At 39.7% G+C, this 144,179-nt stretch overlaps 1 protein-coding gene across 1 annotated transcript; it reads right to left on the bottom strand.

Annotated features, from left to right (window-relative positions):
* Nucleotides 1-70,979: 70,979 nt before the first annotated feature.
* On the bottom strand, nucleotides 70,980-134,751 carry SRD5A2 (steroid 5 alpha-reductase 2). The gene is made up of 5 exons (XM_054475929.1): nucleotides 134,433-134,751; nucleotides 82,163-82,326; nucleotides 79,927-80,028; nucleotides 77,863-78,013; nucleotides 70,980-74,795 (listed from the first exon to the last, which is right to left on the bottom strand). The coding sequence occupies exons 1-5, from the start codon at nucleotides 134,711-134,713 to the stop codon at nucleotides 74,729-74,731; spliced, it is 765 nt and encodes a 254-aa protein (XP_054331904.1). The 5' UTR covers nucleotides 134,714-134,751; the 3' UTR covers nucleotides 70,980-74,728.
* Nucleotides 134,752-144,179: the final 9,428 nt, after the last annotated feature.

Genomic DNA, 144,179 nt, shown 5'->3' with positions numbered 1-144,179 from the left:
CTTTTCTGAAGATAATGAGGGTTAAACAGAAATTAGGCCAAAGTCCTGTTTGAGGAGTAAACTCTTCAGATTGAGTCTCTTGTTGGCAGATTACTTAGGAAGGCATAATCAGTGTTCACATTGCAATTTACCTCCTTGCCTGCCTGCACCTCCATGTTTAGGATCAGAAGGGAAAATGATCTGCTTTGAAAGCACAGAAAAAGAGGAGCCCAGAGACACCATTTTGGAAAATGCATTCTAGCACTGTCCAGGGGAGAGGGTGCCCAGGACCCTTGGTTAATCTGGTCCGGGGGCAAGTCCTTCCCTGTGGTGGCTCTTCTTTTGCTTCCATTGCCTATTGATATGGTTTGGCTGCGTCCCCACCCAAATCTCAATTTGAATTGTATCTCTCAGAATTCCCATGTGTGGTAGGAGGCACCCAGGGAGAGGTAATTGAATCATGGAGGCAGGTCTTTCCCATGCAATTTTCATGATAGTGAATAAGTCTCATGAGATCTGATGGGTTTATCAGAGGTTTCTGCTTTTGCTTCCTCCTCATTTTCTCTTGCTCCCACCATGTAAGAAGTGCCTTTCACCTCCTGCCATGATTCTGAGGCCTTCCCAGCCATGTGGAACTGTAAGTCCAATTAAACCTCTTTTCTTCCCAGTCTCAGGTATGTCTTTATTAGCATCATGCAAACAGACTAATACACCTACTCAATGAATTGAAAATTTGAGTTCTCATGTGTCTCGATCACAAATCAGCAAAAGTGCTGGTCAGGCCAGTATGATTCTAGTCTTCCTCATAGCACTTTCCTCATTGTAAATAATTAAAACAGCATTTGGGTTTTATAAATCTTCTTCTTGATAGCTCTGTTAGCATTACTGAACATCTAACCCCTATCAACTCTAGTATATTGGGTCCTAAGATGGCAAGGCAAGGGCCTTAACTGGAACTCAGTGTATTCACCAAGGTAAATGCCACTTGGCAATATGAGGCTTCTTCATGATGGGTCAATTGGCCTTTCCCAGGCAACACCTCTTATGTCTTTTTATGGGTTCCATTCTTCGGTTGAGAAAGTAGAAACTACTTTGAGAATTTTAAGCAGAAAAGGACTTAATTCAGAGAATTAGATATTTTCAAAATCATTGTAGGGGCTTAAGGATCAGGTTCTAGACTGGTCCTCCTGGAATAATCCCCAGGAATATAGAACTCATCCATCATGGAAACGACTCCTTTGAGACTGTCACTGTAGCTATAGATACAAAAAGTCACTGCCTTGCTTGCTGCCTCTCATGCCTAGGAAATTGGACAGTGGACACCCCAGGCTGTAATTAAGATTAGAAGTCACAGAGGAGGTAGCATGGGGCATGATGTCTAAATAGAAGGTTCCATCAATCATGCTCCCAACAAGGACACCAATTTAACAACTATCTACACACCAAAGAAGTACGTTCATGAGAATCAAAACACAAGTGAGCACTCACAGTACCTGGTTTTAACTTTGCATCACTGAAAGAGGTATTGAAGAGGTAGGAAAAGCAGTACTGAATCACCAATGCCACCCCTTCCCCATACCCAGCAGTGACAGCATGATGCAAAGAGCAATTCTATGTTGGGAAGAAAGAGAGTGAAGCATTTGTGAGACACTGAACTCAGTTCTGCCCTGTTATAGCAGAAAGCAAAATTGGACCAAACTCAGCTGACACCCACCCATGGAGTGAACATTTAAAAAGAGCCTAGCCAGAGAAGAATCACCAATCCCAGTGGTCAGAACTTGAGTTCCCACAAGCCTCTCCATCACGATCTAAAGTGCTCTGGGGCCCTAAATTAACTTAGATGGCAATCTAGGCCACAAAGTCTGAAACTTCTAGGTGAGTCCTAGTGCTGAACTAGGTCCAGTGCCTATGTACTGGGTAGGGGAGGGGTGGGAACATGACCTACTGAGACACAGCCACAGTGGCTAAGGGAGTGCTGGCATCACCTCTTTCCTAACCCCAAGCTGCACAGCTCATGGCTCCAAAAGAGCTCCCTTCCTTCTGCTTGAGAAGAGGAGAGGTAAGAGTGGAGAGGCCTTTGTTTTGCACATTGGATACCAGCTCAGCCACAGCAGGATAGGGCATTGGTCAGAGGCATGAGACACCCTCTCCAGGTCCTAGCTCTCAGATGATATTTCTACACATACCTTGCACCAGAAAGGGACCTACTGCCTTGAAGAGAAGGACCTACTTCTGGCAGGATTCATCACTTGCTAACAAGAACCCTTGGGCCCTGAATAACCACCAGTAGTACCCAGGTAGTACATCATGGGCCTTGGGTGAGACTCTGAGACTAGCTGGATTCTGGTGAGACTCAGCACATTCTGAGCTGTAGTGGCCATGGGGTGAGACTCCTTCTGCTTGAGAAAAGTGGAGGGAAAAATAAAGGGAACTCTGTCTTTCACCTTAGGTACCATCTAGGCCATAGGTGGGTAGAGCACCAAGTGGGCTCTTGGAGCCCCCAATTCCAGGATCTGGGACTTGGATGGCATTTCTGGACCTGCTCTGGGGCAGAGTGGAGCCCACTGCCCTGAAGGGTGAGTCCCAGGCGAGGCATCATTCACCACAAGCTGACTGAAGAGCCATAGGGTCTTAAAGGAACATAGGTGGTAGTCTGGTAGCATTCTCAGTGTGTCTGTGTTGGTGGTGGCCATAGGATGAGGCTCCTCTGCCTTTGGAAAGGGGAGGGAAGAGTGGGAAGAACTGTGTGTTGTGGTTTGGGTGCCAGCTCAACCACAGTACAACAGAACACTAGATAGACTTCTAAAGTTGTTGACCTGGCTTCCAGATGGCACCTCTGGACTTGCCTGAGGCCTGGGGTAACATGTCATCCTGGAGGGAAGGACACAGGCCTGGATGGCTTTGCCACCTGCTGATCACAGAGCCCTAAGGCCTTGAGCAAGCAGAGGCAGTAATGAGGTAATGATTACAACAGGCCTTGGGTGAGACCTAGTGCTGTATTGGCTTTAGGTGAGAGCCAGCACAGTCCTAGTGGTGGTGGCCATAGGGGTGCTTATGTCACCCTGCACCCAGCTTCAGGAGGGAGAGAGAGAGAGAGACAGAGAAGAAAGAGAGAGAGAAAGAAAGAAAGAAAGAGAGAGAGAGAGAGAGAGAGAAAGAAGGAAAGAAAGAAAGAAAGAAAGAAAGAAAGAAAGAAAGAAAGAAAGAAAGAAAGAAAGAAAGGAAGGAAAGGAAGAAAGAAAGAAAAAAAGAAAGAAAGAAGAAAGAAAGAAAGAAAGAAACAGAAAGACTACATTTGTTTGGGAGAAAGTAAGGGAAGAAAACAAGAGTCTACGTCTGGTAATCCAGAGAATACTTCTGGATCTTTTGCAAGACCATCAAGGTAGTACCTCTATGAGTCTGCAAGAACCACAGCATTACTGGGCTTGGGATGTCTCCTAAAGCAGATATAGCTCAGATCACAACACACAAGTCTTTTTGAATATCTGGAAAGCCTTCCCAAGGAGAATGGGTACAAACAAGCCCAGACAGCAAAGACTGCAATAAATACCCAGTAATTCTTCAATACCCAGACACAGATGAATATCTACAAGTCTCAAGACCTTGCAGGAAAACATGATCTCACCAAATGAACTAAATAAGGCACCAGGGACAATCTTGGAGAAACAGAGATAAGTAATCTTTCAGATAGAGAGTTCTAGATAATTGTTTTCAGGAAACTCAAAGAAATTCTAAACAATACAGGGAAATAATTGAGAATTCTATCAGATAAATTTGACAAAATCAAGCAGAAATTCTGGAGTTGAAAAATAAATTGACACATGGAAAAATGCATCAAAGTTTTTAAATAGCAGAATTGATCAAGCAAAAGAAAGAATTAGTGAGCTTGAAGACAGGCTATTTGAAAATATACGGTCAAAGGAGACAAAAGAAAAAAGAATGAAAAACAGTGACACACATCTGCAACATGTAGAAAATAGCCTCAAAAGGGTAAATCTAAGAATTATTGGCCTTAAAGAGGAGATACAGAAAGAGACAGGGGTATAAAGTTTATTTAAAGGGATAATAATATAGAATTTCCCAAACCCAGAGAAATACATCAATATTCAAGCACAAGAAGGTTATGAAATATTAAGCAGATTTAACCCAAAGAAGACTACCTTAAGCCATCTAATAATTAAATTCCCAAAGGTCAAGGATAAAGAAAGGATCCTAAAAGCAGCAAAAGTAAAGAAATAAACAACGTACAATGGAGCTCGAATACATTCAGAGCAGACTTTTTAGTGGAAACTTTATAGGCCAGGAGAGAGTGGCATGACATATTAAAGGGCTGAAGGAAAAAACTTTTATTCTAGAATAGTGCATATAGGGAAAATATCCTTCAAATATAAAGAAGAAATAAAGATATTCCCAGACAAACAAAAGCTGAAGGATTTCATCAACACCAGACACACCCTATAAGAAATGCTACAGGGAGTACTTCAATTAGGAAGAAAAGGAGATTAATGAGCAATAAAAAATCATTTGAAGATACAAACTCACTGGCAATAGTAAGTACACAGAAAAACACTGAATATTATAACACTGTAACTATAGGTTGTAAACTACTGTTGTCCTAACTAGAAATACTAACCATGCACCAATCAAAAATAATAACTATAACAACTTTTCAGGACACAGACAATACCTTAAGATATAAACAAAAACAATGGAAACTTGAAAAACAGGGGGACAAAGTTAAGGTGTAGAGTTTTTACTAGTTTTCTTTTTACTTGTTTGTTTGCTTATATAAATGGTATTAAGTTGTTACCACCTTGAAGTAATGGGTTATAAGACAGTATTTGCAAGCCTCATGGTAACCTCAAACCAAATGTCACACAATGAATACACAAAGGATTAAAAACCAAGAAACTAAAGCATATCACCAGAGATATGATTCACTAAAAAAGAGAGAGGAAGGAAAGAAAGAAGAGAAGAACACAAAACAAACAAAAAACGAATGATAAAACGTCTTCAGGTAGTCACAGTCAAAACACAATTGACAAAGAAATTTGGTTATTTCTGTGATTTACAATAACTTAACATAATAATCTTAATTATTATTAATAGCATATACTCAAACATTAGAATTTTTTAGAAATCCCATACCATTTTGGAACATGTATTAATATTTCTTAGTAAAACATAACCTGAAGAAGATTAAATATTATTTTTATTTTGGCAATTCCACATAACTAAACATGTCAAATAATCCTATTTACCTCTCTTCTGGATGACCCAGGTGCCCTCTGTAGCATCCAAAAGTTAGAGGTCAAGGAAGACAACCTTGAAACTGAAGTTTGATTTTGGGAAGCCTGTTAAATATGTTAGAGGCTTAAAACATTTGATGTTATGAAATAGCATTCCAGATTTCCATAAGTCATTTACTTAGCCAAAATAATGACTCAAAAAAATTTTTAAAGGCAAAAACCTTTACTCATTAGGAGGCAAGATTTAGCTTTCCAAACAATCTGTCTGTTATCTTTTCCTTATTTTTTTGAGTAGTTGACTCACAAAGCAAGCAAAAATTTTTTATTATCCTTTACTATTACATGAAAATCTCATTCAAGGGAGAGAAAGCAAATTTCACCCTTTCATTAGTCTACTATTAATGTCAACCCCAATTTTCTAATGAAATATTATAGATAATTCTATCCAATCTTAACCAGTTTGATCATGAGGTGAGATTCTTTTAAACCTTTTATAACACTTTACAAATTTTTGTTAAAGAGCAGATCAGTGCCCTAAAAAAACCTTGTTTTATTCTTTTATTTTAATGCTCAATTTAGGGAAAAACCATATAATACTATTTTGAATTTAGTCAATATGTTCACATACAAAATTTCTTTTGCAAGATTAAATTTTACAAACTTTCCACAACTTGTTTAAACCTTTAGCTTTATATTTATCCAGTTTAAAACAATCCTTTAACCCTCTGAACTAGGCAAAAATTTACATTCCCATGCTTTCTTATAATCTTGTACTAAAAACACATTTTACTTTCCTTACACACCTTGCATGTAAATCTATGTTCAGTAGTCTCAATTACATATTATAATGATAACCCTTAGCAATTTTTAATTTTAATGTAAAGCATGGTAAGTTATTTTAATTATGTACTATGCACAGATAGGGTCTAACTCTTTCCAGCACAGTTAGGGACATTTTGAATTCCATATGTCCGCAGGTCTTACCAAACCATAAAGCAAGCAAGCTGAACAATTTTCAAAAGCCAAAGAAGCAGTTTATAACCTTAAAGAATTTAACAAGCCCAGTATCTGACCTACACAATTTAGACCACATATTTACATTTTGAAGACATTTGTATTTTACTAATAATCTTTAAAACTGTTTTTATTTCTCAAAAATAAAAGTCACATGAACTAAAAGGCATTACAGCTTTTCTTTTTTGCATCAAAAAATATTTAATCTAAGCATGTGTTTTTCTCCAAGCCAATTAATTAGAGATCATTTTTATATAAACATCACACACATAACACATATATAACTACACAGACAGACAGAAGATCCAGTAGTTGTAAGATTTTTCATTGGCCAATTTCCTAATTAGATTATTGGCCTCAGGGTGGAGCCCTTCAACAAACAGGGTAAGAAAACATGCAGTTCTATGGCCTAATAAGCGGATATAGCTAAAAGACAAAAACATATTTTGAGAGGGATTTAGTCACTTTTAATTCTTGGGGATCCATGAGGAAAACAGAAGTTTTTTTTCCAAACAGTTTCCTCCTCTGAGTTTTCCAGGGAGTCCCAGGCCATCAGAAGTTATCTTAGGGCCTCTCATGTGTGCATTAAGAGTGGCAAGATGAAATTGAGAAAAATAATTCAGTTGGCTGAGAAGAACAAAACTCTTTTTCAGTGAAGCAAGATCCAAGAAGAGAAAAACATAAAACCCTTTTAAATATACCTATAGCATGGATATCCACTTTTAATTAAACTGACTTTTAACCATAGCACTCTTTAAGAAAATCCTTTTAAATCTCTTGTTACCTGACTTTAGCCATACCAAGTGACCAATATTTCTGGCTTTTGAACTTTACCAAAAGTAATCTCACAGGTGAAACCAACAAACCTTAACTAAGGTATGATTTAGCAGTGAGTGTACAGGGTATTTTCAAAGAGCTGGTAAACAGTTTTTACAAAATCTAGAATCTTTAAAGGTAGTTCAGAGAAAGGAAGATTTAAGAACAGAAGCTGGAAGCTAAGGGAGGGAAAGAGAATTAGCAAATTGTAAAAGCCACACAGATATTAACAAAGTGCTCATTCACTAATCCAGGATTGAACCTGAGCCACAATTGTAAAATGGCAGACACCAAAAGAAAGTACTGCCACATGGTTACATGGTCAAGCTCCCAAGGACGTAAAAAAAGATGGAGATGTCATTCAGTTTTTTTCCCTTCAGAGACCTGTAGAAAAGTTTGTTACTGACCAGTTTGCTGGGATGGTTTCAAAAGTGGGATTATGGGGTCCTAGACCTGCATTCTATCCTAAGGTACCCCTCTTTCTGATAGAAAGACATAGAAAGACAAATTCTTAGCACAAAGTACAACAGATTTGTTACAGGTTAAGTCTCATCTCACACATCCTTTTTCCCATTAATCAAAAGTTTACAGAGGATATAAACAGTGATTTTTATCATTCATTCTACCAGTTTGCACAGGGAGAGGAAGGCCAGAAGTCTGGCTAGTCAAAAAAAAAAAAAAATTTTTACCCTTTTGCCAGTATGTCAGGCTTCTGGTCTCCCTTCCCTTAGCTGTGGAGCCCTTTTGTGACTCTGGAGTCTTGTAAATGGGGAGCAGACAAAGAGGTTATTTGCATACTAAAAAACTTGTCCCTCCTAAAGAGATTTGCTCAGTTAGACGTGTAATTTTTTCCTGGCTCATTTTTAAGCCAAAAAGTTTAAGATTTGGGAAAATTAACTTTTCCCAGTTTGGGGGATGCATCTGAGAGGAGTGTCCTGTGGTATGAAGAGTAGCTGAAGATGGTTGGTTACCCATCTGGAAAGAGGGGAAAGGGTGTCCTTTAGTGCCTTTTTTCCCCAAGCAAATACCCAGGGCATATGAGGGAGAGAAAGAAAAGGTGTCTTCTTTCTTCTGTCTTTGTATCCCTGAGTTCCAGCAAACTCTGCAGGGTGCTACCCATGGGTGCCAATGTGACTTCCACCCATGTGGAATAGGGCGTCCTAGAGAGTAAGAATTATCTGCACTCACCTACACATTTTCTATTCTCCCTGCTGTTGGTAACCTCACCTATGCCATGGATGCTAGCATGACCTCCATCCATGAAATGGTGGGGGGCCTCACTGGCAGGAATTAGTGATGCTCACCTGCGCTGTGTCCCTTGAATTCCATTGCCATCTGCCTCCAGATCCCTCAGATCCAGTTTTCCTTTCTAGGGCTTTAACCTGAAGCTTGGAATTGAGTTTGGGACAAATAACTGCCTCAGGAGGGTGCATGGACTCACTAAATTAAGTCCCAGGTGGCCCTTGCCAGACTGCAGACAGCAGCCAGTGGGGCTGCTCCTTTGCTGCCTCTTTATCATAAGCTGAATGCTAAGGTAAAGCTGTAGAACTGGGTCCTCCTCAAACAAGGGAGAGAAAGGGAGACCTGGCCCTTCAGAAAGAAAAAAGATGCCTTTCAAAAGGAAAAAAGAAAAACTCTCTCATAGAAAAGCTCCCTGTATTTGCCGGGCTGTGTTAACTTCTGACATGGTAGAGAAAAAGAAAAAGACAACCTAAGTGTGGGGGTGGGGTAGGTGCTTGCGGGAAAAAGCCTCTTACTGTATGCAAATGAGTTTCTTCTATAGGAAAAAAAACTCTTAAACACTGTACCCTTTTTGCCTCTAAGAACAGACAGAAACCACGTTGTTCTGAATTACATTTTTGATGACTAGGCCAAGCACCCATTCTACTCAGTAATATCTCTGTAGTTTGCAGCAACACTCTTAACATTGTAAAAGACAAGATAGGCACCATGACAGCCCCCAAAACAAGAAGGAAAATATCATAGAAAAGACTGGATTGGAGTAAGACTGACATTTCCAACTCCCAAGAGTGACAGAAGGGTCATCTCCCACATCCTGTCCTGTGTAGTTGTACCATTCACTCTTAACTAGCTAATCAGAGGTTCAGTGCTTCATCTGCCTTCAGAAAAATGTCTGAGGACAAGAGTCCTCAGAAAAAGTGAAGCATCTTGGTTTGCATTCACTCACCCTTCAGGGATCCTGGGCAAGCCTCCAAAATGACACAGGATTTTTCTTGGCCCCTTTGCCAGACTCACAGTAGGGGCGCCTCATCTACTTGGCCTACCATGCTCACCTTCTTGCGGAAGGGAGCACATGAGCAAGCAAGTGCGGGATCCGGCCAGCCACTCTGAGCACTGACACAGGAGCAAGCTCCATGTGGGTCCCACATCCAGACCAGGCATGTCACCTTGAGGGCAATACAGTGGCACCCAGACAGGGGTGCTCATGATTTTGAAGCCCCAGAGTGGGTGTTAGTGTGCTAATTAGCTCTTTTAGTTCTGCCATCCACAGCCCAATGGACAGTGACATGTTAGCAGCTCAGTTGGCCCCTGGATCAATTGCATGGAGCAGCTGCCCTCTCTGGCAAGGGCAAAGGGCCAGTGTGACAGCCTTTCTGGGTACCCACACTAGGTGGGTCTTGACCTCTTGCCCAGCATCCAAGAAGAATGAAATCATGCTGATGACTGAAAGGTGAGGATGGGTGGAGAAAAATTTTATTGATTGATGGAATAGCTCTCAGTGGAGAGGGGATGTTGGGGGAGGTACCCCACCCCTGCAGTCAGATGGGTTTTTTGCCTCTCAGTGTGGCTGGGTCTAGGGCTTTTTATAGACTCACAATGGGGAGTGTATGCTGATTGGTTTGTGAGCATGCAAAAAAGTTTAAAGCAAAGACACCACTCAAAGGTAGGCACAACAGTGTAGAAAACCAATTAGGAAAGCGTAGGTATATGTAAAATAGGTGAAGGGTGGGGATCAGAGGAAAGCATGCCAAAAGGAAAGACAGGTTCTCAATCAGGCCATGGATTTAACTTGTAGCTTGGCTTTCAGGCTTTAAACTGTCTTCAGCTTGGAGGTGGGGTTTCACTGAGGACCTGCTCCTATCTGCCTACGCATTTGACTGCCTCCTGTCACTATCAATAATAAAGGGGTCAATTCAGCAAGAGGATATAACAATTTTAAATATATGTGCACCCAACACTGGATCACCCAGATATATAAAGCAAATATTATTAGAGCTAGAGAGCAAGACAGGCCTCAATATAATAATAACTAAAGACTACAACACTCCACTTTCAGCATTGGAAAGCTCTTCCAGACAGAAAACCAACAAAGAAACACTGGACTTAATCTGCACTATAGACCAAATGGACCTAATAGATATTTATGGAACATTTTATGCAATGTCTGAAAAAATACACATTCTTTTCCTCAGCACATGGATCATCCTCAAGGACAAATCCTTGAGAGTGTTGGGTCACAGAACAGGTAAAAACATTCAACAAAATTGAAATAGTTATCAAGCATTTTCACTGACCACAATGCAACAACAAGAGGAGAAATCAACAACAAGAGGAGTTTTGGAAACTATACAAATACATGGAAATTAAACAATGTGCTCCTGAATGACCAGTGGGGTCAATGAAGAAGTTGAAAAGAAAATTGAAAATTTTCTTGAAACAAATCATAATGGAAACACAACATACCAAAGCCTGTGAGATACAGCAAAAGCAGTACTAAGAGGGAAGTTTATAGTTATAAGTGCCTACTTCAAAAAACAAGACAAACTTCAGATAAACAATAGAATGATACACCTTAAAGAACTAGAAAAGCAAGAGCAAACCAAATCAAAAAATAGAAAAAAATAAATATTAATCATAAAGATTAGAGCAGAAATAAGTGAAATTGAAATGAAGGAAATAATACAAAAGATCAATAAAAAAAAGCTGATTTTTTGGAAAAGTTAAACAAAATTGACAAACATTTAGCCAGACTAATAAAGAAAAAAAGAGAGAACATCCAAAATCAGAAAAGAAAAAGGAGACATTACAACTGATTTCACAGAAATTCAAAGGATCACTAGCATCTACTATGAGCAATTATATGCCAATAAATTGGAAAGTCCAGAAGAAATGGACAAATTCCTAAACACAACCTACACAACCTACTACCATGGTTGAATTTCTTCATGGTTGAATTTTTTCAAGCATGAAGAAATCCAAAACCTAAACATACCAATAACAAGTAACAAGATAGAAGCTGTAACAAAAAGTCTCCCAGTAAAGAAAAGCCTGGGACTTAATGGCTTCACTGCTGAATTCTACCAAACAATTAAAGAAGAAGTAATACCAATTCTACTCAAACTATTTCAAAAAATAGATAAGGAGGGAATACTTCCAAACTTATTATACGAGGGCAGTATTACCCTAATACAAAAACCAGACAAAGATACATCATAAAAAGAAATCTACATGCCATATCCCCAATGAATATTGATGTAAAAATTCTCAACAAAATACTAGCAAACTGAATTCAAGAATACATTAAAAAGATCGTTCATCATGACCAAGTGGCATTTATCCTATGGATGCAAGGATGGTTCAACATATGCAAATTAATCAATGTAATATCATATCAATAGAATGAAGGACAAAAACCATATGATCATTTCGATTGATGCAGAAAAAGCATTTCATAAAATTCAACATCCCTTCATGATAAATTCACTTGAAAAACTGGGCATAGCAGAAACATATCTTAGCATAATAAAAGCCATCAACGACAGACTCACCACTAGTATCATACTGAATAGGGAAAAACTGAAAGCCTTTCCTCTAAGATCTAGAACACAACAAGAATGCCCACTTCCACCACTGTTATTCAACATAGTACTGAAAGTCCTAGCTAGAGCCATCAGAAAAAAGAAAGAAATGTAAGACATCCAAATTGAAAAGGGAGAAGTCAAATTATCCTTGTTTGCAGATGATATAACCTTATATTTGGATATACCTAAAGACTCCATCAAAAAACTGTTAGAACTGATAAATTCAGTAAAGTTGCAGGATACAAAATCAACATACAAAAATCATTAGCGTTTCTATATCCCAATAGTGAACAATCTGAAAAATAAATTTTAAAAGTAATCCAATTTGTGAGAGCCACACATAAAATTAAATACCTAGGAATTAACCAAAGAAGTGAAATATATCAACAATGAATAAAAAACACAAATGAAATAAATTAAAGAAGACACAAAAAATGGAAAGATATTCCATGTTCACACATTGGAAGAATCAATATTGTTAAAATGTCCACACTACCCAAAGCAATCTACAGATTAAGTGCAAATCCCTTACAAAATACCAATGACGTTCTTCATATAAACACAAACAAACAATTCTAAAATTTACATAGAGCCACAAAAGACCCAGAATAGCCAAAACTATCCTAAACAAAAAGAATAAAACTGGAAAAATTACATTACCTGACTAAAAAATATACTACAGTGCTATAGTAACAAAAAGAGCATGGTACTGGCATTAAAACAGACTCATAGATCAATGGAACAGAATAGAGAACACAGAAACAAATTCATACACCTACAGTGAACTTGGTACAAAGGTACCTAGAATATATGCCGGGGAAAAGATAGTCTCTTCAATAAATGGCACTGAGAAAATTGGATATCCATATGCAGAAGAATGAAACTTAGACCCCTATCTCTCACCATATACAAAAATAAAATCAAAATGGACTAAAAACTTAAATCTAAGACCTTAAATGGTGAAACTAGTACAAGAAAACATTAGGGAAAATCTCTAAGACATTGGTCTCGGCAAAAGTATCTTGAGCAATACCTCATGAGTACAGGCAACCAAAGTAAAAATGCACAAATGGAATCACATCAAATTAAAAAGCTTCTGAATAGCAAAGGATACAATCAACAAAGTGAGGAGACAATCCACAGAATGTGAGAAAATATTTGCAAACTACCCATCTGACAACAAATTAATAACCAGAATATATAAGGAGCTCAAGTAACTCTGTAGTAAATAGTCTAATAATCCAATCAAAAGATGGGCAAAAGATTTGAATAGACATTTCTCAAAAGAATACATACAAATTGCAAATAGGCATATGAAAACGTGCTCAACATCACTGATCATCAGAAAAATGGAAATCAAAAATACAGTGAGATATAATCTGTCCCCAGTTGAAATGGCTTATATCCAAAAGACAGGCAATAACAAATGCTGGCAAGGATGTGAAGAAAAGTGAAACCTATACGCTGTTGGTGGGAATGTAAATTAGTACAACCACTATGGAGAACAGTTTGGAGGCTCCTCAAAAAGCTAAAACTTGAGCTACCATGTGATTCAGCTATCCCACTGCTGGGTAAAAACTCAAAAGAAAGGAAATCATTCTATCAAACAGATAGCTGCACTCCTATGTTTGTTGCAGCACTGTTTACAATAGCCAAGATTTGGAAGCAACCTAAGTGTGTATCAACAGATGAATGAAGAAAATGTGGTAAATATACACAGTGGAGTACTTACTATCCAACCGTAAGAAGAATGAGATTCTGTCATTTGTAACAACATGGATAGAACAGGAAGTCATTATGTTAAGGGAAATAAGCCATGCATAGAAAGAAAAACATCACATGTACTCACTTACTTCTGAGATCTAAAAATCAAAACAATTGAACTCATGGAGATAAAGAGTAGGAGGATGGTTACCAGAGGCTAGAAAAAGTAGTGGGCTGCTGGGTGGGGTGGGGGGAGATAGGGATGTTTAATGGGTATAAAAAATAGAATAAATAAGAACTCGTATTTGATAACACAACAGGGTGACTATAGTCAATAACAATTTAATTGTACATTTTTAAATAACTAAAAGAGTATAAATGGATTGTTTGTAACACAAAGAATAAATGTGTGAGGGGATGGATACCCTATTTTCCATGATGTGGTTATTAAACATTGTCTGCTTATATCACAACATCACATTTACTCCATAAGCATATACACCTACTATGTAGCCACAAAAATTAAAAATAAAAAAATTGTAAAAATGACAAGAAGTAGTGTGGACACTACCACTTCTACCTCCAGGAAGCTGGGGACTGGAACTTTAGAGCAATCCGTAGGCGTGTCATAGGTTTCTACAACCTTCTTGCAGGAAAATTTCACTTACATTTCACCTCTAACTTTCTAAAAATTATATAAGTGCCAAATTGTATGACTGATATAACTGAATTCACATCCTGAACTCTGCCACAGAGAAATCTGGGAAATGTAGTTTTTAGTTTTTCAACCTCTCCAATGAGAAGACTGCTGAAATGGAGGCTGAGAGGCCCAATCCAGAGCATTCAGCACAGGTATTATTATCCCCATTTTGCAGACGAATTCTGCAAGATGAGAGTCAAAGAGGGCAGGTAACTTAAACAAGCCCATATTTAGTAAGTGGAAGAATTGGGATTTGAAAATAGATGTCTAACTCATATTTATTTTACTCTACCACTCTAATATTCACATACCTGGGCAATTCATTTTTTCAAAAGTCCTTATATTTTGAACCTAGAGTAATGGCTGAAGTTCAGTTACAATCCTCTGTGGAGTCTTACATCTTCCTGGTATCACTACACATGTGCAGGATCCAGGAATGCAGAGGAGGAATGAGGAATGAATATACTAATACCAGTAATTATAACAATGCTATGCCTCCTCCATGGATTCACTCATTTATGCTAAACTCCACAGGTATATCTCTGACTTCTATATCTGATATCTACTCTTTCCCATCCTTCTGAGTCTCAATCCCTGAAAGTGTTTTCAGCCATTCCATTCCCTGTATATTCCTTCCAGCCTCTGTGAAACTTACACACTGATTTCAGCTTAAGCCTCTGGGTGTGTGTTATTCACATACTCCTCCTGTGAATGACTGGCCTCCCATTGTCATGATAACTTTCTTGGCTCTTGTTCTTCTCTGCCTGAGAGTCACCTATGACCTTAGATGACATCAGTAGTTTCCAAACAAATTAGGTCAGAGATAGGCTAGGCCAAATCTACCTACCCTATTAGCCATGGAAGGAGTTTGAATTTTATTCTAAATGTGCTAAGAATTCATTAGAGGGGAGTGTCACGATATGGCTATGTGTTAAAAGGCCATTCAGGCTGCTGTATACAGAAAAAACCACATGTGGGGTGTGTGTGTGTGTGTGTGTGTGTGCATGTGTTTGTGTAAAAATAGAAATACAGAGACCTGTTAAGATGCCACCCTGATAAGAAATGATGACAGTGTATGCAGTGGATTTAAAGGTGGTCGTCCCAATGATATGTCTACATCCTAATTCCTGGAACCTGTGACTGTGACTTTCTTTGGAAAATAAGTCTTTGCAGATGTAATCAAGTTAAGGATCTCAAGGTGAGATCATCCTGGATTATCCTGGTGGGCCCTAAATCTAATGACAAGTGTCCTTATAAGAGATGGAAGAGAAGAAGACACAGAGATAATAGAGAAAGCCATGTGAAGGTTGGAGCAGAGAATTATGTAATGGAGCTACAACCAAGGGATGTTTAGGCCCACCAGAAGCTGGAAGAAGCAGGGAGGGATTCCTCCCTAGATCTTTCAGAGAGAGAATGTAGCCCTATCAACATCTTTTTTTCAGACATCTATCCTCCAGAACTGTTTGAGAACAAATTTCTGTTGTTTTAACCCACCCAGTTTGTAGTAATTTGTTATGGCAATCCTAGGAAACTAATAAAGTGTATTATTTATCTGTTGTTAAATAACAAATTATCCCCAAAATTTAAAGCTTTAAATAATAAACATTTATTATCTCACATATTTATATTTCAGAAGTCACTTAGCTGAGTAATTCTGGTTCAGGGTTTCTCATGAAGCTACAGTCAAGGTGTCAGCCAGGGCTGACATTATCTGAAGGCTTGACTTGGGCTGATGGATCCACTTCCAGGATGGGTCACTCACATGGCTGTTGACAGAAAGCCTCAGTTCCTCACCACTTGGATTTCTCCAAAGGGCGCTTGCACATCGTTCTGACATGGCAGCTGGTTTTCCCCAGAACAAGCGATTTCACAGCCTCACTTCCACCACATTGCATCCATTAGAAATGAATCACTAAGTATAACTCACATTCAAGAGCATGAGAATTAAAATCCAAATTTTGAAGGGAAAGAAGCAAATAATTTTCAAATTTGAAAACAACCACAGTGGCACAGAATAAGATGGTTAACAGTGGAGATTAGGGTGAATAAAAAGATTTGGAATATATTTTGAAGACATAGTTGAATAATTGTATGTGAGGTATGAAAGAAAGAGAAGAGTTAAAATGCCTCCAAAATTTTGACCTGAACAACCAGATAAATGGCAATATCATTTAATGGGGGATGAACGGGTTTGGAAGATGGTGGTTGATCAAGTTCTGCCCTGGACCTGTTAAATTTATGATGTTTATTAAATATTCAAGCTGACCTATTGAGTAGACAGATTTACAAGTCTGGAAGTAAGGGAAGACGTCAAGACTTGAGATATAAATTTAGGAGTTACCAGCATACAGATGAGATTTAAAATCATGCCATTATTTGAGATCACTTGGAAAATGAAAAGAAAACAAATCTTAAGATTGAATTCTGGAGAATTCCAGGATTTAATAGCAGGAGCATAAAAAGAAACTAACAAGGAGTAGCCAGAGGGGTAAGAGAAAAAACAGAGTGTCGTATTCCAAAATCAAAGTGAAGACATGGTTTTGAGAAAAAAGAAGTGTTGTTGAAAGTTGAGTAAGATAAGGAAAGAGAATTGACTCTTGATGATAGCAAGATGGAATGGAGTTGGTGGAGGACAGAACGGGAAGTGAAGATGTGGAGAAATAAAGCATAGACAAGCCTTTCTAGGAGAGTTGCTTTTAAGGAAGACACAGATATGGAACATAAACTAGAATTGGTGTAGGGGCAAGGAGAGTTTCTAATAGGAGGGATCCTTGTATGGAAGCAGGGGCTGCTCACCCTGGGGCAGAAAGGAGGCTCCTGCAGATTGGTTGGTGGATCTGGTGGTGATAAGATGAGGCAGTTCTCTTTGTATTGCTTCTGTTTTCTCACTGAAATAAGAGGTGATATCATCAGTGGAGAGTGGGCAGAGGGTTAGGGGTAGAGGTTTGCCAAGGGGAGGAGATGAGGACAAGTTGACTCAGAGTAGGAGAGCAATTGATGAGGGAAATGAAATAGAGTGAATGGGGGCCCATTTGAAATGTGTGGACATCAATTTAGAGCAAGACCAGTCTGCAGGATAGTGTAAAAACTCAGAGAAAGCCAAATGTCAGATTTACCCAGGGCTGAGGGTTTGCCAGATATGTAAATAGGGTGAGGGGGACATAGCAAGAGAATTACCAGTGTGAGCAAGGAACTATTATATTTACGGTGTTATTGACAGTTCATGGAACCATGTGGGATAAGGAGGGAAGTGAGCCCATGAGGGGAGATGGGAGGATGAAAAGCAGAAAAGTGGTGGAGTCAGTGGATCTTGACATGGTCAGAGAATTTTGCTAGTGGGGTTTTTGAGGTAGGTCAGAGGTAAGTTTTTGGAAGAAAATTAATTTTTGTGATGATAGATTTTGTTTGATTTAGGATATTCTAGGACAAAGGTCAGGAAACCACAGCCTGCAAGCCAAATCTTGACCTCCTTCTGTTTTCATAAATAAAATTTTATTGGATTATAGAGCCATGCTCATTAATTAATGTATTGTCTATGCATGCTTTAGTGATACAGAGACAGAATTGAATATCTCCCACTGTATGGGCAGCAAAGTCGAAAAAATTTGCTCTCTGGCCCTTTGCAGAAAATGTTTGCTGACCCAATGGCCCTTCCCACCCATGTTCCTATAAATTAAATCAGCCCCGAGCCTTCCTCACCACCCACATCATACCAGGGGTTTTGGTGTGTCTACTTTGCAGGTGCCTCAAGCATGTGTTTTATCTGCCTGTTGGAGTAATCCATCCAGGTGTTCTGCTAACATCAGCAGGCAAGCCCTCTGCCCCCTCTGATGCAGAACACAGCACTGCCTGTAATCTCAGCTACTTTGGGAGGATCACTTGAGGCCAGGAGTTTAAGACCAGCCTGGGAAACATAGCAAGACCCTGTAACTAAAAATAACAAATAAAAAGAAGATAGAACACAAGCGTAGCTTTGTCAGTGCCAGTATAAGGATGAGGTAGGAGAAACGCTTGCCTTGGGCCTAAAATTTGAGGGGGTCCCCCCAAAATTCAGTAATTAAGACAAAAATTATTTTAATGCAATTTTTTTTTAGAAAAACAAAATCAATGGAAAAAAATTCAGGATAAACAAAATATCAGAATTTAAAAATAAAGACAGGATCCAACAGGGCCATGCCAAGCCTTATTTTTTTAATGATTGATATTTTTCCAGAAGTACATTTTAGAGATACTATTGATATTTTTACTTCCATCAGAGGTAGGAAAGTCAAGTTATAATAAATAGATTCTTTTATGGAATACAAATAAAATATTTAAATTTGCAATAATGTTGTAAGTTGTAATATATTTGCCTATCAATTTTTCAATATTTTTCAACTTCTTTAGTATTCTAAAATATAATATCATTAAAAGACAGATGAGAACATGTTGATAGGGGTGCACATTTTTTCTTTAGCTCCAGGCACCCATATGTCTCTGCATGGTGCTGGCTTTGGTATATGGGGATTAATGTAACTCAGCTTCAGCAGGGGTGACAGAGATGGAGGGGACATGTCCAAAGGCCCCAGAAGCCATGGCTGCAGCTCTTTAAAGCCCTTCTCAGGCCAAGGGGGCTCCAGCCACAGAAAGCAGTGAGTGAAATCAGATGAGGAAAAGAAGAAACAGGTGGAAATTAGAGTCACAGAAAGGACAGGCAAGAAACCTGCAGGGCTGGGTGAGTGCTTTTCAGGAGGCTCATGATCCAGTGTTGGGAAGTAAGAACAAGAGCCAGCAAAACAGGTTTCACGTCACTAAGCAATTTGCTGTGGTAAGACAGCAATTAGAACAGCCCACACACACCCAGCCTGGGTCTGATTTCCTGTCAAGGGTAGAGGGTGTGCTTCCTTCAAACCAGTCATTTTCTTCTCTAATGCCCTGCTCTGCAGGTGGAAAAGGATCACGATGGCTTAAGTTTCAGGAGCTTTTCTTCCTACCCTTTCTCCACCACTTTCCCTTCCTACAAATTCCCACCACTCCAGGGTTTCTTCTCTCCTTTCATTGTAACCCTTCTCTGTTCTCCATATCTACACCCTTTCTTCAGTCTGTGGGAAAAATGGCAATAGAGTGGGGGCCAATGTATGACTTTAACTAACATACCAATAAATTGGATCCTTACATTTAATTCTTTAACAGATTTTTCCATTCTCTAAGCTTTGAAAAGCATTTGGAAATGGGAAGTGGAGGTCATTGTAGAAATTTAAGAATAAGACTCTTATTTACAAAAACTGCTTTAAAGGAAGGAAGATGATACATGTTTACCAGCTTTGGGCATTGACTACTGATACGGTTTGGCTGTGTCCCCACCCAAATCTCATCTTGAATTGTAGTGCCCCCAATTCCCATGTGTAATGGGAGGGACCTGGTGGGAGGTAATTGAATCATGGGGGTGAGTCTTTCCCATGTTGTTTTCGTGATAGTGAATAAGTCTCAAGAAATTTGATGGTTTTATAAAGGGTAGTTTCCCTGCACAAGCTCTCTTCTCTTGTCTGCTGCCATGTGAGATGTGACTTTCACCTTCTTCCATGATTGTGAGGCCTCCCTGGCCACATGAACTGTGAGTCCATTAAACTTCTTTCTTTTGTAAATTGCCCAGTCTCGGGTATGTCTTTATCAACAGCATGAAAACAGACTAATACAACTACTACACCCTCAGTACATCAATATTTCATTCCTGTACAAATATAATCCAAGAATTCTCTGAGAATTTCCTTGAAGTCATCAAGGGAGGAAGCTCTAGAAGGAGAGATGAAACCTCTTGATACTCAGCAGAATGGTAAGATTAGACTTTGCCACCATAAATATTAGATATTTTCCAAACATGCTATTTGAAATGGGAACTGATAACATACATTTGAAAGAGGTTAAATATTTGCCCAACAAATATTAAATATCTATAAAAGTTCACAGTATTTGTCCAAGAGAGTAACATATTGAAGCTCTATAAAAGAGTCAGTTTTTTTTTTCCAGGGCATCCAATGATGAAGATCTCTATAAGAGTGAAAGTGTGTGTCCAGAGGAATAAAACATTAAGGAGCTCAGTTTTTTGTTTTTTTTTTAGATGGGGTCTTGCTCTGTTGCCCAGGCTGGAGTGCAGTGGTACCATCTTGGCTCACTGCAAGCTCTGCCTCTTGGGTTCACGCCATTCTCCTGCCTCAGCCTCCAGAGTAGCTGGGACTACAGGCACCTGCCACCATGCCCTGCTAATTTTTTGTATTTTTAGTAGAGACAGGGTTTCACCATATTGGCCAGGTGGGTCTCGATCTCCTGACCTTGTGATCCGCCCGTCTCGGCCTCCCAAAGTGCTGGGATTACAGGCGGGAGTCACCGCACCTGGCAGAGATTTTTATCTTTTATAATTAACTATGACTGGCATGGGAAAATTATTGGGTTATTTTGGGGTTTTTTTTGGCTTTGTTTGTTGTTGTTGTTTTGTTGGCAAATTGAAATGTAAGGTCATGGCTCCACATGTACCACATTTAAGTGTGTAACTCTAATTTATTTACCAAGAAACCTGTATGTCCAGATGTGAATTAGGCTGAGAGCAAGAGAAGACTCTGCAATTAATTCAATTAGTGAAAGCTGTCCAGCCACTTGGATATAATCTGGAAGATTTAGTGATGCATACTGTGTTTGTGGCAGATAAGGACACTGTATGGAATCTCTGGCCAACCCTAGTAGTAGTACAAACCTCTAAGGTTTTAAAGCAAAGCCATGTGATCCTCTTCAAATAATCCTTTGAGAAACAGCTTCTGGCTTACTGCTGAGCTCTAGTTGAGACTGAATGCCTGAACACAGAACCCAATGCCATTCAATCACTGCTGCTCATTATTAGCTGGATATTTTCTGAAGCCCAGGTTATAGTGGTGGACATCCAGAGCAGCATACCATAAATGAGTAGAAAGTTGGATGAACAGCTGGCTCAGTCTCCAGCAGAACCTGCTCCCACTAGATGGCTGCTGCAATTGTCATCATATCTGATTAAGTTTTTAAAAATTCATAGTCATTCCGTAAGACCCATCTGTCTTCTGGCCAGGTCAATAGGCACCATAAGAGGGGATATGGGAGGAATCACCATCCCTGCATCTTTCAAGTCTTTGGCTGGGGCACTGACTCTTGTAGTTCATCAGGTGTATGACATTCGCTTTGGTTTACCATCCCAGGGACTTTTGCTTGAATCTTTCTACCTTAGTAGTCCTCAGTCCATAAATCAGGGACTCAACATAATAATTCTGCCAGTTACCAGTAAACCAAATTCCAATCATGCATTCAAAAACGTTGGAAGTAACCCTGAGGAACACTCGAAGACTTTCTAGACCCACCGTGAGATGGATTTAGACCAAAACTCTGTCTGTCTTCCACCTCCACAATCCCCACTCTTGCAGATCATGGATGCATTTCAGGTCACCAGAGATTAACATCAATTCAAATTTATTATCTACAGTTCCTAAAGATATTGTATTTCCCTTTCTTCAAGTCATTGTCATCCCGATATGTCGATGCAGGTCCTTCGGGGGAATCTTGCAGGAATATTTACACTATAGAACTGTGGTGGTGTCGCGAGCATCTCCTCAAGGAGGTTCTATCTCTCCTTCACTCAAAAGACTTTAAGTTTTTGAATTGGCTTGCCAGAGATCAGGGTGATAGGACACAACTCTACTGTGGTGACAAATTGACAATATCAATGCCTGTTGTCCAGATCACAAATATTTCTAAGTACTACTCCAACTGGTTGCCCATCTATGAATCCTAAAGACACTGACCAAGTAGCCACATTGGGTCACATTGGGTCACGGTATTCTGATTCCTGCTCCACCATTCTAGCCATTTCAGTAACTGACCCAGTGTCCCTGGTACTTAAGTGTTGCCACATGGTCTCAGCCACTCTGGGGTGTCCCATAATAGTGGCATCTATCACTTTCACTTGCAGCTGGCAGGAGACAGATACCACAGAGCTTTATGGAATGATTGTGCTTCTCCTGTCAATGCATTTCTTTTTCTTTCCTTTTTTTTTTTTTTTTTTTGACAGAGTCTCACTCTGTTGCCCAGGCTGGAGTGCAGTGGTGCAATCTTGGCTCACTGCAACTTCTGCCTCCTGGGTTCAAATGATTATACTTCCTTAGGCTCCTGAGTAGTTGGGATTACAGGTACACACTACTACACTCAGCTAATTTTTGTATTTTTAGTAGAGACGGAGTTTCTCCATGTTGGCCAGGCTGGTCTCAAACTCCTGGCCTCAGGTGATCCACCTGCCTCGGTCTCCCAAAGTGCTGGGATTACAGTTGTGAGCCACTGCACCCAGCCTGCATTTCTTAATACTCTAGGCCTTCCTGCAGACACGATGAAGGAAATTTCACTTGAGAAATTTATTTCAACATTCTTCTCCCTAAGCCTTTGGATTCTTTCCTTTCCATTGTACCAGAAAAGTTATGGCACCTTAACTTCATGGAATTAGGCTACAGTCAACTCCAGGTTTCAGTCAACTAAACAAACAAACTGACAGTAACCACTTCAGCTGCTCAAAATAATGCATAGATTTCAAAAGTTCTGGCAATGGAATCCATTTCAGTAAATGCAGTTTGATCCAACATTATGTGCTATCATCCTTGGTAGCTAGTACTGTATCAGTCAGGGTTTAGGCAGTAAAAGAAAATCATCTTAGGTATTTTAAGCACAAGGAATTTAATACCATGGATATTATTTTAAAGTGTAAAAAAAGACTAGAGAAACAAAATGGAAAGAAGGAAAGAGAAGTACCACCACCCAGAGATCAGGTGCTGCAAGAAGCCACTGCCACCTGTGTTGGTTTTCTAAGGCTGCCATAACAAAGCTCCACAGACTGGGTGGCTTAAACAACAGAAATTTATTTTCTCACAGTCTTGATAGCCAGAAGTCTGAGATCAAGGGTTGGTTTCTCCTAAGGTCTCTCTCCTTGACTTGTAGATGGTCTTTGTATCAGTCTGAGTTCTCCAGGGAAACAGAACCAATGGGAGGGATGAAAAGTTTAATAGAGAGAGAGATGAAAAGTTTAATAGAGAGAGAGATACAGAGATTACAAAGAATAGGCTCACATGGTTGTGGAGGCTGAGAAGCCCTAAGATCTTCAGTCAGCAAGCTAGAGACCCAGAAAAACAGACAGTCTTTTTTCCAGTCCAAGTCCAAAGGTCCGAGAACTTATGCAACTGTGTTAGTTCCAGCCCACATCTATGTCTGAAGGCAGGAGAAGACTGATGTCCCAGCTCAAAGACAGTCAAGCCAAGAGTGGATTCTCCTTTACTCCACCTTTTGCTCTACTCAGGCCTTCAGTGGATTGCATAAGGCCACCTACACTGGGCAGGGAAATCTGCTTTACTCAGTCTACTGATTCAAATGTTAATTTCATCGAGAAACACCTTTGCAGACACCCCTAGAATAATATTTAACCAAATATCTGGGCACCCCATGATCCAGTCAGGTTGACACATGAAATTAACCATCAGAGCCATCTTTTCCTTGTATCTTCTCTTAGTCTTCCTTCTGTACACATGTGTGTCCAAATTTTCTCTTCTTATAAAGACATCAGTCATACTGAGGTAGGGCCCACTCTAGTGACCTCGTTTTGACTTAATCACTTCTTTAAAGACTCTGTCTCCAAATACAGTCACATTCTGACATAGCAGGGGTTACACCTCAATATGTGAACTTTGGGGGACACAATTTAGTCTATAACCCCTGAAGGAGCCCATAGAAATCTGCTTCACAACTCACTCTTTCTTACAGGAAACTGTGCTGGTCTGAGTTCCATCTCCACAGGAGTCTGCACAGCCATTCAAAGGCCCCTGGAATCCACACTCACTAGAGTCCAGGCTTCTCTCTCTCTCCATGCTGCTGTGCTCTTTCTACAGGAAACTATTACCTCTGTTAATGCCACCAAGGTGCATGGGAGCCAACAGTCAGTGCTGTCATGAGATCACAGCCCATGGCATTCTGGAGCCACCTCCATGGCCACCACAAGTGACTCTGCTGGAGACGCCTCACTGCCAAAAATGGGGTAGCTTCTTTCTCCTTGCTTGTAATCTTGCATAAGTGTCTCCCTTGGTGGAATGTAGCTGCAAGTCTACTGGCAACAGAATCTGACTTGCAGCCCCTGCAGCACAGGAAAGAACATAGAAGGGCAACTATGCATCTGAGCACCAAACAGGGAGTGTCTGGCACAGAAGCTCTCCCAAAAACATAACATTTGAGCAGAAACCTGAAGAACAAAGGAACAAGCTGAGCAAGACGCAAAACTAGAGCATTGCCAGCAGAGGGGCTAGCAGTTGCAAACCACTGAGGTGGAATCAGCCTTATTAGTTTAAGAAATCCAGAAGACTCAAACTAGTGTACTTGGAATGGAATGGACAAGGAATAGTAGTAAGAGATTAAATCAGAGAGATAGTTGGGGGACCAGACCATGAAAGACTTTGTAACTTGAGTGACAATATAATTTATCATACAAACCAAAACATTCTGAGAATGAGAATGAAGGAGATGGTACTACTAATAATTATACTGGGACAACAGGCATAAAACAAATTATCCCAGACCAGTCAAGACATAACCACTCTACTTATAAGCCATTGTAAGGATTTCTTTTCTTTTAAGCTGAGTGACAAGAGAAGACATTGGAGGTTTTAACAACAGTGATATGATCTGACTTACATTTTTAAAGAACCACTATGGGTTTTATGCTAAGAATGGGCTGTAAAGGGGCCAAGGGTCAGAGCAGTTAGAAACTTACTGCAATCATCAAGGTAAATGGTCATGGTGACTGGAAGCAGGTATAGCTGGGGAGGTGGATAGCAGAGGGATTTGTTGATGAATAAGATACAGGGTACAGGAGGAGCAACTCTTAACACAAAAGCTAGAGTGGCCTGGGTCCATGAACCTCTTTTCTTCTCTCTCTACACTCATACCCATAGAGATATCACCCAATTTCATGGATTTCAATGCCATACATTTCTGTATATTTACCTCTGCTCATGATATCCAACTCATATATAGTGTCTCTAGACTTGTAGATCCAACTGTCTTCCCAAATGTTTTACTCAAATAACTATATCAAAGTTATTCTACTTCAAACTGAAATTGTTTCTCTTCTACTTTTTCAAAAGATTCCCTCCTCTGATATTCCTCCATAACAGTAAATTGACAGTCTTTCAATCAATTGCTTAGGCCAAAAAAAGTCTTGACATAATCTTTGAATTCTCTCTTTTTCTCACATATAACACCCAACCCATCAGCAATAATATTAGCTCTACCTTAAAGCATAATCTAAATCCAACCACTTTTTATGCTCTCCATCACTACCACCCTTGTTCTTGCCACCACCCTGCCTCAACTACCACAGCCCTAGCTCTCTGGCTGATTTCCTTAGTTCTACATTTGAGCCCTGGTTTTCTATTGTCCACACAACAAGCAAAGGCATTCTTTTAAGACAAAAGTCAGGTCATGTCTGGTGTCTTTCCACTCCCCCTCCTTACTGTATACAACATATTGCCTTCTCCATTACTCACCATTGACATCTGGCTAAAGCAAGGAACAAAAAAACAAGGCTTCTAAACTCTTCAAAATTATCAAAGCATAAGCCTTGGCCTTCAGGAGGTTTGCATAACTCATCGGGCCCCAGATTTGATTATCAGACTTTTAAACAGATGTTTCTTAGCCTTTCATCTTCTTAGCCTTTGAACCCCACACCTCCCTTGCACCAGTTTCTAAACAGACCCCTGAATTGGTCATAATTCTCAAACTTTATGGCATGAAATATGATAAGATATACAAATATGTGATTATAGTCAGTTCTCCATAAATGCTTTCTTGTTTCCTTCCCTACTCCCTTCCCCTAATATTTATTTACTTTTTCTTTCTTCTTATTTTATTCCCCATTTCTTCAGAGTCAACTCCGTGTACATTCACACAAAGGAGACCTTGTCCAAATAAAGTGAAAATTGAAGTACATGCCCAAGTTGTTTAGAGACTCTCAAACCTTATTTTTAATGATGTGAATGGAGACTCTCAGGTTAAAGCAGCAAATTGTGCTATTTGAGGCCAGCTAGATTCTTTGGCTTCTCTTGAGTTGAGGAGACCTAGTTGGTATTCCCCTACCTGCCAGCCTAAGTTAATATAAGGTGACCAATTTCTTCTGTTGCCAAAAGAAATGAGATCTCTAAAATCGGTGGCTCAGAGAGGGGAATTCAGTGTGGAGCTGATTTCATTTGATAAGATACTTAAATTTCAGTGCCTGCAGAGAAACTCTATTTTGTTGAAATAGAAATGTATTTGGCTCACACCATATATTTATTTCTGTAATATAGCTTAGTATAGTGGAGAAGGAAAAAAAATACTATATGTGGACCTTTTAAAAGAAATCTATTCTTAAAATGTGTTCCTCATTTTATGATAGGAAACCGGGAGCAGTAGGTAAACTTTGGTAAGGGAATGAAGACCTGAAGAAATTAGGTTCCTGGAGACCTTTGTATCTAGAAAATATGATTGTAACTACAACCAGGAAGTTGCAAGCAGACATGGTTGCTGGGGTGATTTGCATCCTAGTTTTATCAAAGTGAAATCCTGATTACACCTGTAAAATGTTATCAGGGAACTGAGAGATTAAACAGATCATCTACCATTTAATAGCAGTTTTCTTCTTTTATAATCTATTCCTACATGTTATTCATTCCCTGATTTAAAAATATAATAATTTTTTGTTTGGGGTTTTCAAAAACACAGTTTTCTGTTTTGTTCAGGCTCAGATTGTATAGCCTTGGGGTCCCTGTTATAGGAAAGGCTGAGACTGCCAAACCATAATCAATGTTTCTAAAGCCTGGCACCATCTCTTCCCTGTAGGCACACCTCAGGAACGTGATGAATCTCCAAGAAAGATGAATGACTGCTCAGTTTTCTCAGGGCTTGACTGTACTCCCACTAGAATAAGTCTGTGGTGTAGAACAGTGACACATAGTTCCTATCAAAACTAATGACCTGCAGAGCTTTATTCAGCAACAACTCATCTGACTCAAACAAATGAGCTGGACCAAGAGAGCAAAAATCACTGTGCATATGTGGGTGACTCAATAATTGAGCACCCATGGGGTTTTTCCATGGTCCTTGAACTAAATATTTTCTAACTAAGCTCTCTTTCTAAAAACTGTGTAAGTACAAACTAATCAGACAGCTTATTTTCCACTTTGGTAATTAACAACAGCAGGGGACAGAGAGAGCTACCAGAGATAATAAAAGGAAACAGTCTTCAATCATGGGGAACTTGACTTCGTTTTCCTGTACTTAGAGGTTGATTTGGAGAAATGTAAAGTCCACACTTTCTATACTATCACAACATGTATCTGTATTTTTGGTATATGTAATGAATAATTCTACAACATTTAAAAAATCAGCATGTTAACTCTAAGGCACACCTTACTACACAGTCTGTGAGAATAACAAAAAAGCTAAGCATGTCCCTGAGACCCCGAAGTTGGGGAGCCGCTGTGGTCCCATACCAGTCACTGACATGGTCAATGCAGCAGCACAAAATATCAAAAAGGGAGTATGAATTCCCCTTGAGGCCACCAAGTTTTGGAGAGAAAACAAGTAACTCAAGGACATTTTCCTAGGGGTCACACCAATATTTGGGAGGCAAATAGGAAGAGGAGTGGAGACTGAGAATTAATAGTCCAAGAAGTAGAAGGCAAACCAAGAGAGAGAAAAATTGGACACCAAAATAGAAGAAGGGGTTAAAGAGGAATGATCAGGTGAGGGAACATGGTTTTCCAGACGAAGTGGTTCTCTAGCCCCACTTGAACTTTGAGATGGTTGTAGTTCCAACTGGCAGCTTTATTGCAAGCTTGTGAGAAACCCTGAGCCAGCACCACCCAGCTGAGTCTCTCCCAAATTCCTGATCCCCAGAAAATGTTTGTTATTGTAAATTGCTAAGTATTAGAGGTAATTAGTTACATAGCAATAGACGCCTAATACAGCAACAGCCATTTCAGTAGAGCAATGGGGTGGAATCCAAGACACATTGGGCTAAATAGTGATTTAGAAAAGAGGAAATTGGAAAAGGAAATGTAGAATTCTTTCATAAATCTTGACTGTGAGGAATTTATGAGTAATGACAAAAATAGCAAGGATTTGGCACCGGGGGAAGAGTTTGATTGTTTTTGTTCTTTAATGGGAACCATGTTTTTATTCTGAGAGGAAAATGCCAATAGATAACAGGGTTTGAAGATAAAGATCCTGTGGGGATCTTGATGCTGATGCCATCACAGGGATGAGGAAGGGGATGGAGTGGTGCAGGTTACTGAAACAGTAGGAGGGGAAGAAGTGAAACCCTAATGGCTCCAGCATTTATAACTCTATCTCTTGCTGGCTCTAGGTCATTCTGTAAACACGCTATCTCTAAGTTGCCTAGTCTTTTCAAGTTTGAAGAACTCTTAGGTGCTCCTAATTGTCCAGCCAGGGGACTTGGATATCAAACTGTAAGACAGGAATGAACTCACAATATGGACACTTTGGTTATGTTTTAGGCATTTAATTTCATCTGACCAAAGCTAGAATTTCATATGGTCTAAGAGCATAAGACACATGCTGTTCTGGGGTGGTTTTCTACTGAAGGTGGAAGGACCCTATGGGAACTACAATTAGGTCCTTCAGTAAAAGTTATGGGCCCATGATTCCAATGCCATCAATTCAGATTTCAGGATAATTCCCTCCCAGCCTGAGCTTTGAATCTTTTCATGCTTTTGCTTAATGTTTTCCTCCACTTGGTATGCTAGGCTCTGCGTGGTCAAATTGTAACCAGTTCAGAAGTCACACACTTCATTCTTTGTTTCCTAATGCTGCCTGCTGGTTTTGACATCTCTTTTCTCCGATTCCTGTAGGGTTTTCTTTGTGCCTCTTATTTTTTGTGTTGTGCCTTTTTTTTAAGTCACTTATCTTCTTATAATAATGCCCCAGTTGCTCTATCAACATCTCTGACTCAGAGGCCAAGCTACATTGACCTCAGTATTCTTAATAACTTGGCATAGCACCTAGCATATAATACTGTCTGAGACATGGTATATAAAATGCATTTGATGGATAGTAGGTTCTCCTACTTGATGGATAGTAGGTTCTCCTTGAACTTCTGCCTTCCCTTTTGATTGGTTGGAAGGATGAATGACTGTTTGTATAGACGGATGTGTGAGCTGATCAATGGAGAAAGACCCTCTGGCAGTTTTGCCTGTCCTTGAAGCACTCAAGTAAGTAAAATGCTGTATACCTTAGGAATATGTTACTTCATTTTTTCATATCTGTAGGGAACACTTGGGACTAAACAATTGCACTGAAGATTATTTTCAATATTATTAAAAATTATTTTCTGACGGTTAGCTGTCATGATTGAGAACTGGTTTAAGGCACTCTAATTATGAAGATCCAGTATGTCTACAGTTTCAGTTCCCGGTTTCAGAGACCCCTGTGGCTGGGCAAGTGTTCATACCATAACACAAAAAAGCTTTGGTTAAATTTCATTCTGTGAAACATATATATTCATTATGTTGGTAGCCTTTCACTTTTCTCAGAAACAATTACTTGTGTTTATAATTTTGTTCTTATTCAGACAGATCTCATTTTTTAGCTTTGAAGTAGGGAAGAAAAGCACAGAGTACCTAGAAGTTCTGAGGTATAAAAGGAAGGGAAGGAAAACTTGTACTAATGAACACAAGCCTACTGTTATGAAGTGCCAACTCTACCACACACTTGGCATCTACAATGTCACTTTGACCCTCATTCCCAACACCGTAAGGCAAATATTGTGATCCTTATTTTACAAATATAAAACCTAATGATGTTGAGTTATTTGCTCAAAGTTACATAGCTAAAAAGCAGCTCAGTTAGGATTTGAATCTTTGATATCTTACTTCAAACTTCAGCCTTTGCCACTATACCAGACTGTATTTGTAGCTCACGGGTATGAGTAGAACACCTTCTCTTTACTTTTATTAGATTGCAATATATTTACGGAGCCTTTGAAACTCAGTCTTTTTAAAAAACTGTCTCATAAATGTAGTTTTCTCATTTACTTTTTATGATGAACTATTTTTAACTTAGAGAAAACTATAGAGAATAACACAAGCTGTATATCTACATACACATTGACAGCTTTAACAAAGTCTGACAATTTACCATTTTTGCTCCCAAAATGCATCTCAAAAAAAAAAAAAACAGCTAGATTGAGCCTTTCATCCCTTAATAATTGTACATCCAATATTCCTATTCCATGAATTGCCTATTCAAGTTCTTTGCCGTTTTGGAATTATCAGTTTGTAGGAGTTTTGGACATATGTATTGCAAATAAGTCCTTTCAGACTATGGCTTACGTTTACCTTCTCTACGGTATTCTTTTTTCTACAGAAGCTTTTTTTCTTTAAAGATAGTGTTATCAATGATATCCTTTCTTGTCAATTTTTAGTGATTCTTGAAAGAAATTCTTGCATATCTCTTTTTTAAAAACCTTTTATTTTAGGTACATGTGAACGTTTGTTATATAGGCAATTTCATGTCATGGGGGTTTGTGGTACAGATTATTTCATCAACCAGGTATTAAGCTCAGTACCCAATAGTTATCTTTTCTACTCATCTTCCTCCTGCCATCCTCCACTCTCAATTAGATCCCAGTGTCTGTTGTTCCCTTCTTTGTGTTCATGGGTCCTCATCATTTAGCTCCCACTTATAAGTGAAAACATGCAGTATTTGGTTTTCTGTTCCTGCATTAGTTTGCTAAGAATAATGGCCTTTGGCTCCACCCATGTACCCAGAAAAGACATCTCATTTTTTTATGGCTGCAGAGTATTCCATGGTGTATATGTACCACATTATCTGTATCCAATCTGTCATTGATGGGCATTTAGATGATTCCATGTCTTTGTTACTGTAAATAGTGCTGCAATGTACATTTATGTGCATGTAGAATGATTTAGTCCTCTGAATATGTACCCAGTAATGGGATTACTGAGTCAAATACTAGTTCTGCTTTTGGCTCTTTGAGGAATTGCTATACTGCTTTCCACAATGGTTGAACTAATTTACACTCCCAGCAAGTGTATAAGTGTTGCCTTTTCTCTGCAACCTGGCCAGTATATGTTTTGTTTTGTTTCTACTTTTTAGTAATAGCCATTTTGACTGGTGTGAGATGGTATCTCATTGTGGTTTTGATTTGCATATCTCTAATGACTAGTGATGTTAGTATTTTTTTCATATGCTTGTTGGCTGCATGTTTGTCTTCTTTTGAAAAGTGTCTGCTCGTATCCTTTGCCCACTTTTTAATGGGGTTGTTTGTTTTCCTCTTATAAATTTAAGTTCCTTATAGATACTGAATATTGGACCTTTGTCAGATGCATAGTTTGCAAATATTTTATTCCATTCTGTAGGTTGTTTGTTTATTCTGCTTATAGTTTCTTTTGTTATGCAGAAGCTCTTTAATTAGATCCCACACATCAATCTTTGCTTTCATTGTGATAGATTTGATGGCTTTGTCATGAAATGTTTGCCCATTCTTATGTCCAGGATGGTATTGCCTAGGTTGTCTTCCAGGGTTTTCATAGTTTTGGGTTTTACATTTATGTCTTTAATCCATCTTGAGTTGATTTTTGTGTGTGATGTAAAAAAGAGGTCCAGCTTCAATCTTCTGCATCTGGCTAGCCAGTTATCCCAGCACCACTTATTGAAGAGGGAGTCTTTTCCCCACTGCTTGTTTTTGTCAGCTTTGTCGAAGATCAGGTGGTCATAGGTGTCTAGCCTTATTTCTGGGCTCTCTATTCTGTTCCACTGGTCTATGTGCCATTTTTTTGTACCAGTACCACATTGTTTTGGTTATGGGATCCCTGTAGTATAGTTTGAAGTTGGGTAACATGATGCCTCCAGTTTTGTCTTTTTTGCTTATGATTTCCTTGGCTATTTGGACTCTTTTTTGGTCCCATAAGAATTTTAAAATAGTTTTTTCTAGTTCTGTGAAGAATGTCATTGGTAGTTTGATAATAACATTCAATCTGTAAATTGTTTTGGGCAGTATGGCCATTTTCATGATATTAATTATTCCTATTCATGAGCATAGAATATTTTGTCATTTATTTGTGTCTTCTCTGATTTCTTTCAGTGGTGTTTTGTAATTCTCATCGTAGGGATCTTTCACCTCCCTGGTTAGCTGAATTCCTAGGCATTTTGTGTGTGTGTGTGGCAATTGTGAATAGGATTGCCTTCCTGATTTGACTCTTGGCTTGACTATTGTTGGTGTATAGGAATACTAGTAATTTTTGTACATTGATTTTGTGTCCTGAAACTTTGCCAAAGTTGTTTATCAGCTGAAGCAGCTTTTGGGCAGAGACTATGAGATTTTCCAGATATAGAATCATGTTATCTCCAAACAAAGATAGTTTAATTTCCTCTCATCCTATTTGTATGCCATTTATTTGTTTCTCTTGCCTGATTCCTCTGGCCAGAACTTCCAATACTATGTTGAATAGGAGTGGTGAGAGTGGGCATCCTTGTCTTATGCCAGTTTGCATGGGGAATGCTTCCAGCATTTGCCCATTTAGTATGATGTTGGCTGTGAGTTTATCATAGATGGCTCCTATTATTTTAAGACATGTTCCTTCAATGCTTCTTTTATTGAGAGTTCTTAACATAAAGGGATGTAGAATTTTATTGAAAGCCTTTTCTGTGTCTATTGAGATAATCATGTGGTTTTTGTCTTTAGTTCTGTTTATGTCATGAGTCACATTTATTGATTTGCATATGTTGAACCAACCTTGCATCCAGGGGATGAAGCCTACTTGATCATGGTAGATTAGCTTTTTGATGTGCTGCTGGATTCAGTTTGCCAATATTTTTTTGAGAGTTTTTGCATTCATGTTCATCAAGGATATTCGCCTGAAGTTTTCTTTTTTGTTGCGTCCCTGCCAAATTTTAGTATCAGGATGGTGACTGCCTCATAGAATGAGTTGGAGAGGAGGCCCTCCTCCTCTATTTTTTGGTATAGTTTCAGTAGGAATGATAACAGCTCTTCTTTTTACATCCAGTAGAATTCAGCTGTGAATCCACCAGGTCCTGGACTTTTGTTGGTTAGTGGGCTATTTATTACTGATTCAATTCTGAAGCTCATTATTGGTCTGTTGAGGGAATCAATTTCTTCCTGACGCAGTCTTGGGAGGATGTATGTGTCCAGGAATTTATCCATCTATTCTAGGTTTTCTAGTTTGTGTGCAAAGAGGTATTCATAGTGGTTTCTGATGGTTATTTTTATTTCTGTGTGCTTAGTGACAACATTCCCTACATTAAATCTAATTGTATTTATTTGGATCTTCTCTCTTTTCTTCTTTATTAGTCTAGCTAGCAGCCTATTTTATTATTTTTTTAAAAAAATACTCCTGGTTTTATTTTAAATGTTTTGAAATTTTTTTATCTGTTTCCTTAGTTTAGCTCTGATTTTGGTTATTTCTTTTCTTCTCCTAGCTTCGTGGTTGATTTGTTCTTGCTTCTCTAATTCTTTCAGTTGTGATGTTAAGTTGTTAGTTTGAGATCTTCCTAACTTTTTGATATAGGCATTTAGTGTGAATTTTAGTATGAATTTCCCTCTTGACACTGCCTTAGCTGTGCTGTGTCCCCTAGATTCTGGTATGTTCTATCCTTGTTCTCATTAGTTTCTTGGTTTCTGCCTTAATTTTGTTATTTACCCAAAAGTCATTCAGGAGCATGTTGTTTAATTTCTATGTAATTGCATGATTTTGAGCAATTTTTTCAGTCTTGACTTCTGTTTTTATCATGCTATGGTCTGAGAGTGTGTTTGGTATGATTTGGTTCTTTTGGATTCACTGAGGATTGGGTTATGTCCAATTATGTGGTTGATTTTACAGCATGTGCCATGTGGTGATGAGAAGAATGTATATTCTGTTGTTTTTGGGTGGAGAGTTCTGTAGAGGTCTATCAGATCCATTTGGACCAATGTTGAGTTCAGGTCCTAAATATCTTTGTTACTTTTCTGCCTTCATGATTTGTCACATACTGTTGGTGGAGTGTTGAAGTTTACCACTATTATTGTGTGGGAGAACATGTCTCTTTGTAGGTCTCTAAGAACTTGCTTTATGAATCTGGGTGCTCCTGTTTTGGGTGCATATGTACTTAGGATAGCTAGGTCTTCTTGTTGAATTACACCCTTTACCACTATGTAATGCCTTTCTTTGTCTTTTTTGATCTTTGTTGGTTTGAAGTCTGTTTTGTCTGAAATTAGGATTGTGACCCCTGCTTTTATTCTGTTTCCCATTTGCTTGGTACATTTTCCTCCATCCCTTTATTGTGGGCCTAGGGGTGTCATTAGATATGAGATGGGTCTCTTGAAGACAGGATACCCTTGGGTCTTTCTTTTTTTTTTTTTTTTAATTTTACTATGCATTTATTTGAAGTAAGGGGAACTATTTCAAAGAGAAATGATGCAATGTAAGATAAACATGGGATACCATATTGCACCAAAAAACAAAGAAACTATCAAAGACTCACTGGGCATGCTAATATGAACTGTAAGAGGACAGCACAAGCCTCATGGCTAGGATAACCTTCACTCCAGAAATTGCTTTTTGGATTTTGTATCCCAGCACATTACACAATGCCTGGTATATATTAGGTGAAAATGCATATTAGTTGAGTTAATAAATGAATAGATATCTGAGAATTAGGAAATAGAGAAAAAAATTTAATCATAGTAATAGAAAGGGAAGTAGGAGCATACTAAAAATAAATGTACCACTTGTAATTGCAGCCCTTTGGGAGGCCAAGGCAGGAGGATCGCTTGAACACAGGAGTTCGAGACTAGTCTGAGCAACCTAGTGAGATCCCGTCTCTACAAAAAATATTGTTTTAAAAAGAAAAACAAAAAAGATTAAAATAAATACATTAAATAAATAAATGTACCTACTTAGATGTCTTTTCTTCTATCCATCACACAATACCCTCTGCTTACTTCACACCACATACCCACACTACCGCCCACCACCACTTACTAACAAAAACCCAGACCTGTGACATACATTCGACATTAATATTCCTTATCTGAGCCAATGGCAAGACTCCTGTAGAGACACCTAAACTTAGGCTTGGCAGCAATTAAGAGAACTAAGCCAAGTCCCTAGCATTTCCTTTTTTTTTTTTTTTTTTTTTGAGATGGAGTCTCGCTCTGTCCCCCAGGCTGGAGTGCAGTGGCATGATCTCGGCTCACTGCAACCTCCGCCTCCTGGGTTCAAGCGATTCTCCTGCCTCAGCCTCCCGAGCAGCTGGGACTACAAGCACCAGCCAGCATGCCCAGCCAGTTTTTTTATTTTTAGTAGAGACGGAGTTTCACCATGCTGGTCAGTCTGGTCCCAAACTCCTGACCTTGTGATCCACCCGCCTTGGCCTCCCAAAGTGCTAGGACCACAGATGTGAACTATTTCACCGGGCCCCTAGCATTTTCTTTATTCATCCATTCAGTCATTTACTCATGACTTAGTCAATATCTCTGTGCTAGACCTTTAGTTTAGTGCTAGCAATATAAAGTTAAATAAGATGTAGTCCTTGTAATCTAGGAACTCACAATCCAGCAAAGCATTATTTTGTAGAATAAAAACTATGCAAGCTATATGAGGTGCTCTGCAAAAACCAAGAAGGGAGGAATCACTCAAGTTCACAGTACATCTTCCTCTCTTCCATATCTCTTTTGTTCTAATGTGATGTGAATAATAGCACCATTTCCTAGTACCCAAATTTAAACCTCATTATTATAACAAAGTTTAATTCCCATATCTTATAAGTTCCCCTGAGATTCTAACTTTGCAAGGCTTCACATAACTTGCCTTTCCGGTCCCACCAACAACCACCTCATTCTGGTCTTCCCTGTCCCTAGCAAGAAGTCCCACAGTAGCCCCTGATCAAAGTAAGTTTCCTAAAGCACAACTGTCATCATGCATCTGCCAGGAACACAACTGTGCTATCATTAAATTCTCATCAGTGCTGGCCCATAGGAGTCAATATATGTTTGTTGGAATTTACCCCTGGCTCCTGCTAATGAACTTCCCCACGTGAGCAGAAGGGATTTAATATTCTTAATATCTTTTTCACTGTAGTGTCAAGAAAGCTTATGTCCACCAGCTGAGTCTCTCTCTCTCCTTTGGACATTTGTCTGAAAATTGCCTCTGAATCAAATCAAATGAGGTATCATACCTGAATATTCTAACATGCTTAAAAAATGCATTTCATGGCCGGGCACGGTGGCTCACACCTGTAATCCCAGCAATTCGGGAGGCCGAGGTGGGCGGATCACGAGGTCAGGAGATCGAGACCATCCTGGCCAACAAGGTGAAACCACATCTCCACCAAAAACACAAAAAATTAGCCGGGTGTGGTGGCGGGCGCCTGCAGTCCCAGCTACTCCAGGAGGCTGAGGCAGGAGAATGGCATGAACCCGGGATGCGGAGCCTGCAGTGATCCGAGACTGCACCACTGCACTCCAGCCTGGGGGACAGAGCAAGACTCCGTCTCAAAAAAAAAAAAAAAAAAATGCATTTCATAAGGCTTTTTTTTTTTTTTTTTTAGATAGACTTTCTTATTTGTGGATTTTCATTGTTGAAAGAGACAAAGAACAGTTGGTGTTTTAACTCCAAAAATTAGAAATTTTTAAGTGGGTTGGTAAGAAAGAAGAACTCAAATATGAGGCAAGCAGATGTTCTCACTTTTTCATCTGAACAGTGACAGAAATTAGACAAATAATTATATTCTCACTTAACAGACATTTCTTTGATTTTTATGACATGGTTTAGAATTAGACCACAGAAATGTTATCTTTAGTGTTTCATCATCCTTGGTTTAAAGATTCAATTTCTTTTTTTTTTCTTTTTTTTCTTTTTTATTATTATTATTATAATATTTTTTTATTTATGAAGTATTTATTGATGATTCTTGGGTGTTTCTCGGAGAGGGGGATATGGCAGGGTCATAGGATAATAGTGGAGAGAAGGTCAGGAGATAAACACATGAACAAAGGTCTCTGGTTTTCCTAGGCAGAGGTCCCTGCGGCCTTCTGCAGTGTTTGTGTCCCTGGGTACTTGAGATTAGGGAGTGGTGATGACTCTTAAAGAGCATGCTGCCTTCAAGCATCTGTTTAACAAAGCACATCTTGCACCGCCCTTAATCCATTTAACCCTGAGTTGACACAGCACATGTTTCAGAGAGCACCGGGCTGGGGGAAAGGCCATAGATCAACACCATCCCAAGGCAGAAGAACTTCTCCTAGTCAGAACAAAATGGAGTCTCCTATGCTCACCTCTTTCTACACAGACACAGCAACAATCTGATCTCTCCTTCCTTTCCCCACACTTCCCCACCTTCTTACAGTGTCACTGGTCTGCATGTTTACATGTGTTTTTTTAATTATCTGGTAGCATTCTTTCCTTTCTATATTTAGCACTCCTCTCAAAATCTCTTGTAAGGCAGGTCTGGTGGTAACGACCTCCCTCAACATTTGTTTATCTGAAAAGAATCTTATTTGTCCTTTGTTTAGGTAGCTTAGTTAGGCTTCAACCAAATTCTTGGTTGAAGATTTTTTTTTCTTTAGGAATGTTGAATATAAGCTTCCAATCTCTTCTGACTTATAGGGTTTCAGCGGAGAGGTCTGCTATTAGCCTGATGGGGTTCCCTTTGCAGGTGACCTGCCCTTTCTCTCTAGCTCCCTTTAATATTATTTCCCTTATTTCAAACTTGGAAAATCTGACAGTTATGTGTATTGCAGATGATCTTCTTGTATAAAATCTTACAGGAGTTCTCTGTATTTTCTGAATTTGACTGTTAGCCTCTGTGGCAAGGTTGAGGAAGTTTTCATGGATGATATCCTGAAATATGTTTTTCAAGTTGTTTTCTTTCTCTCCCCAGCCTTTCAGCAATGCCAGCGATTCATAGATTTGGCCTCTTTACATAATCCATACTTCTCAGAGGTTTTGTTCATTCCTTTTTAATCTTTTTTCTTTATATTTGTGTGGCTGTCATTTTTCAGTAAGCCAGTCTTCAAGTTCTGAGATTCTTTTCTCAACTTGGTTTATTCTACTGTTAGTACTTGTGATTGCATTGAAAAATTCTTGTGTTATTCAGCTCTGTCAGATTAATTAGGTTCTTTTTTATATCGGCTATTTTGTCCTTCAGCTCCTGTATTGTTCTATTGTAATTCTTAGTTTCTTTGAATTGGGTTTTGCCATCTTCCTGAATCTTGATGATCTTCATTCCTATCCATATTCCGAATTCTATTTCTGTCATTTCAGCCAGTTCAGCCTGGGTAAGAACTCTTATTGAAAAACTGGTGCAATCATTTGGAAGATATATGACACTCTGGCCATTTGAGTTACCAGAGTTCTTGCATTGGTTCTTTCTCATCTATCTGTGTGGGTGTTTTTTTAACTGCATGTAGATTGAGTACGGTCAATAGAGTTCTTTTCTGGTTATTTTCTCAGAGCCGAGGCTTTGTGCAGGATCTTTATTTGAAGCTGACTTTCTGTCTTTGGTTTTAGACATGAAACCGAAGGGTATGGTAGCAAGATATTTTTGGTGTTGAAGCTTTGGGATGTGATCCAGTAGGTGGCACTTAGGTGTATTAGTCAGTTGGTGGACTCTTGCTTGGTTGTGTGCCCATCCTTCCACCCGTGTTTTCTCACAGTTGCAGCCATGTTTCCTCTCAATGCTCTGAAAGTGTGGTTTCCTCTCCCCCTTGAGTGCTGGCTGTAGATTGCAGCTTGGTGCTCCTGGGCTGCCCACAGCCACTCTGGGACAAACTCAGTGTTCATGTTCCTTCCCTAACTTGGAGGCAGCAGAGGAAGCAACCTTAGTAATGGTTGTGGCCAAGGGTCATTTGCTTGGCTCCTGGGGGCTCCACCCCAAGGAAATGCAGATCAGCAATTGCTCAGTGCAATCAGCCAGGATGGAAGGTCTGTGCTGTGGGCCCAAGCTAAGAGTTCCCTGTCTGGAGACAAGCAGTGGGGGTGAGACCCATGGGGCATGGACTTGCCTCCTCTCCTTGGGTTGACTGCAGTTTGTTGGAGGTGTGGATAAGGCACTTAAGGTATTTGCTTCTTCATTAGTCTGAGGGTAGCAAGGCAGCTACACTGCAGAGGCAGTGGCAAAGAGACTTTCAGATGCCCCTGGGGGCTGTGTCCAGGGAGTTTCCAAGCTGCTACTGGCTCAATAGCTCTGGTTAGAGGTGGCTAGAGGCCCAGGCCAGGAGGACCTGCTTGGTGAGGAGATATGGGAATGGGCACCCATGTAACAGCCTGGCCACTTTTCCATAGAACTTCTGCAATATGCTGGGGCCCTGCTCCACTCCCTAGTCACCTTGGACTTTCCAGTTCCTGAAGGTAACAGTGAAGGCTGCAAAGCAGTAAAAATAGCAGCCTGCCTCTCCATCTGGGAGCTCCATCCCAGGGAGATATGGACCTTTTACCATCTCAAACACAGGTGTAGGAGGTAGCTGGCGACCCTGGCTGGGAGTTCCCACCCAGTGAGGAGGAATGGGATTGGGGACCTGCTTTAAAAAGTCTGGCCACGTTTTCATAGAGCAACTGTGCTGTGCTGAGGGACTGCTTCTGCCTGCAGTTGCCTTGGACTCTCTGAGACCTGAAGTCTGGATGGCTAAGTCGCCCAAACAGCAAGGATGGTGGCCTGTCCCTCCTTCTGAGAGCACTGTCCCAGGAAGGTTCCGAATCTCTGTTGGCCGAAAAAACACTGGCAGGGATGGCTGGAGGCCCCAATTGGGAGGTTCCACCTAGTGAGAAGAAAGGAGATTGAGGACCCGTTTAAACTAAGCAGTCTGACAACATTTTCATAAAGCGGTTGCACTGTGCTGAGGTACTGCTTCAGCCCCACTTCATGTTGGACTCTCCAAAGCCTGAAGGCTGGAATAACTAAGCTGCCTAAACAGCAAAGATGGCCTCCTGCCCCTCCCACTGAGAGCGCTGTCTCAGAGAGGTGCAACACTGTTACTCCTGGCTGACAGAAATTCCAAGCCAGTGGGTTTTAATCCTGTGAGGTGCCGTGGAAGTGGGGCCTGCAGAGTGTCACTGCTCAGCCCCCTGGATTCATCCCCTTTCCTAGGGGTACATAAGGAGGTTAACCCCTCACTTTGCCAGAGTGCAGCTGTTTTGCAGTGAAACCCACAAAGCCCAGGTCTCTAAGGCTCCCAGGTCTCTAAGGCTAAGCAGCTGCTCTGCAGAGACTCCACGTAGCTCCAGTGTCGGACTGAAGGTCCTAGTGGAGCGGGTTCACGAGCTGATCTCCTGAACCGAGGATTGCAAAAATCCATGGGAGAAGTGTGGCTTCCCAGGGTCGCACATTCACTCACCACTTTCCTATGTAGGGGAGGTTGCCCTGACTCCACGTTGCTCCCAGTGGGCCATCATCCTGCCTTGCTTTTCTTCCTTCTCCATGGGTGGACTTTTTCCTTGATTAGTTCCAATGCCTGTACCTGGATATTTTAGTTGAGGTTGCTGTATTTACTCACCCCTTCCATTCTTCTCCATGAGAGCCCACACACTAGCTGCTCCTAGTAAGCCGTCTTCTTCTTTCATATCTCAAAGTCATAAATATATTCTTTTATTTTTGAGACAGAGTCTCACTATGCTGTCCAGGCAGGTTTCAAACTGCTGTGCTCAAGTGATCGTACTGCCTCCACCTCCCAGGTAACTGGGATTATAGGTGTGCACCAGCACAGCTGGCAGACTATATTCTATAGTTTCTTCCAAAAATCACCTTTCACACATTTAGGAATTTATCTGTAACTTACTTTTTTGTGGAAAGTGTTATTATTCCAGCTTTTTCACAAATGGACAATTAGTCAGTTGTCCCAGAAAAATATATTGTAGTACCTATTTTTCTCCCATGTCTTATAAGAGCTGGCATTTTGAGATGAGTTCCTCATCATCATCATGAATTTGTTATTTGTTTCAGTGTCTGTATTCTGTTCCAGCAACATAATTATTTCTCTCTAAGTCAATAGTATGTTTATCTTAAGATCTATTCCTTCAAAATAAGTTGTATTTTTGCTTAGAAAATACCTTTAGACTCTTCACAATTATCTTTGCTCTTATTGACCTTTTTTGTTTCATATGAATTTTAGGATCATCTCATAAAGTTGCACGAAATATCCTGCTGGGGTTTTTCTCAGAAATGCACTGAATTTATGAAGGGATATGTACAGACTTGACATATTTGTATTATTGAGTCTTATCATCTAAAAACACAGTATGTCTCTCCATTTATTCAGGAATAATTTAGCCCTCAATATATTTAGTAATGTTCTCTATAAAGGGCTTGTACATTTTTCATCTTTAATAAAATTTATTCCTAAATACCTTTTCAGTTTTCTTGCTACTGTGAATGGCATGTCATTCTACTACATGTTGATTACTGCTAGTGTAAGAAAAGGCTATTAATTTTTGTATGTAAATCTTTTCACCAACAAATTTGCTGGATTCTTTTTTTATTTCCACTCGTTTGCTTTCAATATTTTTGAATTTTCTATGTATACAACAATACACCTAAAAATAAAGATCATTTTGTATTTTTTATTTCAATTCCTGTGCCTTATATTTTCTAGTCCTACTTTATTTACTATGACTAATACTATACTAAATTGTAAAGACAAGCACACTTTTCTTACTTCTGAGTTTTAGCTATTAAATATGGTGCTTGATGTAGTATTTAAAGGACATTATTTGTCAAGTTAAGAGAATTCCTTTCACTCCTAGTTTAGTAAGAATTTCTTTTTAGTCATTAATCTGTATTAAAAATTTTCAAGTGCTTTTTATGTATGTTTTAACACCATCATATAGCATTTCTATTAATCTGTTAATGCAAAGGATTACATTAATAGATTTTGACTGTATATAATATTACACATATATGGTATGCAAACATCTTGAGATTTTTGTCTATACCTATAAGTTGACTATTTACAATTTTAATATCAAGGTTATTCCAGCCTCATAAAATGAGCTATGTAGCATTTCATTTAAAACAATCTACATAAGATAGAAATCATCTGTCCCTTGGAAGTTCAGTAAAACTTGCCTGTAAATCATTCTGGGTATGATATCTTTTGGGTGTGGAGATTTTAACTAGCAATTCATTTAAATAATGGTCATTGCTAGTGTTTCAGCTTTGGCCATTATAAACAATGTAACTATATTAATCATTCTGGGCCTCAGTTTCATCATTTATACCTACTCCACAACATTTTTATTTTTATTTTTTTCATTTTTATTTTTATGTATTTATTTATTTATTGAGACAGAGTCTTGCTTTGTTGTCCAGGCTGGAGTGCAGTGGCACTATCTCAGCTCACTGCAACCTCTGCCTCCTGGGTTCAAGCAATTCTCCTGCCTCAGCCTCCAAGTAGCTGGGATTACAGGTGCACGTCACCATGCCTGACTAATTTGTTTGTATTTTTAGTAGAGATGGGGTTTCACCATGCTGACCAGGCTGGTTTCAAACTCCTGACCTCAAGTGATCCACCCACCTTGGCCTCCCAAAGTGCTAGGATTACAGGCATGAGCCACCGCTCCCCACCTATTATTCTTTTTTTTTTTTTTTGAGACATAGTCTTGCTCTGTTGCCCAGGCTGGAGTGCAGTGGCACAATCTCAGCTCACTGCAACCTCCACCTCCCAGATTCAAGCGATTCTTCTGCCTCAGCCTCCCAACTAGCTGCGACTACAGCCACTTGCCACCATGTCTGGCTAATTTTTGTATTTTTAGTAGAGACAGGGTTTCACCATATTGGCCAGGCTGATCTCAAACTCCTGACCTCATGATCTGCCCACATTGGCCTCCCAAAGTGCTGGGATTACAGGTGCAAGCCACCGCACTTGGCCCCTATTATTCATTTTTAAATCTTTCTTTTTGAGACAATTTTGATTTTTTTATTTAAAATTTTTCATATTTATTGGCATAAAAGTTTTTTGTTATTTGTCATATTACTTTTTTATTTGTAACTATGTCTCCTTTTATTGTTAAAAAATATACATATTTTTGCAAGATGGCTGAATAGGAACAGCTCCAGTCTGCAGCTCCCAGTGAGATCAACGCAGAAGATGGGTGATTTCTGCATTTCCATCTGAGGTACCTGGTTCATCTCACTAGGACTGGTTGGACACTGGGTGCAGCCCATGGAGGGCAAGCTGAAGCGGGCAGGCGTCGCCTCACCCAGGAAGCACAAGGGGTGGAGGGATTTCCCTTTCCTAGCCAAGGGAAGCTGGGACAGACTATAACTGGAGAAACAATACACTCCTGACCAAATACTGTGCTATTCCCACAGTCTTAGCAACCAGCAGACCAGGAGATACCCTCCCATGCCTGGCCAGGCAGGTCCCACACCCACGGAGCTTGCTTACTGCTAATACAGCAGTCTGAGATCAACCTGTGATGCTGCAGCTTGACAGGGGGAGGGGCATCCACCATTGCTGAGGCTTGAGTAGCTCACAGTGTAAACAAAGCATCCAGGAAGCTGAAACTGGGAGGAGCCCACTGCAGCACAGCAAGGCCTACTGCCTCTCTAGATTCCACCTCTGGGGGCAGGGCATAGCAGAACAAAAGGCAGCAGACAGCTTCTGCAGGCTTAAACATCCCTGTGTGACAGCTCTGAAGACAGCAGTGGTTCTCTTAGCATGGCGTTCAAGCTCTGAGAACAGACAGATTGGCTCCTCAAGCAGGATCCTGACCCCCGTGTAGCCTGCCTGGGAGATACCTCCCAGTAAGGGCCAACAGACACCTCAAACAGATGGGTGGCCCTCTGGCATGAAGCCTCCAGAGGAAGGATCAAGCAGCAATATTTGCTTTTCTGCAGCCTCCACTGGTGATACCCAGGCAAACAGGGTCTAGAATGGACCTCCAGCAAACTCCAACAGACCTGCAGCGGAGGGGCCTGACTGTTAGAAGAAAAACCAACAAACAGAAAGGAATAGCATCAACATCAACATAACAGAAAGGACATCCACAGCAAAACCCCATCTGTAGGTCACCAACATCAAAGACCAAAGGTAGATAAAACCACAAAGATGGGGAGAAACCAGAGCAGAAAAGCTGAAAATTCAAAAAACCAGAGAGTCTCTTCTCCTACAAAGGATCGCAGCTCCTCACCAGCAAGGGAACAAAACTGAATGGAGATTGAGTTTGACAAGTTGACAGAAGTAGGCTTCAGAAGGTCAGTAATAACAAACTTTTCCAAGATAAAGGAGCATATTCTAACCCATCGCAAGGAAGCTAAAAACCTTGACAAAAGGTTAGACAAATGGCTAAGTAGAATAAACAGTGTAGAGAAGACCTTAAATTACCTGATGGAGCTGAAAACCACAGCACAAGAACTTCGTGACACATACACAAGCTTCAATAGCCAATTTGATCAAGTGGAAGAAAGGATATCAGTGATTGAAGATCAAATTAATGAAATAAAGTGAGAAGACAAGAATAGAAAAAAAAAAGAGTGAAAAGAAATGAACAAACCCTCCAAGAAATATGGGACTATGTGAAAAGACCAAATATATGTTTGATTGGTGTACTGGAAAGTGATGAGGAGAATGGAACCAAGTTAGAAAACACTCTTCAGGATACTATCCAGGAGAACTTCCCTAATCTAGCAAGGCAGGCCAACATTCAAATTCAGGAAATACGTAGAACACCATAAAGATACTCCTCAAGAAGAGCAACCCCAAGACATGTAATTGTTAGATTCACCAAGGTTGAAATGAAGGGAAAAAAATGTTAAGGGCAGCCAGAGAGAAAGGTCAGGTAACCCACAAAGGGAAGCCCATCAGACTAACAGCGGATCTCTCAGCAGAAACCCTACAAGCCAGAAGAGAGTGGGGGCCAATATTCAACATTCTTAAAGAAAATAATTTTCAACCCAGAATCTCATATCCAGCCAAACTAAGTTTCATAAGTGAAGGAGAAAAAAAATCCTTTACAGACAAGCAAATGCTGAGACATTTTGTCACCACCAGGCCTGCCTTACAAGAGCTCCTGAAGGAGGCACTAAACATGTAAAGGAACAACTGGTATCAGACACTGCAAAAACATGCTAAACTGTAAAGACCATCAATGCTATGAAGAAACTGCATCAACTAACAGGCAAAATAACCAGCTAACATCATAATGACAGGATCAAATTCAAACATAACAATATTAACCTTAAATATAAATGGGCTAAATGCTCCAATTAAAAGACACAAGCTGGCGAATTGGATAAAGAGTCAAGACCCATTGATGTGCTGTATTCAGGAGACCCATCTCACATGCAAAGACACACACAGGCTCAAAATAAAGGGATGGAGGAAGATCTACCAAGCAAATGGAAAGCAAAAAAAAAGTAGGGGTTGCAATCCTAGTCTCTGATAAAACAGACTTTAAACCAACTAACATCAAGAGACAAGGACACTACACAATGGTAAAGGGATTAATTCAACAAGAGGAGCTATCTTAAATATATATGCACCCAATATAGGAGCACCCAGATTCACAAAGCAAGTCCTTAGAGACCTACAAAGAGACTTAGACTCCCACACAATAATAATGGGAGACTTTAACACCAGACTGTCAATATTAGACAGATCAACAAGACAGAAGGTTAACAAGGATATCCAGGACTTGAACTCAGCTCTGTATCAAGCAGACCTAATAGACATCTACAGAACTCTACACCCCAAATCAACAGAATATACATTCTTCTCAGCACCACATTGCACTTATTCTAAAATTGACCACATAATTGGTGGTAAAGCACTCCTCAGCAAATGTAAAAGAACAGAAATCACAACAAACTGTCTCTCAGACCACAGTGCAATCAAATTAGAACTCAGGATTAAGAAACTCACTTAAAACCCCACAACTACATGGAAACTGAACAACCTTCTCCTGAATGACTACTGGGTAAATAACAAAATGAAGGCAGAATAAAGATGTCCTTTGAAACCAATGAGAGCAAAGACACAATGAACCAGAATCTCTGGGACACATTTAAAGCAGTGTGTAGGGGAAATTTATAGCACTAAATGCCCACAAGAGAAAGCAGGAAGATCTAAAATTGACACCCTAACATCACAATTAAAAGAACTGGAGAAGCAAGAGCAAACAAATTCAAAAGCTAGCAGAAGGCAAGAAATAACTAAGATCAGAGCAGAACTGAAGGAGATAGAGACTTGAAAAACCCTTAAAAAAATCAATGAATCTTTATAGCAGCAGTATTTATAATCCTTTGGGTATATACCCAGTAATGGGAAGGCTGAGTGAAATGGTATTTCTAGTTCTAGATCCTGGAGGAATGACCACACTGTCACACGTATGTTTATTGTGGCACTATTCATAATAGCAAAGAATTGGAACCAACCCAAATGTCCATTAATGATAGACTGGATTAAGAAAATGTGGCACATGTACACCATGAAATACTATGCAGCCATAAAAAAGGATGGGTTCATGTCCTTTGTAGGGACATGGATGAAGCTGGAAACCATCATTCTGAGCAAACTATCCCAAGGACAGAAAACCAAACACCGCATGTTCCCACTCATAGGTGGGAACTGAACAAAGAGAACGCATGGAGACACAGAGGGGGGAACATCACATACCGGGGCCTGTCATGGTGTGGAGGGAGTGGGGAGGGATAGCATTAGGAGATATACCTAATGTAAATGACGAGTTAATGGGTGTAGCACACCAACATGGCACATGTATACATACATAACAAACCTGCACATTGTGCACATGCACTCTAGAACTTAAAGTATAATAATAATAATAAATCAATGAATCCAGGATCTGGTTTTTTTTAAAAGATCAACAAAATAGATAGATCACTAGCAAGACTAATAAAGAAGAGAAGAGAGAAGAATCAAATAGACGCAATAAAAAATAATAAAGGGGATATCACCACCGATCCCACAGAAATACAAACTACTATCAGAGAATACTATAAACAACTCTATGCAAATAAACTAGAAAATCTAGAAGAAATCAATAAATTCCTGGACACATACTCCCCCCCAAGACTAAACCAGGAAGAAGTTGAATCTCTGAATAGACCAGTAACAGGTTCTGAAATTGAGGCAATAATTAAGAGCCTACCAACCAAAAAAAGCCCAGGACCAGATGGATTCAGAGCCAAATTCTACCAGAGATACAAAGAGGAGCTGGTACCATTCCTTCAGAAACTATTCCAACCAATAGAAAAAGAGGGAATCCTCCCTAACTCATTTTATGAGGCTGGTATCATCGTGATACCAAAGCCTGGCAGAGACACAACAAAAAAAGAGAATTTTAGGCCAATATCCCTGATGAATATCGATGCAAAAATCCTCAATATAATACTGGCAAACTGAATCCAGAAGCACATCAAACAGCTTATCCACCACAATCCAGTTGGCTTCATCCCTGGGATGCAAGGCTGGTTCAACATATGCAAATCAATAAACATAATCCATCGCATAAACAGAACTAATGACAAAAACCACATGATTATCTCAATAGATGCAGAAAAGGCCTTTGACAAAATTCAACAGCGCTTCATGTCAAAAACTCTTAATAAACTAGATATTGTTGGAATGTATCTCAAAATAATAAGAGCTATTTATGACAAACCCACAGCCAATATCATACTGAATGGGCAAAAACTGGAAGCATTCCTTTTGAAAACTGGCACAAGACAAGGATGCCCTCTCTCACCACTCCTATTCCACATAGTGTTGGAAGTTCGGGCTAGGGCAATCAGACAAGAGAAAGAAATAAAGGGTATTCACTTAGGAAAAGAGGAAATCAAATAGTCTCTGTTTGCAGATGACATGATTGCATATTTAGAAAACCCCATCATCTCAGCCCAAAATCTCCTTAAGCTAATAAACAACTTCAGCAAAGTCTCAGGATACAAAATCAATGTGCAAAAATCACAAGCATTCCTATACACCAATAAAAGACAAACAGAGAGCCAAATCATGAGTGAACTCCCATTCACGATGACTACAAAGAGAATAAAACTTGCAAGGGATGTGAACGACCTCTTCAAGAAGAACTGCAAACCACTGCTCAACAAAATAAAAGAGGACACAAACAAATGGAAGAACATTCCATGCTCATGGGTAGGAAGAATCAATATCATGAAAATGGCCATACTGCCCAAGGTAATTTATAGATTCAATGCTATCTCTATCAAGCTGCCACTGACTTTCTTCACAAAATTGGAAAAAACTACTTTAAAGTTTATATGGAACCAAAAAAGGGCCTGCATTACTAAGTCAATCCTAAGCCAAAAGAACAAAGCTGGAGGCATCACGCTACCTGACTTCAAACTATACTACAAGGCTACAGTAACCAAAAGAGCATGGTACTGGTACCAAAACAGAGATATAGACCAATGGAACAGAAGAGAGACCTCAGAAATAATACCACACATCTACAACCATCTGATCTTTGACAAATCTGACAAAAACAAGAAATGGAGAAAGGATTCCCTATTTAACAAATGGTGCTGGGAAACTGGCTAGCAATATGAGAAAGCTGAAACTGGATCCCTTCCTTACACCTTATACAAAAGTTAACTCAAGATTGGTTAAAGACTTAAACGTAAGACCTAAGACCATAAAAACCCTAGAAGAAAACCTAGGCAATATCATTCAGGACATAGGCATGGGCAAAGACTTCATGACTAAAACACCAAAAGCAATGGCAACAAAAGCTAAAGTAGACAAAGGAGATCTAATTAAACTAAAGAGCTTCTACACACCAAAAGAAACTATCCTCAGAGTGAACAGGCAACCTACAGAATGGGAGAAAATTTTTCCAATCTACCAATCTGACAAAGGGCTAATATCCAGAATCTACACAGAAGTTAAACAAATTTACAAGAAAAAAATCAAACAACCTCATCAAAAAGTGGGAGAAAGATATGAACAGACACTTCTCAAAAGAAGATATTTATGCAGCCAACAGACACATGAAAAAATGCTCATCATCACCAGTCATCAGGGAAATGCAAATCAAAACCACAATGAGATACCACCTCACACCAGTTAGAATGGTGACCATTAAAAAGTCAGGAAACAGATGCTGGAGAGGATGTGGAGAAATAGGAACGCTTTTACACTGTTGGTGGGAGTGGAAATTAGTTCAACCATTGTGGAAGACATTGTGGCAATTCCTCAAGGATCTAGAACTAGAAATAACATTTGACCCAGCAATCCCATTACTGGGTATATACCCAAAGGATTATAAATCATGCTACTATAAAGACACATGCACACGTATGTTTATTGTGGCACTATCCACAATAGCAAAGTCTTGGCACCAATCCAAATGTCCATCAATGATAGACTGGATTAAGAAAATGTGGCACATATACACCATGGAATACTATGCAGCCATAAAAAAGGATGAGTTCATGTCCTTTGCAGAGACATGGATGAAGCTGGAAACCATCATTCTCAGTAAACTAACACAAGAACAGAAACCCAAACACCGCATGTTCCCACTCATAGGTGGGAGTTAAACAACAAGAACACATGGACCTAGGGCAGGGAACATCACACCCTGGGGCCTGTCAGGGGGTGGGGAGCAGGAGGAGGGATAGCATTAGGAGAAATAGCTAATGTAAATGACGAGTTGATGGGTGTAGCAAACCAACATGGCACATGTATACCTATGTAACAAATCTGCAAGTTGTGCACAAATACCCTAGAACTTAAAGTATAATAATAAAATATATATATATAGATACGTATTTTTTACTTCCCCCACAGTCAGTCTTGAGGTTTGTCTAGTTTGTCTCTTCAAATAACTGATTTTTAGTATTGTTAAGCCTAAGTTTTATTTTCATAATTGATTACTTAATTATTTCCTCCTTTCTGTGTTTACACACAGTTTCTACATAAATATCAGTAGCAACTTTATTTGTAGCAGAAAAAATGTGGGAACAATTCAAACACCTATCAACAAGTGAATGAACAACATATTGTGGTATCCTAATTTGTCATTGAAATACTACTCATGTAAAAAAAAACTCTATTAATACACAACAGCATAGCCATAACTCAAAAACATTATGCTATTTGCTAAGTGAAAAATAAACTTTATATTGCATAATCCTATTCATATGAAATTTCAGGAAAGATAAACTAATCAAGAGTGACAAAAACATCAATGATTGTTTGAAGTTGATTTGGGGATGGGGTCATTATTGACTGGTAAGGGGTAAGAGAGTGATGAAAATATTCTATATCTGATGTATTAGTCTGTTTTCACATTACTGATAAAGACATACCTGAGACTGGGTAATTTACAAGGAAAAAGAGACTTAATGGATTCACAGTTCCACTTGGCTGGGGAGGCCTAACAATCATGACACAAGGTGAAAGGCATGTCTTACATGGTTGCAGACAAGAGAGAATAACAGAGCTCATGCAGGGAAACTCCCCTTTATAAAACCATCAGACCTCATGAGACTTATTCACTATCATGAGAACAGCACAGGAAAGACCTGCCCCCATGATTCAATTACCTCCCACCCACCAAGTCCCTCCCATGACACAGGGGAATTGTGGGAGCTTCCATTCAAGGTGAGATTTGGGTGGAGACACAGCCAAACCATATCATCTGGGTTGTTGTGGTGGTTCCATAGGTACATACATTTTCAAAACTCATCAAACTGTACACTTAAAACTAGTGTATTTTATTATGTGTAAATTATACCTTCATAAGCTTATTTTTAAAAACTACAATGAGATACCTTTTCTAACCCACTGGAATGGTTAATATTAAAAAGACTGACGATACAAATGTTGAGAATGTGGAGCAGCATTCTCATACACTGCTGATGAGAGTGTAAAATGGTGCATTCACATTGGAAAACTCATTGGTAATTTCTAGTAAAGATAAATGCATGCCTTCCTTCTTATATAGAAGTATATATCTAAGAGAAATGCATACATATTTACAAAAAGACTTTTCCAAAAATGTTCATAGCTGCTTTTTCTCCCAGTAGTCAAAAATGGAAAACAACTCAAATGTTCAACAAATAAAAGAAGATAAATAAATTGTGGTGTTTCAGACCATGAAATAATATGCATCATTAAAACAATAATGAATTACTTATAAAACAAGCCCATGGATGACTCTGTATATAATTCTATACCGGTGTGAATCTGCTTTGGCAGTGTATAACTGGTCACATGTTTAGCAGCTTTGAATACAAGCCCTCCATTTCTACCATCCTTCTTGGGTTTTGGTATTCATTGTCTTGTGAGTCCATTTTTTCGTATGGCTTGTAAGGTCATCCTGGAGTTTCCTCTTGTTTGGAAACCCCATTTCCTATTCCCCAACCATCTGGAAAGGTTTGGATACCATGATAATAAAGCACATATAAACTGACTTAGGTGACCTCTGAGCCAGATATCAACAAGAAAATCCCTTCATCGCTTAGACTTTGATGTACTCTTCCTTGATTTTATCTCTCTTCACCTTTCCTCACCTGGGAGGCTGAAAATAGGGAGTCACCCAAGGCAAGGGGATCAAAAAGTCTCCTCTACCTGCTTTTGATGTCAGAATTAGCCCTGTCTGAAGCTGAGCGATCAGCCCAGCTCACCAAGTATTTGAGAGAAAAACTGGAATAGCACATACAGTGTGTTTGCCTGGAGTTTTTCTCTGCATAGTTACCTGTGATGGTCCAAGTGGCTAACCTTCAGGGATCCTGGGAGCTGGCAAAAGATCATCACAGTCGAACAAATAGCTGACCTATAAATTGATTCTCATTCCCTAGTCTCATGTTCATTATTACAATACAAACACCATGAAGACAAAAATGTCGTGCCCCAAGCCCCTTAGAGTTGTCAGCTCTCTTCCCAAGCACTTTTTTTCCTTGTCTATGCCAGAAGGCACTGGATTAGGCAGTCTCTTGCCCATTCAAAGAGCACTAAACTGACCCTTCTGAAGAGGATCAACTAGCAAACCAGCATTAGACTGTACTCTTTATTTCAGGCTACATCAGAATGAGGCATCCATTGATAAATGGTTATGATCAAAAGAAAGACTTGGAGAATCAATTAGTTGTCCAACTGATTATAATTTTCTTTGCACAAAATATGGATTCAGTTTCTGATATTGAAGACCAACTCAGTAGAAAGAACCCTTAGAGGCTTTCAGATTTCCCTTTATTAGATCCTTTGCTCTCCTTTGGTCTCCACATAAGCTTCAGATATATGCTGGAGAAAACCTTCAGTAAGCCATGAAGCGCCCTTTGAACATCCATCCATCCTGGTTGCAATATTCTGAGCAGATAAGACAGGCAATTAACTTGGTACAGAGATAAAGTTGGGGCAGGAAGCCCGGCATGATTTTAGGCTCTTGGTGAAGGAGAAGGTAAAACAACTCAGCTTATAGAAGAGAGAAAACATGTTACAAGAACACACATAACCCCACTCACTACCCCATTGGGTATAGTCTTATTCAGTCCTACATTTCTAGAAGGGAACAGCTCTGCTGTTTATACCTGTGGGAGGCATACTGGGACCTAGTCTACCACAGGTATTAGATCTACATGTGGTTAGCAGGAAAGTGTCCATAAATTTGCAAATCCTTCAGGAATTCACCCTATGTTTACACCTAGAATTTAGAGTTGAGTTCAAAGCTGATGAGCATAAGTTTAGCCCAAATTCAACTGAACCTGAGATTATGGATCCCGTCCTAATTTAAGGGTAAGAAAAAGAGAAAAGCAAAGATCAAGGGAACAAGAGTGAGTTCAAGGAATTCTGGAGCAACCTATCAAATTAACAGTATTTACTTAGCCCTGTGTGGCTCCACACAATGCTTTGTGTTAAAGGATTCTTAAGTGTGAGACATGGGCCCTGGACCGCAGAGGGGACAAGACATGCACCCATGAGAAGATCAAGAAATCATGCTAGGTAGTGCATAATTCAGGAGCAAGCTGTGTGTGATTGTTGGTGAACACATTAACAACAAATCAGCAAAGGGAGACAGTCTGTGGCCTTCCTCCAGAGATCAGGGAAGCTTTAAAGTAGGGAGTGAGACTTAAGCAGCATTCTTAAAAAGGATTTGGATTAGCTGAGAAGAAATGGAGAGAGGGAGACATTCTTGCTTTGGCTGGAAAAGGAACAAAATCTTGGGAGGGAAGAGTGAGTGCAAAACATTCACGTGACAAGAAGAAAGTAGAGAAAGAGTGAGGTAAGGTTCATAAGATAAGAGCCAAACCATGGAGGGTCTTGTAAGCTGATGAGTTTGTTTGATTTAATGTGTTAAGAAATGCAACACTGTATTAATAAGTCTATCCATTTAGCTGCTGACAGTGCAGGGTCAAGTGAGGCACCTGAGGTAAACAAAGTACTTGCCTGCAGTGCAAAATTTAAGGGGGCACCATAAAACTCAGTAATCAAGATAAATAATATTTTAATGCAGCATTTAAAAGATATGATTCATGTAGAAAATCCATAATTAATAAAATATCAAGATTTTAAAGAAAGACAGCATCAGTAACAGTGGTATGCTAAGCCATATTAAAGCCTGAGAAAAAAGGAAAACTAAGTAATACTAACTTTGTCCTCTTTTTGGAAACTCAAAACACATATTAGTATATTAGAGGCTTTGAAAAGTACTGCAAAACGTTCTATTCAACTCTTTAGTACTACATATCCCAAATGCTTTAACCACATATTTTTGCAAGCAAAATCTTTAGAATATTTTTCAGGACAAGCTAATATATTTTACTATTTTTTGACTGATAAAGAAACCAAGGCATTGAGAGTCACAAGATATTTCTAGTTAACTAGGAATAAATAAATGAAAAATGTTGTGAGTGTATCAGTTCTTTTCTTGTATAAATAAGTGTGGTATAATGAATAGCTTTTAACCTTTAATTATTTTTTACCAACCTTAGGTAACTATAATTACAAATTAATTGAGAACTGTCTATGAATATGATTGCATAAATTGTAAGGAATTGTGTTAAATCTGTGCTGACTTCAAGGTAAAAACAATACCCTTCACTGTATGGGAAATGAGCATCTAAAAAACTGACCTTGCTGCAAACAGGAGTTATAAGATCTGGACAAAATACAAAAACATCTACATGAGACTCTAGAGACTGAACAAAAGCAAGCAGTTTTTGGAGGAGAGCTAAAGCCTACAGCAAGGAACACCATGGAACACAATGAGTTTTCACTTTATGTGGCTTTCCTCTGAAGGTAATAACTAGAAGATGAATCAATAAGAAGAATCTGAACAACAGGAAAAAAAGTGAACAGAGCCTCACTGATCTATGGAACAACTTCAAAAGATCTAGCATATGTGGAAATGTAGTCAATAAAGGAAAGGAGAAAAATAATAGGACAGTAAACATATTTCAAGAAATCATAGCCAAAAATTTCCAAAATCTGGTTAATGACTTAAATTTACAGATTAAACCAATTCCATGAATCTCAAACAGGATAAATTTGAAAGAATCATACTTAGGCACATCGTGGTCAAACAGCTGAAAACCAAAGATAGAGAGAAAATTATGAAATCACCCCAAGAAAATGACCCACTATATTCAACACTGTTTGAATAATCATGGCTTCTCATCAGAAACAAAGGAAGCATACAGTAAAACAATATCTTTAAAGCATTAGTAGAAAAAAAACCCTATTAACTAAGAATTTCATGTTCTGCAAAAATGTCTTTTAAGAATGAAGCTGATATAAAGATATTTTCAAATAATGAAAAACTAAGGGTATTCATTGCCACCAGACTTGTACCACAAGAAATGTTATACTGAGTTTTTTAGGCTGAAGGGAAATGATACCACAGGAAAATTCAGAAAAGAATAAACATAAGGATATTTATAAAAGACTATTTCTTCTCTCAATTTATTTATAATACAGACGACTGTTTAGAGACAAACTTTTAGCATTGCCTTATAGAATTTACAATGTATATATATCTAATACATATAGTAACTATAATATAGAGAATGGTAGAGGCATAAATGAATAGACCTAAATAATTGCAAGGATTATATATTTTAAATAAAGTGGTATAAGCCTAACTTTAAATTACTAACTCTAAATTAACTTACCCTATGAAGGGCTAACAATAGTACATCAACTAGCAAGATTACACCAAGAAATATTGCTAAAAATCTAATATAGAACATTAAAATTGAATTGTAAAATACATATATAATGCAAAAGAAGGCAGAGAGAGAATAGCAAAAGAAAAATGGGCAAAGAGAACAACCAAATAAATAATAAATTGGTAGGACTAAATCCAATCATGTCAGTAATTTCATTAAATGCTAATGTACTAAGCATGCCAAAGATTATCAGAATGGATTATTTTAAAGACAAGATTAAATTTATGTTGTCTACAAGAAGCATGTTTTAAATATGAAGACATAGACTAAATATAAAGATGGACAGTAAATAGAAGAAAAAAGAAATACCATGTAAATAGTCAGCTTAAGAAGATTAAAATTGATATATTAAAATCAGATAAAACAGACTATCAGATAAAGAGTAAAAATTACGGTATTATCAAAGATAAAGAGAGCCCTTCATAATGATAACATTATCTATTGGGGCCTTTTTAGCTCAATTAATTGGTAAGATTTAATAATCAAAAATGTGTATATACATAATAATAGAGCCTCAAAATACAAGAAGTGAAAATTGATACAACTAAGGCAAATTAAACAATAGAAAAATTATAGTAGGAAAATTTAACACCCTTCTCTCAGGAATTGATAGAACAATTAGACAAAAAAAATCAACAAAATGTGATATCTCATTGTACTTTTGATTCGCAATTTCCTGGTGATTAGTGGTATTGAGTATCTTTTCAGATATTTTTTGGCCACTTTTATGTCTTCTTTGGAAAAATGTTTACTTAAGTCCTTTGTCCATTATTTAATGGGGTTATTTGTTCTTTTGCTATTGAGTTATATGAGTTTCTTATATATTTTGGATATTAACTCCTTATTAGATACATAGCTTGTAATTATTTTCTTCCATTATGTCAGTTGTCTTTTCATTCTGTCAAGTCCAAAAAATGATTGCTGAGACAAAAACAAAAAAAAATAGAGATAAATCAATGAAACAAAAAGCTAGTCTTAGAAGAGATCAATAAAATTGATGACCCTGTAGCAAGATTGACCAAGGGAGAAAAAAAGAAAACACAGACATCAAAAGAAAAATAAGAGGATATAACAGATAATTCTATGTCCAAACATTTGATAATTTACATAATTAGTTCAATGTCTTGAAAGATATAAACTACCAGAACTCACTGAAGAAGAAATAAATAACTCAGATAATACTATATTTATTTTAAATTGGATCTGCAATTAAAAACCTTCCAACAAAGAAAACTACAGGCCTAGATTGTTTCACTGGTGAATTCTACAAAACATTTAAGGAAGAAATAATACTAGTTGTATATTATCTCTTTAAGAAAACAGGAGCGAGACAACTTCTTAACTAATTTTATGTGGCCAGCATTACCTTAATACTCAAACTAGACAAAGACATTACTAGAAAACAAAACTATAGACCAATATCCCTCATGAACATAAATGCAAAAATTCTCAACAAAATACTAGGAAATCAAATCCAGCAATAACTACATATTATAATATATCATAACCAATAGGGGTTTATACCAGGTTTGGTTCAACATTCAGAAATCAATCAATGTAAGTCACAATATTAACAGACTAAAGAAGAAAAACCATATGATGATGTCAATAGAAACCCAAAAATATTTGGTAAAATTCAACATCTATTTATCATTAAAAAAAAAACTTTCAGGAATCTAAAAAAATAAGGAAACTTCCATATTGATAGATGGCATATCACACACACACACACACACACACACACACCTTACAACAAACAAACAACTATAGCTATTAATGTTGAAAAGCTAAGTGCTTTTCTCCTAAACTTAGAAACAAGGTAATGATGCCCCCATCACCACTCCTATTCAATATTTTACAAAAACTCCAGCCAATGTAACAAGATTTTTTTAAAAGATAATTGAAAATAAATAAAACTCCCTCTGAAAACATTATTTTTCCTCTAAAACATTCCAAAAATCAGTTTTCAAAAGGTTCATAGATCTAATAAGTGAGTTTGTCAGGGTTGCAGGATACACAATCAAGGTACAAAGATCAATTGCATTTCTATAGGCTAGCACAGAATTCCAAAAATATAGAGTTCAAAATTTACAAAACAGTGCCACTTACAATAACATACAAAAAATGAACTAGTTAGGTGTCAATCCTAAAAAATGTGTATAGAATTTGTATGCAGAAAACTACAACACATTGATAACAGAAAACAAGTAAGATCTAAATAAATGGAGAGACATACGGTGTTCATGGAATGGAAGATTTAATCTTGATAAGATGTCAATTCTCCCTAGATTGAGCAATAGTTACAATGCAATACAAATCAAAATCTCAAAGATCTATTTCATAGATAATAAGGGGCTAAATCTAAAACTTACATGGAAAGACAAAGGAATTAATACAGCCAGAACAGTTTTGAAAAAGAAAAAGTTGGACCACCCACACTACTTAATATCAAAACTCATAAGTTTAAAGTTATCAATATATTGTGGTATTTGTAAAAAATATACACATACAGATAAGTCATATAAAATAAAAAATGTAAAAATAGATTCTACAAATATAGTCAACAGAGTTTTGGCAAATGTGCAAAAGCAAACCAATACAGAAGAGTTCCTCTTTTCAACAAACGATGTTGAAGCAATTGGATAGTCATCAGGAAAAATACAAGAACACAAAGTTAACCTCAATCTGTATCTTACATCTTACACATAAATTAACTCAAAATGCACCATAGAATAAAATTAAAAAGTGTATCTATAAAGCATCTAAAAGAAAACAAATAAGAAAATCTTTATAACCTTGAGTTAAGCAAAGAGTTATTTAGCTATAACACCAGAAGTATGATCCATAAAAGAAATAAATTAATAAATTAGACTCCATTTAAATTAAAATTTTTTACCTGTTAAAAACACTCTTACATGAATGAAAAGACAAGGCACAGGCTGGTAGAAAATATTTTCAATAGATACATTTGACTGAACACTTGTATTCAAAATATGTAAATAGCTCTCAAAACTCAACAGTAGATTCAGCTCAGTGGCTCAGGCCCTTAATCTCAGCAGTTTGGGAGGTTGAGATGGGAGGATCTCTTGAGCCCAGTATAAGACCAGCCTGGGCAACATAGTGAGACCCTTGTCTCTACAAAAATGTTTAAAATTAGCCAGGTGTGGTGGTGAACACCTGTAGTCCCAGCTACTCAAGAGGCTGAGGTGGGAGGATTTCTTGAGCCCAGGAGATTGAGGTTGCAGTAATCCATGATTGTGCCACTGCACTCCAGCCTGAGACCCTGTCAAAACAAACAAACAAAAAATCTTAGCAATAAGAAAACAACACAATTTTTTTAAATGAGGAAAGATGTAGACACTTCACTAATGAGGAAATGTAGATGGCAAATAAGCATATGAGAAGATGCCCAACATCATTACTCATTAAGGAAATGCAAATTTAAGACAAAAAATTACTACTACATACCTATTAGAGTTGCTAAAGAAAAAGGCAATATCAAGTGCTTGTGAATATGCAAAACAATTGGAACTCTCATACATTGTTGACTGAAATGGAAAATTATGCAGGTACTTTGGAAAAACTGGTTGGCAGTTTCTTAGAAACATATGCATACCTAATCCAGCAATCTCACTTCTATGTATTTATCCAAGAAATTTATTTATTTATCTATGAAATGTATGTTTGCTAAAAATATATACACAAATATTCATAGAAGCTTTATTTATAATTGTCAAAAACTAGAAACAACTCAAGTATCCATCAACATGTGAAAGAATAAATAAAATGTGGTATACTTTGAGATATTTAATGCAATATTACTTGGAAAAACGGAATAAACTACTGATACAATCAATTACATGAATTAATCTTATAATTTTTATGGTGAGTGAAGGAATCCACATATAATAGAGTGCATACTTAAGATTCCATTTAGGTAAAATGCAAACTAATACAAGAGATAGTTGAAAAGTTTGTGAACAAAATTGAATGAAAAGATAAAATACAAAATGTGAACTTTATTTCTCAACATAAGTTCCATCAAAGTCATGACACATATTTTGTGATGGTATCAGACATTTAGTTCATCCCTAAAGAACTGAAAGTCCTGGGAATTTAAACAATGTCAATACTGTGTTTTGTTTTGTTTTAACATGTTAGCTGAAGAAAAATGAGTATCCTTTACAGACTTTTTTAAGATTAGGAAACAAAAAGAAGTCAGGAGCCAAATCAGGACTGTAAGCGTAACAATTTCCCATCAAAACTCTTTCAAAATTGTCCTTGTTGGATGAGAAGAATGAGCAAGAGCATTGTCATGATGAAGGACTCTCTGGTGAAGCTTTCCTGGGTGTTCTTATGCCAAAGCTTTGGCTAACTTTCTCAAAACATTTTCATAATGAGCAAATGTTACCATTATTTGACCCTCTGGAAAGTCAGCAAGCAAAATGCCTTGAGCATCCCCCAAAAAACCATTACCATGACCTTTGCTCTTGACTGGTCCAATTTTGTTTTAACTGGACCATTTCCACCTGTTGGCTGCCATTATGTTGCTTCTCCTTTGTCTTTAGGATCATATTGGTAAAGCCATGTTTTATCTCCTGTTATAATTCTTCAAAGAAATGCTTCAGGATCTTGATCCCATTGTTTAAAATGTCCATTGAAAGCTCTGCTCTTGGCTCCAGCATATGTGGGCATCTTTCAGTCAGAATATGTAAGCTGAACCAATTGAGATGTCTATGGTGTTGGCTATTGTTCATGCTGTTAATCATCGGTCCTCTTCTATTAGAGTGGAACAAGATTATTTTTTCCCTGACAAATTGATGTGATGGTCTGCTACTGCAGGCTTCATCTTCAATATCATCTTGTCCCTTCTTAAAATGAGTTACTCATTTGTAACTGTGGATTTCTTTCGGGCATTGCCTCCTTAAACATTTTGTGAAGCATCAGTGACTTCACCCTTCTTCCACCCAAGCTTCAGCGTCAAGTGGATGTTCGTTCTTGCTTCAATTTTAGCAGAATTCATGTTGCTGTGATAGGGGGTCTTTCAAACTGATGTCTTTCTTATCCTTCTTAGTACCTCAAACTAGATCCTGTTCAGATATGTTATAGCTACCTAGTACAAGTTTATTTTGGCACAAAAAATATTTTAAATCTATAATAGGTTTTCCATAATATGCATTTTCTGTGAATTATTTGAAGACTCGACATATATACTGAAGAAAAAAAAATCAGTGGTTGTCTATAACCATGGGTGAAGCGGAGAATGGACTGTGGTATGAAGAAGTTTTTGAAGGTAAGGAAATATTCTGTATCTTGATTGTAGTGGTTGTGACATGGGTGTATACAACTGTCAAACTCATTGTATTGTATACTTGAAATAGATGCAGTTTATTGTAAATAAATAACTTCTTATCAAATAGATTAAAGAAATTTCCAATATCATTTTTCTCTCTTATGATGTTTTTCTTTCTCCTAAAAGTAAATGAAACAGAAAATTTTTTCTGTCTAATGAAGTGATTTGCATAATGAAGTCACTGATATACGACCCTTCTAGAGTTTCTGACCAGCCATTATAGTTTCATCTTTTTTCCCCCACTTGCTCCCTTGAATGTGAATAAAGTGTTTGAGCATTGACCTCACTTCTGTAGGCACTGTCCATTCCCCTACCACAAAAAGCCAGCTCTCCCCAAAGATGCTTCCTTGTGTCGCCCAGGTGATTGTTCACCACACTTGACTCCTAGAATAGCTGTGGCCCAGAATTTGGAAGTTAGTGCTCCAGGAGATACAGTTTTCCTTCGATTTGAACTAAACTTCTTGAGTCCTGCATTTTTTTACTGACTCATATTCAGATGTTACTGGCTCTGCCTCAGAGCTTAATGCAACTGAATTATTAATTCCTCAGAAAATTCTACACAGACCTGGATTGATTCCCATAAACCACATGAACCTACAGGCCAGGTTGGCCCAGGCAAACTGGTGAACCGGGAATGATATATTCAATGCCTGGCACTTAGAGTTATAAATCTAGAAGGAGCCTTAGAGAGCCCAAGTCCAAACTCGGGCCTTTGTTCAACCTGAGCTTCCCCAGCAAGTCATCCTCCAGGCTCTCTGGAACACTCCAGTGATGAGGAGTTCACAATCAGATGTGTTGTCTTCTTTGCAGTTAATTAAATATCTCTCCTCTGAAGTTTACTCCTTGTTACCTTCCTGGCCTCCCCAGTCTCTGGGGTGCCCAGAGTTCAAACCTCAATCCCGCCTGCCATGTTCCCATCTGTGCACCTAAGCAGTCCCTACTACCAGAGGGCACCCCAAGTACCACTCAGCCCCTTCCCTCTGCAGCCTTCTCCCCTGCTTCTGTTTCCTCACCTTGTTCTCTGCCCTGGGACAAGGGATCAGCCAAAGCATTTAATCCCTGCCAAGATACATTTAATTTAGAGCAATTTCAGGTCTCCTGGTGCTTTAACTTATGTAAAAGTCACTGTCTCCCAAAGAGTGCCAGGGTAGGAATTTTTGACCCTACAGGTGGCTAGAAAGGAAGACATTTGTGTCATAGGACTCTTTTAGACTTCTTTGAATCAAACTGCAAGAAGAGGTAGAAAGCTGGCTTTTACAAGATATAAGCCAACGACACTGTCCTCAGTGTTTAATGTGCATAAGAAGCATCTGGTCCACTCCCTTAATTAAGATCCATGGACAATCCCCTCTGTATAGTCTGTTCTCACACTGCTATAAAGAACTACCTGAGACTGGGTAATTTATGAGGAAAAGAGGTTTAAATGACTCACAGTTCCACAGTCTTAATGGGAAGCATGCCTGGGAAGCCTCAGGAAACTTACAATTATAGTGGAAGGTGAAAGGGAAGCAAGCACGTCTTATTATGGTGAAGCAAGAGAGAGTGAAGGGGGACATGCCACACGCCTTCAAACAACCAGATCTCATGAGAACTCACTCACTATCATGAGAACAGCAAGGGGGAAATCCACCCCCATGATCCAATCACCTCCCACCAGGCCCCTTTCCTGATGTGTGGGGATCACAATTTGACATGAGACTTGGGTGGGGTCATAGAGCCAAACCACATCACCCTCTATGGGAGTTCCTCAAGAAAATGACACTTGTAATGAGACGTTTTGTCACAAGATTGTTTCCTAATGTAGTGGAATTCTGTGTAGACCTTAAATATAAAGCTGAAAATGCAACATAATCATAGGACAGGTTGAATTTAGGCACCAGAATGAGAGTTGAAATGTGGAACTGTGCTTGTTTGTGTGTGTGTGTTTGTGTGTGTGTGTGTGTGTTTAAAGGGTTAGTGTATTACTTTTTTTTTTTTTTTTTTTTTTTTTGAGATAGAGTCTTGTTCTGTCGCCCAGGCTGGAGTGCAGTGGTGCGATCTCAGCTCACTGCAAGCCCCACCTCCCGGGTTCACGCCATTCTCCTGCCTTAGCCTCGTTAGTAGCTGGGACTACAGGCGCCCGCCACCATGCCAGGCTAATTTTTTGTATTTCTTTAGTAGAGACGGGGTTTCACCATGTTAGTCAGGATGGTCTCCATCTCCTGACCTCGTGATCCGCCCTTCTCGGCCTCCCAAAGTGCTGGGATTACAGGCGTGAGCCACCGCTCCCGGCCGGGTTAGCGTATTACTTATGACCGAGCAGCCCAGTCTGAAGGCCTGGCCACACTTGACAAGTGGCCAACCTATGCCAAAAAGAAGGAGCCAAATGACCGTCTGTCCAGGACTGCCTAAGGCATCAGGACATGCACCTCATCCAGTGGCCACTGCCAATCTTCCACCACACCTGCCAGGACCAGCCTGGACACTCTGCTCTATGCTTGACTGGATGAGACCAGGCCCAGCCCCCTTGGAGATCCATAGGCTGATGCAAACACCACCACCTTCTCTATCATGAGCAGGAGTCATGTATTAATTACCCAGAATGGCAAGATCTAGCCTTTAAAATCCCATTCAGCTTGACATCCTTTCTTTTATTCCTCCCAGGACTCAGGATGATAGGAAGCAGCATTAAAGCTTGTACATGTTTTAGCCATGTTTAGGAGTCCTTTTCTCTCCAAGTACCCCCACATTTAGAGAAAGGAAAATTTGCTTCTAGCTCTTCCCATAGTATAAATATTTACTAAGCTCTCATTTTATGCCAGGCACCCATGCAAATACTGATGACACAGCAGAGGACAAAGAACACAAGTCCTTGCCCTCAGGGGGCTTATAGTCTAGTGGGGAAAGACAGAGAATGAACACATAAACTAGGAACTGTCTTGTGTATTAGATGGTGGTAAGTGCTTTGAAAACCACTACAGGGATAAGGCAGAAAGTGTACCAAGGATAGGAGTGGGACACTATGTTGAACAGGATGGGCAGGAAAGACCTTTCTTAAAAGGTGGTATTTGAGCAGGCATCTGAAGGAAGTGACAGGTGAGCCACGTGAGTGTCTGAAAGAAGAGCGTTCCAGGCAGAGGAGTGAGCATGTGCAAAGATCCTGGGGCTGTGGGGGTTTTGAGCATCTTCCAGGAAGTCAGCATGGTAGTGGACAGTGGGCCACATGGAGAGCAACAGGAGATAAAGTCAGAAAGATAATGGAGCCCAGGTTCTTTAGAGCTTTGTAGGCCACTGCAAAGACTTACTCTTTTGCTCTGGGTGAGATGGGAGCCCATATACTGTTTTGAAGGTGATGTGAAAAGGTTTACACGTACTTACAAAAGTATCACTCTGACTGCTTGCTGTATTGAGAATACACTATGGGGAAGCAAGTATGGAAGTGGGGAGATCAGTTGAGAAACTTTTATGACAATTCTGAGAGATAGTGGTGGCTCTGAAAAGGTGGGATAAAGTGTGGTGAGAACCTGACTAAATGTCAAAGTAGATCAGACAGAATAGGAGCACCTTGGCAATTCTGATGGAGGGGTCCGGAAACCATACTTTGAAAAGCACAACCACACGGCAACTGTTGGAGGGAAAGTTCGTGGCTCTAGGTGCTCTGCTAGACTGTCTGGTGTTGGGGACTGTCACAGTCCTGAGCCTCCAAGTTTGTGCATCAGTCTCATAGAGCACAGAAACAAAATTACTGACCCAGGAAGCAGGCTCACAGCTCCAGCCCCTCTCTGCCCTGTGGCTGGACCCCTTTGAGCCACAACTGAAACAATGGGTATAAAAGTCCAGCCTTCATCCTAGAAGGTTTAATGTAAGTACCACTTCGAATGATGTTTATGAGTGGTCTTAGATAAGGTCTGGACCTCAAATTAGTCCCATTAGCTGGGCAGAGGGTGTGATATTTCACCATAAATTCATTAATGTGAACCTTGAAGACCTTCCATTTTTATGCAAATGTTCCTTCAGTGAAATGCAAATATCCCCTGGATATAATCAGACCTTGTGCTGTCAACAGCTAACACAGTTTGGATATTCTTTAACAGGTAACCTCCTTCTGCTGTTTCATCATACTTTCTCATCATACCAGAAAGTATGATGCCAGAAGAAAGAGGATAATCGTTTGCTCACATTAGATTTCACCCACTTCACAGTTTTCCAGATGAGGACTAACTCTCTGCTTCCTCTTTATGCATTTGCTTAAGAAATCTTCTGTCTCAATTTCTCTCTCTCTCTCTCTCTCTCTCTCTCTCCCCTCCCCCTTCTCCCCCACCCCACCCTTATGGGACTCTAATTACACGTATTTTTTTCTCTTTTTGTTTCAGTTTGGATAAATCTATTGATCTGTCTTCAAGTTTACTGATTTTTTACTGTACCCAGGCTGCCAAGCCCATTAATTCTTTTTTTTTTTTTTTGAGACGGAGTCTTGCTCTGTCTCCCAGGCCGGAGTGCAGTGGCGGGATCTCTGCTCACTGCAAGCTCCACCTCCCGGGTTCACGCCATTCTCCTGCCTCAGCCTCCCAAGTAGCTGGGACTACAGGCGCCCGCCACTACGCCCGGCTAATTTTTTGTATTTTTAGTAGAGATGGGGTTTCACCGTTTTAGCCAGGATGGTCTCGATCTCCTGACCTCGTGATCTGCCCCCCTCGGCCTCCCAAAGTGCTGGGATTACAGGCGTGAGCCACCGTGCCCGGCCCATTAATTCTTTATCTCTTGATATTGTGAGGAGATTTGTCAGCATTTCCCTTGGAATTTGTTTAGTTTTTGTCTTTCTGCTGACATTCTTCATCTGCTCATGCATGTTGCCCACCTTTTCCTCTAGATCTTTCTATACATTAATGATAATTAATTTAATGTCTGTAGCTGATAGTTCTAATATCTGGAACACTTCTTTGTCTCATGCTGTTGACTGCTTTATCTCTTCACAGTGGATTATCTTTTTGTTTTTTGCCTTGTTTTATGTATGTGTATGTGTGTTCATACTTTTTATTCAATGCCAAACATAAAGGAACAGTAGAGACTGAGGTAAATAGTATTTATACCCAGAATTAAGCTTACCTTTTCTACCAGATCATAGGTTGGGGGTTGGGAGAACAGGCTAGATTTGGGGTTTGTTTTACTGAATTAATTTGTAATGCACCACACTCTTCAGATTCTTTCCATGATAAGCTGCTGCTGCCTTGTGCTTACTGTGAGGCCTGGAGGGCCAGAGGGGCTATTCCTTGTTTCTTCTCTACTCTCAGCTCTCAGCATGCCTGTGCCACATGGGTGGTTCTCTCTGTGTGCTCCCCAGCAGTAGAGACCAACTCATCCCGGTCTGCGGGGGACTTTTCCAGTTTAAGCATGGAAAGTCCTATGTCCCAGCAAACCCCTCAGTCTGGGGCAGAACAGGATGCTTGGTCAACGGAGTATCTGAGGCTCCCAGGGATTCTAAACACTCATGCTAGGCCCCACTCAACTATCGATAATTTGTTGAAATTTCCCTTCTTTTCTTCTTTGCTCTTGCTCATTATTGGGTGTGAGGTGTATGCTGGACTTAGGATAGTTCCTAGGCACCCCTACTCCAGCCTCAGTCTTAGGTGAGTCCTAAGGGGCCGGGCCACTATGGTGTGGAATTCTCAGCATTCCTGCGCCATATCCCACACTCTGCAGCCAAATGCTGGACTGTGGGGGAGTCTTAGGAGGGACCTGTAGTGATGCAGACCTCTTCTTTGTAGCTCTGCAGGCTTCTGTCCTGATTGGATTTCCTGTCCCCTCCTTGAGGACAGACAGCTTCTGCATCTACCCCTCCATCAGCATCAGTGTAACATTGCCTGAGACTGGGGCCATTTCCCGATGTCCATGCAGTAGCCTGCTAATGCTTGCTACTTGGCACAAGGCTCCTGGTGGGAGTTGGTGGATTTGCTGCCTTCTCCCCACCCAACCCCTTAGAAGAAATAGTTTTTGCTTCTACCCCTTTCTCAGTGACAGTATAGCAGGGGATGGGGCAGTTTCCTGAATGCCCTCTTTTCTGGTTCTTTTTGCTTTATCCCCTCCCCTAGAGTCAGTGGACCTTTCCCTGGGTCTTAGAGAAGGAGGGTTTCGTATCCCTCACCCAGAGGCTTGCAGCTTTTCCTTTCTATAACAGAAAGGCCTGGAAGAGGGTGGGTGATATAGTTTGGCTGTGTCCCCGCCCAAATCTCAACTTGAATTGTAGCTTTCAGAATTCCCACATGCTGTGGGAGGGACCCAGGGGGAGGTAATTGAATCATGGGGTCCAGTCTTTCCCGTGCTATTCTCGTGATAGTGAATAATTCTCATTTTTCTCTTGCCACCGCCATGTAAGAAATGCCTTTCACCTCCCACCATGATTCTGAGGCCTCCCCAGCCATGTATAACTGTAAGTCCAATTAAACCTCTTTTTGTTCCCAGTTTCAGGTATGTCTTTATCAGCAGCATGAAAATGAACTAATACAGTAAATTGGTAGCAGTAGAGTGGAGCATTGCTGAAAAGATACCCAAAAATGTGGAATTGGAACTGGGTAACAGGCAGAGGTTGGAACAGTTTGGAGGGCTCAGAAGAAGACAGGAAAATGTGGGAAAGTTTGGAACTTCCTAGAAATTTGTTGAATGGCTTTGCCCAAAATGCTGATAGCAATATGGACAATAAGGTCCAGGCTGGGGTGGTCTCAGATGGACATGAGGAACTTGTTGGGAACTAGACTAAAGGTGACTCTTGTTATGTTTTAGCAAAGAGACTGGAGGCATTTTGCCCCTGCCCTAGAGATCTGTGGAACTTTGAACTTGAGAAAGATGATTTAGGATATCTGGTGGAAGAAATTTCTAAGCAACAAGGCATTCAAGAGGTGACTTGGGTACTATTAAAGGCATTCAATTTTACAAAGGAAGCAGAGCATAAAAGTTTAGAAAATTTGCAGCCTGACAATGTGATAGAAAAGAAAAACCCATTTTCTGGGGAGATATTCAAGCCAGCTGCAGAAATTTTCATAAATAGCAAGGAGCCTAATGTTAATCCCCAAGACCATGGGGAAAATGTCTCTAGGCCATGTCACAGACCTTCATGGCAGCTCCTCCCATCACAGGCCTGGAGGCCCAGGAGGAAAAAGTGGCTTCATGGGCTGGGCCCGGGGTCCCCACCCTGTGTGCAGCCTAGGGACTTGGTGCCCTGTGTTCCAGCCGCTCCAGCCATGGCTGAAAGGGGCCAATGTACAGCTCAGAATGTGGCTTCAGAGGGTAAAAACTCCAAGCCTTGGCAGCTTCCACGTGATGTTGAGCCTGCAGGTACACAGAAGCCAAGAACTGAGGTTTGGGAACCTCTGCATAGATTTCAGAAGATGTATGGAAACACCTGGATGCCCAGGCAAGGTTCCTATCAGGAACCTCTGATAGGGCAGCATGGATGGGAAATGTGGGGTCAAAGCCCCACACAGAGTCCCTACTGGGGCACTGCCTAGTGGAGCTGTGAGAAGAGGGCCACTATTCTCCAGACCCCAGAATTTTAGATCCACCAACAGCTTGCACCATGTGCCTGGAAAAGCCACAGACACTCAACACCAGCTCGTGAAGTCAGCTGGAAGGGAGGCTGTAGCCCGCAAAGCCACAGGGGTGCAGCTGCGCAAGACCATGGGAACCCACCTCTTGCATCAGCATTACGTGGATGCAAGACCTGGAGTCAACAGAGATCATTTTGGAGCTTTAAAATTTGACTGACCCGCTGGATTCTGGACTTGCATGGGCCCCATAACCCCTTTGTTTTGGCCAATTTCTCCCATTTGGAATGGCTGTATTTACCCAATACCTGTACCCACATTGTACCTAGGAAGTAACTAGCTTTCTTTTGATTTTACAGGCTCACAGGTGGAAGGGACTTGCTTTGTCTCAAATGAGTCTTTGGACTGTGGACTTTGGGTTAATGATGAAATGAATTAACACTTTGGGGGACTGTTGGGAAGGTATGATTGGTTTTGAAATGTGAGGACATGAGATTTGGAGGGGCCAGGGGTGGGATGATATGGTTTGGCTGTGTCCCCACCGAAATCTCAACTTGAATTGTATCTCCCAGAATTCCCACATGTCGTGGGAGGGACCCAGGGGCAGGTAATTGAATCATGGGGGCCAGTCTTTCCCATGCTATTCTCGTGATAGTGAATAAGTCTTACGAGATCTGATGGGTTTATCAGGGGTTTCTGCTTTTGCTTTTTTGTCATTTTTCTCTTGCCACAGCCATGATTCTGAGGCCTCCCCAGCCATGTGGAACTGTAAGTCCAATTAAACCTCTTTTTGTTCCCAGTTTCGGGTATGTCTTTATCAGCAGCATGAAAACAAACTAATACAGTGGGCTTTTGTGACTATGCACCACCAAAGAAGGGCCCTCTCAGATCTCCTTCCCTGTCCCCAACCCACCTCATAAGCTCCAGGTGGAGGTCTGGGTAAAAGACCCGGCAACCAGACTAAGGTGACCAGGTCATCCCAGTCTGCCTAGGACTTTTCCAGTTTGAGCACAGAAAGTCCTGTGTCCCAGGAAACTCCTCATCCTGGGGCAGATCTGGATACTTGGTCAGCCAAGTGTCTGAGTCTCCCAGGGATTCTAAACTCATGCTAGGTTCCACTCAGCTATCAATAATTCATTGAAATTTCTGTTGTTTTCTTCTTTCTCACTCTTATGGCCATTACCTCTTCCTCCCATACTCCGCTGAAAGTGAAACCGTTTGTGTGTTTCCTTTGAAATTCATTTCTTCTGGTTGCTCTCCTATCTCAGTTCATTAAAAGGCTCAAAAAGTTATAATCTTACATACTATCTGGTTTTTTCTCATTTTTAGAGTAGGAATGGTTATCTGGTGGCTTTCTACATCCTAAGTGGAAAAAAATCTCCTCATTCCCTTTGCTTCTAAAGAATTGAGCTGCGGCATTAGAATGTTGTCCTTGTGGAAAGACATTATAAGAAGCTGCACAAAGTGACCCCTGCATTTATTGTAAAGATGCTCTCATGAACATAGTTCCCCACATCACACAGTGTAGAAATTTATCTTGAGTCTCAGTACCAGTAATAGTTGTGTTTCCCTGGTCAAGTTGTTTTTCTTTTATGAATGTTGTGGATTTAGCAACTGGTAATTTCCTTCTGTATTTGGAGACTCAGGACACAATTTATGTTTAGATTTAGCCACTGTACATGATCTTCCAAGGGCATTTTTGCATTTTAACTTTATCTCTGGCTTTATTTTACTTTTTACTCCTATTTTTACTTCCCCTCACTTACTTATCTGTTCAGAGCTTATCCTGTTATAAACCATCACAAAGAATTATTTTAATGAAATAGTATCTGAAAGGCAACTTCTAACAAATGAAAGCATTAATACATTGACAAAATTTAATTGATTTTATGGTATTGCTTTCTAGTCAACACTGTAAAAATGCTTCTCTCTAAGGAAGGATCCTTTTTGGAGGAGTGCATCTGGAGTAAAGGAAAACAAAGGCCTTGAAAAGGGGAACCCTGGCGGTTGCTTATTCCTCTGGATGCTCCCATCTCCCCATTGGCCTCAGCCAACTTGGATGCTGCCACACACTCTAAGAGCAATTACTTCACCTCTTTCTCACAATGTCACCACTACACAGAACTAAAACTATCTTTACGAGGTGAGCAGACAGAAATACAATTATTTATGGTGAAGCACAGCCAAATGGCTTGTGTTTTTTAAAAGTCAGCTTCTTCTCTTATGAAATGGAGCTCTAACAAGTGTTTATTCTCTCTCTCAGAGGGACGTCTTTTCCTGGGAGGATAAAGAAGGGACCAGGCTTGTGCAGTCTGGATACAGGAAAGGGAGGAAGCCCACTGTCAGTGGGAGGCCCCTCTCTCCCAAGGGCCTTCCATTGCCAACCCTCCCTTGGACCGTCGCTCATTACTCCCCTCCTTCCTCCACTTTCTCTGTTGTCCTCCTCCTCCCAGCCAGCTTGCCATGTGGGAAGGGATATTCGCTATCCCTCCAATAAAGAACCTAGATTGTGACTGCCTTGAGCAAAACCAAACCCTCAACCCAAAAAGACAGGACTAAAGAAACTAACACAGCTTGGTGCATACTTTAACCTTCTCCAATTATTTATTTTATTCATCCAAATCTCAAGCTAAGGTTGATGGGGAGAAATGAGGCACAATGCAAATAACACAGAACTTTTTAAGATCACAACTCCATGGACTTGTACAAAGAATGAACAAATCTCTTACTTAGAAATTAAATCCACTCGATGGCTTACTAAATCACCCAAGAACTCACATTGCCACCTGGCTCTATGCCTCTTTCTTTCATCATAGGATAGTGTAGATGCTATAAAATAATCAGCATCCTTTTCTAGAAAAATTCACTTTACATTTGCCATTACCCTCCTTGTTTTCCCTGCATGGACCTCAGCTCACAGCTTATTAGAGAACCAAAAGGCCAAGCGGGAAAGGAATTGAATCTTCATGAGCCTACTCCTTCATGTGCCAAGAGCTTGCTCCCCTGCTTCTTAGTGAGATTGCCATGAGGTAACCACAAAAATCCAAGAGAGCTATTATCAAACTTCAGGGTTGTAAAACCACGGATTTATTTATTTGTTCCTGAAAGGGTCTAAGCCGCCTAAATAGCTGCTTAATTGCGTATTTCTCATTAGAGCTCCTTTTTCCTTTTAGAATACAGTGGAGCCAGTGTTGTTCTTTATGAAAGTAAGCATTAGGGATAAGGGGTTTATGATCTGAAACCTTTTTCCATGCTGAACACACATGTTGTCTTGACTACAACAATGAGGGAAAACTCTCTATTCTGTCAAATAGGTTTATGAAAGGGCATGAGCCTGATGCTTCCACAGAGCGAGGGAAGCCTCACACACAAACAGGCATGGGACAATAGGTGTATAAATTGAATTGTGCAACAGCACTTAAGCTCTGGCTATTTTTCTCATGCATGAGCTCTGTAGAAATCCAGATGGCAGCCCTAAAGGCTGTGCCTTAAGCAGAAAAAACATACGTCTGACCCTCAAACGGACAAAATGAGATGGCTGCTCTGACCAGCTCTGTACCAGCTGTGAGGCCTTTTAACTCTGTGGTTCTCAGTGTCACTACCTATAATATGAAGTGGTAGGAATAGCTGATGTCTGAGGTCTGCTTCAGCTCTTTAAGTCTAAATTCTGAAAAACAAACAAAACTCAACATTTTCTTCAAGACTGGCAGGAAAACGCCTCTTCCGTGAAAGTTTCAGCAAGACCAAGATAGAGTATCTTGTGAGCTAGGACACTGTTAGATTATTTTAGCCAAAAAACACTCCATGGAAACCTCAATTAACTATAATTTTGTTGCACTCTATTTTTAAAAGTGGGAAGAAATATGTTTAGAGATGAGCACACGTTCAGACCTTTACTGTATTTAATCCACATACTTATCCTAGCCCTAAACAATAACAAACTGTCATTGAACACAACGGCCCTACAACACTGAGAATACCTGAATTATCAAGGGAAGTTTTCAGCTTTCATAGAGTTCATGCTACCCTACCCTATATTCAGATTAAGAAGTTCCACGATCATACTAATTTGAAAGGTCCACCATCAGGCAACAGGACTGGGGTCCCCTCAATATGTTAATTACCTAATTAAGTCAAGGTTGGACTAAATACTATTTTAGAAAGCGCCCTCTTGTGGCAAAAAATGAAATTGCCAAATGGCAGTTTTGTCCTGAGACTGAGTACTGCCATTTATCGTGTACTTATTTCATCTTGAGGACCGGCCTGGATGTTTTACATGGTAGTAAAATAAAGGACTTAAGCAAAGCAGTCTTCAATGTCATGGAGACAACTGGAAGTCTTTTATGTCACAGAGCTCAAGCTACATCTGAAGATTTATTTCACCAAGTGTGTTCATTCCCCCTGTGTATTCCTCAGCACCAGGAGTGGCATCTAACCTCATGACATTTTCCTGCACCTTTATTGTACTTCCTTGTAGTTCTGAATTGTGGCTGAGAGGCTCTATAAGTCATACTTCTTTATTTCCAGCACACAGCCCCTACTTTCATGAAGAGAGAAGAAAGGAAACGAGACCACAGACAGGGTGAATGGGAATGGGGGACAGGGGGTACAGGGAAGCACACCCCAATACCTTGTGAAAAGCTCCAGAAGTCCCAGGATATTTTAATTCAAACAAAATTCCTTAACATCCATGATTTTAAAGGTATTTAATGAACAACAAAAACATTTATTTATATGATTGCAATTTGTATTTTTCAGTAATCTACATCATCCTCAGACCTTTCAAGTTTCCTATGTCACTTATATAGTGAGTTTCTGTACTTAGTACCACTGGTGCTCATTTCTCAAAACAGTTTGCTAAATATTGACAATGCATTCCACAAACATAGGCCTGAGAAGACAAATATTTCCATGTATTCCAATTACAAGCATTTGGCCCCTTCCTTAGAGAGTCCATATCGCAGCACTCAAGCTGCGGTCACTCCTTCACAAGAGTTTGCAAACTCAAATGCTTACTAGCTACTTAGTTCCAGTTCTGGTGTGGAAATGTGGGCTCTGTATGCTCAGATCCTCCAACTTTTTAAATGAAACTAGAATGCCAGAGTTTTATGAAGGAATCTCCTGATTTTTAAGTTTTTGAAACTTTGTAAAAAAAAAAAAAAACTATATGTCTGAGCCAAACAAAACAGGTTTTCTGCCCAGATGTGCCCCTCTGCCTGCAATTTTCAGTCTCTGCCTGAAGGTCGTTTGAGGGAGGCATTCAAGCTGCCCCTAGGAGACACCTCCTTGAACGGGTCCTGAGAACTACAAGGAAGAAGCTCCAGGAAAGGAAAGTTGCTTGGGGCTTCTGCTGTACTTCATATTGTTGTGGACATCTGGTGGAGGCAAGCAGCATGTAACCTCATCATTAATTCTCTTTGTTTTACACTACTCATTATTTGGATATTGCCACTAGTTTCCAAAAGCATGAGAGTTTGCAATGTCTATTGTAAAACTGTTCTCTATCCTCTTAGTAGCCATCTAGGGTCATGTTGTTCTCTACTCTCTCAGTAGCCATCCAGGGTCATGTCTTTTTGTTTGTGGTTATTAAAACCTGGCCTTCAAGAATAGCCATACCAGTTTTCTGGGGACTGTGAAATCTTCTGGAAAACAGAGGCACTCATCAACTAAGACACTGCACAAATTTGAAATGAGATCAATGCATCAGTATCTTTTCAGCACTATGAGGAGAGGGCTCCTGCATTCAAGGTCTACCTAATAATTTCTCATCTTTCCTAATTAACCAAGAAAAAGGAAGTCATGACTGGGGTTTTCATTTGGGAGTGGGTTTGCTCTGGGTCTTTGTGGCTTCAGAGTTTAAATCTCTGCTACTCTGTTACATGTACAAAATGCATACCTTTAATAAGATCTATAAGCACTGCCTTCAAGTCAAAAAATTCTTGATTACAGAGTTGTCCTGCATTGACAGGGAATGGGTATGAAGCCACATGTACTTGGATTGTCCAGTGAAAGACATAGGAGAAGTTTGTACTTTCTCAGAGCAATAGCTAAGAAGCAACCGTCGCCATTTGAAAAAGTGGCTTTTTGAAGCTTTAGTTGGAGATCAGGATAGGGGTCCCTGGAAGGGCAGGAGTAAACTCTAAGCAGACACCACTCAGAATCCCCAGGCCAGCTGGCAGAACGCCAGGAGACCTACTATTATATATATACACATACATATATATATATATGAAGGACTATTATATCATGAAAATTACAGTTTCAGCAGCTTGACAGTTTTCATCAGCATTGTGGGAGCTCTGCTCCTTTTTAATTTGGTTTCTTTAAAAGATGAATGGAATAAGGGCTTTCCGAGATTTGGGGTAGTCCTCAAACATCTTGAGGTAGAACCTAAAAGACAAGAAAGGAATAATTGTAAATATAATGGAGCAGTGGCTGACAGCTGAGGTTTGCTCTTACCAAATCTTTGTTACAAGTCAACCTACAGTTATTTTGGGCCTGACTATTTCGATGGTCATTTATGATCTTATTTCTCCTTCCCACAGCCTATTTCTTGTAAATGTTGAAGCTTCTTTTGCTGGGAAATGAAAAGTAATAGGCAGAGGGTAGTGGTGATGGCTGTGCAATATTATGAATGTACCTAATGCCACTGAATTTTACAATTAAAAATGGCTAAAGTGGTAAAATTTTTGTTACGTATATCCTACCAGAAAAAAAAAATGTAGTATCCAGAAGGAAGTACTTGTTTGGATTCAGCTGGGAAATACAGGGAACCAAAGACTATGGGCAAAGAGAACCAACAATGTTCCCAGGAAAATATCCTTTCACGAGGCCTGGGAATGCAAGCAAAATATCATCATGTATCATGGGTTGAATTTTGTCTTGTCAAAAGATATGTTGAAGTCCTAACCCCCAGTACCTGAGAGGGTAATTTTTTTTTTTTCTGGAACTAGGACCATTGCAGATAAAAGTAAGATAAGGTCATACTGGAGCAGGGTGTGCCCTTAATCCAACATGACTGTGTCCTAAAAAGAAGAGGAGAAGAGACAAAGAGACAGAGACAGAGACACACAGGAGAGAAAGCCATGTGAAGACGGAGGCAGAGATCAGAGTGATGCAGCTATAAGCCACGGAACACCAAGGGTTACCAGCCGCCATTAGAAGCTAAAAAGAGGCAAGGAAGAATTCTTCCCTAGAGTTGTCACCGGGGCCTGGCCCTGCCTACGCCTCGATTTCAAATTTCTAGCCTCCAGAACTATGAAAGGACAAATCTGTGTTGTTTTAAGCCACCCAGTTTGTGGTAATGTATTGCAGCAGCCACAGGAGACGAATGCATCTTATAAGAATCCTGTCTGCTTAAGTCGCCAGGCTGTCCTCCTAACTAGTTGACGCTGGCAGCCCTCAAGGCATAATCAAGATGATACACTGTATTAAAGTACCTTAGTTTGAATTAGGGGGCAAATAATAAGTTACAAAAGGTGGCTGGTTTTCGGTACTGTGATTTGAGAAGTCTGGTGGGCTGCCTCCGCCCGTGCTGCCTCTGCTGTGAGTGCCTGGCTTTGTTTTATAGAAGCCTTCACAAAGTCCTGTTAGCCTATTAAAAACTATGCCTTCTGGCCCTTCTCTGGGAGGTCTAACATCACAGGATGAGGCCTCAATTTGGGTTTTGTTGTTGCAGCAGCTGGAAACGTCTGGTGGAATTACCATCCCTCCCCTAACCAAGCACAGTAGAGTCCATGCTTCCCAGGGACCCTCCAAGTGCTGAGTGATGCCTTCTCTTCTCCCATTCCCGCTCTGTCTCTGGTGGGCAGCAGACCCCACCTGAAATGTTAAGAGCTGTTATGACTCCTTTATGGGCTAGGAACCCTTTGCCACCCCTCCTCACAGAGCCTAGGAGGCGGTAGGAATAGGTCACGAGCTGTTGCTTCATTCATTTCAGAACTGTTATCCTCAAACAATTCTACTCAGAAAAAAAGGAACTCATTCTTAGTTAAATCTTCAAAACTAGGCATTGAGTCATAACCCCAGGGTCCTGGTTCCAAGACCACTCATTCCCTGTTTGAGTATCCATAGTCTCCAGTAATTATAGGCTTTCTCTTTCCACAAAAGCCATTTTAGGGAAAGGATCTGAAATTTACACTTGGCAAGTTAAAGCCTGATAACAACCTAATATATTACCTTTCACTTCCAGCAATACTTTTAGTTAATTCTTTTGTCCCCACTCCACCCCATGTTAGTGGGTTAGTGAAGCTTTAGGTCAGACCTTCAGAGGGAGGGTTCTGAAACACCTGCAATTCCTGGCATTTCCCAGCAGATAGGACAGTCCTAAGATTGCCCCATGCATGCGATTTCTTGTCCTACCTTCCCCGGAATCCAGGGTTGGCCTTGGTTATGATTTATAGAGGGTGGGTGTCAGGGAAGGAAGGCAGTACCAAAATAAACCCTGGCATTGCAGAGATTCCAGGGGAAAAAGTCCTTCTGGAGTTCCAGGGCTCTGTGATTACCTGAACTGTTAGCACCAAATCTTGTAGCCAAAAATAGCAGCCACATAGTCACCAAGATAGTACTTTTTCCCAGTGGCTCTCTAGCGTGCTGTGCCTCAGAACATCTGTGGAGGCCAGGCGCGGTGGCTCATGCCTGTAATCCCAGCACTTTGGGAGGCCGAGGCAGGCAGATCACTTGAAGGCAGGAGTTCAAGGACAGCCTGGCCAACATGGTAAAACCTGTCTCTACTAAAAATGCAAAAAGTTAGCTGGGCATGGTGATGGGCCTGTAGTCTCAGCCATTTGGAAGGCTGAGGTGGGAGAATCACTTGAACCTGGGAGGTGGAGGCTGCAGTGAGGCAAGATCGCCCCATTGCACTTCAGCCTGGGCAACGGAGTGAGACTCCGACTCAAAAATAAATAAATAAATAAATAAATAAATAAATAAATAAATAAATAAATAACTATCTGTGGAGCTTTGGAAAGTGCTGGCCATGGTCCCAATTATGGAGCACACTTCCAGAAATGTGGTGGGAGGGGATGAAACTGAAGCATGGAAATGGAAGCAGCTTCTTCCGCTTCTTCAGGCTTTATCTAACCATCTCCAAGGAAGCCTGCCTGGTGGGCACAGAGCCTGGGTCAGCTAACTCATGAAGGTGCAAGGCACTTCTCGCTGGACAGCCTTCTTCAACAAGACAGGCACAGGACCTTCCCGGCTGTCACCTCAGTTGTCTCTGTTTACATGGACTTATGTTTGTTCTTAGAAAAAGTTTTATTACTGCTACTCTCATTCAGCTAACTTCCAACTTCAATACAAGCCCAGTAAGTCAGAATATGCTAACCCAGATTATTGTATCAACCTTCCCTTAAAAAATTAAATATCTTCGGTTTCTAAATCTTCCTCTGTGGGTTAAAAGCCTGTTTGGAGAAGAAGAAAGCTATGTGAATGCTGCCGCTTTTATTGAAAATTTTACCTATGGTGGTGAAAAGCTCGCAGCCCAAGGAAACAAAGTGAGAAAAATGCAAAGGCAAGTGCTGGGAGGGACCAAGTGGCCAGGGCATAGCCGATCCATTCAATGATCTCACCGAGGAAATTGGCTCCAGAAACATACGTAAACAAGCCACCTGCGTGCAGAAGAATCGGAAGGTCAATCATTGCAACTGAATCATTGTGACATTAAACCCATCTGTGTTGTTCCAAAATACACAAAGGCAGCAAGAACAAATGTGGGGCTGGAGGCTCCCTCCATAGTCGTAGGAGTTTGGTGGAATCCTCTTGGAGAGAAGGGGAAACAAAGCAACAACAGCCTGTTGCCTGGAGAACATTCTGGAGTTGCGAAGAGTGGCCTCAACTGCTTAACGGGCTCTATCCAAATCTCTAACAACTGCTGGACCACTAGCTTTGGGTAGGACAAGGGAGAGGTGCAGGAGGTCTGGTTTTTGTTTCGTTCTGTTAAGGAAGGTTTTTGGGTCACCTCTTACCGCCCCACTCCTTTCCTGGACACATACACTTTCACATTCACAGTCCCAAAAGGTGAAACTGCACACTATATTTAAATAATAAAAATCTGAACTCACAGGAGAAGGAATTTAGATTCTCTTATGGGATTTGCCCCTCCCCACCCTTCTGCAAAGCACTCTCCTCTGTTCATGTTTAAAGTAGAGAGTAGGAGCTGCAGGTATTTGTCCTGCTGGAGGCTGGTGAAGTCAGCTTCCAGATTTTAAATGTTTCATTTTCTATCCAACCAGGTATTTCTTCTCTCAGGACTGTATATAGAAATCAGCATATTTCTAATGATATTAAATATATCCACACTCAAATTTTATTACCCACATTAAACTGGGGATGTTTCAACCGAAACAATTTTGTTCTTTCTATAGTTACATAAAAATATTTTGTATTAAATCATTCTCTATTATAATTCAAAAGTTGGAAACTAATCTTGGCAACTGGTTTTTAAGCACTTTCTCTGCTCTTCTTTATTTATCTAGTTATGGAGTAAATGTTTTTAAAATCAAAGCCCCTTAGAGTTGAATCTTTCTTGAAGATGAGACTGCATCAGTGGTTCCCAACCTGTGATTCTCTAGGCCCTGGGAGGAACCATGGATCTAATGCAAAGGGCCTATAAATTGTCTATGAATACAGTAAATGGCACATCTTAACCTCCTAAATTATTTTTGTTTGATGTAGATACTGTTAGGATATTAACAACATTCAAATTCATTTGAATATGTTACTGAATTCATAGTAACTTTGTCATTAACTTCTTAATCAATGACTATTAATGTGCACTAACATCATGTCATAACTGAGGAAATTTTTTGATGTAAATAAAGGGTTGTATTTATATCAAAAACGGTGGAAGCCAAGGACCTACACAAATACCCATCTAAATCTATTGAAGGATGACTTGGACTGATTCACTCGCATCTGCGTATATTTGTCAATCTCATACCCTGGTTTCTTTGGAACAGTTAGGATTACAAATGTGCTCACCTTTATCTCCAAAAATGCACTTGTGCTTGTAAGACCTCGCATCCTAAGTTTTGATTAAGTAAATATAGTTCTCTACACTTTTAAAAGTATATACAAACGGCAGGAAATACACAAGTTCTAGCCTTACTACTCACAAGATAAGTCTAGATCAATTGGAGGGGACACATTTATTGGCCAAGCATTCAGCATCATTTGCAACCTAGAAAGGATCAGCCCTCTGTACATGACAATCTTACCTACTGCAATGAGGTTGTAGGTAGCCGATTCCAACCCTACTCAAATCTCCCACTCTCTCCCACCTTCCGGGTATTGTGGTCTCACACCTTCCTGAGGGCTCTGGTAGCTCTCTGGAGCTTCTGGGTTCAGCTTAGAAATGCAGATATACTGTGATGGGACTGGGTTTGCAGGGGAAGTCAAGAGCAAGCTGAGAGGTATCGTATCATTCGTGCCCTCACTGTCCCCTCTCCATCTGCTACCATAGCATCATCCCTGGGACAGGCTCCAGGGAAGAGTGAGAGTCTGGGGGCAGGGGAGACATTACCTTGTGGAATCCTGTAGCTGATTTCTCCAGGCTTCCTGAGCTGGCGCAATATATAGTCACTATGAATGTTGATTCCCATTCCCAAAATAAATAAGAAGACACCTTGACAAAGAAGAGAGAAAGGAGAAATTTTTTTTAAAATGTGTCCAGATTGTGGTGCTTTTTTCACAAACTAAGCTAAAATGAAAGGAGGGTCATTTAATTCCAAAAATGAAGGAGAGGGCATTTAATTTCTAAATCTAAGAATGGTCCTAAGATATGGCAGAAAGCGGGGAGGGCAATGAGTCCTGGTCCTGAATGGGGAGCACTGGGTGTGCTGTTTCCTAGACTCAGGCTGAAAATACACAGTGGCACCACCGATGGAGACAGATTAGAAAAGAGAGGAGAGCAGGAGGCAGCACCATTGTCCAGTATTTAAATAGATAAACAAATAAATGAATGGATCATAATTGCAAGCCTTTAGCTCATTCACAAACAGTCAAATCGAGGTTGCATATCTCAACAGCTGATTCCAGCCCCTTTTCTTTTGCCATCCCCCACTACAGAGGTTGGACTGAGAAAGGGGGTCACATGAGCTAGTTCCACCAATAAGATGTAAAGTGAAGTCTTGGTGGGGGGACTTCTTGGAAATCGTTTGCTTTTCTGATAAAAGGTGCAGGCAAGACCGGTGCCCCTACTTCCTCTTTCTTCCTGTCTTGATTGCCAGATGTAATGCCTTGAGCTACAGTCAACATCTTGCAACTGTGAAGTGATGAATAAGAGGACCACAGGTAAACATGCTAAGAATAGGGGAGACAGAAAGTGCCTGAGTTATTAATGGTGTCGGTAAGCAACCACAGGAATGCAGAAGCCACCAACTTCGACACTTGTTGTTATGTAAGAACTATGAATTCTGAATTATTCCAGTCACTATTATATGGTTTTCTGAACGCATTCCTGACTGAAACACCCACTCTCATGAAATAACGTGAGCTAGTTTGGAGGCGTGGCCACTAACAAACTGACTTCCATCACTGCCAGTTCTCACACACACACACATTCTGACATTAAAAGTAGCATGCTACACACACTGTTCACATTTTTATTTATTTTACTTAGCCACATCTCCTGGAGGTGTCTCCACGTGCACTATCCACTGGTGCAGAAAGGGCCCTGTTCTGAGGTGAGGACAGCCAGGATCAGGGATGCTAGATCCTGCATCCCAAAAGGCATTATTACAGCCCAGAAACACTCACCGTCCCACAAAGAGGCCCAACCCAACCTGTCAGCAAAGCACACTGGTGCTTTTCAAAATATGTCAGGCAAAAAGCAAGAACAGTTTAGTTAAAACAATCAAGTCTATTCTCACCTTATTTGATTCAATATAAAACAAGGATTTTCCACCTTGTCTAGTCAAAAGATCATTAGCCTGGAAGAAAGGGTATCTGGGGCAGGGTATGGTAGGGGAGCGGGGAGGGAAGGGGGACAGCACACAGAGCAGTGTCTTCAACTATTTTAGATAGGGTGGTTAGGGAAAGTCCCTTTGAGGAGGTGCAAATTGGTGGGGAACTAAATAAAGTGAGGAACCAACCCCCATGAATACATGGGGGCAAAGCCTTCTAGGCCAAGCTTGTCCAACCCGCAGCCTGTGGGCCACATGCAGCCCAGGACAGTTTTGGATGTGGCCCGACACAAATTCGTACACTTCCTTAAAACATTGTGAAATTTTTTTTAGCTCATCAGCTATCATTGGTGTTAGTGAATTATATGTGTAGCCCAAGGCAATTCTTCTTTTTCCAACATAGTCCAGGGAAGCCAAAAGACTGAACACCCCTGTACTAGGCAGAGGGAACAGTCCTATACAAAAACACTGGGGCTGGACAAGCTTGACAGCTTATGGCACAGCAGGAAGGCCACTGGCACTGGAGCACAGAAAAGGAGGTGCAGGGAGCCAGGAAAAGAGGTTGGGAAATTGTAAAGACCAAGAATATTTAGGATTTAAAGGCAGTGGGAAGGAATTTGTATTTTATTTTGAGAGTAAAGGAAATCTACTGGAGAGTTTTGCAATGGGAAATGGCATGATATGTGTTTAAACAATCTCTCTGGCTACCATATAGAGAAAAGACCAGGGTAGAGGCGAGGGAGGGGAAGATGGGATCATTACTAGGTCATTGCAGTAAGGAGAGGCCATGGCGATGTAGATTGTGGGAAGGGTTGTTAGCTGGGAAGTAGGTGAGAAGTGGCCAGATTCACTTACCCAAGCTAAACCGTATGTCTGTGTACCACCCATCAGGGTATTCAGCACAATAAATCAGATAGTAGCCTTGAAGGACTCCATTTCCAGTGCAGAAGGCAATGCCTCTGAGAATGAGTATAGCTGGATAAGGCCTCCCTCGATTGAGCAGTGAGTACACAAATGTCCTGGGACACACAGGGAGGAAAGGTTGGGATCCACTGTTAAAGAAGAACATGGTCTCATCCCCACCTCTTTCTTAAGCTCACACCAGAAGGTACAAAAACCAGGCTCTGCCATTTCACCTTAACCCAATACAAATTATCTTCTCCAGGAGGATGTATATCACAGGCCAAAATAATTACATACCTGAAAAGTACAACCACTAAGAAATAATCAACAACATGTAATATATAAATAATTTATGTAATAAATAATGAATAACATGTACCATGCAAAGTGGAATTATCATGACAGAACAACAATTTTAAATAAGTACAATAAATATCCTTAAAGAAATGTTCCCTTCAAAGCAGAAAAAAATACTCACTTGAAAAAGAACTAAATAAAAATAATTTATCAAAAATTATAAAGCCTATTAGTGATAGAGTAAGAGCAAGATCTAGGTCTTCTGATAATCCCAGTTTTCTACATTAAACCTTTCTAATTACTCTTGAATTGGCATTTTCAAAAAGATGTACTGTCACTGTATGTGAATGAGTGATAGACTCAAAAAACAGAATCCATAGTTAAGTAAGCTTGGGATCTATAACATCAGACAAGACCTAATATTTACTCATTGTGGGATTTCTTCAAGCCATGGCATACTAAGGATGTGATGACTCTCTGAGAAGGAACCCCTAGTTTGGCACATTCATCACGGAGTTGGAGCTCCACTCCAGAAAACACTTTCCTAAACAGGGCAGATAATCCTATACACAGAATTGGATCCTGAAGCTTTGAAAACTGATATTTGATTCTGTAAATTTTATATTCATTTTTCTTTCTCTGTCTCTTACACAAAAACACACACACATATGCATGCACACACACATGTACAAATGCACATGCACATGCTCATGCTAGACAACCACACACATCTCCGGAGCATTCATCTGATCTTTTGCAGACAAGAAAGAGCAGACAAGATCTGCAGATTTCACAGATAATCACAGTTGCATTTTAGATAGGAAAACCTATCCTTCAAAGTCTGGGAGGTTTGTCTTAGATTTCCTTCTCAAAAACAGGAAGTCTAAGAAATGCCCTGGGCTTCATGTCAGGGATGTGGGTCACCATTTTTTTTACCTGGATCATATGTGAGTGTTGCCTCCTAAAATTGCTGTGAGGATGAAATTATCTAATTTGATGCTTCCTATGAAGAAGTACATTTTAAATTATGGAGTGACTGGCAAAAGTATGCAGACAGGTGTTGCATTATGTGTGAGTCAATTTTTTTTTTTTTTTTTTGAGATAGAGTCTCATTCTGTTGCCCAGGCTGGAGTGCAGTGGCATGATCTCGGCTCACTGCAATCTCCACCTCCAGGGTTCAAGCAATTCTCCTGCCTCAGCCTCCCAAGCAGCTGGGACTACAGGCGCCTGCCACCATGCCCAGCTAATTTTTGTATTTTTAGTAGAGACAGAGTTTCACCATATTGGCCAGGCTGGTCTGGAACTCTTGACCACATTGTGATCCACCTGCTTCAGCCTCCCAAAGTTCTGGGATTACAGGCACGAGCCACCGCGCCCAGCTGAGCCAAATTTTGTAAACATAAAACATCAAGGTGGTATTGAAGACCTGCACTTTCTCCCTTGGCAACAGCAGTTCCACATCTTTCCTCTCTTGGCTTGAATATAGACAATTTTGTTGGGACAGGGAGGCTGCTCAGGTGTTCTCAGGATGCTGAAACTTCTCACCTCTACCATCTGCTCTCCTGGCCAGTTAATGGACTATGAGGATCTTTAATTATTTGTATTAAAAAGTTGAAGGGGAAAGAAAGGTTAGTTTCCTGTGCTGTCTCCCTAGAAACTAAATGCTGTCTGCTGTCTCCCTCTCCCCTTCACACCTGGACTCAGGTCTACGACGTCATCTGCAGAATGCCTCCCACCCCACCCAATCACAACAGTGCCTACAATTCATGTCTTTCAGTAAATAATTACCTTCTCTGTTTCTCACCTCCTTCAAAACACAAATACACACAACAAGAGAAAGGAAATTGAGTCTCTAATACCAGAGTGTGCATAAGTGAATTAGATTCATGAGTTTTACTTCCTTCCCCAGAGGGAAAAAGAACAGAGTGAAGATGTAGTGGGAGAGCAAGGGCTCCGTGGTTAAAAAGGTCAGGCTCGAAGGATTTCACTATTTCATAACTCTGTGATCTTGGACAAACTCCTTCATCTGTAAACTGAGGTTAATTATTAACCTCATTGGATTATGAGGCTGGACTCATTGGACTATTGTTTTATGAGAATCATTGGATTCCTATAAAAATTAAATAAGATGATGCAGGAAAAAGTAACTGATACACGATTGTTGCTATTTGTTTCTCCTTGCATTCACACTCCAGGAAAGCTTTGGGAGCCTGAAGGTGACTTCTTAGAAGGAAAGGACCCTGAAAGCTACAGAAAGGTATTTTTTTTAAAGTTGTATTTTTGTAATACTTGTAGTAGAAGTATGTATTAATCAGGGCAGGCTCACTACTGTAACAAACAACTACGAAGTATCAAAAGATCAACATGAAAAAGCTCATTTCTTGCTCATGCCACAGTAAGATGCTATTCAAGCTTCTGCTCCACAGCCATTCAGGACCCAGGCCCTTCCAAGGAATCTTCTCCATCTATCCAGCAGGCAAAGGAAGAGAGAGGACAAGGAGGATTGTGTAGAAGATTTTCTTAATGACCATGCTTCAGGCTGGAAGTGGCATAAATTCCACCCTCATCCTTTTGGCCCCACCCAACTGCAAGGGAGGCTGGGAAATACAGCTGATTGGGTCTCCCAGCAGGAAAAAGAAGGAGGTTTGGTGAACACATGGTACAGACAGAAGACTTTGGAGAACTAGAAGTCCCAGAGAACAAATAAAGTTCATCTAATCTGAATAAGTTTGCTATTGGAAAGCTGGAAATAGTTCAAAGCTTGTTTCACTGTAGAAAAAGACAAAGACAATGACAAGAAGTGGGAGAGAGTCTATTAGCCCAAGAGGCTGGCAATTGGTGCTGTAGAGTTGTAGGTGAGTTTCCCCTTCAGATCACATGCTCCACCTACGGTCTGAGACTCAGTTTCCCTGGTTTGGGACCACATCACTTTAATTACCTCCTACACCTCTAATGTAAATTTTCATTCTTTTATGTTTGTTCTTATAGAGAGACTGATAAGTACTCTGTAAATATAAAGTTTTTTTATCATTGCTAAGTAAATATTCATTTGGGGGGATTCATTGGAAAGGGTTAACTGAAACTGCAAATCCAAATTAAACCAAAGAAAAAAAGCTTTAAAATTACACATCTTGCATAGACCAACTCATATTTAACTAAGTCTTCTTCAAATATAAATGCTATTGCTAAGATTATCAAGCCAATTGAAGACTTTTCACTATATGAAATTTTAGACTCATTGTCAATCAAAATAAATTCAAACTCTATATATAAATACAAAGTTTCCATGTATATATTTAACTGTTCTGTATAGTAATTACTTCTTTCTTGACCCTGTAACCTTGTTCATCTACTACTCCATTTTCCTGCTTTCCTTTATAGCAACTCCAGAGAGTGGCCTATGCTCACCATCTCTGTCTTCTCCTCCACTTCTTTCCTCCTTCCCCCTCCTCCCACGGAAACAAATCTTGGTGGGGCCACCAGAGACCATCACATTCCCAAACCCAAGAATCAATTTACAACTCTCTTCTTATTTGACAAATTAATCACTCCCTCTTTCTGAAAACACTTTCTTTACTCAACTTCCAGCACACCACACTGTCTTGGTTCTTCTGCTTCACTGATCTGTTCTCATTTTCCTTTGCTGGTTTCTCCTCATCCTCCTGACCTCTAAATATGAGAGTGCCCCCAGAACTCAGGACTCTTTTTCTTCTTTATTTACAGTCTCCGTCTATGTGATCACATCTAGACATATCATTAAATATCATTCATATAATCTGAATGTGTCCCCCAAAATTTGTGTGCTGGAAATTTAATCCCCAATGCAACAGTGCTGAAAGGTGGGGCCTTTTAGGAGGTGTTTAGGTCATGAGGGCTCTGCCAACATGAATGGATTAATGCTGCTATAAATAGGACTTGAGGGAGTGGATTTGCTCATTGTTGCCCTTTCACCTTCTGCCTTCCTCCATGTGAGAATACACCAAGAAGGAGTCCATCAGTTGCTGGCACCTTGGTCTTGTACATCCCAGCCTCTAGAACCATGTGAAATAGATTTCTGCTCTTTGTAAATTACCCAGTCTCAGGTATTCTGTTATAGCAGCATAAAATGGACAAAAGCAATTATCTATAGGACAGCAAGTCCCAAATTGATATCTCCAGACAGGATATCTGCAGTCCTTAAACTCAGACTCATATGGGCAACTTCCTACTATACCTCTAGTTTAATGGATATTTCAATTTTAACACAGTCAAACCCAAACCTCTGATTCCCCATTCTTCTCCAAACTTGCGCTTCCCTCAGTCTTCCCCATCTCAGTAAATGCCAGGTTTATTCTTCCAATTGCTTAAGCCAAAGACCTTAGACCATCTTTGATCTCTCTCTCTCTCTCTCATTCTCTCATACCCCACATAAAATCTGTTAGCAATTTCTGTCATCTTTATCTGCAAAATATTTTCAGAATCTGGCCACATCTCACCAACTCCATTATTCCATCTGAGTTTAATCTCTCATTAAACCTCTCCTGGGTATTTGTAAAAGCCTCCTCATTTGACCACCACATTTACTCCACTGCAATCTATTCTCCATATAACAGATCAAGTAAAGCTATAAACTGGATCATATTACTTCTCTCTGAAAACCTCCTTCATGACTAAATGAAAGCCCAAATTCTTGACTGCCTTCAAGACCCTAGACAGTCTGATTCCCCAACTACATCTCTGCTCTCTTCTACCACTTTTATCTTTGTCCATCTCACTGCAGCCACTCTGCTCAAATGTTAGCTTCCCTGACCGCCTTATGTAAAATAAATAACCTCCAATGCCTCCAGCACTCACTAGCCTCATAAATCTACTTTACTTTTTCCAGTAGCATTTTTTACTAACATATTCTACTTTCTGTGTTTATTGTCCCCCTCTTCCCACAAGAATGTATGCACCATAAAGAGAGAAATGTTATCTATTTTGTTCATCACTATATCTGCAATGCCTTGAACAGTGCCTGGCACACAGTAGGCCTGGAATGAATTTTGAATGAAAGAGAGTCTATCATGTGCTATAAGTGGCACACATCATATGCATGCAGAGCTTCAAATTTTATCTCACTGTATATGCATCATAACTTTTACTTCCAGGGGGGTGTGAAGTAGATATGCTTTTCCACATTCCTCCTGCTACATATAATTGAAATCTCTGGACATTATTTAAAAAGCAAACATGAGAAGATTCTAAAAGTTGGAGAGAACAAGGCATATGGGCTAGAGACCCTAGGATTTGAAGAAAAACAAAGCAGTGTGTTCCTGGGTTTTCATTTTGCCTCATATATTCCAGATTTAGAGCCATTGAAGTTGGCAACCATAAAATGGAACCGTCACAGATCAAAAAGGCCAAACAAAATCTTACTTGCTCTAGCCAAGGAATGAGAAAAAGGGAAAAACCAGAAAGACAAAAACTTTTAGAATATAGTTGCTCTGTTATAGCAAACACCACAGAAAAAGTGGCTCACTCTCACCCCACTAGCAAAGTCTGGTGGAAGTGCAGAAGCCTGTGCTTCCCCCTTACCAAGCTGTGATAGGCACTCTAACCCCTTGCCAGGCTGTGTCAGAAAAGGCTGGGTAGGGAGTCAGGAATTCCTACTGGGAAGTAACAAGCTCATCCCACTTCTCCACAGTGTTAGCAGAGACCACATGGGGAGCCAGGACTTCTTAACTCCACATCCTCCTGCTGGCCTGGGTAGTATTAGAGAAGCCCTAGTGGAGAGTTGGAATAGTCACCATTTCCCAGTGACAACAAGGCCACCTTCCCTCCTCCACTGCATTCCATGGTGTCAGTGGAAACCAGTTGGGAGGTGAAAGGAAACATTCCCAACCCTCTCAGCCAAACAGATATCAGTGGAGGACTAACAGGGAGCCAAAAATCCCACCGCCACACAAAAGTAACAAGGAGCCTCCACGTTCAGGTTTCAAAATGTCCAGGTTTCAACTGAAAATAACGTAACATACCAAGAACCAAGAAGATCTCAAACTGAATTTTTAAAAATCAATAGATGCCAATACACTGTATTATGTAATTCTAAATGTACAAAGGGGGAATATTTAAGACAATTATATTATAAATGAGGAAGAAAAAAGTGGCATTGTGGGAAGTATGTTTTCTACACTCAAACTGGTAAAATGACAACACTTTTAAACTATGAAAAATTGTGCATATATAATTTAACACCAAGAGCAATCACTAAAAAACTATATGAAAGAGATTCTCTTGTATCAAATCTAAGGATAAATCAAAATGAAATTCTAAAAAATGTTCATATAATCACCAGGAAGCATAAAAAAGAAAACACATAGAAAAACAGAGAGAACCAATATAAAACAAAAAATAAAATTTCAGACTTAAGCATTAATACATTAATAAATCCAATAAATGTAAATAATTCAAATCATTGTAAAGACAAGAGTTGGCTAAAGACAATTAAAAGACAAGAGTTGACTAAAACATAACCAAACAATAGGTTGATGACAAGAAACTCACTCAAATATAAAAATATAGTCAGGGTAAAAGTAAAAAAAAGGGGAAAAGACATATCATAGAAACATTAAATAAAGGAAGGTAGGGAGAGCATCCTAGGGAGCTGGAAGAGTAAGAAACATGAGGAATCTGTCTCCCTGCTTAGGCAATAATTGCACTGACAGAGTATGCCTCATATAACTGTTTTGGAAATCTGGAGTCTATTGAAGGCTTGTAACTTTCAGGGAAACATTTGGATGGTACATTGCAGTTAACTTTGATTTCAGCTCAGTCAATTTTACCTCTTAGCACAGTAACAGCTACCCATTTCCTATCCCCAACCCTGTGTCAGGCAGCTGTGCATGTATTCCTGCAGCAGCTTGCACACAGCTTGAAGGAGCCAGGATAAGCAAAAAGGACCCTGTCCTCTAAGTATCAGGCATATGTGCTTAGATTGATGATTGCTGCTTCTGATCAGAGAGGTACAAAGAGGTGGTGGGTCTTTGCTGTTACACCTTATTGCATTGTTGCAAACACCTCCCCATCCAGCTGAAATGACTTCCAGAGATTTAAAGGGCTGGCACCCTATTTCCACTCCCTTTTTCATTTTTCTCTTTTTCTCCATTCGGGAGCCAGATATTAAAGATAAGGACATTCACAAACAACTGAATATATGGGGAAAATTAGAAAGTTAACACACATGACCACAGAAAGATGCAAGCTCAGAGAATACCAGTAAAGACCTTATGTTTACACCTCAGGCTGATCCTTGGCACAGAGACAGACTAAAGCAATTTTTATAAACAAACAAAACAATAACAAAAAGCAAACAACCTTGAGGAAAAAGAAGAGCCTGCATTCCAGAGTTAACACATCATTAAATTCAAATACCCAACTTTCAACAACAAAAAAAATCACAAGGCGTTCAAAAAAAAGAGGAAAATATAGCCCATTCAAAGGAAAAAATAGTCAACAGAAACTGCCCCTGAAAAAGACCTAACAGCAGATCTACTCAAAAAATACTTTAAAATAACTGTCTTCAAGATACTTTAAGAACTGGAAAAGAGGGAGGGTGGAGCAAGATGGCCAAACAGAAGCCTGCAACAATGATCCCCTCTGCAGGAAGACCAATTTAACAACAATCTATACACATAAAAAGCACCTTCGTAAAAACAGAAAATCAGATAAGCAATCACAGTACATGGTTTTAACTTCATATTGCTGAAAGAGGCACTGAAGAAGGTAAGAAACATACTCTTGAGAGGAGGAGCCAAGATGGCCGAATAGGAACAGCTCTGGTCTACAGCGCCCAGCGTGAGTGACGCAGAAGACGGGTGATTTCTGCATTTCCATCTGAGATACCGGGTTCATCTCACTAGGGAGTGCCAGACAGTGGGCACAGGTCAGTGGGTGAGTGCACCGTGCGCCAGCCGAAGCAGGGACAAGGCATTGCCTCACTCAGGAAGCACAAGGGGTCAGGGAGTTCTGTTTCCAGGGGTGACAGACGGCACCTGGAAAATCAGGCCACTCCCACCGAATACTGTGCTTTTCCGACCGGCTTAGGAAACGGTGCCCCGGGAGATTATAGCCCGCACCTGGCTCAGAGGGTCCTATGCCCACGGAGTCTCGCTGATTGCTAACACAGCAGTCTGAGATCAAACAGCAAGTCGGCAGCAAGGCTGGGGGAGGGGCGTCCGCCATTGCCCAGGCTCACTTAGGTAAACAAACCAGCAGGGAAGCTTGAACTGGGTGGAGCCCACCACAGCTCAAGGAGGCCTGCCTGCCTCTGTAGGCTCCACCTCTGGGGGCAGGGCACAGACAAACAAAAAGACAGCAGTAACCTCTGCAGACTTAAATGTCCCTGTATGACAGCTTTGAGGAGAGCAGTGGTTCTCCCAGTGTGCAGCTGGAGATCTGAGAATGGGCAGACTGCCTCCTCAAATGGGTCCCTGACCCCTGACCCCCGAGCAGCCTAACTGGGAGGCACCCCCCAGCAGGGGCAGACTGACACCTCACACGGCCGGCCAGGTACTCCAACAGACCTGCAGCTGAAGGTCCTGTCTGTTAGGAGGAAAACTAACAGAAAGGACATCCACACCAAAACCCATCTGTACATCACCATCATCAAAGACCAAAAGTAGATAAAACCACAAAGATGGGGAAAAAACAGAGCAGAAAAACTGGAAACTCTAAAAAGCAGAGTGCCTCTCCTCCTCCAAAGGAACGCAGTTCCTCACCAGCAACGGAACAAAGCTGGACGGAGAATGACTTTGACGAGCTGAGAGAAGAAGGCTTCAGACGATCAAATTACTCCGAGCTATGCGAGGATATTCAAACCAAAGGCAAAGAAGTTGAAAACTTTGAAAAAAATTTAGAAGAATGTATAACTAGAATAACCAATACAGAGAAGTGCTTAAAGGAGCTGATGGAGCTGAAAACCAAGGCTCGAGAACTATGTGAAGAATGCAGAAGCCTCAGAAGTCGATGCAATCAAATGGAAGAAAGGGTGTCAGCCCTGGAAGATGAAATGAATGAAATGAAGCAAGAAGGGAAGTTTAGAGAAAAAAGAATAAAAAGAAACGAGCAAAGCCTCCAAGAAATGTGGGACTATGTGAAAAGACCAAATCTACGTCTGATTGGTGTACCTGAAAGTGACGGGGAGAATGGAAACAAGTTGGAAAACACTCTGCAGGATATTATCCAGGAGAACTTCCCCAATCTAGCAAGGCAGGACAACATTCAGATTCAGAAAATACAGAGAATGCCACAAAGATACTCCTCGAGAAGAGCAACTCCAAGACACATAATTGTCAGATTCACCAAAGTTGAAATGAAGGAAAAAATGTTAAGGGCAGCCAGAGAGAAAGGTCGGGTTACCATCAAAGGGAAGCCCATCAGACTAACAGCGGATCTCTCGGCAGAAACCCTACAAGCCAGAAGAGAGTGGGGGCCAATACTCAACATTCTTAAAGAAAAGAATTCTCAACCCAGAATTTCATATCCAGCCAAACTAAGCTTCATAAGTGAAGGAGAAATAAAATACTTTACAGACAAGCAAATGCTGAGAGATTTTGTCACCACCAGGCCTGCCCTAAAAGAGCTCCTGAAGGAAGTGCTAAACATGGAAAGGCACAACTGGTACCGGCCACTGCAAAATCATGCCAAAATGTAAAGACCATCGAGACTAGGAAGAGACTGCATCAAGTAACGAGCAAAATAACCAGCTAACATCATAATGACAGGATCAAATTCACACATAACAATATTAACTTTAAATGTAAATGGACTAAATGCTCCAATTAAAAGACACAGACTGGTAAACTGGATAAAGACTGAAGACCCATCAGTGTGCTGTATTCAGGAAACCCATCTTATGTGCAGAGACACACATAGCTCAAAATAAAAGGATGGAGGAAGATCTACCAAGCAAATGGAAAACAAAAAATGGCAGGGGTTTTAATCCTAGTCTCTGATAAAACAGACTTTAAACCAACAAAGATCAAAAGAGACAAAGAAGGCCATTACATAATGATAAAGGGATCAATTCAACAAGAAGAGCTAACTATCCTAAATATATATGCACTCAATACAGGAGCACCCAGATTCATAAAGCAAGTCCTGAGTGACCTACAAAGAGACTTAGACTCCCACACATTAATAATGGGAGACTTTAACACCCCACTGTCAACATTAGACAGATCAACCAGACAGAAAGTCAACAAGGATACCCAGGAATTGAACACAGCTCTGCACCAAGCGGACCTAATAGACATCTACAGAACTCTCCACCCCAAATCAACAGAATATACATTTTTTTCAGTACCACACCACACCTATTCCAAAATTGGCCACATACTTGGAAGTAAAGCTGTCCTCAATAAATGTAAAAGAACAGAAATTATAACAAACTATCTCTCAGATCACAGTGCAATCAAGCTAGAACTCAGGATTAAGAATCTCACTCAAAACCACTCAACTACATGGAAACTGAACAACCTGCTCCTGAATGACTACTGGGTACATAACGAAATGAAGGCAGAAATAAAGATGTTCTTTGAAACCAACGAGAACCAAGACACAACATACCAGAATCTCTGGGATGGATTCAAAGCAGTGTGTAGAGGGAAATTTATAGCACTAAATGCCCACAAGAGAAAGCAGGAAAGATCCAAAATTGACACCCTAACATCACAATTAAAAGAACTAGAAAAGCAAGAGCAAACACATTCAAAAGCTAGCAGAAGGCAAGAAATAACTAAAATCAGAGCAGAACTGAAGGAAATAGAGACACAAAAAACCCTTCAAAAAATTAATGAATCCAGGAGCTAGTTTTTTGAAAGGATCAACAAAATTGATAGACTGCTAGCAAGATTAATAAAGAAAAAAAGAGAGAAGAATCAAATAGATGCAACAAAAAATGATAAAGGGGATATCACCACCGATCCCACAGAAATACAAACTACCATCAGAGAACATTACAAACACCTCTACGCAAATAAACTAGAAAATCTAGAAGAAATGGATAAATTCCTCAACACATACACACTCCCAAGACTAAACCAGGAAGAAGTTGACTCTCTGAATAGACCAATAACAGGAGCTGAAATTGTGGCAATAATCAATAGCTTACCAACCAAAAAAAGTCCAGGACCAGATGGGTTCACAGCCGAATTCTACCAGAGGTACAAGGAGGAGCTGGTACCATTCCTTCTGAAACTATTCCAATCAATAGAAAAAGAGGGAATCCTCCCTAACTCATTTTATGAGGCCAGCATCATCCTGATACCAAAGCCTGGCAGAGACACAACAAAAAAGAGAATTTTAGACCAATATCCTTGATGAACATTGATGCAAAAATCCTCAATAAAATACTGGCAAACAGAATCCAGCAGCACATCAAAAAGCTTATCCACCATGATCAAGTGGGCTTCATCCCTGGGATGCAAGGCTGGTTCAATATACGCAAATCAATAAATGTAATCCAGCATATAAACAGAACCAAAGACAAAAACCACATGATTATCTCAATAGATGCAGAAAAGGCCTTTGACAAAATTCAACAACCCTTCATGCTAAAAACTCTCAATAAATTAGGTATTGATGGGATGTATCTCAAAATAATAAGAGCTATCTATGACAAACCCACAGCCAATATCATACTGAATGGGCAAAAACTGGAAGCATTCCCTTTGAAAACTGGCACAAGACAGGGATGCCCTCTCTCACCACTTCTATTCAACATAGTGTTGGAAGTTCTGGCCAGGGCAATCAGGCAGGAGAAGGAAATAAAGGGTATTCGATTAGGAAAAGAGGAAGTCAAATTGTCCCTGTTTGCAGACGACATGATAGTATATCTAGAAAACCCCATTGTCTCAGCCCAAAATCTCCTTAAGCTGATAAGCAACTTCAGCAAAGTCTCAGGATACAAAATCAATGTACAAAAATCACAAGCATTCTTATACATCAATAACAGACAGAGAGCCAAATCATGAGTGAACTCCCATTCACAATTGCTTCAAAGAGAATAAAATACCTAGGAATCCAACTTACAAGGGATGTGAAGGACCTCTTCAAAGAGAACTACAAACCACTGCTCAAGGAAATAAAAGAGGATACAAACAAATGGAAGAACATTCCATGCTCATGGGTAGGAAGAATCAATATCATGAAAATGGCCATCCTTCCCAAGGTAATTTACAGATTCAATGCCATCCCCATCAAGCTACCAATGACTTTCTTCACAGAATTGGAAAAAACTACTTTAAAGTTCATATGGAACCAAAAAAGAGCCCGCATTGCCAAGTCAATCCTAAGCCAAAAGAACAAAGCTGGAGGCATCACACTACCTGACTTCAGACTATACTACAAGGCTACAGTAACCAAAACAGCATGGTACTGGTACCAAAACAGAGATATAGATCAATGGAACAGAATAGAGCCGTCAGAAATAATGCCACATATCTACAACTATCTGATCTTTGACAAACCTGAGAAAAACAAGAAATGGGGAAAGGATTCCCTATTTAATAAATGGTGCTGGGAAAACTGGCTAGCCATATGTAGAAAGCTGAAACTGGATCCCTTCCTTATACCTTATACAAAAATCAATTCAAGATGGATTAAAGACTTAAATGTTAGACCTAAAACCATAAAAACCCTAGAAGAAAACCTAGGCATTACCATTCAGGACATAGGCATGGGCAAGGACTTCATGTCTAAAACACCAAAAGCAATGGCGACAAAAGCCAAAATTGACAAATGGGATATAATCAAACTAAAGAGCTTCTGCACAGCAAAGGAAACTACCATCAGAGTGAACAGGCAACCTACAAAATGGGAGAAAATTTTCACAACCTACTCATCTGACAAAGGGCTAATATCCAGAATCTACAATGAACTCCAACCAATTTACAAGAAAAAAACAAACAACCCCATCAAAAAGTGGGCGAAGGACATGAACAGACACTTCTCAAAAGAAGACATTTATGCAGCCAAAAAACACATGAAAAAATGCTCACCATCACTGGCCATCAGAGAAATGCAAATCAAAACCACAATGAGATACCATCTCACACCAGTTAGAATGGCAATCATTAAAAAGTCAGGAAACAACAGGTGCTGGAGAGGATGTGGAGAAATAGGAACACTTTTACACTGTTGGTGGGACTGTAAACTAGTTCAACCGTTGTGGAAGTCAGTGTGGTGATTCCTCAGGGATCTAGAACTAGAAATTCCATTTGACCCAGCCATCCCATTACTGGGTATATACCCAAAGGACTATAAATCATGCTGTTATAAAGACACATGCACACGTATGTTTATTGCGGCATTATTCACAATAGCAAAGACTTGGAACCAACCCAAATGTCCAACAATGATAGACTGGATTAAGAAAATGTGGCACATATACACCATGGAATACTATGCAGCCATAAAAAATGATGAGTTCATGTCCTTTGTAGGGACATGGATGAAATTGGAAATCATCATTCTCAGTAAACTATCGCAAGAACAAAAAACCAAACACCGCATGTTCTCACTCATAGGTGGGAATTGAACAATGAGAACACGTGGACACAGGAAGGGGAACATCACACTTTGGGGACTGTTGTGGGGTGGGGGGAGGGGGGAGGGATAGCATTGGGAGATATACCTAATGCTAGATGATGAGTTAATGGGTACAGCGCACCAGCATGGCACATGTATACATATGTAACTTACCTGCACATTGCGCACATGTACCATAAAACCTAAAGTATAATAATAATAATAATAATAATAAAGAAACATAGTCTTGAATTGCCAATGATGTCCCTCCCCTATCCCTCTGGCAGCAGCCACATAGCACAGAGAGAGAATCTGTAAACCTGGGGAATGGAAAGTGCAGTGATTGTGGGGCTCCACATTGAACTCAGTGCTGCCCTGTCACAATGGAAAGTAAAACTGGGCTAAACTCAGCCAATGCCAACACACACAGGGAGCATATAGATCAGCCCTAGCCAGAGGGGAATCACCCATCCCAGCAGTTGGAGCTTGAATTTTCACAAGACTTACCACCATGGGCTAAAGTGCTCTGGGATCCTAAACAAACTTGAAAGGCAGTCTAGGCCACAAGGACTGCAATTCCTAGGCAAGTCCTCCTAGTGCTGTGCTGGGCTTAGAGTCAGTGAACATGGGGCACAAGCCAGGGTGGCTAAGGAAGTGCTTGTGCCATTCCTCCTGCAACACCAGGCAACACAACTCACAACAAAATTTACTCCCACCATCTGCTTAAGGAAAGGAGAGCAAAGAGTAAAGAGGGCTTTATTTTGTATCTTGGAAGTGATTATTACGCACTGCATGCCTGTATCAAAATACTTCATGTACCTCATGAATATATACACCTACTACATACCCATAAAAATAAAATTTAAAAGCCTAGGCAACATAGTGAGACCTCATCTCTATTAAATGTATTTATTTATTTATCCAGGCGTGGATGGCATGCACCTGTAGTCCTAGCTACTCAAGAGGCTAAGGCAGAAGGATCACCTGAGCCAAGGAGGTTGAGGCTGCAGTGAGCTAACTGAACCATATACTACAGCCTGGATGACACAGCAAGAACCTATCTCAATAAATAAATAAATAAATAAATAAACTAAATGTGGATGAAGTCAAGAAAATAATGTATAAAACAAAATGACAATACAAATAAAGATTTTGAAAACCTAAAAAGAACATCTGGAGCTAAAAATTAAAATAACAGAAATGAAAAGTTTACTAGAGGGCTTTGAGGGAAGATATGAGTAGGCAAAAGAAAGAATCAGAGAACTCAAAGATAAGGCAATGGAAATCATCAAGTCTGAGGAAAAAATAGAAAACAAAATTGAAGAAAAGTGAGCAGAGTCCAAGAGACCTGTGAGACATCATCAAGGGGCTCAACATACACACTGTGAGAGTCCTAGATGAAGCAGAGAGAAAGAAAGGAGTAGAGAGAATATTGGAAGAAATAATGGTGAAAAATTCTTCGAATTTGAAAAAAGACATGAATATAAACCTCCAAGAAGCTCAATTAACTCCAAGTAAGATGAATTCATAGATACCCACATGGATATACATTATAATCAAACTTTCCAAATACAAAGGCAAAGAGAAAATCTTGAAAGCAGCAAGAGATAGAAATGACTTGTCACATACAAAGCATCTGCAATAAGATTATCTACAAATTTCTCATCAGAAACTTTAGAGATAAGAAGGCAGTGGGCTGATATTTTCAAAGTGCTAATATGAAAAAGAAACTGTCAAGCAAGAATACCATATCTGGCAAAACTTGAAAGTGAGGAGAAACTTAAGACATTTCCAGCTAAACAAAAGCTGAGATAGTTTGCTACCCTACAACTGCCATGCAAAAACTGCTAAAGGGAGTCCTCCAGGTTAAAATGAAAGCATACTATACATTAACTAGAATCTATATAAAGAAATAAAAATATCAATGAAGGTAAACATAGGGACATTGTAAAAGGTGGTATTATTATAACAATGTTTCTTGACTTTGTGTTCTCTACATGATTTAAGAAACTAATACTTTTTTAAAAACAATTATTAGTCTAAAAGTTAATATCACTGAAACTATGGTTTCTAACTCATTATTTTTTCCATATAAGAGTTTAATGCATTTCAAGGAATTATTTATGTTTTGTGACACATGATATATAAAGTTGCAATTTTGTAACATTAACAATCAAAAAGAGATGGGAAGGGAGCTGTTAAAGTAGCAGAGTTTTATGTTATTGAAGCTAAGCTGGTTTATAAGTTAGAGTGTTATAAATTTAGGATGTTAAATGTAATTCCAATGGTAACTGCAAAGAAAATAGCTATAGAATATATCCAAAAGGGAACAAGGGATGGGGAGTTATAAGGTGTATAGAAAACAAATATAAAAATTATAGAAGTAAGTTCCTCCTTTTCAGTAATAACATACATGAAAATGTATTAAACTCTTCTACCAATATAGATGAGCAGAATGGAGTTTTTAAATGATCCAAATATATGCTGTCTACAAGAGACTCACTTTAGCTCGAAAGACACAAATAAATTGAAAGTGAAAAAATGGAAGATGACATTTCATGCAAATGGAAATGAAAAAAGAGCAGATATGGCTGTACTAACAGGCAAAATAGACTTTAAACTTTTTAAAAAATGGTTACAAGAAACAAAAAAAGTACTTAATATTAAAAGGTTCAGTATAGCAAGAAGACAGAAGACTTATGAGCATTTATGCACCTAATGACAGACCATCAAAATAAAGACAGCAAAAACTTCAGAATTGAAGGAAAAAGAGACATTTCTGCAATAATAGTTAAAGAATTCAATACCACACTGTCAAAAATGAATAGAATAACTAGACAGAATGTAAGTAATGACATAGAGGACTTAACGCAATAAACCAACTAGATCTAACAGAAATATACAAAACAACTCTGACCACAACAGGATAAAGTTAGAAATCAATAACAAAAGTAAAACTGAAAAATATATAAATACATGAAAATTTTAAAACACATTCTTTAAAAAAATCAATGGATCAAAGGAGAAAGCAAAGGGAAATTAGAAAATACTTAGATATGAATGAAAATGAAAACATAACATACTAAAACTTATAGGATGCAGCAAAAGTAGTGTTAAGCATGAAATTTGAAACTACAAATGATTATATTAAAAACAAGGAAGATCCTATATCAACCACCTAACTTTACAACTTAAGGAGCTAGAAAAGAATAAGCTAAACCCAAAGCTACCAGAAAGAAGGAATAATTAAGATTAGAACAAAGATCAAAGAAATCAAGAATAGAAAAACAAGGGTAAAACCAATAAAACCAAATGCTCCTTCCTTAAAAAGTTTTTTTAAAAATGACAGTTCTACACTTAGATTGACTAAGAAAAATAGAGACAAGACTCAAATTACTAAAATCAGAAATAAAAGTGGGACATTACTACTTATTCTATGGGAATAAAAAGAATTCTAAGAGAGCACTATGAACAATTGTGCCCCCCAAAATTGAATAACCTACATGAAATGTTCAAATTCCTAGAAATACTAAACATACCAAGACTAAATCATGAAGAAATAGAAAATTTGAAAAGACCTATAACTAGTAAGGAGATTACATAAGTAATCAAAAATCAAAATCTCATAATGAAGAAAAAAGCCCTTGATCTGACAGTTTCACTGGTGAATTCTACCAATAGTAGAAATACTTCTACCATTTAAAGAACTAACCCCAATTGTTCTCAAACTTTTCCAAAAAAAAAAAAAAATGAAGAGGAGAGAGGAGAAAACACTTCCTGACTTATTCTATGAGGTCAGTATTATCCTGACACCAAATTTAGACACAGACACTATCAGAAAAAAAAATTATAGAGCAGTATTCTTTATGAACATCAAAGCAATTTTTTAAACTAAATACTAGCAAACCAAATTCAGCAGCATATAAACAGAATTATAGACCATGATCAAGTAAGACTTAATTCTAGAATGCAAGGATAATTCAACATACAAAAATCAATCAATGTAATCCACAGCGTTGTCAGGCTTACGGAGGGTAAAACACATGGTCAATTAATTGATGCAGAAAAAGCATTTGAAAAATTCACTCTTTCATGATAAAAGCACCAACCAAACTGAGAATGGAAGGAAACTTCCTCAACATAATAAAATCTGTATATTAAAACCCAAAGCAAACGTACTCAAAGATGAAAGCTCTTCTTTTAAGATCAGGAACAAGGCAAGGGTGCTGCTTTTGCCATTTCTATTCAACATAGTTCTAGAAGTTTTAGCCAGAGCAATTAGACAAGGAAAAGAAATCAAAGAGATACAAATCAGAAAGGAGGAACTAAAATTATCTCTGCTTACAGATGATATGATCATGTGTCTAGAACACTCTAACAATTCCACATACATTTTTAAAAAACTGTTAATAGATGAATTAAGCAAAGTAGCAGGATAGAGAGTTGACACACAAAAATCAGTTGCATTTCTATACACTTACAATAAACAATATGAAAAGGATATTAAGAAAGTCTCATTTACGATAGCATCAAAACAAATAAAATACTTAGGAATTAACTAAAGGCATGAAAGACTTGTACAGTAAAAAATTATAAAATATTGCTGAAAGCAGTTAAAGAAGAATATAAAAATGGAAAACATTCCATGTTCATGGACTGGAAGACAATATTTTTCAAATGTCCATACTACCAACACAATCTATTGACTCAATACCATCCCTATCAAAATTCCAATGACTTTTTTTTTTTCAGAAATAAAACAGTCCACTCTAAAATTCAAATGGAATCTCAAAAGACATCAAAAAGCCAAAACAATTTTGAAAAAGAAGAAAAAATATTGAGGACTCACATTTCCTGATTTCAAATCTTACTAAAAACTATAGTAATCAAAGCAATATAGTACTGGCATATAGACAATAAAAGTCTATAAAGACAAAGACATGCAATCAACCTAGATGTCCATTAGTGATGGACTGGATAAAGAAAATATGTTACATATACATCTTGGAATACTATGCAGCCATAAAAAATTAAATTATGTCCTTTGCAGCAACATGGATGCAGCTAGAGGCCTTTATCCGAAGCAAATTAATACAGGAACAGAAAACAGATACTGCACATTCTTGCTTATAAGTAGGAGCTAAACGTTGAGTACACCTGAACATAAGGACACAAAGAACAGACACTGGAGACTAATAAAGTGGGAAGGGTGAGAGGGGGCTGACGGCTGACAAACTACCAGTTGGCTACAATGCTCACTAACTGGGTGACAGGATCATTTGTACACCACACCTCAGCAATGTGCAACTTACCCATGTGATAAACCTGTACATGTACCCCCTCAACTTTATTTTAAAGTTAAAAAAAATTAAAATAGGCTGGGCACAGTGGCTCACGCCTGTAATCCCAGCATTTTGGAAGGCCGAAGAGGGCGGATCACCTGAGGTCAGGAATTCGAGACCAGCCTGACCAATATGGAGAAACCCTGTCTCTATTAAAAATACAAAAAATTAGCCGGGCGTGGTGGCACATGCCTGTAATCCCAGTTACTAGGCAGGGTGAGGCAGGAGAATCACCTGAACCTGGGAGGCAGAGGTTGCGGTGAGCCGAGATGGCGCCATTGCACTCCAGCCTGGGCAACAAGAGTGAAACTCCATCTCAAAAAATAAAATAAAATAAAATAAAATAAAAATAAAAATAAAAGTCTAAAAAGGCACATAGACCAGTGAAATACAATATAGAGTCCAGAAATAAACCCTAATATATATGGTTAAATGATTTTTGACAAGGGTGCTATGATGGTTGATTTTGGATGTGACCTTGACTGGATTAAGGGATACCCAGCAGCTGATAAAGTACAAATTATTCTTAATGCTTCAGTAGAAACTGATCATGTCTCCCTTCTGTAAAAGGGAAACCCAAGTGATTTAGCATTTGATTCGAATGATTAGGCTACCCCAGGTGTATCTGTGAGGGTGTTTCTGGAAGAGATTGGCATTTGAGTTAGTGGACTGGGTGGAGAAGATCTGCCCTCAATATGGGTGATGGAATAAAAATGTAAAGGAAGGGCAAATTCTTGATCTGTCTTCTGGAGCCAGAATTCATTTCTTCTACCCTTTTCAAGTGTACATGGGCTATATACCATGGTAGATTATATCTTGTATCATGAGACAAGTTCAGATTCTCTGGTCTTTGGACTCTAGGACTTGCACCAGCAATTCTCCAGGCTCTTGGGCTTTCAGTCCTGGACTGAGAATTGCAACATTGGCTTCCATGGTTCTAAGGCCATCAGACTTGGAATGAGCCATGCTACCAGCTTCCCTGGCACTCCAGCTTACAGATGATCTGTTATGAAACTTCTCAGCCTACATAATCAAGTGAGTCAATTCCCCTAATAAATCCTTTCTTATATCTCCCCCGCCTCTCTCTACATAGATAGATAGATAGATAGATATAGATATAGTTAGATAGATACAGATATAGATATAGATATATATCTCCTATTAATTCTGTCTCTCTGAAGAACCCTGATTGAAACAGATGTCAAGACCATTCAATGGAGAAAGAACAGTCTTTTCAGCAAATCACGCTGGGAAACTGGATATCCACATGCAAAATAAATAAATTGGATCCTTACCTAATACTATATAGAAAAATTAACTCAAAATTGATCAAAGACCTAAATATAAGAAAAAAACTATAAAATTCTTAAAAGAAAACATAGGACAAAATCATCATGATACTGTATCTGGCAGTGATTTCTTGGATATGCTACCAAAGGTGCAGCCAACAAAAGAAAAAACAGAAAAACTGAACTTCATGGAGAATCTTTAAAATTGTACATCAAAGACACTATTAATAGAGGAAAAAGGCAACCCACAGAATGGGAGAAAATATTTGCAAAGCATATATCTGACAAGAGATTGACATCCAGAATATATAAAGTACTCCTAAAACTCAACAACAACAACAAAAAAAAATTGGGCAACGGACTTGAATAAATGTTTCTCCAAAGAAGCTATGCAAATGGCCCATAAGAACCTGAAAAGATGCTCAACATCACTAATCTTTAGGGAAATTAAAATCAAAACTACAATGAGATACCATCTCCAACCAAACCAATTAAGATGGCTACTATTAAGAAAACAAAAAATAACAAGTCTTGGCAAAGATGTGGAGAAACTGGAACACTTGTGCCCTGATAGTAGAAATGTAAAATGGTGCAGCCACTGAGAAAAACAATATGGTGATTACTCAAAAATTAAAAATAGAATTACTACATGACACAGCAAATCTACTTCTGAATATGCATCTAAAAGAACTGAAAACAGGGTCTTGAAGCAATATTTGTGCACACATTTATGGAAGCATTATTCACAATAGCTAAAATGTGGAAGCAATCAAGTGTCTATTGACAGATGAATAAATGGATAAGAAAAATGTGGTATATACTTACAATGGCTTTATAAAGGAAGAAAATTCTAACACGTACTATAACATCGATGAACCCTGAGAGCAATGTGCTAAGTGAAATAAGCCAGTCACGAGAAGACAAATTCCATATGATTCACTTATATGAGGTAGTTAAAAGTAGTCAAAAGCATAGAAACAGAAAGTAGAATGGTGGCTTCCAGGGGCTGGAAGTAGAGGGAATTATTATTATTATTATTATTATTATTATTATTATTATTTAAGATGGAGTCTCACTCTGTCACCCAGGCTGGAGTGCAGTGGCACAATCTCGGCTCACTGCAACTGCCACCTCCCAGGTCCGAGCGATTCTCCTGCCTCAGCCTCCCGAGTAGCTGGGACTACAGGTGCCCACCACCACACCAGTCTAATTTTTTGTATTTTTAGTAGAGACGGGGTTTCACCGTATTAGCCAGGTTGATCTCAATCTCCTGACCCTGTGATCCACCCACCTCGGCCTTCCAAAGTGCTGAGATTACAGGCATGAATTATTTTCTTAATAGGTACAGAGTTTCAGTTTTATAAGATAAAGAGTCATGAGCTAAATAGAAGTGATAGTTGCACAACATTAAGAATGTATTTAATGTCACTCAAAATGGTTCAAATGTTAAGTTCTATTATGTGTATTTTGCCACAATAAAAAATAATAAATGTTAAAAGTAAAAATGAAGTAGAGTTACTATATTAATTTCAGATAAAGTAGACTCTGAGCAAATAAAATTACCAGAATTAGAGAGGCACATTATATAATGATAAAATAGTAAGTTCATCATGAAGATATAGAAGTCTTAAATGTGTGTGCATCAAGCAACAAAGTGGCAAATTATATGAAGCAAAACCAGAAGGAAAAATAAATAGATCTACTATTAAAGCTGAAGGCTTCAACACCCATTTCTAAACCATAGATAGGAAAACTAGAAAATCAGCAAAGATATAAAAGAACTCAATAACACTATCAACCAACAAGATATAATCAACATTTCTATTACACAGCATCAAACAACAGCAGAATACACATTCTTTTCAAGTGGTCATGGGATATATACCACGGTAGACCACATCTTATATCATAAGGCAACCCGACAAATTTTTAAAAAGTAAAATTATATAGAATATGTCACCTGGCCATAATAGAAACAAAACAGAGATCAGACATAATAATAACAAGAAATTCTCCAAAACTTAGAAACTAAACAGCATTCTTTTAAATAATTCATGGATCAAAGACCAAGTCTCAAGGTAAATTAAAAACTACATTCATCTTTGTTTTTTGTAACCACTTTATAAAATAAACTAGGTAATTTATTTCTTAATTTTCAATATCCCCAAAATAGAGATATCCCGGTCCAGATGGCTTTACTGGAGAATTCTACCAAACATTTAAATAATTAATACCAATTCTATGTGATTTCTTCCAAAAAATAGAAGAGCTTCTCAATTCATTTTATAAAGCTTGTATTACCCTAATCAAAAACAAAAAAACAAAAAAAAAAAACAAGGTAAAGATAAACCAGATAAAGACAGTGCAAAGAAGAACAAGAAAAAAATTACAGGCTACTAGTCCCCATAAAAATTGATGCAAAAACATTTAACAAACAGAATTCAGTAATTCTATATGAAGAATTATATAGCATGACCAACTGGAGATATAGTTCAGAGATGCAAGGCTGGTATATTTAAAAATCAATTGATGTAACCCACCTTATTAACAATAAAAAAAGAGAAATAACCTGATTATATCAATCATTTAAAAATTTTATGAAATTCAATTTCTATTAATGATAAAATTATAAGAAATAGAAAATAAGAGTAGAGGAAAACTTCCTGAACTTGATAAGGAACATCTACAGCTAACATTATATCGAATAGTCAATAACTGAATGTTTTTTCCTTAAGATTGTGAACAAGACAAAGATGTGCATTCTTACTACTTTTATTCAACAACATGCTAGAAATTCTAGTCAGTGTAATAAGGTAAGAAAAAAATTTATAGATTAGAAAAGAATAAAAGTCATTTGCAAATCACATGATTATCTATGTGGGAAATCCCCAAAAATATACAGAAAAAAACCCTCACTTCTAATAAATTATTTCAGTGAATTTGCAGGATACAAAATATACAATTAAATTTCTATTTGCTACTAATGAATATGTTGACACTGAAATTTAAAAATATCACAAAATTTACAATGACCCAAAAACTACCATATTTTGTTGTAAATCTAACCAAACATGTACAAGGGTTCTATAGTGAAAACTCCAAAGAATTAATAAAATAAGTTAAAGATCTTTTTAAAATGGTGACATATCATATTCATGGATTAAAATACTCAATATAGTAAGGATATTAATTCTCCCCCAAAATGACAATGCAATTTTTATTACATCCCAGAAATTTTTAAATAAATACAGACAAGATAATTCTAAAATGTATGCATACTCCTCAACTTACAATGAGATTACTTCCTGATAAAACCATTGTTTTTAATATATCAGAAGTTGAAAATACATTTAATACAACTAACCCACCAAATATAACAGCTTAGCTTGCTTTACCTTAAACTTACTCAGAACACTCATATTAACCTACGGTTCAGCAAAATAATCTAGTACAAAGCCTACTTTATAATAAAGTGTTGAATATGTCATGCAATTTATTTAATAGTACTGTGCTAAAAGTGAAAAACAGAACAGTGTGTGGACACTGCGTATGGTTTCTACTGAATGCAATTTGCTTTCATACCTTCATATAGTCAAAAAGTTTTAAGTAGAACCGTTGAATTTCAGGGACCATCTGTATATGGAAAGTCAAAGGAACTTGGATAACTAAAATAATTGGAAAAAAAAAAGTCAGAGTTCCTACCAGATTTAAGACTTATTAAATAGTTATAGTGATCAAGACTATGTGCTGTTGGTGGTGGGATAGACACATAGATTGACAAAACAGAATATAGGACCCAGAAATAGAGCCATAAAAATAGGCTCAAATGATTTTTTATAAAGGTGGAGAAGCAAATCAATGAAGGAAAATTAGCCTTTCCATCAGGAGACAATCCTCAGGATCTAGGACTAAGCAAAGAGGTCTCAGACTTGACACCAAAAGCACTATCCATAAAAGGAAAATTCATAAATTGGACTTCATCAAAATTTAAAACTTTTGCACTTCAGGAGAGTGACATCAGCAAGATGGTAGAATAAATGGTCCCTCCCCTCATTATTCCACAGAAACATCAAGCTAATAATAATATACACACCAAAATACCTTTGTGAGACTACTTTTATGAGAAGTTACAAGTATCCTAGATGAGCATAAAATGAAGAACAGCCACATTAAAACAAATAAGAAGAGCAATTACACTTTACCTATGTCAGCCTCTCCCCAAAGCCAGCACAGATCAATGCCAAGGGATATTGCCTCAACCCACACTTCTCTCATTAGGAGGAGGAGAGAAGTGGAATGACCATCCGGCATCCCAGTGTTTCAGTGAATTGTCCAAGGTGACAGTTTCTATCTTTCCTCACATGGAACATTGACAGTACTGCCATGGTTTGGACCCCTGGGTCAACTCAACAATGGAAAGGGTGTAAACAGATTGTTACAGGATAGCAGAGCTCTGTGAGATTGGGAGAAATTGCAGAACCTAGGCATCTCACCAAGAAGAGAGTGAGAAGAGTGGTGTATACCTCCAACCTCTTGGTCTTTCACTACATTGCCAGAAGAATGCCAGTCCCTGTTCCACTCAACCCAAAGGACTGACTGAATGAGTATAGTTTGATGGGGGCCGCTAAGAACAAAGGAAAAGAGGCAGTCAGCTTGCTATGTGAGAGGCTCTCCAAATCTCTAGCTGGGCTAATTGATGAAGGTCTTTAACTGTCAACACCACTCCATAAAGACTGGGAGAGATGGCTGTTTTTTCAAATGTGCAAACACCAAGGCAAAGCTACAAGAAACATAAAAAATCTGGGAAACATGACACAATCAAAGGAAAAAACAAATCTCCAGCAACCAACCCTACAGAAGTGGAGATCTTTTAGATGCCTGACAAAGAATTCAAAATACTTATCGTAAAGAAGTTTAATGAGTTACAAGAGAAAACATATGAACAACCAAAGGAAATCAGGAAAGTAATACCTGAAAAATGAGATTCTCAGTAAAAAGATAGGAACTATAAAAAGAACCAAACAAATTCTGCATCTGAGGAATCTAATTGCTGAAAGAAAAAAAATCAATAGAAAGCTTCAAAAACAGAATTGATCAAACCTAAGAAGGAATCAGTGAACTAAAAGACTAGTTATTTGAAATTATTCAGTTAGAGGTGCAAAAGAAAAAAGAATGAAAGAGTTAAGAAAGCCTAAGGGACATATGAGACATCATCAAGACAACAAATATATACATTATGGTGATTCTAGAAGGAAAGCAGAGAGACAATAGGACAAAAAGCTTATTTAAAGAAATAATGACTGAAAATTTCCCAAATTCCAGAAGGGAAATGAACACTCAGATTCATGAAGCTCAAAGCACCACAAATAGGATGAATATAAAGAAATCTAGACCAAGACACATTACAATCAAATTGCCAAAATACAGAGACAAAGAAATTGTCGAAGGCAGCAAGAGAAATGTGACATGTCACATACAAGGACACACCTATAATACTATCAGATTTCTCAAAAGAAACCTTACACACCAGAAGACAGTGGAATAATACATTCAAATGGCTGAAGAAAAATAAAACCGCCAATTCAACTGAGGTAGGTCCACACCACAGAATACTACTCTGCAATCTAAAGGAAGGATATTTGAGGAGTTCGGACAAAGGTATAGTAAGCATAGTAAGCAATATATAAATATTAGTTGTCTGTGGTCCTTTGCTGACATTTCCCTTACTGGATGTCTGAACTAAAATTGATTTCAATGGTCTAATATAACTCTAACAAGGTATATTAGCTCCCTGTGGCTGCTGTAACAGTGGTTACGGAAGTTTGGACAAAGGAATAGTAAGGGTTTGGACAAAGGAGTAGTAAGTTTTGATAAGAGAACTGAAAAGACTTGAAGGCTAGGCAATTTCTAGGAAAAATAAACCTTTTGGAGCATGATAGTGCACATCTGTGAGGGATCTTGAGATAATTCCTATCTGTAGGAATTCCTTCCTACCCATAATAAGAAGGATAATTCTACTACCTGTTATCTTCCAAGTGATAGCTAAAACCTACGGCCAACAATCTTTTAGAAGTAGAATACCACATAACATCTGTTGTGAGTACACTTGCAACTGATCTAGGAGAATGGGAAAAAGACCCGGGTATCTTTCTCAAAAAATCTCTTACCTCAATCTAGAAGATTGAAGATAAACACTAACTCCCTGAAAAAAAAGTCGAGCCTGTCACTCACACATGCTTAATATGAATGCTTTAATCAAATCATAATCAGATGGTACTTGCCCTACCTAATAGCAACTCCACTGTGAAAATGAGCACTGTGATTATGGAGATGAAGAGGTCATTTTTGCAACTGGAGACAACTTGGAGAAAGAAGAGCTCTAGGTATAGTTTTTCAATACAGACATTCCCTGTGGTATTGGATATCCCCAGGGAACACTGCCTCTGGAGAAGCAGTTAGAGAAGAATCCTAAAACAAATGTGGAAAAACAGAAAGATCATTTTGCCTGAAGTCTCTTGATGGTTGCCTTGCATGTTGAGAATGATCACATAAGGTGACTTTGGCTCATCCCTTCTGAGGTGGTGGATAAGGAGTAGTCAGTGATGCAGGATTTCATTTTGCTTCTCCCTGGCATCAATTTGCATTTTTCACCTGGCTCTCTGGAAACATGTTGCTTTAAACATTCCTTCCATTACTCGAATGGTAGACATTTCCAACATGTTTCAGGACCATGAAAAATATGTAGGGACAGATGGTTCTTTAGTATCAATCAGACTGTGTTCAGATAGGCTTATTCTGTTTATGTGCCCTGGTGATGAATGGTCCTGGTAAGATGGCCTCTATCCTGATCGTGTGTGTGTGTGTGTATGTGTGTGTGTGTGTGTGTTACCGCCAGGCCAGTGAAGAATTTAAAGCTCACAGACATAAGGTAATGTGCCCAAGGCCACACAGCCACAACGAGGCAGCAGAGATGGAATTTAAATGTGGGTCTTCTGCTTCAAAATAACTCACTTATTTCCAAGTGGAAAGGGAAATTGTGACCAACACACACAACTAGAAAAAAAAAATCCCACATGTCATTCAAGAAAACCCAGGTTTGGATTTCAGACATTTTAGTCCAAGGACCTAATTGCATCTATAGTGGTCATCTGTTGTATTTGCCACCCAATATTCATTCTCCCTTCTGATGGTACCTACACTGGTTCTTCAGAACAGACCTACCTCTTTCTTCAGTCTTAGCCCATGTATTAAGAAGGGTCATCCTTTCCAAGGTCCTCAGCCAAACAGAACAGGAAGGGGTGCTATCACATTGGCTGTCTCAGGCATGAGTGTTCAACCCAACAAATCTCGGTAAGGTTTTGCTTACATTTTTTTCTAGGACTGCTTATTTTCATGTGCCTTGAACCTGAGAGAATGTAGGTCTTAGTACAGTTGTCTTGCCAGTACCTAAGGACGGCCTTTCTGAAACTACAGCCAGCAAAAGTAGAGCCAAGAGCTGGAGGAAGAAACCAGGTCCTGATGGTATCTTTGGAACCACTGCATTGATCTGCACCTGAAGCTGGAATTTTCCAGTTATGAGAATTAATAAATTAGGGTTTCACTTAAGCCTATTCAGATTGATTTTTCTATCACTTGGGACAGAAAAAATGTCCTGATAATGTAGCATCACCCTGTTCTCTTTTAAAATAAGCATCAGACTTTTCCAAATGTAAACCCAAAATTAGCCAGGCATAGTCATGCAGCCTGTAGTCCTAGCTACTCGGGAGGCTAAAGTAGGAAGATCTCTTGAGCCCAGGAGTTCAAGGCCAGTCTGGGCAATATAGTGAGACCCTATCTCTAAAATGAAAACAAAAACAAAAACAGCCATCATTGGTGAGATTTTGGGTACACATTTTAGCACAAAATAGAGTTTCTCAAAAAATTGTTCTCTTTGGACCAAAACCACCAAGAAGCCTTTCCTTGTTGGAGCTCTCTATATGCCAAAGGCCATTGGGCCAACCAGTCATCTGAGCACTTTCTCCACTTCTGTGGGTCCTTGCCGAGAAGTAACCACAAACATTGACAATATATAGTCACTTGTTGTATATTTGGATGGTACCTGTTGTGTAAATAACAGTCTTAGACATATTAGAGAATGGGATGTGCAGGCCAAATGTGAAGTCCACTAAACACAGAATGAGTCAGTGATGCCTTCCATCCAAGCTTACTTTTTATTATGCCATCTTGTATAGTGGGTTGAATGGTAGACCCCAAAAAGATATCTCTATGTCCTAATTCCAGGAACTTATGAATAGTACCTTATGATAGCAAAAAAAAGTGAATATTATCTTCTATGGCAAAAGATGTGACTACATTAAGAATCCTTAGAAAAGGAGCTCATCCTGTATAATCCATGTGGGCCCTAGATGCAATCACATGGATTCTTATACAAGAAAGACCAGGAGAAGAAAGACACATAGAGTAGGAAGTAATATGAACATGAAGCAAAGAGAGATGTGACCACAAGCCAAGGAATGCCAACAGCCACCAGAAGCTGAAAGAGGAAAGGAGCAGGTTTTCCTTCAGAGCTTCCAGAAGAAGTGTGGCCCTGCTGACACCTTGATTTCAGACTTCTGGCCTTCAGAATAGTAAGAGTAAGATTTATTTTGTTTTAAGCCACTTTGCAGTAATTTATTACAGCAGTCACAGGAAGTTAATATAACTTGTTGGAGTAATATTAGACTATTGAGATGAATTTCAGTTCAGATATCCAGTAAGGGAAATGTCAGCAAAGGACCACAGGCAACTAACATTTATATATTGCTTATTATGCTCCAGGCAATGTTCTAAGTACTTTGCCCATATTAACTCATTTAATCTTTATAACAACCCTAGGAAATAGGTATTATTATTCCCATTCTACAGAGAAGGAAACTGAGGCACAATGAGATTAAGTTAGCCCAAGGTCACATAATTATAAGATATCAGAGTTGGGATTCAAGTCCAGGTGGCACTGATTCCAGAGTATCTGCTCTCTAGCATTTTCCTCTATTGCAGTCACATGTCCACATCAGAGGATTACACCCCTGGTTGCACAAGCAAGTCACTTGAGTGGCTTTAGAAATATTAAAGGGGAGGAATCACCCTGAAGACAAATTAATCACAACCTTGGGCACATGACTTTGAGCAGAAGTCATTTTTAAGTGTTCCCCCAGATGATTTTAATGTGCAGCCAGGTTAAAAGCCAATGACATAATGACTCCCAGTGGCAGATTTAACTAATTTGTTTAAATTTGCATTGTTTAGATGTTTTGGCTTTTCCAAGTCTATGTCTACACAGAGAAATTGGACTGCAAAACCTAGTAAAAGGCTTAACTCAGTAAAACCATAATTTTTTTTCTTGTAATGGTCTGGTTGATCAATTTTTTTCAAGGGTTATAATACCACAGGAAAAACTCAATATGAAGGCTACCTAGTAATCAACAATTTGTTTTAATTTTGGTATTGAGGGAGTAGGAATGGAGAATGATAAAATGGAGATGGAGTAGGAATGGATGAGAAATGGAAATTCGTCCACATCCCCAGAACCCATTCTGGCCAATTTCTGGTCAACTCTGGTCTGGATATCTGTGACCTAGAAATCCGGAGTACAGCACCTTGGGGACTCTTGATTTTGGAATTGCCCTAGAGCAAACTCAAAGGCTGTTATTGCTTCTAAAATAGGACCAGCTTCCTTATATTCTCCTGAACAAAAAGAAACTCATCATGAAAGCAGCCTCCCAGAGCCTGCTCCAGGCCTGACACAGGTCAATGCTGCCTGACCTTCTGATACAGAGTCTCAGGTTGAACAATCCTCTGATAGGGCTAGTGCTATCTCACTTTCAGATCGGCACTATGAAGCACTTTAGAAACTAGGCTCTACAGAGTCCAAATCTGCTGATAATACCAATGGATTTTAAAGCTTTTTAGCCATGGAGCATTTTCTTCAATGGAAATCTTACTTGGAAGGACAGCAAACATAAAAATCAGGGGGAGTTTCTATACTTGAAGAGAATCTGAACCCCTACTTGGCCAGACCTTTAGTGTAGGAAAACGCAAAGAGCCTTTGCCAAGAGAGGGCCAAGCAAACATCAAGAACTAATCTGACCTTGTAAATAATTCTAGTAACAGGAGACCTATTTGGTTATCCCTTGACCTGTCCTGCTCTGAAGTGTGCCTGGTGGTAATTTCCTAGGCTGCCATAACAAATTGCCACAGACTGGATAGCTTAAAACAATAGAAATGTATTGTCTCACAGTTCTGAAGGCTGGAAGTATGAGATCAAGCGGTTGGCAGAGCCATGCTTCCTCTAAAGGCTCTAGGGAGGAGTCCTTACTTGAGTGTTCCTAGCTTCTGGCAATGGTTTGCAGTCCTTGGCATTCCTTGGCTTGTGATTGCATCACTCCAATGTTTGCCTCTGTCTTCAGATGGCCATTGTCCCGGTGTTTCCCTGTGTTTGTGTCTGTTTCTCTCCTCTTATGAGGACACTAGTCACATTGGATTTAGAACCTACCTAATCCAGTATGACCTCATCTTAACTACAGTCATGCATCATAATGACATTTCGGTCAATGGCAGACTAAATATATGATTATGGTCTCATTAGATTATTGTACCCCAATTGCCTACAGTAGTCAGCACAGTAACAGGCTGTAGAGGTTTGTAGCCTAGGAACAATAGGATATACTATATAGTCTAGGTGTGTCATAGACTGTACCATCTAGGTTTGTGTGAGTACACTCTATGATGTTTAGACAATGATGAAATCACCTAACAACACATTACTCAGAATGTAACCACAATGTTAAGCAATGCATGACATCGCAAAGACCGTTATTTCCAAATAAGGACATAGTCTAAGGTTCTAGAGAAAACATGAATTTAGGAGAGACATGCTTCAACCCAGTACACAGCTCCAGTTCTACCTCTGAACTTGTTTATATGGCTGGGCCCCGCTACCATGGCCAGATCTCCCCCAGCAGCTACCCTGACACCAGATACCAGTGGCGCGGCTTTTCGGCTTCCGTCAGCTTTTATTGCCTAGATGTTTGAGCTCCCAGACTGTTTGATCTCCAGACTGCAAATGTTGCCACTTTGGCTTGACCTGCTGCCGAGTCCAGAATGGAACGTTTTCTTGCATGTTTTCCTTTCCAGATTTCAATCAAGAAAAAAATGAGTAAGCTGTCTGCAGAAAATCCTATGGTATCTTTCCAGACAAAGAAAGACTTCCCTGGAAACCACTCTTTGACTTATTCAATAACCCTCTTTTTCTTAATTATGGCTAATATAAATTGTTTTTTAGAAAGTGTTTCTTACTAAGTGATACCATATTTTAACCGAGTCATGCTAGAACCTACTATTATTCTTTAAAAAACCTCTTTATGTTTTGAATATTTTAACATACACTTGCATAAAACAAAAAATGTTAATTTGTATTTCAATTTTATTTTAGTTATTCCCAAATTGCTCTAAAAAAAAGAAAAAGAAAAGATTTAAGGCCATAAACATAGATGTATAAAGTGCTGCAAGATGGCCTAAAATTTAAAGAAAAAGGAGGCAAATGAAAATAAAGATATGAAAGTAAGGTGAATTGACTAATGAAGTTAGCACCTAGACTCTGTCAACAAGTCAGGTATGTTTGTCTACTGAATAGGACAAAAAATTATCTATGAACTTTCTAGTAACCAATACATCAGTGCCCATAAGTAAAAGTAAACAAACCAACACACACACACACACACACACACAAAGCCATATGACACACCCCAACCACCAAAGTCAGCTCTGAAGAGTAATCTCAAAGTTTCACACATTGTGCACATGTACCCTAAAACTTAAAGTATAATAATAATAAAATTTAAAAAAAACAATTAGGAACTAAGTACCAGTCTCACACTGAAAAAAAAAAAAAAGTTTCCTCTAGGAACTGTTAAGATTTAAGTAGAACAGAGTGGTTTGTGAATGTACCTATAGAACTTTATCATCACTTTTTAAAAAATTGTACGTTCCCACATTATCTATGTACATACCAATCCCCCCCTTTTTTAAAAAAGTCATTGACCATTGGGAATCAAGTATTTTAGGTAGGTGAGAGGACAGGTGCTCCAGGATATTCTATGACACGTGATTAATATATATGAACTCTTTCTGAAGTCCTGGCCCTATATCCTCTAAAGGGACATTCCATTCTTCTTTCCATCTTGTTGCTACTGCTACTTAGAAATCTGTCAAGCTGAAATTGGAAATCATCATTCTCAGTAAACTATCGCAAGAACAAAAAACCAAACACTGCATATTCTCACTCATAGGTGGGAATTGAACAATGAGAACACATGGACACAGGAAGGGGAACATCACACTTCGGGGACTGTTGTGGGGTGGGGGGAGGGGGGATGGATAGCACTGGGAGATATACCTAATGCTAGATGACAAGTTGGTGGGTGCAGCGCACCAGCATGGCACATGTATACATATGTAACTTACCTGCACGTTGCGCACATGTACCATAGAGCCTAAAGTATAATAATAATAATAATAATAATAATAAAAAGAAAAAAAAAAGAAATCTGTCAAGCAAGCATTGCCTTTGATGTAAGCATCTAGATAGACTGTGGGGATGGGGAGAGCGTTCTGACCAATGAACCTGAAACCAAGATGTCTAAGGGTGTCTAGAGCTCCCATCTCCTGTCCATCTTCCCCTGATTTTCCCTCTATATCTCACAGTTCCCTGAACTTCTCCTGAACTTTTTGTATTTCTGTTTAACTAGCCTGGGCAATGGCACTGATTCTTAATAAGCCCTTGTTATTTGAGAACAGGCACCTGATTTCAGGCTCCTGGCCTTTGGGTGTAACTTGTTCAATGCTTTGCCCAATATAGGCCCCTGGAAAACCTGCATCAGCACTCTCTCTTCTTTTTCCATCTTTTTTGCTGCGCTTCCTTTCTCCTTTCCCAGATTTTCTTCTTTTTACTGTTGTATCTCCTTTCAACCTCTTTCTCCATTTCCTTTTACTCCCCTTTCCCTGTTCCTTTTATGCACCTGCTCTTTTTCTTCATACCCTTGCCCTCTCTCTGAGTAGCTTCTCTATAATCCTATAGCCCTACAGAGCTTGTCACACATTACTTCAAGACTTTGTTACTCGGTGTCTCCACAAGAATGGCCTGCAGGAAGACAAGCAAAATAAACTGGATACCAAGTTTAGGAAGAAGATCAGAAGATAGTCTCCTAAGGGCTGTTGCAGAGAAAGGCAGCAACTTAGTTTTTTGGATGGGTGCCCTCCCTAAAATATTACTCAAAGTCCCCAGAATATCATTTTATAAATTCTAGAATCAAACCTTCTATATATCGATCCCAACCCTAGAAAAGCAATAGAGAAATGCCTCCCTGGGGAAAGCAAAGTGATTCCCTCCACACCTAATCCCTTTTTCTAAAATGAAGACTCAGCACCTTTCCAAGAGCTCAATAATAATGCAATGAGATTTGTAAAAGAGCACACCTGACTCCTCTCCACGTGTGCCCTAACTGGGGAAACACAAGGCCTCCAGTATTTACAGTGTGGATTAGCCCAGTTTTCAGGCTCCAAGACTCTATTAGCACAGCAATATTAACCTAATTACTTTCTCTAGTAAGAGAAATATTAAGGCCTCATAGACATATAATGATATTTTCCCCAAAGAGCAATGACTCAAGACTTCTTCCCATCTTACTCTGCCATGCTGGAAGACAAGGCAGCCACATCCCATTGTCAACCCCATGCAAATGTTATCTGGTTTTAATTATCTAATGGTCCTAATCTGGCAGATCCATTTAAATCATGCAAAATCTTTGAGATGATTAGCTTGTGAAGATCTAAATACAGCAGAAAACGTTTAAGTTCCCTGTTTATGTTTTTAAGTATTTATGGCATGTCCTGGTAATATTGGGAGACCTTGGAACTGTCCACTCAGTATCTTTCTTCCTGCCTCTACATTAAAATAGATGTTCAATCCAAACATCTAATGAATTACCAAGGTTTTAAAAAACTTTGAGGATTCCCCTGAATGATAGAAAGAATAATGATCATTGGAGTGAAACCTCCTATAAGAGACATGCTACTGACCACTGGCTCCACTTAAAAAAATTTTTTAATACCCCAGAAGATCAAAATCAAAGATAATCAGATCAACTTCTTGGCCTGAGTAACTAAATCAACTTATTTGAATAACTAGTTTACCTTTTTCTATAAACTGATCAACTTGGGGTGGATTTTGGCATCGTGAAACAACATTTGCTCAGCCACTCATGCTAACTGATTATTACCAAATCAAGAAAATATAAATATTGACATGGGGTGGTTTTCAGCTTGAAGTACAAAGCTCAGCAAGCCTAAGAAGAGAGGCTAAGGACATAACGGGCACTTTCACTGTTGGACAAATATACGCCATTTCTCTGAGCTATAATTTTATCTCCTTTATTTCTCAATGTTTGCAAAAAGAATATTGTGGTTTTCTAATTTCAGTTGTTTAGCTTCTTAGTGCAGCCCAGGTTTACAGGTCTTTTTTTTCCTTTTTAAAAAATTTTTATGTTTAATATTTGTGGGTACATACTGTATACATTTATGTGGTACATGAGATATTTTGATACAGGGATGCAATGTGTAATAATCACATTAGGGTAAAATGGGGTATCCACCACCTCAAGTATTTATCCTTACTGTTACAAACAATCCAATTATACTATTTTAGTTATCTTTAAATGAGTAATAAATTATTATTGACTGTAGTCAGTCTGTATCAAATACTAGAACTTATTCATTCAATCTAATCATATCAATGTACGTATTAACAATCCCAAGTCTTCTGATGTTATTTGGAAGCAAACAGCTCTGTACAGTTTTGCAGCAATGAGGCCTAGATATTGCCATAAATCTGAGAACTTTTAAAGAGTTTCCACCTACATTGAAATATTGTCCTGACACAAAGATGGGAACAATACACACCAGGGATTCCAAAAGGGAAAAGGAGGGAGAGGGGCAAGGGTTGAAAAACTACCTATTGGGTACTATGTTCACCACTTGGGTGATGGGATCATTAGAAGCCCAAACCTCAGCATCACACAATATACCCATGTAACAAACCTGCACATGTACCCCCCGAATTAAATTTTTAAAACAAATAAATAAATGTCCAGGGATTCAGTAGCCCTGATCAAAGGCAACATTCAAAGATTGATCTACCTCAGCATATCTCCCTCCTACATCTACCTCCATTCCACTGTTCATTTTGACCAAACAAAAAAAGAACAAAAGCACATTCTGAGGTTTCTGCAACATAATTTGCCATGTGAAAGTTTCAAACCAATCATTCATAAGCATCTGTTGGTGTCTCCCACTCTTTATCTCCTACTCTATAGTCCTACAGCCACCTTCCCAGCTGCAGCTACATGGAGCCACAGGACTTATGTAAAGGAAGTCATCATTCTGCTATCCCACTTAGTCTTCTAAGTAAAATACGTCCCAAAGCATTACACGTCAAGCCTGAAGATGGAAAGTCTGGGGAAAAAAACAGACATTGAGTACAAGTAGAGATCACTAAAACCAACAAATCAACCAGTATTGCAGATTATCCAATTAGCAAAGTGTCTCCATTGGAGACACTTCTGCTTCCAGTTAAGGAGGAATAACAGGAATTGGATTTATCCTCCAGGCTAGAAAAAAGAAAGATAAGTTATATGAAATAATTATTTACAAAACACCGGATATTAGGCAATGAAAAACAGTGAGTGGCAAGAAAAAAATGACTCACACCACCTCATAACTGACCCAGCTTCCTGGTTTGAGAAAAATTCCAGGCTGAGGTACAGGGAAGGGGATCCCAGGGAGAAGCTAAAAGACTTCCTGAGTTGAGAAAACAAAATAGAGATTTCAAGAAATCAAGACATCTAGAATTTTCAAGACAGAGTGCTGAAAAGGAGAGAGACACATGGAGACCTGCAGAGAATTTTCCTCAAATATTAGCAGAGTGTTAATTCGTGCATTTGTGTGAGGAAAGAATCGCCCAAAAGAATTAAAGGGAACAGTATCCAGTGATCACACATGGCCACAAATAGAGCCTACACCCAAAAGCCAGATAGAAAAGCTCATGAGACATTGGGTAGAATACTCAAAAAGGCTTTACCTCAGAGGAAATTATTAATTAGCCCTAGCATTAACAGTCTTCTGGAACCACTGAACAAATCAGATCAAGACCTGAAAGGATCAAATTGTTTCCAAGTAACTTAACTGCATCCCAGAACAAAGCTCAAGAATACTTATAGAAACACAAAAATATCCAACACTCAATGAGGTACAATTTTCTGACCCACCAATCAAAGCTTACCAGGCATGCAAAAAGGGGGGAAAACACTGCTTATTATAGGAAAAATAATTAATCAGTCAAAACTGACACTGAAATGACACAGATATTAGGTTAGCAAAGATATTAAAACAGCTGTTATAACTGCATTCCATGTGTTCACAAAATTAAGTAGAGACATAGAAGAGTGAAAAAAAGACCAAAATCCAAAATTCTAGAGATGGAAACTACAATCCCTGAGATAAAAATACCAGAGATGGGATCAGCAACAGATAAGACATGTAGAAGAAAAGATTATGAACTTGAAGAATAGCAATAGAAATTACCCAAAAGAAGCACATAGAAAAAAAAAAGAATCCACAAAAATGAAAAGAGTATCAGTGAGTTGTAGGACAGTTTAATATACATGTAGGTCTCATAGATATTTTCCTCAGTAAAAGAAAGGAGAAGTAGGGAGGGAATGAAGAATAGTGCATGAAAATCGTCCAATTTTGATGAAAGACTTAAGCTCACGGATTCAAGTTTAAGAATAAAAAATATAAATACACCAAGGAATATAGTAACCCAGCATCTCAAATCCAGTGATAACATGAAAATATTAAAAGTAGGCAAAGATAAGAAGACACGTTAAGTACAGAGGATAAGGATAAGGGCAAGAACAGATTTCTTGTTGGAAATAATGCAAGCAAGATGACGGTGAAACATCTTTAAAGTAATGAAAGAAAGTAGCTGTCAATCTGGATTGCTATATCCTAGAATTTTCTATCTTCGAAAGCAAAGAAGAAATAAAAACATTTTCAGAAATATAAATTCTGATTTCAGGTAAAAGGAAAAAATGATACCACATAGAAATATAAATCAACCCTCAAAAATGAAGAGCATCAAATATGGCAACCACATAAGTAAATATATAACTTTTTTATTATCTTATTTAAAACTGTTTAAAAGATAATTGACTATTTAAACAAAAATAATAGTAATAAGTTGAGGCTTTTATAGCACATATGTAAGTAAAACAACAACAATAACATACCGGCAAAAGAGAAGAAATGGAAGTACATTATTTCAGATTTTTATACCATACTTGAAGTGGTATAATATCACCTTAAGGAAGACTGATAAATTTAAGATACATGCAATAAACCTTTAAGCAAATTAACAAGAGTTATAATGAATAAACTGACAACAATATAAATTGAAATAAAATAATACTGAATCCAAAAGATGGAATATAAATAGGAAATAGGAACAAATAACAAAGACACAAATGGAAACAAATAGCAAGATGATAGACATAATTCAAACTATATAAATAACCTCATTAAATATAAACATTCTAACATCCCAGTTAAAAATCAGAGATTGTCAGAATGGCAGGGGCAGGGGGAAAGAAAAATGGAACAGTATGCCACCTTTGAGACACACACATTAAATCTAAAGACAGAAACAGATTAAAAGTAAAATGTTGGAATAAACGTAGATACATATACCATGTTAACCCTAGTAAAAAGAAATCCGTAGCGGCTAAGTTAATATAAGACAAAAGTAGATGTCAAAGCAAATTATTACCAAGAATAAAGAAGATTGTTTCATCACGATAAAAGGATCAATTCTTCAAGAGGACATACCAATTCTGTGTCTATGCATGTATTAATAGACCTTCAACATACATGAAGCAAAAACTGATAGAGCTGTAAGAAAAAAAAAGCAAGTCGACAATTTTGATCAGATATCTCAATACTCTTCTCTCAATAATTGGTAGAATAGGTAGAGAGAAAATCATCAGCATATAGAAATTTGAAGCACACTAACAATCAAAATAACCTATGGACAATTTTAGAACACTCCTCTTCTTGGCAGTATACACGTTCTTTTCATGTTTACACAGAACAATTATTGTGATTGGTAGACCCAATTCTGGGCCATAAAACAAGTTTTAAATTCAGTAAGTTTAAAAGGATGTGTGTCATACAAAGTATGCTCTCTATCCACAGTGGAATTAAATTAGAAATGAATACAGAACATGTCTGGAAAATTCCTAAACATTTGGAAACTAAATAACACCCTTCTAAATTACCCATAGATATGAGAATAAATCAAAGGAGAAATTAAAATATTTGAAATAAGTTAAAATGGTAACAACATGTCAGAATTTGTGAGGTGCCATAAAACAATATTTAGGATGAAATTCAAAGCAATAAATGCCCATATTAGAAGAAAGAGAAAGTCTCCATTTATAACCTTGGCTTCCATCTTAAGAAAAATAGAAAAAGGAGAGCAAATTAAATTCAAAGTAAGCATAAGAAAAAACATAATAAAGATCAAAACAGAAAACAATTAAATGTAAAACAAAATCAATAGTGAAACTCAATGAAATAAAAATCTAGTTCTGAGATGATCAATACAATTTCTAAAGCTCTAGTCAAAAAGATCTGGAAAAAAAGTGGAAAACATAAATTACCATGATTAAGGATGAAAGAGATGAGATCCTCTCAGATTCAAAATATTAAAAGGATAATAGTTTGGACTTTGTCAAGTGCTACTTTGCCAGGTAACATGATTGCATGTTAAGGGATCTTCAACATCTTGATACAAAGGAGAAATAGAAAGATGACAATTTCATAAGTGGGTTGTGTCATAGCAGCTCAGTGGGGGAGATCTCACACACGAAGAGTGACTTTTAAAATCCGTCAGAATAGTAACTACTTATGGGGTGTCATATCTCTGCTGAGATTTAATTGCATAGTCAGTTTGTAAAATACATCTTAAAATTTTGTAATACAGTATTATTTCTTCTATTAGGTATAATAGGAGTTAAATAATTAAATACTTTAATAATACTACAAGAAAAAATACAAACCTAAATTATCAGCTATTTACATCACTTTATATTCCAATCATGGTCAATTTTCATTTGTACATGTCAACATGGATTAAATTAGAGTGTACTCTTTATGTGCTACTTTTTAACTAAATGGCTCCACATATTTATTTCCATACACAGATATAGTCCATGCAATTAATATTTTTGAAGTATATATGGTAATTTAATCAGGTATTGATTACAATCAATCCCCAATTGTAGAGCATTTAGGTAACTTCCAGTGTTTCACAGTTGTCAATAGTAACACTATAACTTTGTGTAGACTGATTTCTTCCTTTTGGATTATTTCCCTTGAGTAGAATTCCTGGCCCTCCTCTACTCGCACCTCAAAAAAGTGAAACAGCTTATCGGCACTTGTTGAACATTTCCAGATGAACTTCACAGAAACTTTGAACAATTCTCAGTGACACAGGGCCAGATATACATATAATTTTTTCACAGGCCTACCTAGTTTTCTTATTTTTATTGAAGTAAATTACTATACAGTCAACTGAACATATTTAAAGGGTGCAATTTGGTGTGTGTGTGTGTGTATATATATATCTACCAGTGCAATTTGGTAGATATATTTTATGTCACATGAAGCCATGTGACATAAAAATAATGAACACATCCATCACAACAAAAGGTTCTTCATACCCTTTGTAGTTCTACCTTCTTGTCCCTCTTGTGTTCTCAGGAAACCACTGATGTACTTTGTATCACCATAGATTAGTTTGAATTTCATAGAATTTTATATAAACAAATCATAAAGCATGTACTCTGTCTGGTTTTTGGCTTGTACAAATAAAGCTACTACAAACATTTGTATACAAGCCTTTGTGTCATGAGATCCTTGGGGTGTCACTTCACCAGCTGGAAACCTCTGTGGCCAGCAGTGCCTTCTGCCTGAGTATTGCTCATGCCCACTGAGCTCCATCTGTCCACTCAGCCTGGCAGGCTGCACTTGGCTCATGCTACAGGCCTGGATGCCACACCTGCCAAGGGTGAGCCAGGCACAGAACGATGAGGGGTGTGTGTGTGAGTGAGCGCAGGGTCCAGCCACTGTGCACAGCCAGGCACACTGGTTGCTAGGCAAGGGAAGCAGCTCCAGATGACAGCATAAGTGCTGGCTCCATGTGAGGCTGTGATTGGACCAGATGTACCCCAAGTGGCTTCCACTGTGGGCACCCACATCTGGATGAAGGGAACATGGTGATGCCTGGAAGTCTGGAGATGCCAGGAACCACAAAGCCCCAAAGAGGGTGTCATAGCCCTGGCTCGGGGCTCCCCTAGTTCTGGGATCCCTGAATGGTCCCAGCTCTTCTCTCCTTCTTGTTGCCTGCAATGTGACAAGCAGGGGGTCATGTTTCAGACCTGTTTGTGTTACAGCTCTTTCAGTCCCCACATTCAGCAGGTCCTGATTTCTTGTCCCGTGTCCAGGAACAATGAGGTACGCAGACAACTGGAGGATGAGCAAGGCGGAGAGGAGCTTCCGTGAGTGACAGAGAAGCTCTTGGGAGACCCAAAGAGGGCAGTTCCTTCCCACAGCTGGTAGTCCTGATGTCTGTCCAAGTCTGGATGAGTCCAGAGTTTTTATAGCCTCAGAAGGAAGTGCATGCTGATTGGTCCATGGGCCACCATAAGCGGGTTCAGAAAAAGCACCATAAATTGTCACTCTGGGCCACTGACTCCATCCAGAATTGACAGCCCAGCACCCAGGCTTCAGGCCATCCCTGGCTTGAAGGTGGGGTTTCACCCGAGACCTGCCCCTTTCCACCCAGGAGCCTGTCTGCCTCCTGCCATGATCCACATGCCATCCATGGTGCGCAGGCTGTTAGTGCCAAGGGGTGCTTGCAAGCCTGCACTAAGCCACCCTCAGCCCCCACTTGCCCCTCCTCCCATGCTCATCAGCACCCAAAGTCTGGAGAGGTCCGAGGCAGCAGGGGGCTGGTGTGTCAATGCCGCCCTGAGCTTGCACATGCCAGGCCGAGCAACAGCACCTTGGCTCAGCCACAACTTTGCTCCACCCCAGAGCAGGCGCCTAGAGCGGGAAGAGGCCAAGGAGCAGGAGCAGGTACTTCCAAGCCTTTGGGGGCAGGTGCGCTTCCCAGGCCCCTGAGAGCACAGGGAAGCCCGGGTCCAGAGCCATGGCTGAGTGGCTGCAGCTGTGCCCAGGAGCACTGGCCTTCTGCCCCACCAACTTGGTAGGGGATAGTGCTCATGCCTGTCCCTGGCCATGCCAGCTCCGCGGAGTGCGCAGCCCCAGCAACGCCTCTTCCACTGCAGCCACTCCAGTCGGGCTGCTGCTACCATCATTTGTATGAACACACGCTTTTATTTTTCTTGGAAAAATAACCAGAAATGCAATGGCTAGTTTATATGATACGTATATGTTTCACTTTTTAAGAAACTATCAAACCATTTTCCAAAGTGGTTGTCATTTAAATTCCCATCAAAGGTATGAGAGTTCCAGTTCTTCCACAGCCTCACAAACACTTGGTATGGTCAGCATTTTTTATTTGAGCCATTCTATCAGACACATAGTGATACCCCATTGTGGTTTAATTTGCATTTCCCTAATCACTAATAATGAGCATCCTTTCACGTTCTTATTTGCCAATCATATGTTTTCTTTGGCAAAGTATCTGTTCATATAATTCTCCTATTTTTAAAGTTAAGGTGCAAAGGCAGTTCATTGGAGAAAAAGTAGTATTTTCAAAAAATGGTACTAAAACAATTGGCTGTCCACATGCAAAAAACAAAAAACAAATAAAAAAACCACAACAACAAAAAAACTTTGATTCACACTTGGAACCCTACTTTAAAAATTAATTCAAAATGTGTCATAGACCAGAAATTAAAACCTAAAACTACAAATCTTGTAGTAGGAAATATAAGAGAAAATCACTGTGACCTTAGATTAGGCAAAAATTTTTCAGATATCACATCAAAAGCCAAAGAAAAATGGAAAAATTAGACTTCATCAAAATTAAACATTTCTGTTTTTCAAAAGACAGTTAAGACAAATTATACCAGATGTGTAAAGAAGAGCTGGTACTATTCCTATTTAAACTACTCCAAAAAATTGAGGAAGAGGGACTCCTCCCCAACTCATTCTATGAGGCCAGCATCATCCTCATACCAAAACCTCACAGAGACACAACAGAAAAAGAAAACTTTAGGCCAATATCCCTGATGAACATCAAGGCAAAAATCCTCAACAAAACACTGGCAAACTAAATCTGGTAGGACATCAAAAAGCTAATCCACCAGGATCGAGCAGGCTTTATCCCTGGGATACAAGGTTGAGTCAACATATGCAAATCAGTAAATGTGATTTACATAAACAGAACTAAAAACAAAAACTACTTGATTATCTTAATAGATGCAGAAAAGGCTTTCAATACAACTAAACACCTCATCATGTTAAAAACCCTCAACAACTGAGGCATTAAAGAAACATAATTCAAAATAACAAGAGCCATCAATGACAAACCCACAGCTAACATCATACTGAATAGGCAAAAGCTGGAAGCATTCCCCTTGAAAACTAGAACAAGATAAGGATACACTCTGTCACCACTCCTTTTCAACATAGTACTGGAAATCCTGGCCAGAGCAATCAGGTAAGAGAAAGAAATAAAAGGCATCCAAATAGGAAGAGAAGAGGTTAAACTATCCCTGTTTGCAGATGATGTGATTCTATACCTGGAACGCCCCATAGTCTCTTCCCAAAAGCTTCTTGGTCTGATAAACAACTTCAGTAAAGTTTCAGGATACAAAATCCATGTACAAAAAATACTAGCATTCCTATACATCAACAACATCCAAACTGACAGCCAAATCAAGAATGCAATCCCATTCATGATTGCAGCAAAGAGAATAAAATACCTAGGAATACAACTAACCAGGGAGGTGAAAGATCTCTACAGTGAGAATGACAAAACACTGCTGAAAGAAATCAGAGATGACACAAACAGAAAAACATTCCATGGTCATGGATAGAAAGAATCAATATTGTTAAAATGGCCATACTGCCAAAGCAATTTACAGATTAAATGCTATTCCTATCAAACTACTGATGACATTCTTCACAGGATTAGAAAAAAACTATTTTAAAATTCATATGGAATAAAAAAAGAGCTGGGATAGCCAGGCAATCCTAAGAAAAAAGAACAAAGCTGGAGGCATCACATTACCTGACTTCAAACTACACTACAAGGCTACAGTAACCAAAACAGCATGGCACTCGTACAAAAACAGACATATAGACCAATGGAACAGGATAGAGTGCCCAGAAACAATGCTGCATACCTACAACCATCTGATATTTAATAAAGTTGACAAAAACAAGTAACAGGGAAAGGACTCCCTATTCAAAATGGTGCTGGGATAACTGGCTAGCCATATGCAGAAGATTGGAACTGGACCTCTACCTTACACCATATACAAAAATCAACTCAAGATGAATTAAAGACTTAAATGCAAAACCTAAAACCATAAACACCCTAGAAGAAAATCTAGAAAATGCCATTCTGGACATAGGACGTGGCAAAGACTTCATGACAAAGACACCAAAAGCAATTGCAATGTAACCAAAAATTGACAAATAGGACCTAATTAAACTAAAGAGCTTCTGCACAGGAAAAAAACTATCAAGAGAGTAAACATGCAACTTACAGAATGGGAAAAAATATCTGCAAACTGTGCATCTCACAAAGGTCTAATATCCAGCATCTATAAGGAATTTAAACTAATTTACAAGCAAAAACCAAACAATCCAATTAAAAGTGGGCAAAGGACATCAACAGACACTTTTCAAAACAAGATATATTTGGCCAACAAGGATATGAAAAAATGCTCTGCATCACTAATCATTAGTCACTAATCATCACTAATCAAAACCACCATAAAATATCATCTCACATCAATCAGAATAGCTACCATTAAAAAGTCAAAATAATAAATGCTGGCAAGGTTATGGAGAAAAGGGAATGCCTATACACTGCTAGGATGAATTTCTCAAATAATTTAAAACAGAATCACCATTACACTCAGCAATCCCATTATTGGGTATATCCCCAAAGGAATATATATTGTTCTACCATAAAGACACATGCACGTGCATGCTCATTGCAGCAGTATTCACAACAGCAAAGACATGAAATCAACCTAAATATCCATCAATGGTGGACTGGATAAAGAAAATGCGGTACATATACACCACGGACTATTACGCAGCCATGAAAAATAATGAGATCATGTCCTTTGCAGGCCATTATCCTCAGCAAACTAACACAGAAACTGAAAACCAACTGCATATCCTCACTTACAAATGGGAACTAAACACCAAGTACATATGGATACTAAAAGAACAACAGAACTGGGGTCTACTTGAGGGTGGAGGATGGAAGGAGGGTGATGATTGAAAAAATACCTATCAGGTAGTATACTTATTACTGGGGTGATGAAATAATCTGTACACCAAACCCCTGAGACATGTAGTTTACCTGTATAACAGAACTGCATATGTAAACTTGAACCTAAAAGTAATTTTTTTAAAACAAAAGACAGTTAAGAGAGTAAAAGAGACAAGTCACAAACTGAGAGAAAATATTTGCTAAGTTTATACCTGGCAAAATACTTCTATCCAGAATACATAAACAACTTTTAAAACTCAATAATAAGAAAACAAACAACCCAATACACTAGAACTTAGATTTGTTTATCACATAAGTAACTTTTGGCAAGTAAAGGGCATTGACTGAGAGCATGAGACACAGAGTTAAGTTTTAAAAGATAGAAGTAAGATCATGTATTGCTGATACAAGAGGGCAGGCAGAGAGGCAAGAGAGAACCAGAGTCTATACATGAAAAAAGATCTTGGGATGTTTCATGGTTAGAAAGAAAAAGTATCAAAAGCAAATTACCCTGTATTCTTCACAGTAACTTCTAGGATCAGCCTTAACAATATGGAGCAAATATAAAAAAAAAGAAATTGAAAGAAGCCCAGAGCCTAATTTAAGACTTGGGTAGTAGGACTGGATAATATGGCATAGTTACAGAAGATGTTTGGAATCTAGAAGTAGAGAGATACTCCAAGACTGAGTATACAAAGTATAAGGCAAATTTAAGTCACAGATCACCAAATGGGCCCCTTTTCCCAACAGACATCATGTCCCCACCCAGAAATCTGGGAACAGGCCATTCTTCAAGGACCAGGTCAAGTCTCCCATCCTCACTCCCACTCACTCCACCAATGCTCTGCACTGCAATCACTTGTAAAATAGCACTAATAACAGGGACTGCCTCAAGGACAAAATGAGATAGCCAATGCAAAGAACATAATATAATGTCTGGAACACCCAGAGCTCAATAAATATTGGTTTCCCTTCTCTCCTTTCTATAACCAAATGGAAGACAAATTGCACTGTTGGCCCTAGTTCAGGGGTTTTTAAAATTTAGAGCTCCTATGTTGAGCTGAGTCTCGTTAAAGGCTCCTGGGTTGAGCACAGAAACTTTTTAAACAGCTTGAGTCCAGACTTTGATGTCCCCATTGCCATACATGGCAGGGAGTCAACAGCAGAACGGGAAGTACCCCAAGTTGCAGAAACAAGTTGCCAGGCTGTGGCAAAATTCAATAAGTAGAGAACTTTTGTATTCCATCTAGTAACAAAAAATATTTATGCCCCCCATCCAGCTGGCTGAGGACCCTTCATTAGAGCATCACTGCAAGTCTTTCCACTGTCCCTCACCCATTCCTCCTCAGGCAAGGAAACGTGAATTACCTGATGGGTCAATCTGGGAGCAGGACCTGCCAAAGGATGCATACAGCTCAGCCCTTCTGCTGTCTTTTCAGAACAGGTACCACTGTGAGAGGCCTGTGGTTGCCCAGCCATGATCATAGCTAATTAATTCTGAGGTACTGTGTTAGAAGGCCCACATAATCCAAAAATCTAAGCCACATTCCCCCAAACCAGCTTTACCAGTAATAAAAGGTGGTAATATGTCTCTAGTTACCTAATTTCTGGATCTCTCAGTTAGTTCTGAACTTGAATGGAGAAGAAGGGTGCCATTTTTAGGCCCCCTCAACACCTATCCACCTATCTGCCCCCTGTCCCATGCACAATCGAACACAGACAGGCACTAGGGCCCTCTCAGATGAATGTTCAGTGGCCTGGCTGGGGCCCGTGCTAACCACGCTTCTTTCCCGTTCAGTTTACATTTTCCCACCTGCCTGATATTGTCAGACTGACATTGCTGCCATCCAAGTTTCACACCAGAAAAAGTGAGAAGCACACAATGAAGGTTCTTTCCTGCCTTCTTCCTAGAGGGTAAGCACTAGGTATTGTACTCCTATGACTCCCATGAGACCTAGCATAGTTCTGAGCCTATAGAACTCTGCTAAAAGTTCTATAAAGGTCAGGAGACCAGGCTTCAAGCTCCACTCTGCCCTTTCTTGCCATGTAACTTTGTACATGTCACTTTGCCAGTCTGACTCCTTGAATTCCCATCGTAATTCTTTATTTTGTTTGTTCTTTTTAAATGACATTAAATTAGATTTTAAATGGACAAAAAGTTAGTCCTTTCTTCAATGTGGTAAAAGTGAAATGGTCACGATCTCCAAAGCTGGTTTATATTTTTGGCAAACATAGCTATATATTTTTCAGATGTGCTTATAATGTCATTCCATTTAGAATGAAAACTCCAAGACTCCTACTATTTTCCCATAAAAGTTCAAATAAAAACTTAGAACCCAAGAATTCTCAGAAAACAATATTTACTACCAAGCCCCCACTTACATGTAGCAGAAATTTTCTAAAATATGCCCACTGCTTTGCTATAGAATTTAACCAAATTTTATTATAGAATTATCAGGGCACTGAATGTAAAGCTATGCCATTCATAGTTTTCTTAAGAAGGGATTGGTAGACTATGGCCCATATGCCAAATATGGCCCGCTGCTTGTTTTTGTAAATAAAGCTTTATTGGAATACAACCACATTCATCTGTTTACATAATGTCTGTAGCTGCTTTCCCGCTATAACAGTAGGGGTGAGTTGCTGCAATAGAGATCATGACCTGGCTTTTCACAGAAAAAGTTTGCTGACTCTCATTCTAAAAAAATGCTTCAATTAATCTTAATTGATTCAAATTATGACTCAGGAACATCCTTAACACATGATTAAGTGATCACAGGAATGTTGCTTATCTTGTTTGGGCTTTTTTTTCTTAATCTGTAAGAGGAGAGATTTGTCTATTGTTTCCAACGTAGCCATTAATTCTCATTCTGATTCTCAGCAGATGAGTAGTTTCCTTAGCGAGGTCTGACTACTTCTGAATAGTTGAGACATCTGCACCTCTCGTGAAATAAGAGAAGCATTGGCAGGGGCTCATGAGGAGACTCAAGTTCCAACTCCTTGATTTCCCCCTAACTGACCCAACCTTTTGTGCTTTGCTTCTGTAAAATGAAGTGGCTGGGCAGATGAGAACTACGTTTCCTTAGAACAGATAATTATGATCCAGTGTGTGAAATGCCTCATGGAAAGCCACACTGCCTACAATGAAAGCCCAAAGAACAGCATCGCAACTGGATTTAGAGAAAAGAAAAGACTCAGACAAGGCTTCTTGGAGGAAAGGATGCCTAACCTGAATCTTGAAGGATGAGGAGAAATTCCGCTGGGGAATGAACTGACTAATAAAGCAAAAAGGCACCTTATTGAAGACATCATTTTATTTGGCTAATCAAAAAAATGTTTCAGCATCTAAACCTCAGGGAATATCTCTCTGAATTCAAGCAGACTCTAATGTGTGCATTATACTCTGCTTCTAGATGTATATCATGGAAGTTACATTGCCCAAAACCTTTTCACAATGTAGTCACTTTTTCTCTGGGAAAAAAAAATGTTTCTTTGTCTTGTTCATACAGTTATCAAGGTCCCATCAAAGTCTTGAAAAAGACATCAGCCACCACATGCATAAGTGATGTGACTGACCACTGTGTGGAACACCAAGACTTCTTGGGAAAGTAACGATCAATCAGAGAGTTTAGACAAGGGGTCATTCCACAGCTGTAATCACAGTCAACAAGAGGTGAGATAACTCTTGACTTCAAATGACTTTGGCAGTGGGATTAGGCAATATGCTTAGGCAGCAGTCATTTCCATGTGGCTAAAGAATCCAAACAGCCATAACAATAGATTCTGAAGAGAAGAAAGTTATCTGAATTGACCTAACTATGCAATCTCAGCAATTATGATTCCAAAGTAATTGCTAGCTCTCCTACAATTCTGTCTGTATGGTTGTTGTAAGTAGAGTTCATTCATGCATTCAACAAATTCTAGTGAGTACCAACTATGTACCAGCTCTTTGTATACAATGGGGATACAGCCATAAAAAAGTGAGACAAAAACCTTTGACCCTGTGGAATCTACATTCTTGTGTGCCATCCTTGTATTGAGAAAAGTGAAATGAGTTTTAACTTCTATTTCATGGGACATATTGCTGCTTTGAACAGTCCCCAATAGACATTTTGCAAAAGAGTCTGAGCCAAACCTGAGCCATCCTTTCTCCTTGTCTCTCCATCTTATTCTCTGTCTTAGCAACACAAAGGACAAGATAAAGCCAAGACAGCCTGATGCTTGTTCCTTAATGCACCCTCAGTATCAAGCCCAATGACTCCTTAAGCCTCGAAATAGATATGTATGATTATATCAAGACCCTAAAAAATGTTCATAACCTTTGAACCACTTCTGGGAATCCTGACTAAGAAAACAGACCCAACCTTTGAAAAGAATTTAGATGCAAAAAATGTACATCACAGCTTCAATGAACCTAGCTTCACCCCAAGACAAATTAAATGTCCAACTATAAATGAATATATAGGTAAATTATTATTTTTACAGTGGATGAAATAAGCAGATATTAAGAAATCTGTGATAATGTTGGAAAATACTTACTATAAAATGTTAGGTAATTAGACAGAACTAAAAAACCATATATTCAACATAACAAGCATGTGTGAAAATCTACTAAGGAAAAAGATTTGATAGAAATTCTCTAAAACATTAATATTTAATATACTTAGATGTAATTACGAGTATTTTCTACTTCTGGGATTTTTCCATTTTTCATTAGGAAAAATTGTTTTTATAATTTAAAAAATTTTTACATAATAATTTTAAGAATAAATATAGTTTTTAAAAAGCAAGAATGAGGTCACATTTATCCAACAAGTATAAAACAGTTTATTATCATACCTGAACAGCCTGAGATCTGGATTCATACTGCCTGGGTTTGAACTCTGATTCCTCGTTATTGTGTGACCTTGGGCAAGTAAGTTATTTAACCTTTTCTTGCTCCAGTTTCCCACCTGCAAAATGGGCGTGCCTACCTAAATGGGTTGGTATGAGGATGAGTAAATTATTTACTCAGAGTGTTTGGCACAGAGTGTAACATCCTGTAAGCACTCAAATAATAACAGATCAAACACTCCAGTGGCCTCAAAGAAAGAATTCAAAAAAGAGGAAAGACAAACATCAGATCCTGATGCCTCAGGGACAAGTAGCTCAAGAATTGTACTTCCAATGGGCAATTTTCCCTCAGGCAGAATGAATCTCCAAGTCCTTTACTAATATTTTAAAATTTCCTCTGACGAAGGACAATATGTAGATATTTGTTTTATGCATAATTACTCCTTTGGGTTTTTTTTTAAATGCACTGGTCATAATTTATTGTGCAAAGTGCCTTTTGATTTCAAAAACAAGCCTAAAGATTATGTTAATAGGATTGTCACAAAACACTAATCATTAAGATGAAATGACCTCATAAAAATATTGCTTATGTTGCCAACATACAGTAGTTAATTTGAAGATAAAAATAATTGTTGATAAAAATCACATTTCTTTGTCAAATGTCTGTTCAAAAATCAGTGAAATAAAAAACTAATCTCTTATCTCCTGTATCCAACATCCTTCTTTCTGTGCAAATTAAACCATCTAAATCTGAGTAAAATAAAATGTGTAAAATAAAGAATCTTGTTCACAACAGGCTTTTAGTAAATATTTGTTGAAAGGATACAGTTTAGTTCTTATTACTTGACAACATTTGTCTTTTTAAAAGAGTGAGAATTCAGTTAAGATTGCATAAATATTAAATCTTGACCAATAAAGAAGATTCAGAGGATAAGAGGAAATTAAGAAAGACAGTTTGAAATTTGTCTCTGACACCTTCTTCTCTCGAAATGAGGCATCACCTTCTCTTTATGAGAGAGATTATGTCAGAGGCATTCTTTATCCTAATTTCTAATCCAAACTTCCTTGATCTTTTGACCCTAGGAATCTTCTACTCAAAATAAGGCAAAACCTTCACGGTTTTGATTTTGTTTGATAACTTTTCTCTGTTTATGGCTTCTGTTCTCTTCTTGCATAGAAAATCTGCCTACTTAAAACGGCTAAAAGGTCTTAAACCTCAGAGATTCACAAGCTCAGATTTGCATCTTAGCGGGCACCAGCTGTATTGTCTTCTTTCAGTCCCATAATCTTACTCAGCCTCAGTTTCTTTGTAAAGTGGACGTAATAAATATCTCTCAAAAGGTTACAACAGAGTTAAGTGAGACCATAGATACTAAACGACTGGGCATGGTAGGCAATTTAACAATGTGTTCGTTCTTCCCTTTCCCTGTGAGACTTTACTGAGGCTGGACAGTCTTTCTCTGAACCCTGACATCCCTTGGTCTCTCCCGTCTTTCCTTCCCAGAGCAGAAAGCAAAGTTCTCCTGAACCCGGATTTTTTAAATCTAGAAGAACATTTGAGCTGTAAGCTACCCACTCACATTTCAAGTCCCAGGGAAATTGGAAAGGTAGATGAATTGGTGGTGTGCTTGGTCCCTTTTGGGAGGGGCCTAAGAAGCGGGGACCCTCGCTTGAGTCAGTGAGATCTCACTATATTCTCTTCCCCATCTGTGAAGTCTGGATTTGGGCTCTACCCACCTTCCTCCTTAGACCTGCAAAGACTAAATCTATGAGAACCTCTGAGCTGAGTTTCCCTCGGGAGACGCCAAACGCGTAAGACTCTCCCAAGATCCCAGAACTAACGTGTCCCCACCCTGTAAGGAAAAGGTGAAGGAAGAAAGAGAAGCGGGGCGGGGCGCCAGATGCCACAGGTAACCGCCGACTGCGCGCAGTTGGTTAAGGAACAGTCCTGTCCAATAGATCTCCCCAACCTGCGCTTTCCAGGTCACCTCCCGCCCGCAGGACCTCTTTCTCTCGAGCAGCCAGAGGATTTGGAGCTGCTGAGAGCGGATGAGGTCCCGGGGGAGTGAAGGCGGCTTCTGTCCCGCAGCCGCTTGTCAACTCTCTGGCGTCCCGGCCCCGGCCCCCGCTAGGTGCGCCAGGCAGGCTGGCCTCTGCGTTCCTCACAGCGCTCCGCGCTGCCTCCTTGGCGTTCCTCGGTGCGCGCCCCACGCTGCGCTCCTGGACGCCGAGAGAAGGGCAGTGCGCTGCACTGGGCGCCTGCAGGGGAAAAACGCTACCTGTGGAAGTAATGTACGCAGAAGAGGCCCAGAAGCACCGTCCCAGGTGGCCCGAAGAGGGAGAGGGGCTGCCGGGCGAGGATCCCCGCGGGCACCGCGAAGGAGGGCAGCTCCTGCAGGAACCAGGCGGCGCGGGCTGGCAGGCGGGTAGCCGCCGGCATCAGGCTCTCCGTGTGCTTCCCGTAGCCGGAGGGCTTCGCGACGTACAAGGCCAGTGCCCCAAGGGCGACCAAAGTGGCGCTGCCTGCCAGCACTGGGCTCTGCTGGCACTGAACCTGCATCGCGCCGTGTTCCTCGCCGGTGGCCGCTGCCCTCGCAGAAGAGAGCGCGGCCCCCGCAACCCCTTTAAGGAGCGCCAGACGCCACCCCATGTCCGCCCCCTCGGCCTTGGCTCCCGCCCCTCCATCCTGCCTCCCACCTCGCCGCGTCCAGCCCTGGCGCGGCTTCGCAGCAATACCCCTTTCTCAAGGATGCAGCCACGGGGGCGGGAGGAGAACGAAGGCCTTCTTAGTTCCACAAGGTGTCTGCGCCCTCGCGCCCGCCCTCTCCACCGCTTTACATTCACCTCCCCTTTAGGCTGTCCTTCCATGACTTGTTCCTCAACTATTAGCCTCTGATGCGGCAACTTCTGGAACTAAGACACGGGAAGAAAACCCCACGGGGACGATTCAGCTGGGGTGGTTCTTCCGCCCCAACACACACCCTCTGTGCCGTCGGTCACCACGCAGCCCCACCCTCGAACACCCAAGCCAGGGTCTTTCCATCTCCTCTGGTTCCTTATGCACTTTCACTCCCCCACAGCTCCCACCCAACATACGACCTTCCTTGGACCCTGAACCATCCTGGCTCTCTGAGCGTCTGCCAGCCCTTCTGCTCTGGGGCGCCGCGCTCCTTAGCCACTCTCAGCATCAGTGCCAGCTCTGCCCCACCACACGCCCCCGGCAGGTACCAGTCTCTCCCGGCCCTAATTTCTCAGCGGTTTCTCTCTGCATCCCCGCACGCGTCCCTGAGCCGCCTGCCTGGGTCAGAGAGGAGCGTCCGCTGAGCTCGGAGGATCATGCACAGATTGGGGCCAGAAGTCGAGATTCTGCGCGTCCTCTCCCGCCACCCCACTCCCGGTGCCCTAGAGTGGCCCAGACTCAGGCTAAAGTCTAGGGCTTCTTTCCTTGGATGCCCTTTCCCAGCTCCTAGAGCCAATGAGCCGTGGTCCATAAGGTGGTGGCCTGGCGACCCCGCTGTTCTCTGAACTCCTGTCTAGCCCTCATACACCCAGACGCGGTTCTTTCTTTCTTCCGTTTCTCACCTTTATCTTATCCTCCAGCCCCTCCTTCTTCTACCTCTTCCGTTCTATGATTCAGCTTCCAGGCTTTCTTGGCTGCCTTCTCCTCTGTTTCCCATCCCTTCGTTTCTTCTCTCCCTTCTTTCTTCGACCTGGCTTTCTCCTTTAGGTTGACCTCCTCTTCCCACCTGCTGTTTACCTCATTCTTTCATCTTCCTGTCCCATCTCCCTTGATTACTTTATCCCTGTTTTCTCCTCTGGTCCCTACTTGGGGCTCCACCCCAGTCCTTCCCACTTTTCACTCTTCCCTTACTTTGGAGGTCTCTTCTCTTCCTTCCCCTTCAACTCACGCCTCCCAGGAGCCCCATTCAGTGTATCTCCATCCACTTCTGCTGGATCAGGCCAGCTGGTCCAATGACAGACACACTCCCTCATCTGCTCCAGTTTGGGGTATCTCCTGATTCTTGGCACACATGGTATATGGTGATGCTTTAGCACTACAGGGCACCCTCTTCTTGCTGACCAAGAGTCGTTTATCATATTCCAATTGGGTTATAATTAATGCTAATCATGCTTCAGTTTTTAATTGATCACCACTTTGGAATCACTCATACTGACCGACGCATTTTTCATGGAATAACCAGGTCTTAGCCATCACAGCTGTTTCAAGCTTTTTTTGCACTGGCTTTAGAGTGCAAGTCCAGTCCCAGCTTCCTCAGCTACAACGTGCTTGTTGAAGATGCCCAAATCTAGATCTCCAGCAAAGATATGAGCTTTAGCTCTGCGTTTTCTCCCTGCTGGAAAACTCCACTTACATGTCCTTCAGAGACCTCAAAACCAGCCCTACCCAAAACTAAACCCAGTTATTTTTCCCTCCACACACTTGGACCCAAATTCTCCTTCTATGTTCCTGAGTGTTACCTCTTCCCTGTCCTCAATTGCCATAGCCTCCCTAGGAAGTTGGCTCATAGACTCAGTAAACAATAGATTTCATGATACCATACAGCATTAGGAGAACAGGCAGTACGCTATTTCAAACCCAGCTCAATGGAATAATTTTTTTAAATGAAATGTCTTCTGTCTCAATTTCTTCCTCTCTTTTCTTCTGACTCTGCCCACTTTTTGTCCTCATGATCTTTTCTCCACTATTATAACAATTAGCTTGATAAAACCAGTCATCTTCAGCTTATGCATCTGTGGGTTGGCTGTAGGTCAGAAATCTGGGCTGGGCTTGACTTATCTTGACAATGTTCACTCATTCATCTGTGTAACAACTTAGAGCCCAGCTCCAGCCTGTGTTTGGATGGAGAAACTTAGCTGAGGCTGTCATCCTGGAATGAGTGAGCTAGCTCCACCATGTCTATATAATGTTAATAACAAAAGCACAAGAGTAGAAGAAACACACAAGGCCTCTTGAGGCTCAGGTCAAGAACAAGCACACCCTTACTTCCTATTTATTGTATTGGCCAAATCAAGTCATATGGTGGATTCTAGAGCCAGAGTGAGAGAGTATTTGTAAAGTTACATGGTAAAGGGCAGGGATATAGGGGGAGGTAGAAAATTGGAACCAATAATGCAACTGGTCTGTATTACGTGCAAGAAGAAAGTGCCCAAATTATGAATATACAGCTTGGTTGATTTGTACAAACTGAACACCCTCTTGCAAGCTGCACCTAGGTCAAGATACAGATTATCAGCATATCAGGATCTGCGCTCCTGCCTCTTTACATCCTCCTTCCAGGAAACAAAAAAAAACAAAAAAAAACTCTACCCTGACTTCTAACACCATAAGTTAATTTTGTCTGCTTTTGAATTTCAGGTAAATGGAATCATACAGTACTTACTCTTTTTAATCAATGTGGTAACATATGCAGACACAGAAATGACTATCATGAAGGAAAAGGTTTATATCGACAGATCCCTACAAACAGAAGACACGGCACACCACCCAAGACCACATGGAGAAGCACCAGTGTTAGGAGGCAGCCGGAGTGAGGGGTCAAGGTGGGCAAGAGCCTTTACTGTAGTTTCTGCAGGAAAGAGTGGGCACGACAAGGTAATCAGGCTTAGGATTAGCTCGTTTGAATACTTTTAGCAGGCTCTGGGGTAGAGCGGCTGTCTTTAGTTTTCTGTTACCTGGACCTGGCTGATTAGGGCAGGAGAATAGTGGCCCAGGGTGTAGAGTCCTGATAAAGGAAGTGGTTGGGGAATGTATGAGCCCTGAATTAGTTGGTTTGCATATGAAAAATGTGTTAGAGTCATTTACAATCTCCAGGAAACAGCTAGCTGGGAGATCCCAGAAGGCCATGGTTTAGTAGTAGAAATGATCTATAGAGTATTAGAATTAGGTAGAATAAAAGCTGTCTTCTGAACAAAACATAAAATCAATCCCCCAAAGGATCAAGATGACTCACAAGTAACCTAACACAGTCCAACACTATTTAAAGGAAGTCAATTAAATCCAGGTAAGTAAGAATATAGCCTTCACAAATATCCAGCATTCCTAAAATTACTAGTCATGTTACATCAACTTTTGACAACAACTACTAGAGTTGAGCCAAATTTCAAAAGTTAAGGACATGGTCCTCCATAACACTGTCCTTACTTCAGACATCAGCTGCAAGTTCAAGGTTATGTAAGCCACCTATACTTCTAAATAGCTGGCTACCATATTTAGGAATCCCCACTACCCCTTCAAACTTGATAATTCACTAAAAAAAAAACTAAAGAACTCTAGAAAGCACTATACTTACAACTACAGTTTTATTACAGCAAAAATATCCAAACAGAACTAGCCAAAAGAAGAGATGTATAGTACTATGGGAGGTGGAGCAAGATGGTGGAATAGAAGGCTCCACTGATTGTTCCCCCAACAAGGACACCAATTTAACAACTATCTATGCAAGCAAAACTCCTTCACAATAACCAAAACTCAGGTGAGCACTTGCAGTACCTGTTTTTAACTTTGTTCGCTGAAAGAGGCACTGAAAAGGTTGCAGAAGGAGTCTTGAATTGCTGAAGCCACCCCTCCATCACAACCTGGCAGCTGTGGTGTGGCGCAAAGAGCATTTTCGTGCACTGGGTAGGGAGAACACATCAACTGTGAGGCATTAAACTCAGTGTTATCCTGTTACAGCAAAAAGGAAAGCCAGACAAAGTTCAGCTGATGCCCACACATAAAGGGAGCATTCAAACCAGTCCCAAACAAAGGGGAATCACTAACTCCAGCAGTCAGAATTTCAGTTCCCATAAACCTCACCACTGAGGGCTGAAGTGCTCTGGATCTCTAACTAAACTTGAAAGGCAATTTAGGCCAAAAGAACTGCAATTCTTAGACTAGTCCTAGTACTGAACTAGGGCCAGAGACAGTAGACTGGGGGGTGCAAAATATACTAAGACACCAGCTGGGGCAGCCAAGGGAGTGCTGGCATCACCCCTCCCCAACCCCAGGCTGCACAACTCACAGCTCTAAAAGAGACCCCTTCCTGCTGCTTGAGGAGAGGAAAGAGTTGGGGAGGACTCTGCCTTGCATCTTGGATACCAGCTCAGCCACAACAGATATAGCACCAGTCAGAATAATGAGGTCCCTGTTCCAGGCCCTAGCTCCCAGGTGACATTCCTAGAAACACCCTGGGCCAGAAGGGAACCCACTGCTTTGAAGGGAAAGACCCAGTCATGGCAGCATTCATCACCTGCTAGCTGAAAATCCCTTTGGCTCTGAATAACCAGCAGTGATACCCAGATACTACATCAACGGCCTTGGGTGAGCCTCTGAGACTAGCTGGTTTCAGGTACTGGCTCAGCCACAGGGAGGTAAAGCACCAAGCAAGCTCTTGGGGTCCTTGATTCCAAGAGTTGACTCTCCAACAGCATTTCTAGACCTTTCCTGGGCCACAGGGAAGCCCACTGCCCCAAAGAGTGAGTCCCAGGCCAGGCAGCAGTCACCACAAGCTGACTTAATAGCCTTTCTGCCTTAAATGAATACCTGTGATAATCCAGCAGTACTTCTTGTGGGCCATGGAGTGAGGCTTCTCTGCCTTTGCAAAGGGGAGGAAAGAGTGGGAAAGACTGTGTTTTGTGGTTTGAGTGCCAGCTTAGTGTTTTTATTTATTCATATTATTATTATTTATTATTATTATTATTTCAATAGGTTTTTGGGGAACAGGTGGTATTTGGTTACATGGATAAGTTCTTCAGTGGTGATTTCTGAGATTTTGGTGCCCATCACCCAAGCAGTGTACACTGTACCCAGTGTGTAGTCTTTTATCCCTTCCTCCCTTCCCACACTTTCCCCCGAGTCCCCCCAGCTCAGTTTTAATGCAATAGAATACCAGGTAGACTTCAAATGTATTTTACTCTAGTCCCTGACTCCTAGACAACATCTCTGGACCCACCTGGGGCTTGGGGGAACTTGCCACCCTGAAGGGAAGGGCACAGACCTGGATGGCTTTTCCACCTGTTCATTGTAGAGCCCCAAGGCCTTGAGCAAACATAGGCAGTGGCCAGGGAGTGGTTACAGCAGGCAAGACCCAGGGTTGTGCTGGCTTCAAATCTGACTGAGCACAGTCATAGTGGTGGTGTCCTCAGGGGTGCTGGTTTCACTCCACTCCCAGCTTCAGGTGTCTCAGAACTGAGAGAGGGACTCTGTTTGGGAGAAAGTAAGGAAAGAAAATAAGAGTATCTGCCTGGTAATCCAGAGAATTCTCCCGGATCTTGTCCAAGACAATCAAAGCAGTACATCTAGGAAACTGCAAGAACCACAGCATTACTGGGATTGTGGTACCCTCTAAAGCAGATACAGCATAGATCAAAATACTCAGGTCTTTTCAAATATCTGAAAATCCATCCCAAGGAGGACAGGAACAGAAAAACCCAGACAGTGAAGACTACAATAAATCTTAACATCAAAGAACATTTACAAGTATCAAGATAATCCAGGAAAACATGACTTCACCAAATGAACTAAGTAAGGCACCATGGACCAATCCTGGAGAAACAAGACATAGGACCATTCAGACAGAGAATTCAAAATAGCTGCTTTGAGAAATCTCAAAGAAATTAAAGATAACACATAGATGAAATTCAGAATTCTATCAGATAAATTTAACAAAGAGATTAAAATACTTCAAAAGAATCAAACAGAAACCCCATCAAAAAGTGGATGAAGGATATGAAAAAGATACTTCTCAAAAGAAGACATTTATGTGGCCAACAAACACATGAAAAAAAGCTCATCATCACTGATCATTAGAGAAATGCAAATCAAAACCACAATAAGATACCATCTCATTGGTATCTCATCACCAGTTAGACTGGTGATCATTAAAAAGTCAGGAAACAATAGATGCTGGCAAAGCTGTGGAGAAATAGGAACGCTTTTACATTGTTGGTGGGAGTGTAAATTAGTTCAACCATTGTGAAGGACAGTGTGGTGATTCCTCAAGGATCTAGAACCAGAAATACCATTTGACCCAGCAATCCCGTTACTGGGTATATACCCAAAGGATCATAAATCATTCTACTATAAAGACACATACACACGTATGTTTATGGCAGCAATATTTACAACAGCAAAGTCATGGAACCAACCCAAATGTCCATCAATGACAGACTGGATAAGGAAAATGTGGCACATATACACAATGGAATACTATGCAGCCATAAAAAAGAATGAGTTCATGTCCTTTGCAGGGACATGGATGAAGCTGTAAGCCATCATTCTCAGCAAATGAACACAGAAACAGAAAATCAAACACCCCATGTTCTCACTCATAAGTGGCAGTTGAACAATGAGAACACATGAATACAGGGAGGGGAATATTACACACCAGGACCTGTCAAGGGGTTGGGGGCAAGGGGAGGGAGAGCATTAGGACAAATATCTAATGCATTTGGGGCTTCAAACCTAGATGACGGGTTGAAGGTGCAGCAAACCACCATGGCACATGTATACCTATGTAACAAAACTGTATGTTCTGCATGTGTATCCCAGAACTTAAAGTAGAATTTTTAAAAATTTTAAAAAGAAACAGAAATTCTGGAGCTAAAAATGCAATTGGCATATTGAAGAATGCATCAGAATCTTTTCATAGCAGAATTGATCAAGCAGAAGAATTAGTGAGCTTGAAAACAAGCTATTTGAAAATACACAGTCAGAGGAGACAAAAGAAAAAAGAATCAAAAAGAATGAAGCATGCCTACAGGATCTAGAAAATAGCTTCAAAAGGGCAAATCTAAGAGTTATTGGTCTAAAGAGGACATAGAGAAAGAGAGAGGGGTGGAAAGTTTATTCAAAGGGATAATAACAGAAAACTTCCCAAACCTAGAGAAAGATATCAATATTCAAGTACAAGAAGGTTATAGAACATTAAACAGATTCAACCCAAAGGAGACTATCTCAAGGCATTTAATAATTAAACTCCCAAAGATCAAGAATAAAGAAAGAATCCTAAGACAAGCAAGAGAAAAGAAACAAATAACATACAATGGGGCTCCAATACATCTGGCAGCAGTCCTCACAGTAGAAACCTTACCTTACAGGCAAGGAGGGAATGGCATTATATATTTAAAATGCTGAAGGAAAAATCTTTTACCTTAGAATAATGTATCTAGTGAAAATATTATGCAAACATGAAGGAGAGAAATAAAGACTTTCCAAAACAAAAGCTGAGGAATTTCATCAACACCAGACCTGTCCTACAAGAAATGCTAAAGGGAATACTTCAATCAAAAAGAAAAGGATGTTAATGAGCAGTAAGTAATCACTTATTAAGTAATAATAAGTAATATGAAGATACAAAACAAACTGGTAATAGTAAGTACACAGAAAAACACTAAATATTATAACACTAACTGCAGTGTGTACACTACTCTTGTCCTAAATAGAAAGACAAAACAACAAACCAATAAAAAATCATAACTATATCACAAAATTGGAAAATGGTGGATAGCAGACAGAACTAACATGCAGCTCCTGCTTGGATGGACAGAACAGTGTGTGGAGTCTCACATTGTGAGCTTTTGCTGCAAGAACCACCACAGGAACATATGAGGAAAACTGAAAGAATTCACAGACCCTTTGAAAGAAGCAGTTTTACTGTTGCAAACTCTATGAGACAGCCAAAAAACTGTGAGTTCCCAAAGTGTGAGCAGGGAAAAGTTTGCCTCTGAACATGCATCCCCACTGGGGAATCTGAAAATACAGATCGCAGGAGAAGGATTTAATCTTACCCAGAGCTGAAACAGATTTAGGATGCCAAGCAAAACATAAAAGTAGAAGAAGCAATGGGAAGAGCCCTGTAGGCACTTCCACTGAGCTGCCCATGTCAAGAGAGCTTGTACAGTGCACAGATAGCTCCCAGCCCCTGGGCCCTCATCCAGCACAGGCTTTCACAAGGTGGAGCTCATTCCCAGCTGTTTGGGATAATGAATTTACATGAGCTGATAATGTAGACACCAATTCAGTCAGTGGCCAGGAGTGCAGAAGTTAATAAATACCTCTCTAGTGAGGGCAGGAAGGTGTGCTCTCCCAGGGCCTCCTTCTCCCCTCTGCCACGAATACCTTGGCACCTGCCCTGGTCTCAGCCAGAGAACACTTCCATTGGGGAAAGACTCATCTGCCTCCCTAGGGAGGGCTGGGGGTCTTGTGCCAAGGCCTAGGGGAGCCCAGGGAAACTATTCCTGGCCTCATCTCATAGATCTTCTTCAGGAAAGGAAGGCAGCCAGTAGAACTGGGGAGGGGCCACAGGGTGAAGGAAGCTTCTAGCTCATCTTTGTTATAATTTTGGCTGAGCATGAATTTTCATCAGCAGAATCGGGGTGGGGAGCAAATGGGAAGTGCACATACAATTGCAGAAGCTGCAGCTGAAGGTAAGGGCAGTCAGGGAAGGGAGGCCTGAGAGCCCTGCTTGCTTTCTCGGTGAGAAGGATTGTAGTCTGGGGAAAGATCTCAGCCCTGCTCAAAGGCTGCCTGGATATAAACTCAGTGCTGTTGGAGGGGCATGGCAGGACTCAGAGTGGTCTTGCTGGCTGCATGAGAGCTGAGTGAGGCCCATCACTGCCTGTTTTCCCCTGCTTCCCTGGTGACATGTATAATGCAGTAGAGGCAGCCATAATCCCCCTGGGAACATAACACCATTGGCTTAAGAACCACCTCTCTGTCCTCCACAGCGGCTGCAGCCAGCCCTGCCCAAGGAGTGTCAGACCTGCCCAATCCTGCCCCCACCCCCCGATGGTTTTTCTCTACCCACCCTGGTAACTGAAAACAAAGACATAAACTCTTGGGAGCTCTACAGCCCCACTCATCACCTGAGAAACCCGAGTACTAATCCTGGCCAACATAGGGCAAGATTATATCCCCCATGAGCATGGAATGTTCTTCCATTTGTTTGTATCCTCTTTTATTTCATTGAGCAGTGGTTTGTAGTTCTACTTGAAGAGGTCCTTCACGTCCCTTGTAAGTTGGATTC

The sequence above is a fragment of the Pongo pygmaeus genome, chromosome 12 (assembly GCF_028885625.2).
Source record: "Pongo pygmaeus isolate AG05252 chromosome 12, NHGRI_mPonPyg2-v2.0_pri, whole genome shotgun sequence".
NCBI lineage: Eukaryota > Metazoa > Chordata > Mammalia > Primates > Hominidae > Pongo > Pongo pygmaeus.
Note: the sequence above shows the minus strand (reverse complement) of the source record. Positions and strands in the feature narration are given on the sequence as shown.

What these genes read in the sequence shown, in the direction of transcription:
- SRD5A2 (XM_054475929.1), bottom strand. Translation starts at nt 134,713, where the DNA reads ATGCAGGTTCAGTGCCAGCAGAGCCCAGTGCTGGCAGGCAGCGCCACT. An exon ending in TGCGTACATTACTTCCACAG is followed by an intron (nt 82,327 to 134,432) that starts GTAGCGTTTTTC and finishes TGTGTGTCCCAG; the next exon opens with GACATTTGTGTACTCACTGC. An exon ending in AGACATACGGTTTAGCTTGG is followed by an intron (nt 80,029 to 82,162) that starts GTAAGTGAATCT and finishes TTCTTTGTCAAG; the next exon opens with GTGTCTTCTTATTTATTTTG.